At 34.0% G+C, this 108231-nt stretch overlaps 9 protein-coding genes and 1 pseudogene across 14 annotated transcripts; 3 read left to right on the top strand and 7 right to left on the bottom strand.

Moving 5' to 3' along the window:
• Positions 1 to 6579: 6579 nt before the first annotated feature.
• LOC145624169 (uncharacterized) lies at positions 6580 to 10781 on the bottom strand. Of its 5 annotated transcripts, none has more exons than XR_014110389.1 (6): positions 10011 to 10190; positions 9839 to 9920; positions 8686 to 8849; positions 7332 to 7426; positions 7120 to 7241; positions 6580 to 6814 (listed from the first exon to the last, which is right to left on the bottom strand). XR_014110389.1 is itself a non-coding variant. In XM_081677137.1 (6 exons), the coding sequence occupies exons 1-4, from the start codon at positions 10635 to 10637 to the stop codon at positions 7411 to 7413; spliced, it is 360 nt and encodes a 119-aa protein (XP_081533263.1). In that variant the 5' UTR covers positions 10638 to 10781; the 3' UTR covers positions 6580 to 6878; positions 7120 to 7241; positions 7332 to 7410. The 5 variants fall into 5 exon arrangements, 3 of the variants coding, with proteins under 3 accessions (XP_081533263.1, XP_081533262.1, XP_081533264.1); XM_081677137.1 differs by lacking the exon at positions 10011 to 10190 and adding an exon at positions 10540 to 10781 and having other exon boundaries at positions 6580 to 6878; XM_081677136.1 differs by lacking the exon at positions 10011 to 10190 and adding an exon at positions 10540 to 10781.
• Positions 10782 to 15287: 4506 nt separating this feature from the next.
• LOC145625344 (uncharacterized) lies at positions 15288 to 17229 on the bottom strand. The gene is made up of 3 exons (XM_081678403.1): positions 17049 to 17229; positions 16327 to 16950; positions 15288 to 16235 (listed from the first exon to the last, which is right to left on the bottom strand). The coding sequence occupies exons 1-3, from the start codon at positions 17227 to 17229 to the stop codon at positions 15625 to 15627; spliced, it is 1416 nt and encodes a 471-aa protein (XP_081534529.1). The 3' UTR covers positions 15288 to 15624.
• A 3653-nt stretch (positions 17230 to 20882) lies between these two features.
• On the top strand, positions 20883 to 25002 carry LOC145625343 (glutathione transferase GST 23-like). The gene is made up of 3 exons (XM_081678402.1): positions 20883 to 20890; positions 21705 to 22017; positions 24625 to 25002. Exons 1-3 carry the CDS (start codon positions 20883 to 20885, stop codon positions 24985 to 24987), a joined length of 684 nt encoding a protein of 227 aa, XP_081534528.1. The 3' UTR covers positions 24988 to 25002.
• Positions 25003 to 25509: 507 nt separating this feature from the next.
• LOC145624167 (glutathione transferase GST 23-like) lies at positions 25510 to 27042 on the top strand. The gene is made up of 2 exons (XM_081677135.1): positions 25510 to 26020; positions 26382 to 27042. Exons 1-2 carry the CDS (start codon positions 25712 to 25714, stop codon positions 26739 to 26741), a joined length of 669 nt encoding a protein of 222 aa, XP_081533261.1. The 5' UTR covers positions 25510 to 25711; the 3' UTR covers positions 26742 to 27042.
• On the bottom strand, positions 26970 to 35686 carry LOC145624166 (monothiol glutaredoxin-S10-like). The gene is made up of 5 exons (XM_081677134.1): positions 35229 to 35686; positions 34973 to 35046; positions 28130 to 28204; positions 27567 to 27593; positions 26970 to 27264 (listed from the first exon to the last, which is right to left on the bottom strand). Exons 1-5 carry the CDS (start codon positions 35552 to 35554, stop codon positions 27194 to 27196), a joined length of 573 nt encoding a protein of 190 aa, XP_081533260.1. The 5' UTR covers positions 35555 to 35686; the 3' UTR covers positions 26970 to 27193.
• A 19410-nt stretch (positions 35687 to 55096) lies between these two features.
• Positions 55097 to 57301, bottom strand: LOC145616516 (protein LYK2 pseudogene; annotated as a pseudogene).
• A 2164-nt stretch (positions 57302 to 59465) lies between these two features.
• Positions 59466 to 66300, top strand: LOC145616502 (uncharacterized). 2 transcript variants are annotated; one of them, XM_081671239.1, is made up of 8 exons: positions 59466 to 59687; positions 60965 to 61088; positions 61428 to 61554; positions 63638 to 63751; positions 64298 to 64496; positions 64581 to 64626; positions 65315 to 65390; positions 65871 to 66300. In XM_081671239.1, exons 2-8 carry the CDS (start codon positions 61032 to 61034, stop codon positions 66272 to 66274), a joined length of 1023 nt encoding a protein of 340 aa, XP_081527365.1. In that variant the 5' UTR covers positions 59466 to 59687; positions 60965 to 61031; the 3' UTR covers positions 66275 to 66300. The 2 variants fall into 2 exon arrangements, with proteins under 2 accessions (XP_081527365.1, XP_081527372.1); XM_081671246.1 differs by lacking the exon at positions 60965 to 61088.
• A 587-nt stretch (positions 66301 to 66887) lies between these two features.
• LOC145625342 (uncharacterized) lies at positions 66888 to 68093 on the bottom strand. Its single transcript, XM_081678401.1, has one exon. The coding sequence runs from the start codon at positions 68091 to 68093 to the stop codon at positions 66888 to 66890; it is 1206 nt and encodes a 401-aa protein (XP_081534527.1).
• A 9737-nt stretch (positions 68094 to 77830) lies between these two features.
• Positions 77831 to 80604, bottom strand: LOC145616492 (1-aminocyclopropane-1-carboxylate oxidase homolog 1-like). Its single transcript, XM_081671227.1, has 3 exons — positions 80012 to 80604; positions 78363 to 78687; positions 77831 to 78240 (listed from the first exon to the last, which is right to left on the bottom strand). The coding sequence occupies exons 1-3, from the start codon at positions 80554 to 80556 to the stop codon at positions 77968 to 77970; spliced, it is 1143 nt and encodes a 380-aa protein (XP_081527353.1). The 5' UTR covers positions 80557 to 80604; the 3' UTR covers positions 77831 to 77967.
• A 16961-nt stretch (positions 80605 to 97565) lies between these two features.
• Positions 97566 to 99649, bottom strand: LOC145616483 (putative indole-3-pyruvate monooxygenase YUCCA5). The gene is made up of 3 exons (XM_081671215.1): positions 98882 to 99649; positions 98321 to 98692; positions 97566 to 98199 (listed from the first exon to the last, which is right to left on the bottom strand). Exons 1-3 carry the CDS (start codon positions 99560 to 99562, stop codon positions 97975 to 97977), a joined length of 1278 nt encoding a protein of 425 aa, XP_081527341.1. The 5' UTR covers positions 99563 to 99649; the 3' UTR covers positions 97566 to 97974.
• Between the last annotated feature and the right edge of the window lie 8582 nt (positions 99650 to 108231).

Raw genomic sequence — 108231 nt, 5'->3', positions numbered from 1 at the left:
TTCACTCTCCTAAAATAATCTGTGTTTTCATTGATTTCTGAAAGAAGACCCATGTCTACAAAACCCATGTCTTAATTGCTCGAAATTTTCTTCGAATTTCTCAATTTTCATCTTCCCTGTTTTCTTTGTTTTTTTTTTTAATCGAAAATCCGCCATGGCAGCATAGCTCTTCGAATTTCTCAATTTTAATCTTTTTCTTTTAAGTGTAAATTTGTTATTTGTTGTAGTTGTTTGATTAATGAATTGAATTATTGTCAATTATATATTGTTTTTCAATTGTATAATGTTAATTTAATACTGAATATGCTGTTTGTGAGTTTTTGTTTGTTGTTTTGTTATATTGTTAACTTTAATGGGGCAGTTTAGTACTCCTGAATTTTATTTATTTTTAATTATTGTAGTCTGTGACCACATAAAAAGTTTGGAGCATTTTTGGAATAAATCTAAAAAATCATCAATTTTTTTTAATTATTGTAGTGTTGTGTACTTGTGTATTGGTATTTATTTAAACACTTTATTTTATACTTGAATACCCGATTTATATCCGTGCATTCGGACATTGGGTGTTTGATAAAATTCGAACCCCCTAGGTACAATTCCTGGATCCGCCACTGCTACATATACACTTCTAATTTAAATCTAAGTTAAACGACTAAGCAAATAAATTCAGTACATTTCACTACATTGGGAGTTTGGGACACACTCTTGTGTGTGACCCAAACTATTACAAGGTGTACACCAACCTCAAACATAACTAAATGATCCTATTTTTCATAAAGGTTCTATCAAATTGCTTCGCGCACAACGCGCGCGTGGAACACCCCTAGTTTTGATAAATGTATCAAATTGATAGGTTTTGCATGTTACAAAACTAACATTTATCAAATTTGCAAAGTTACTTTTTTGCAATGAATCTCCTTAACCGTTACATATATACTCGCAAATGATAAGTCAATAAATCTTGTTTAAGGCGTGTTTACGTTAACTTCATTGTATGATAGTCAATTTGAAGTTAGCTTTAACAATTTTTATACTAGCTTTAATCCATTCAAGGGTAATTTTTAATTCATAACGAGTTGGTTTGTATTTTAATATGTAATTTCTAATGGATACTTGATATGATAACTAATATGATTAACACTTGATATGATAACTAATATGATTAATTTATAAGTGTTGTTTAAGGGAAAATATGTTCCAAAAACGATAACTTTTGTAGTTTATAAGGATAACTTAACATTCCCATGAATTTGATTATAGGAATTTAATTCCCATAATTTTACAATTTATGGGAAGTTCTAATTTTCAACTAAACCAAACAATCCGTCTTACAATAAATTAATGAAAGTTCGGGTCTGTTCTGATTGACTGAACTGAGCTGAACTGAACTGAATATTTTATGGGATTTTAGTTTAGATGAACTACTATGAGAGGGGGAGTGAATAGTAGTAGGTTCCAATTATGAAACTTATGCGGAAATTAAAAACAAAACATAAAAGGAACTTAAAGAACACAACAAGATTTTACGAGGAAACCTTCTAGGGCCTAACTGGAAGTAAAACATATTTTATGGGATGTTCACTTTTTAGAGTTTTAATCAGAATAAAAGAAGTGTTTTTAAAGAAAATGCGATTTTGCCCTCTCGTACGGCTAAAATTTATCAAATTAAGAAAACGCGTGGAAACTTGTTTCCAGCGTCTGATGACAGGACCAGCGCCTAGCGCCATGCTTGGCGTCTGGCGCTAGATCTGGCGTCTGGCGCTAGTGTACAGCGTTTGGCGCCACGTTGTTTTATTCTTTTCGAAACTCTAGTTCGTTTTTTATATCATATCCGGCTGATTTTCTCTATAAATAGCCTCCTAAAACCTCCGTTTTCAATCATCAAAAATCACCAACTCCCATCAAAGAATCTCTTGATTACTCTCTCTCTCTCTCTTTTCTAAACTAGCCTTTTGCATATAAAATTCCGCATTCACAAGATCTAGAAACACGTAGCCAAGTTCGAAATTGCCTTCGCCCTAGACATGAAAGGTTTTTTTTTTCTGAGGGTTTGGTCTCAAATCTCTATTTCAATTATTTGATTTAATTGTTTGATTTTATATTTTCCTTGAAATTACTAACTATAGGGAATATTTCAAGCATTATCCCAAACTTGAACCCCACTGTGATCATATACTAAAGTACGGTGGTGTCCAAAGGGAAAGAAGATAGAGCAAAAGAGTCGCCAACAAGTTTTAGGAGCTTGTAAACCGTTCACGAGGTGAAGGTTACACCCCTTAACGATCCAGGAGATCGTCAACTCCAATAGGTCTTGAACCATGACTGGTAGTTCGAGGATGAAGATACAAATCCAACCTAAAAGAGATTGAACCTGCCCTAATAATAGGCCTCTACTTTATTCTGATCGTATTCATGTGCACTTTCTGACTAACATACAATCAATAGTTTACCCTAAACCTATTTATCTATGTTGGTTGAATATTAATACACAAATAAAACTATTATTGGCGATCACTTGAATTATGATCAAATTAACCCTATACAAGATTATTAATTATCTTATTAAGCGTGATTACAAGTACAAATTCCCTTTAAACATGCATAAAAGGCGTGATCAAGCAATAACAATAAATAAAATCAAGCAACATAATAATAATCATCAAAATAAAAATAATCATAATTATCATAATCATGTTAAAGCATAATAATAATAGCAAGATCCTAGGCATGATACTAACAAGATTAATAACAAACCATAGCATGTCACTAAGCAATAAAGATCAAACCTTTAACCCTAACATGATACTAACAATCATAAATATTAGGAAGAACATAAAAGGCATCATACTTTTAATCATACTTGATATTAAAGTTACCCTAGACATGATATTAGGAAGATCAAAATACTCGGCCCTAACATAACATTAGGAATCATAACAACAACCTAAGCATGATTTCTACATAATAACATCAATAAAAACCATTAAAGCACTTACTTGGATACCTCGTACCTCTTTCTAATAACAAAATACACACGTTAGTAACTTCAAGGAAAATAATAATTAAAACAATTAAATTAAATAATTGAAATAAAGATTTGGGACCAAACCCTCAGAAATTAAAACTTTTCACGTCTAGGGCGAAGGCAACTTCGAATAATGCTAGGCGTATCTAGGTGTTGTGAATGCGGAATTTTGTAAGAAAAAAGGGGGTAGGTTTAGAAGAGAGAGAAAAGCTTTAGCTTAGAGAAAAATTTAGAGAACTAGAGAGTTGATGATTGTAGATTGGAGGTTCTAGATGAGTGAAAACGGAGTTTTTAGAAGGCTATTTATAGAGAAAATCAGCCAAAAAGATAGAAAATCGAAACATAGTTCTGACGCGCAAAAAAAAGGTTAGCGCTAGACGCTGACATTAGCGCCAGACGCCAGGCTTAGCGCCAGGCGCTAATTAAATTTCTGACTTGTTTTCTAAAATCAGATAGCAATTAACCGTACAGGAGGATAAAATCGTATTTTCCTCAAAAACATTCTTTTATTCTGATTAAAACTCTAAAAAGTCAACAAAAGTCAATTTATCAATGCTAATTGAATTAGGAATGAAAAGAACCTTCTAGAAGAATCTAGAAGACTAAAACCATTCCTAATTGCATTAGGAATGATAAATCTATATTAGGCCCTCCCCTAGATCATTGGGCCGCATATAAGGCTCAAACCGGGCCCAATTTAATAATTTGGCCGTAACTTCTTCAATATTCATCGGAATTGGGCTTATAATATATCATTGGAAAACTCTTAAGCCCTATCCAGCTACACTACTATTGGACCCATATCATGGACCAACCAAACTGGATTGACTGTTTTCTTAAAATAGGTTTTCAAAAACATAGAGAAGAGAAAAGAAATTAAAACTATCCGCAACACTTTACTTTCCACACTTTCACTTCATTCGATTACGATTGGACGTGAAAGGTACTCATCACCGGGTTTGGTTTTGGGGAGACACATTTGGGTTTCTACACTAACGCGTGTATTTTGTTATTAGAAAGAGATACAAGGCATCTAAGTAAGTGCTTTAATTGATTTATTGATGTAATGATATAGAAATCATGCTTAGATTATTATTTTGATCCCTAGTTGTAGGGAATATTTCAAGCGTTAATCCCCTAGCTTGAACCCCACTGTGATCATACACTAAAGTACGGTGGCATCCAAAAGGGAAGAAGATAGAGCAAAAGAGTCGCCAACAAGTTTTTTTAGGAACTTAAACTGTTCACAAGGTGAAGGTTACACCCCTTAACGATCCAAGAGATCGTCAACTCCAAAAGGTCTTGAACCAAATAGGGTTCGGGGATGAAGGTACAAATCCAACCTAAAAGAGATTGAACCTGCCCTAATAATAGGCCTCTACTTTATTCTGATCGTATTCATGTGCATTTTTTGATTAACATACAATCAATAGGATTAACCCTAAACATGTTTATCTATGTTGGTTGAATTTAATGCACAAATAAATCTATTATTGGTGATCACTGGAATTATAATCGAATTAACCCTAAACAAGATTATTAAATATCTTATTAAGCGTGATTACAAGTACAAATTCCCTTTAAACATGCATAAAGGCGTGATCAAGCAATAAAAATAAATATATCAAGCAACATAATAATAATAAAAAAATAATAATAATAACCATGAATCATAAAAATAATCATAATAATCATGTTAAAGCATAATAATAATAGCAAGATCCTAGGCATGATACTAACAAGATTAATAACAAACCCTAGCATGTCACTAAGCAATAAAAATCATATCTTTAACCCTAACATGATACTAACAATCATAAATATTAGGAAGAATATAAAAGGCATCGTAACAATCATATTTAATATTAAAGTTATCCTAGACATGATACTAGGAATATCATAATAACAACCTAAACATGATTTCTACATCATAACATCAATAAAAACCATTAAAATACTTACTTTGATGCCTCGTACCTCTTTCTAATAACAAAATACACACGTTAGTAACTTCAAGGAAAATAATAAACAACAATTAATTTAAATAATGGAAAGAGAGATTTGGGACCAAACCCTCAGAAATTAAACCTTTCACGTCTAGGGCGAAGGCAACTTCGAATATGGCTAGGTGTTTCTAGATCTAATGAATGCAGAATTCTTTATATTTGAGAGAAGCTAGTTTAGAAAAGAGAGAGAGAGAGAGTAATCAAGAGAAATTTGATGAGAGTTGGTGAATCGTAGATGAAAACTGGTTATCGAAAACGGAGTTTTTAGCACGTTATTTATAGAAAAAATCAGCCAAAAAGATAAAATATCAAAACAGAGTCTGGCGCACATAAAATTGAATTAGCGCCAACGCTGGCTTATTGGCGCCAGGCGCCAATGCTAGCGCCAGGCGCCAAGCGCTACAGCTGGCGTTTGGCGCTGATTCAGAAAATCACGCGTTTTTTTAATACAGGAGGATAAAATTGTATCTTCCTCAAAAATGCTCTTTGATTTTAATTAAAACTCTAAAAAGTCAACAAAAGTCAATTTATCAATGCTAATTGAATTAGGAATGAAAAGAACCTTCTAGAAGAATCTAGAAGACTAAAACCATTCCTAATTGCATTAGGAATGATAAATCATATTAGGCCCTCCCCTAGATAATTGAGCCGCATATAAGGCTCAAACCGGGCCCAGTTTAGTAAACTGGTCATAACTTCCTCAATATTCATCGAAATTGGGCTTATAATATATCGTTGGAAAGTTCTTGTCAAGCCCCATCCAACTACACTACTATTGGACCCATATCATGGAACAACCAAACTGGATTGGCTGTTTTCTTAAAATAAGTTTTCAAAAACAGAGAGAAGAGAAAAGAAATTAAAACTATCCGCAACACTAAACTTTCCACACTTTCACTTCATTCGATTATGATTCGACGTGAAAGGTACTCATCACTGGGTTTGGTTTTGGGGAGACACAAATGGGTGTCTACTCTAGTGTCATGTTATGATGTTTTGATCTTCCTAGTATCATGTTTAGGGTAATAACTATAATTTCTAATATCAAATATGACAATTGTGATTCCTGCGATGCTTTCTTTTCTCCTTCTAATATCATGTTAATATCCTGTTAGGGCTATATATTTGATCTTTGATGTTTAGTGACTTGCTAGGGTTTGTTATTAATCTTGTTAGTATCATGCGTAGGATCTTGTTATTATTATGCTTTAACATGATTATGCACTAGTAGAAAAAAGCATTTGGCCACCGGTTCAAAACCCCCCTATGCCACCAGTTTTGAACCGATGGACATTTGGGGGGTGGCAATAGTCTGATGCAAAGTCACCGGTTCAAAATCGGTGGCAAAAACAAGTATGGCCACCAGTTAACCGATGGCAATATATATTTTTGCCACCGGTTAACCAGTGGCAATAACTTTTCCCGATTTTTTTTATAGGGTTATTGGCACCGGTTCCTGTTCAAAACCGGTGCCAATAATGGCAAAAAAAAAATAAATATTTTTTTTTTTGCATTTTTTTTACTTAAATTGATAAATAAACACTAATATATATATAAAGTTACATATTTTCATAAAAAAATGATGTAATATTACTATTTTTGTCTAAAAATTTAAAATAAATTACAAGGTAAAAAAAATATGCAGCTACACAGTAGCAGAAGTGATGAACAGCAGCAGCAGCGCATATAAGGAGCAGCACGCCAGCACAGAAGCGGAACACCAGCACAGAAGCAGCCCCATATCTTAGTTTAACAAATTTTTGCATTATTCCTACATGATCTTCTGAAATCCACAATAGAAGAACATTATCGGTATCAGCTTTTTCAGTGATTTTGAAGCGCCAAAACTAAAAACATATAATACAGTATGTCAGTATATGAGCAAAGCAACTACTGGCTTAAGGATATTAATAAAAAAAGTCTTCATGTAAAATCCTAGACAAGTAGACATGCATAGCTCCTAAACATTTACATACTTTATATACAAGTATGAGACTATGACTCTATGAATATTGCTTTTGTCCATCTCATACACTTCCAAAAGAAAATTGCAATTCATCATTCAAGAGGCAAGAATTTGAATTTTACCAGTATGCTTTGTGGCTACAGGTAAGTGAACTAGGTACAAATCCATATATATAATCAAGTCGAAGTTGCTTCAAACTGTCTTTGCACGCTTCATGTACATGTCCATGGTCAGAGCTCCACAGCTGCAATAGGATTATACATGATAAGTGAGTGTAAATGTCATCTAATGATCAAAGTTCCTCCCAAAATAAGAAATTTTGTCCTCACTTAACCTTAGTGGTTATGAAAAGATCCTCCCTTTTGACAAGCCCAACTTGAATTGCTTCAGCAAGTGCCTCCCCAACCTCAGCTTCATTCTAGTAAAAAGCTACAAGAATCGTACCCGATTACACATCGTAATTTTATCACCAAAGACAGTAAGATAATAGTACATTGTAATGAACATGAGAGTTTTCTACTTGTCATTCTAAGGCTTGTGCTTGTGCATGTACATGGATCTGGAATAAAACAACCCTAGACTTTGTGAACTTAATAGTCATTTTGAAACAAGAAACAGAACCATAATCACACAACAGCATCACCTGGTCAAAGCTCAGAATGAGGGATGATCAGAATAGTCAGTTTGTAAAATCCTTTTTTTTTTTAATCATATCTCATCTACTCTTTAAATTCAAACAATCAATCATAGATTCCAGTTCATGAGCAATGCCTAGCAAAGTGGTGCAGTGGTGCACAGCTTAGTGCCTTAGTACATTACGGTCTCAGACCAAGCTTGAGCTTGACACGAGCTCACTAAATTCAGATTTTGACCGAGCTGATTTGGTAGCTAGCAATCAGGCAAGGGTTATTATCAATCCTATACTAACAACTTGCACAGAAACAAATATTTCCCAAAGTGTAACAATGGACATACACATGCACAATTGAATCAGAAATAGACTAAAACATTAATTCTTTTTAAATAGCTGCCAATCATGACATGTTATAGCAATGTAAAAACTCCTGTAAAGATTATCGCTAGGCAGTAGTAAGCAAAACAGCACAGCAAATTTCTCTTTAAAAATTCTTTTCACGAGAAGACGTCAGTCAAAAACTATCTATACAACATTTACATAGATTCACACAAATTACAATTGAGTCATACCGGCTTACCCTATTACAATGAGTGTAGTTGAATTGGATATAAGAAATATTTTTTCCTTTCAAAGGTTAGACATATACAGAGTAAAAGAGCAATTAAATAAGAAAATTGTCGCATTCAAGTTGTTCTTTTTGTATTTTTTTTAGGTAAAAGCATTCAAGTTGTTCTTAAATACCTCTCTAGATGTCTTTATAATGGTGAAGGGATTCAATCTCATGTTTTTAAGATTTATCCCTGAAGACTTTAATCAACTAAATTAGTTGATTGTCCACGTGACCACATTAGTTGTCACTAATCACATTATCCGAAAACTTTCAACCCTTTATAGGAGTAATGACATGATTTTACATGAGTGCCCTTTATATATAATGGATGCGTTGATTTTATCATATTATTCTTAGTGGTGATGCACTAATGATAAAGCCAATCATAGAAACTAATAATAACAAAAACAGCCATCACAACCAAATTTAGAATTAATAAACCTGTTGCGGCACTCGTGTAAATCTACGTATTGTCCGAAGCATTCTTCACCACTGAAGGGTATCTTCATGTTTTGTAAATTAGCCAACATATCTTCGTAGTGCTCACCATCACGGACCACCGCGGAAGCCGCCTTGGGGTTTTGATGGCCGGATTCTTGTATCACCTTTAACATGTCGTAAAAATCGTCAAACACCTTACTATTATTACTATTAGTATTGTAAACATCCATCGTAACAAATTTTCCTTGACAACTTTTTAATTCGTCTCTCAAATTTAATTGATTTTTTTCTTTCAAATCAATGTTTCTCTCGTAAACTAAGACAGGCTAATAAAAGACAAGCTAATCACATATACTTATAAGTGAGGAACCGACCTAAGTTTATACACAGTAGCTTGATCATCACGGAAAAATCCAACATAAGTGCAATTTTACAAACCTGAAGTAAAGACTAAATTTAGGGGCTTTTTCCTCCAATAGTTGAAAATTATATTTCAATAACTACTTTACGCCATTAAGAATGGAATCAATGATGTATTAGCTAGGTTGTAAAAAAATTACTCCATAATTTACCATATTTTCAATTAATTATACCGAACATCTACATTAAAACTTTGCAAAGTATTAACAATTAATATGTAATTAATTAATGTGAGAGGAATGTAGTGGACTATTGAGCATTTGTATGTAGCATGGGACAAACTCAAATCAAATAAACGACTTAACAAGAACAATGGAATAAAATTAAAGGACGAATACAGTAATATATGCAACATACACTAAGGTCCAAAGTCATTGGACCAGAACAATCAGAAATTAACAATGAAAAAAAAAACAAAATTGAAACTAAACCATATAAAGATAGATCTTCAGCAAACGAGCAATCAAAAATTGAATCGCAATCAGAAATCACAATCAACATCAAAAGCATCATCCATCACTTCTCCAAGAACAAGTCCACCCATTGCTCCTCTTAACAGACCAGCTCCCAATCTCATTCCCATTCCACCACCCTCAATTAACACACCAAGAACAAATAAGTGGAATAGCCTATAATTTGAGCAAAAATGATGCATCTATGAAGCTTGAGAAATAAACATATGCGTAGTACATAAATTCAAATGCTGGAAGATAGAGCTAAACTCAGAAATTACCAAAAGCAACCATTGCTTTAGGACCCAACTCTTCAAAAAACTCAGCTTCTGAACCCTTTTCAAGGACAGTGTGACAATACCTCTGAAACAAGAAGTAAACAAATGCTTTCCCATTAATACAATTAATTTGATTATCCAAATCCCTATAAAAACTAAATTATGTGATTCATACCACGATTTAGATATTCAAGGTCGAGGCAGAACAGGGAAAGGAATGGAGACTTTGAATTTTTGATTCACAGAACAGCCCCCACAGCCACCACGCCTAACCAACTAACCCGCCTTAACCACCACATGCACCACCTAAACCCACCAGATCCACCACCTTAACCCACCCCAAACCGAACCCACACACCAGACCGACCACCTTGACCCACCCTAAGTCCCTAACCCAAACCCACACACCAAACCGACCACCTTAACCCACCCTAACCCGAACCCACCTTAACCAACCTAACCCGAACCCACCCAACTAACCAAAATTATCACCTAAACCCACCTAATCCGAACCAAAACACCTTAAACCACCCAACTAACCCAGATCTATCACCCATCTTAATAGAAACCCAGAAAAACCCAGAAACCCTAGATCTCAGTTGATAGAATCAAAACATATAACACTAATAAAATTAGGGGAAAACACGAAAAATAAAAATCGATTAATCAAAAGTGCACAATTAAAAGGAAATAATAGAATATACTTGGTTTCTGGGGTTCGCCATCTTCGAATTAGGAGAATAGAATCGTCGTCAAATTCATCAAAGGAAGAGGAGGTGGAAGAGCAAGGAGAAGACGCCATTGATGAGAAACAATGGAGGTTAGTGAAGGTAATAAAAATGGTGCAAAGAGAGAAAGAGAGTAGTGGTTTGATCTGGTTTTGCCATTGAGGAGAGAGGAGAGACTGAGAGACTGAGAGAGAGGACGAGAAGGAAAGAGAAAGAAAAAATAGGGGAAAGAGGGAGAAATAAGAGGGGTAGGGCTGCAGGAGTTAGGTTTAACACAGCTAATTCCCACCGGTTCAAACCGGTGGCCTTTATCACATATGCCACCGGTTTGGTTTGAACCGGTGGCAATTTAAAAAAGCCTATTCCCGCCCATTTTTTCCCCACCGGTTTTTAAAAACCGGTGGACATGGCTCGGTGCCTTTTTGTATTTTTCTAATAGTGATGATAAATATGATTATTTTAATTATGATTATTATTTTTATAATTGTTAATTATTGTTATGATTATTATGTTGCTTGATGCTTATTATTATTTATTGCTTGATCACTCTTTTTATGCATGCTTAAAGGGAATTTGTACTTGTAATCACGCTTAATAAGCATATTAATAATCTTGTTTTGGGTTAACATGATTATAATTCAAGTGATCGCCAATAATAGTTTTATTTGTGCATTAATATTCAGTCAACATAGATAAACATGTTTAGGGTTAAACCTATTGATTGCATGTTAGTCAGAAAGCGCACATGAATACGATCAGAATAAAGTAGAGGCCTATTATTATGGCAGGTTCAATCTCTTTTAGATTGGATTTGTACCTTCATCCCCGAACTACAAGTTATGGTTCCAGACCTATTGGAGTTGACGATCTCCTGGATCGTTAAGGGGTGTATTCTTCACCTCGTGAACGGTTTACAAGTTCCTAAAACTTGTTGGCGACTCTTTTGCTCTATCTTCTTTCCCTTTGGACGCCACCGTGCTTTAGTGTATGATCACAGTGGGGTTCAAGTTTGGGGTAATGCTTGAAATATTCCCTACACATAGTCACATTTTTAAAAATTTGTGTGATCTTTAATGTTATTATGAACTTAAAATACAACATCATGTTGAATAGTGACCTAATTTTAACATAGTGATCTTTATTATTCATATTGACCATTATATTAAAAATTTCATTAAAAAATTAATCTCTTATAAATTTTATAATGTCACACTAACTTTTTTTTTCAACATAATAACCTTTATATTTATTTAGTAACCTTTTTTTTATTAATAAAACAATCATATTGTCACTAATGTTGATGGTTTATAATAAATTAGTGTGAACCAAGTTCATTTAAAAATTTGTACTACTTTCTCACTCTATTTTCTATTTCTAAAAAGTACACGCTCTCCACTTTCTCTCTTTTGAAAGTATGTTTTCTTCACACTTTAATTACTTCTTATAAGTACTTTTCATCTTTAGAGTTTGGGATTTTTTTTTTTTTTTTTTTTTCACCTGTACATAGTAATTTGAAATATAACCCACCTAATCCACCTATCTATATATATATATATATATATATATATATATATATATATATATATATATATATATATATGTTGTTATTTGTCGCTCCCATTTTACCGGGTAACGCTCCCTTTTTTTCTTGAAATTCCAATTTTACCCCTAATATATAAATACGGTTTTTTCCTTCCCGACCAACATTTCTCACTTCTTTACTTCTCTCTCTAACTCTCTTACTCTCAACTCTCTTACTCTCTAACTCTCTAAAACTATTTTTTTCTTTTTTTTTTTAATAAAATTCAAAAATTGTTCTTCATTTTTTTAAAAAACAACAATCATCATAAACACAAAATAAAATGGGTGATTCGAGGCGGATTAGGCTGAGATTTGGAGGGAGGACCTTCGACGGCGCTGGTGGCAGCGGCGGAGGCGGCGGCGATGGTAGAGACGAGGTATATTTTTTTTTTTAATTTCGGATCCAGGAACTTCCGCCCAAAATTTCCGGAAGTTCCACGGAGGATCGGCCTGGAATTTCCGGATCCTCCATGGAACATCCGGAAATTTTGGGCGGAAGTGACATCCGCCCAGAATTTTCGGATGTTCCATGGAGGATCCGGAAATTCCAGGCGGATCCTCCATGGAACTTCCGGAAACTTTGGGCGGAAGTTCCATTTTTTTTTATTTTTTTTTTTTTTTTGGCCCGTTAATAAAATTGTTAATTTTATTTTTTTTTCGGATTTTGTTTTTTTTTTTGTTATTTTGAAGTGTTATGGTGATTATTGTTGATATTATTATTGTTGTTGTTGTTATTATTGTGCTTATTATATTTTGTAATGTAATTATTTTAAAAAAATATGATAATTTTTATTATTTTGTTGATATTAGGTTTTTATTATTAATGTTAAGGTTATTGTTGTTGTTGTTAATTATTGTTTTTTTTTTTTTTTTTTGGATTTTGTTATTTTTATTATTAATGTTAAGGTTATTATTGTTATTATTATTATTATTGTTATTATTTTTAAAAATATGATTAGTATTATTATTAAACTAATTTGATATTAGGGTTTTTATGGTTATTGTTGTTGTTTAATTTTTTGTTGTTGTTGTTATTAGTAGTACTATTATTAATATTTTGAATTATGATTAGTATTATAGTTGTTGATATTAGTGTTATTATTATTGTTATTATGGTTATTGTTGTTGTTGTTAATTTGTATTTGTTGTTGTTGTTGTTGTTAGTTATTGTTGTTAGTTATTGTTGTTTTTAGTTATTGTTGTTAGTTATTGTTGTTGTTAAGGTTATATTTGTTGTTGTTAATTTGTATTTGTTGTTGTTGTTGTTGTTGTTGTTATTATTATTGTTGTTATTGTTATTATGGTTATTATGGTTATTGTTATTGTTATTACTAAAATCGGATTATTTTTTAATTTTATGTAGATCGAGGGTTCTGGTGCTCGACATGCAATATCACGACGTCTGAATGCATCTGTTAGGAGACAGACATCTCGATCTTCACCGGTTCAGCCGGAGCAGCAGCAATACGGGTCTACTAGTGGTTGGTCGAGAGACCAACAGTCTGGTAATAGTCGGCCCTTGTACTCTGCAAGTGGAGCACCCATATCTGACGATGAAGACGAATGTTCGGCTAGTCATGCTGGTGACCGAGATGAAGAACAGGACCCTCAGGATTTCCATATGGTATATAGGGGTCAGTTTGGGAGATTTGTTGGTAGTGGGTCGAGTCAGCCTACTTCCAGCTCTGTAGAGGCATGGTTAGTGCAGGAACCGATGCCGGGTGGGCCTGAGGATGGGTCAGTTATCCCTAGTTTTGGCGGTCACGTGGCACGGTATATCTGGATGGAGCAGGAGCGTAGTGTTTTACGCAGTTTGAGTAGGACAAAGTTATGTTCTGACTTGTTCACTTGGCGAGGCCGTCAATCTGCGGAGGACATTGCGGCGATTGATGCTAGTTGGTTGTCTCACTTGCCCGGCCTGATGTTCAAGAGACTTGATTGGCCGTTGATTTCTGCTTTTGTTGAGAGGTGGCAGCCAGATACGAACACCTTTCACATGCCATTTGGGGAGATTACGATCTTGCTGCACGACGTGTACAACATACTTGGGTTACGGGTTGCAGGCAATATGGTGTCCACTACTCCTAGCACGGACGTGTTACGGGACGCGTGCTCGGTCACCATGGATATGACTCCAGATGATCTGTCTGAGGTTTGCGGCACAAAGACCATTTGGCAGGGTAGTGGGGTGTTGACTGATAAGATTTTTGAGTCGACATTGGCGGTCGACCGGGATTTTAGTGAGCAGCTTGATGCATACTTGTGGTTAGTGCTTGGAGGTACACTGTTTGTAGACAAGAGTGGTAACCGTACGCATCCTTCCTTCCTCCACGAGCTATGTCACACGGATGTCCCTATTAACGAGTATGCTTGGGGAACAGCTGCACTAGCCTACTTGTATCGGCAACTGGGCACGGCATCACGGAAAGGTGCTGATTCGATTGCTGGTTGTCTCACGCTTCTGCAAGCGTGGATTTACGAGTACTTTCCGTGCTTTCGGCCACAGCAGGGTACCTTGACCCGGGACCTTCAAATGCCTCGTGCGTCTGCTTGGGATGTAGGAGCGGGATGTCCTAGCAAGAACCTGGAGCGCCTGTTAGCTTTTCGTACTAGGATTGATGCGCTTACTGACCGTGAGGTGAACTGGCTACCGTACGGAGCTGATCCTGCATTACGAGTGCCCCCCACTTTATTCATTGGCTGCATCCAGTACCGTAACATCATTGAGCCGTACATGCCTGATAGAGTGGTGCGCCAGCTTGGTTTCGTGCAAGGCATTCCCCGCGAGATCATCAGGCCAGAGAAGGCCAAGAGGCCGACTAACTTGAAGATGTATCGGGTAGACTTCCCGATTGAGATGACAGCTGTGATGTGGAAGAGGTTTGTCCCTGGGGTATCTCAGAGTGTTGTTTTAGGTGCCCTACCCAGGCTTAGTGCTGCAGCTCCTTCGGTTGCGCCCGGTTACATGCAGTGGCTGTACAGGTTTTCTCACCCGCGGGTATCTCCAGGTCCAGGAGTTACAAGCAACCTGCCTGAGCGGACTAACACTGATTACGTAAGTATTTATGCTTATTATTATATTAACAATGACTTATATGAATTTTTGTGTTTAAAATATGTTATTGTTTGATTTGCAGTGGATGGGTCGGTCCATGGAGATTCACCAAAGAGCACTAGCTGAGTATCCTGAAATGTCGAGTGAGACTCGAACAATGACTGAGCAGCTTGTATTTGATTGGAAGTCAAAAATGGGACTTTAGATTATTTTGATTAGATGTTCTGTTAGTGGTTTTACTTATGTTATGAACTTATTTTTAATTTTTGTTTTTTAAATGTACTGTATAAACTGGACACTTCTTTTATTTTATATTTGATGTTTTGTTTCATATCATGTTAGATTAAAAGCAAATACATTTAAAATTAATTTTGTAATTCTAATTTTCTTACAAATGTTCAAAGTTAGTAAATGTACATTACAAACTACCTAACTAATGCATCCCACATGTCCCTTCTCAACTGATATGCTTGATCCCATCCATTGACACTATCCTCGTGGTTTTGCGTCCACCAACCGGCGATCGGCGGGAGTGGTGAATCAGGTACAAGGTCAAGACGGATAAAATGTGATCCACCAACTGTAGCAATCACAAACTCTCGAGTCGGTGACCAAACCCCGTTGCGTGCCCTAAGCGGTAAGACTGTGATGCATGGGTAGTAGCAAGTTGGTACTAGGCCTACTCCGAGACAAATCACCCTTGCGTTGAACCACGTAGCAATAGGAAATAAATCTTGAATTGTAACCATCCAATGCCGCTCCCCGACAGCCCCACCATCCCATCGAATACGCTCCACGTTCATCCAAAGTCGCCCAAGCCCGTAAATCCGTTCGTACAAATCAGGATGACCAGCGACCTCGTTCGCTATTGTTTCCCGAGCGTCAAACCACTTATTTTGATCGCCAAAGAAGAAGTCGGCGACACAACGAAAGCCACAGTTCCCATCACCAATCACATCCTTCCAAGACGAAATGTACGGCAACATTGGGGCTGGAAGCAAGTTCAAATACCTGCATTGACTAATGTCACTTGGATCTACAACACAAAATTAAAAGATAAATTATTAGTAAAGCTACAAGTATTAAGTTTACATATTTTTATATTAAATATAGAATTTTAGTATTACCTGGTTCTGGGTCACCACCACGTTGAGTGTGTTGACGGTTCACATGCTCGAAATAGCTACGATCACGCCTGGTGTTATTTCTTTTCGGTCGACCACGAGTGTTAAGGTTGATATGTGGTTCTTCAAGGTGTGAATGATCCTGATGTAGCTCCTCTTCAATGATTCGCGTTACATTTCGACGTACGGCCGGGTCACTTTCCATGACTTCGTCGATTAGGGACCGAAAATGTGCAGCCTCCTCGGTCGAATCATTTACCACTTCAGGAATGTTAACACCATCACCAATAACCAGTATCTTCCAGAAAGAATGAATTTGGCTGCTATACAATCCTGTCTGTGCAACTATCGAATCATGTATCTGGCAAGCACATGGAAGACCATGGGTCAGACGCATAGCACATCCACACCGTTCATGGACCTGGTAACTCAAATCTCGCATCCTTTTCGTCTCGTCATCCAGAACTTTCAAGCAATGTTGAGACACTTTGCCATTTATACGTGACAGTGGCAACTGTCTGTACATCTGACCAATTTTAGACCTTGATGCCTCCAAGTCATTACGAATTTGTATGATGCGATTACCGATATGACAATGGACTCGGGCCCATACGGTATCCAAAGCACCTGCCAATGATTCTAATTAGTAAATTCAAATACAATTACAATTAATACAATTACAATTAAGTAACAACGAGAACAACTAATAAAATAATACAACTAACCTGTGGATGATTCTAACCAAGTTTTCACTGCTGAATGTTGGCTCTCAACTCTGCAGTTGGTGGTGTTACCAAAATGAAGAACCTGGTTCGTCCAAAATTTCACAAATTTCTCCTTATGACAAAGCCAAGTTCTCTCAACATACTGAATCACTTCCGGATATTTTCCCCACCTCACTTGCATGGCAGTTAGAGCACGATCATACTCCGCCTGTGTTGTTGCATTCACTATTTTGAACCATCTCCCAGCTCTAAAACTGACACCAACCTTCTTGTTTCCAAACATCTTCGTCACCTTAGCCTCCACATCTCTGTTGATGTGCCATAGACAGAGTAAATGTGACGTCCCTGGAAAGACTTCTCTCAAAGCCGCACATAGCCCAAGATCACGGTCTGAAATAAATACAGATGGCTCTTTATCAAACCCAATCAACTCCCTTAATCTCTGCAACACCCACCGATAGCTAGCCGTGCACTCGTCGCGCATGAAAACATATCCAACTAAAAAATTCTGGTTTGTCGGTGTCACGCCTACTATCTCAAAGAAAGGCATGTTATATTGATTGGTCTTGTAAGTAGAATCCATACCTATGACATGTGGGTATGTGCGGAGTATGTTGACCATGATCGGGTGCACCATAAATGCATGTTGCAAAACGTTGTGATCATCGTTCGTGAACCAGTAAATGTATTTACTCTCTCTCGCCAGATGAAGAAATTGCTGAACAACTCCTCTTCCTTCGGACATCTCCATCCTGAAGTCATTTCGGCAATTGTAAATATGTCGGATGTTTGGATGATCATCAGGAAATTGCTCGGCAATAGTGGACATGATGTTACGGGGAGCAACCTTGGACTTTGTCATGTCTCGCACAACCTGTTTTGCACCCGGACTCAATCCGCTCACTTTACGGTGACCCTCTGGGTACACAATCATTGGGTGGTTATGTGTCCCGGTGTGATCATTTTTCGCAATGATCTTCCAACTTTCGGTGCTGACATCATAATATATCTTGATGTAGAATGGACAACCATTAGCTTTGGTTTTGGTGTCCTTCCGTATCGCGTTCTCCAAATCTCTCGGCTTGCTCCTTCGTGACCGATCACATCGCAAATACCGATACGGCCGACCATCTCTGGTTTTGTTATAAGACGATTTCACCAATATAAATCCCAAATTTATGGAAACACCATCAGCCCATGTAACAGCATCGTCAAATGTAGGAAATAACGTATCGGTGACAAAATTCCCACTATAATTCACACCGTCACCGCCTTCCTCAGATTCCATATCCTATACAAATTAAACAAAACATGCTTTATGTCAAAATAATAATAATAAAAACAATAATAATAATAATTATAATTAAAATGATAAAAACAATAATAATAATAATAATAATAATAATAATAATAATGATAATAATAATAATAATAATAATAATAATAATAATAATAATAATAATAATAATAATAATAATAATAATAATAACAATACTAATAACAATACTAATAATAATAACAACAAATACAAAACAATAACAATATTAATGATAATAAAAAATTATAACAACAACTACAAAACAATTTATAAGACCATAACATTAATTAATAAATAAATAATAATAATAATAACAATAATAACAATAATAATAATAATAATAATAATAATAATAATAATATTAATATTAAAATTATATTTCTACTAATTAATAATAACAATATCAACAACAACAACAACAATAAAAATAACAGCAACAACAACAATAATAATATCAACTACAACAACAACAATAATATCAACATATTACTAATAATAACAATAATAATAACAATAATAATAATAATAATAATAATAATAATAATAATAATAATGAAACAAAAAATAAACATATTACTAATAATCATATTAATACAACAAAATAACATTAATTATCAAATACTAAATCACAACAATAATCACAAGATCACGAACAAAAAATACATAAAAAAAAAACTTAATAAACTTACTTAACATTTAAAAAAAAAAAAATTAATAGGGACATCCGCCTAAAATTTCCGGATGTCCCTTGGTACATCCGCCTAAAATTTCCGGATGTACCATGGAACATCCGGATTTTTTAGGCGGATCCTACTTCCGCTTGAAATTCCCGGATGTTCCATGGTACATCCGGAAATTTTAGGCGGATGTACCTAGGACATCCGGAAATTTTAGGCGGATGTCCTAATTACCGAAAAAAAAAAAAAAAAAAACTTACAGAATGATCCGACGCATTCTCCGGCGTACGTATGTTCCACTCGCCGTCCATGACCCAAGACCCGTCGGAAAATTTAACGATTTTTGAAAATAGAAAATTTAGGTGGTCGTGGGGACCGATTTGGTTGCAAGGTCGTGGGGACCGATTTTGGGAAGCTCGGGACAGTAATGTCGTGAAGTAAGGGGACCATTTCATGTATGGTGTCCAAATGGGGAACAAGGTTCTTTTTATAACCCAAATTGCATAAAGGGCATAGTGGTCCATTCAAGTAAAAAAGGGAGCGTTACCTGGTAATTTGGGAGCGACAAATAGCAGTTCAGAAAGGATTTTTAGAGCAGCCATTTCTGAAATTTTTAAAACACAATACAGTCAAATTAAAGCAATTGCGATGGTGACTTAAAACTTGTATCAGGACTTGGAGAGAACAATAAATTATTCCTGCTACTGCTAGTGTTAGAAATTTTTATATGTTGGATATTTGGATGAACACAACAAAGCTCAGCTAGCTCCGTAAGCTATTTCCAAAACTTTCTTTTACAATAATGTTAGCGTAGATGAAACAGTTAAAAATTACTTTAAAAAAGTAACTAGTGTGTGCCCTTACCAAATACTGCACAGGCCCAAATATTTGGGCCTCAAATCAATTAAAACATTCACAAATTTTTGTATTTGGCTGGCCACACGGTGTGGTCAGTCACAAATTTTTTTTCTTTTTTTTTAAATACCACAACTCTTCTCTCTTCTCTTTTCTTATCTTCTTTTCCAAGCCAAACCACACATCACCAACAACCATATCTCTACTCCACCCATTTTCTCTCTCCACTTTTCTTAGCTTCATCTACAACCCAAACCACACATCACCAACAACCATATCTCTACTCCACCCATTTTCTCTCTCCTCTTTGCCAAATTGCTACAATTAAAGCCCAAAATTGTAGAAATTGGGTGTCAAATTGCTGTAAAAAATTGTGATTAATTATCCTTAAGATCATCAACAACATTTGAAGTAGTGAAATCGATGAGAACCAAAGAAATGTGAGCTCGTTTTCTTCGTGGAATCTTAGATCAAATATTCTACGTCAAAAATTGTAGGGTGTTACTAGTTTAGTCAGGGGTACTTGTAGGGTGTTACTGGTTTGGTCAGGGGTTACATGTAAGGTGTTACTGGTTTAGTGAGGGTGTTACTGGTTTGGTCAAGGGTAGGTTACTTGTAGGGTGTTAGTGATTTTGGTAAGGGGTTACTTGTAGGGTGTTACTGGTTTTGGTCAAGTGTTATTTGTAGGGTGTTACTGGTTTGGTTAGGTGTTACTAGTTTTTCTCAAGGGTTAGTTACTTGTAGGGTGTTACTGGTTTGGTTAGGGGTTACTTGTAAGGTGTTACTGGTTTGGTTAGGGGTTACTTGTAAGGTGTTACTAGTTTTGCTCAAGGGTTACTTGTAGGGTGTTACTGGTTTGGTATGAGGCTTACAAGCAACCCTTGAATAAATGACAAGTAGCCCTTGAATAAGTAATTTATACAAGTAACCCTTGAATAAGTAATTCATACAAGTAACCTTTGAAGTAACTCATATAAGTAACCCATGAATAAGTAAGTCATACAAGTAACCCTTGAATAAGTAACTCATACAAGTAACCCTTGAATTAATCTATTCAAGTAACCCCTGAAAAAAAAATAATACAGGTAACCCTTAAAAAAAGAAATACAAGTAACTCTTGAAAAAAAAATACAAGTAACCCTTGGATGAGTGATCCATAGAAGTAACCCCTGAAAAAAAAATACAAGTAACCTCTGAAAAAAAAAAAATACAAGTTACCTCTGAAAAAAAAAAAAAATACAAGTAACCCCTGAATAAATAATCCATACAAATAACCCCTAAAAAAATACAAGTAACCCTGAATAATACATGTAACCTCTGAATAAGTAATCCATACAAGTAATCCCTGGAAAAAAAAAATACAAGTAACCCTTGAAAAAAAAAATACAAGTAACCTCTGAAAAAAATAAATACAATTAACCCTGACAAAACCAGTAACTCCGTTATACGAGTGAAACAGTAACCCCGTTATGCGCGCATAATCCGTTATTTTTACTGACTTGGCAGCAGGCCACACCGTGTGGTCTGCTGCACCAAAAAAGCTTTGATCAGTATTAGGCACGCTGAGGTAGCTGATAATTCTTATTGGCTGATTATTAAAGCAAAAAAGTCGTTGGGTTATTGACCAAACAAAAAAAATTGACTAATTAGACAACAAATTAAGTTAATAAACAATACTTAGTCAAGTTGACTCAAGTAATTCAGTCACCTTCTTATATAGAAAATTCAAAATTAATTGAGTATTAAAGACAAAATTACAAAGAAATTTAAGCTAAAATATCAAGAAAGTAAGTAAAAATAAGTAAGAAAAATTGGAGAAGTGAAGGTTTTGGGAGCATGGCCAAGTCCTTATTGTTATAAGGTAATATGGGCTTTGAAACTCAAAGGTGTGGAATATGAATATGTTGAAGAAGATCTTTCTAACAAGAGTGATGAGCTTTTGAAGAGCAACCCTGTATACGAGAAAGTTCCGGTGCTTATTCATGCCGGAAAATCGATCTCGGAATCGAATGTTATCCTAGAGTATATTGAAGAGACATGGCCTCAACATCATCTCCTTCCACAAGATCCTCATGAGAGGACTGTTGCTCGGTTTTGGACCAAGTTTGTTGAGGATACGGTAAATTACTTCCTTTTATTGCCTTTTGCCATTTTCCCTATAATTTGTGCTTTCCTTCAAGTTTCTTAGATTTTTTTAATCATATTATAAATTATAAATTCTTAGCGAACATAGTGAAATTGTATTACGAAGAGAATGGATAATTTATTTTGGGATAGAGGGAGTATTATTGTATATTTCACAAAATAAAAATAGGCTTACTTACCCTAAAGCAAAAATCGGTTCAATCCGTTATAAAAATCCACTTTACCCCATCAAAATTTAAGTCAAATTACTAAATCTAATCAGAGAAATTTGCCAATGATCTGAGCTTCTTCCTTTATATATTCGAACACAACTCGTATCTTGACTCAACACAGAAGACTCATTAAGACTTTACTAAATTCTATCAAAAAGCTTGTTCGGTGTTAAATTGTAAACCTGAAGTTAGGACTATCTTAATTACGGGTGTTAAGTTAGTAAACTGCAAGGAATCAGTATGTGAGGGAGGGGCACATTAGTCATAGCCTATTAGTAGTGTCTTGAGGAATAAGTTAGAGTTAATTGTGAGACTTTTTCTATAAATAGACCTCATTAGGAGGAATAATCATCATGTTGAATATTGTTGAGGTTATGTCATTGGGAGAGAGTGAGCCTCTCAAAAGCTCATAGTAGGAGAGAATCCACCTCTCAAAAGTGGAATTATCCTTCTATTAGTGTAATTCGCCTATTATCAATATAGTCGTCATTGTTCTTCCCTAATTTCTTCCATATTTAGAGCTGTAATCTGGTTAGAAACCATGCTAATTCCTAGCAAATGGTATCAGAGCAGTTCGGTCTCCGGTGACCTTGCTGGAAGTCCGGTGAACATGGAGTTCTCTGATGTGTTCTCACAGTCAAAGCTCGAGGCAAAAATTGATGAAATTACAGATCGATTGTGCCATAACATAGAGAAGATTTTTGAGGATGCAATTTCTCGAATCAAATTAGGGTCAGGAGTACTTTACGAAGACTTCGAGGAAGATGAACATCAGGTTGGTGAGTTAGCCAGCTCCGAGTGGTCATGTGGCGAGGAGGAACCTCCATCACAGGAGGACAAGAAGGTGGAGGTACTGGAAATTTCCAGATCTAACCGGTACTTTTACTCCGTGGTTCGCACCTTCTCCAATGGCGCGATGGTGGAGCACTCAGGCGGTGGACTTATAAGTCCAGAAGCTTGGTCTAGTGGTGCTGAGACAAATGGATCTGGAAAATTTTTGAGTGTTTTACCAGGAGGTCTCAGCGGTGGTGAAGATGGTTTCGCCACCGGAAGATTTGGAGGACGGAATGGCAGTGCTCAAGGGGGTGTCGCCGGCAATAGATCGAGTGAGAAATGTAATTGTCTCGAAAGGAAATCGCTAGGAGGAGTGTTTGAGCGAGGTGGTGCTGGAGGAAGCGGGTCTGCTGGTGGCCCTGGTTTTTATACCGGCGAGACAGGTGGTGTGGTAGGTTGTTGGAGCAGTGAGTGTGGGACAGAAAGTATGAACGTTGTTTCGAGTAGTGGGGTGAGTGATTTCTCTGGCAGGTTTTCCGGCGGTGGTGTTCTAGCCCTTTGTGAGCGGCGGATTCGCTGGTGGAAAACTTCAAGGTTGGTTGCTTGGTGTTTTCCAGAAATCATTAGAAAGAGAAGAGTATGGGAAAAGCTTGAGTGGATCTTTTGTTGGCTTGGAGAGGAAGTCAAAAATGAAAAGTTCTAGTAAGGGTATTATAGTAATACACCCTGAAGATATTGCAAAATTTATCAGCCAGCTCTCACGTGCTTCAGACAGAATAGATTGTCATAGTGGGTTTCTGAGAATGAATGGGCTTACTCATTTAAAGCCCAACCTATCATCTTTTGGAGTGACTTACAAATTAAAGTCTTCCGATGTTGGGTTTGGTAAATTTAGGCCCATCCATCCAACATCAGTTTTAAAACCCAAATTCATCACCCAAATTGTACATTGCAATTTCCCCTTCCCAAAGCCAACAAATCCCAAGTCCACGAAGACCAACTCTACCCAAAATTCAATGCTCTGCTCTCATGACATGCTGATAAAGTATTCAGATTTTCCTGCCATAGAAGGTTCTCAGGAGGGAGCACGAATTTTCAACAATGATAAGGAATTCTTAGTGCAGTTTTCTCTCGCCTTTGTCTTATTTAAGAGCTGGGTCAAAGGCCGGGAATCCAGTTCTGATTATAAACCACCTTGAGGACAAGGTGAATGTTTGGGCGGCGGGTATTGCAAGGAATCAGTATGTGAGGGAGGGGCACATTAGTCATAGCCTATTAGTAGTGTCTTGAGGAATAAGTTAGAGTTAATTGTGAGACTTTTTCTATAAATAGACCTCATTAGGAGGAATAATCATCATGTTGAATATTGTCGAGGTTATGTCATTGGGAGAGAGTGAGCCTCTCAAAAGCTCATAGTAGGAGAGAATCCACCTCTCAAAAGTGGAATTATCCTTCTATTAGTGTAATTCGCCTATTATCAATATAGTCATCATTGTTCTTCCCTAATTTCTTCCATATTTAGAGCTGTAATCTGGTTAGAAACCATGCTAATTCCTAGCATAAACTTGAAGTTAGGACTGTCTTAAATATTGCAGATCAGTCCTGTATTTCGAGCATTTTTCATTGATTCGGGAGAAGACCACCTAAAAGCAATAGAAGGCGGCAAGGAGCTGTTCAAGGTCTTAGAAGAGCAAGCTCTAGGAGACAAGAAGTTCTTTGGCGGCAACAAGGTAGGGCTGATGGACTTGGCTTGTGGGTGGCTTGCTTGGTGGTTTGAAACAATTGAAAAAGTAGTTGGTGTTAGAATACTTGAAGGCAGCCATTTTCCTCGTTTGAAACTATGGGCAGAGAATTTTAAGAATGTATCGGTAATCCAGGAAAACCTGCCTGACCGAGAAGAAATGTATGAATATTACAAGCATATTAGGGAGATGTTTATGTCAGGTAACAACAGCTGAGGGTAGGACTGTCAGGTGGATAAAATGTATGTCCTGCATTTCCTGCTGAATAAAATGTATCTGTGAACCTTTAGTATCAACTGAACTAAAACCAGAAATTAGTGAATCATCAATTTATCAGAGACGTATAAAGTGAAAGTAAACCCTGATTCCTAATATAACACAATGAAAGCAACTAATTCTGGATGTAAACCCGAAAAAGTATCCAGCCTTATGCCTTTGCAACTTTGCTTTCTGCTGATAAACTAGCATTTCAACCCACCAAATAAATATGCTTTGACGACAAGCATTAAATTTCAGGGATTAAGGGCAAATTCTTCTCTATTACTTCAGCAAAAAAACTCAGATAAGAACTCAATTATAAAATTCTTGTAGCCTATTAGAAAACCCTTGTTTGTCACATCATTAGAGAAACTAGATAACAATACAAGTGGTCCACAAAATTGCATCACCTAACTTAACTTTAACTTTATTAACATCTGTCTCTTTTGCTGTTGTCAAAAAAAAAAAAAAAAAAAAAAAAAAAAAAAAAAAACTTTATTAACATCTTAAACGTCAGTTTCTTAAACCAAGAAAATGTCCAAGCCATAAAAATAGTCAAAAAGAAACAGCAGCAATAAAGCAGAACTTTCAGATCATAAGCTTACCTTGAAAAAAAAAAGTTTGAATTAACAAATCCAAGATTTCATTTGAAAAAATCCACAATTTCACCAACATAACAGAAATGAAGGAAGTTAAACTACTGGGAGTTTGGTCTAGTGTTTACTGTCATAGAGTTATCTGGGCTTTGAAACTCAAAGGTGTCGAATATGATTATACAGAAGAGGATATAGCAAACAAGAGTGATGAGCTTATACGACATAACCCAGTGTATCAGAGAATACCAGTCTTCATTCATAATGGAAAACCTATAGCAGAATCAATTATTATTCTCGAGTACATAGATGAGGTTTGGCCTCAGAATCCCCTGCTATCAGCTGATCCTTATGAGAAGGCCATGGCGCGATTTTGGGCTGAATTTCTAGAAGATAAGGTAGAAGCAAATGTTTCTTGTTTTTTCTTTTCCCCTTAACTCTGTTAAAATAAGATTTCTCTTATCTGACCATTAAACTCAGATAATCAACACTCAACTATACAAGGAGTCAACATAACAATCTAACAGCTTAGTTATAGACTTATAGTGTTCACATAGTAACATAATCTAAGATCATCCTCTACAGAATTAAGAAATACAATTTGATAGTAAATGAGTAAAATAAATAACACTTCTTAATCCAAAAACCAAACTTAATATTCAGTTCATGTTTTTCCAGAACTTTTTGCACCTGTTTTAAATCAAACATGAGATTCCAAAAGATATTTTAATACCTAAGTAGATCTTACAAATGATGCAGAGCCCAACATTCTATTCTTATTTCCGAGCTGCTGGGGAAGCCCAAGAGAAGCTCGCGAAAGAAGCTAAAGAACTACTCCATATAATAGAAGATAAAGGGTTGGGAAAGAAGAATTTTTTCGGTGGGAATCAAATTGGGTATGCTGATATATGCTTAGGATGGATTGCTTGCTGGCTAGAATTAATGCAAGAAGCAGCAGGAATCAAACTACTGGAATCTGATGAGTTTCCCAAGTTACTGGCTTGGAGCAAGAGATTTAAGCAAGTCCCAGAGATCAATGAGAGCTTACCAGATAATGATAAGATGTTGACCTACTTCAGAGGGCTAAGAGAGCGATTTACTGCAGCTCCAGCACCCTGATTAAAGGATATTACCAAATAATGAAGTCCGTTTTGAAGAATAAACGATTCTAGGCCAGTCAAAAGAAAGAAAGAGATAAAAGACCACCATTCAAATTTCATCCCAGTACAAAGACTACCAACTAAAGGTGAAGAAGAGAAAGTGAGAGACAGAAGTATCAGACGGAATCCTAGCATCAGCTTCTTCAAATGGATTTTCAAACTGTCATATTTTACCTACTATTTGATATATTCAATAACTCAATGATTCAATTTCATGTAAGAATTGGTTTGAAAATGTAATGTGTGATACCTATGACAAATCTAATTATTGCCTAACAGTTTCAATAGCTATGTTTTCACAAATAAATCAACAAGAATGAAAAAACATGCAGCTCTCAGAGAGCAAAGATGAGCATATCTTGCAAGGAAAGGTCAACGCCTCTGGTTAAGTGGGCTTTGGAGTTGCTAGCTCTATGATGATTTGGCAGTTGCCTCAGAAAGCAATGGCTCAAGCTCTCCTTTATGGTAAAGCTTCACAGTTTCTGCATAAACCAATAAAGGAAATAATTAATACATCCATCCAACAATGAAACATTAGGATGGTTATGAAGCATACAAAATTTTTAGAGCATTTCAGACGATTGGGCGATGGCTATCAGTTTCAAGGTAAATAAATTAGGCTGCCTAGAGCTCAAAATTCAAGCAAACCCAAAAAGAAATTCACAAGACACGTAGCTATTGCAACTGATAAAAATATAAAAAAATAAATTTAAAATGAAAATTTAAAAAAAAAAAAAAAAGAAAAAGAAAAAAGAAAAACCAAAAAATAATAATCTATTATTACCTGAACAGCCGCCAATGTGCTTGCCCCCTGGTCAGACAATAGAAGAGGATGTATAAGCAATTGAATCATATTAGTAAATCAGATAAAGATTGCAAAAAAAAAAGGATTAAACTTGAAAGACAGTCTAAAAAAGAAAATTTTCCATGTTTATGAGGTTTGGTGAGGCGTGATTGCCGACAAATGCAACCCTTTGAAAGTAATTGAATAAGCTAGTTCATATCTATTTAAAATAATATGTGTAGCTGACTGCAAGCAAACATAATTTCTTATGCTAAGATGTCTAATACTGCACTGCTAGAGAGCTGATCTTGAAAGACAAAAATGATGCATGCAAATACGAATTTCCGTGTAAGTTTTTTTTTTTCCTCCATAAATAAAGCGGAGAAAAAAATAATTTCATACCCAAAAGGCCAAAACCACAGACATTAAACAACAAAACATTGGTTTATCATGAAGATGAATCACTTGGAATCAAGAAACTATATGTTTCATCTTGTACCTCAAGTAATGGACATACTGTGATCATGAAACAGATCAAAAGAAAATATCTCAAGACCACTCACCAATAAAAACATTTGGAACAGTGTATTGACCAGTAAGCCTCTCCAGTACCTTCTGCAGTTGAGGCCCTTGAGCACCTGACAGATCAAGAGATTAATATGCCAGCAAATCAAGTTTTATCAAATACAATGATTCATAAAGTTTGAATCTCTACCAATACTAATTACCACTTACAGGTGCTTATCAGCTTATATATCTAAGAATAATTTTGCTCACAAGTCTGAAGATGGTTGTTCCCTCACCCAGCAATATACATATCAGCCAGCAATAATCAACAATAAGTGAAGCAAATATTCCATTATGTGTTACTTGATCATTTCATTGCGATACAAAAAATAACAGCCAAACTCAACAAGAGTACTCATTCAACAAGAGCGCCCATAATTCTCATCAGATATAACCACAATTTTACTGATGACTGACATAGAGAATGGTTAGTGCAAAGTATCTATTTCAAGAGCAAAAACATAAGAAGAAATCTAGTGTTCTCTTCCAATGATCTAGGCTTTACCATATCCACAAAATTAGTCACAATGAATATGAGTGTGCAAAGCAGCAGGTATGGATATGCATATATTTAGCCCAGTAACCACGTAAATCCATTCTTTGTCATGTTTAATCAAAACAATACTGTGATCAGATGCAATTGAATGAATGAAAAGATAGTTTAACAAGTCACTGGTTGTCATATATCAAGCACCACGGCTTTCAATCTTTTAGGCACACAAGAATATTGAAGCGACAAATCTATAAAAGCTGGGTAGTGAATAGCTACTTAAATTCGACTGACATCACGCATTATAGCATTTAGACTAAATGATAAATAATCAATATACATCAAACCAATTGATCAGCATGCAAGAAGACTGTTATAACAGTCTTAATAGGTGCTTCCTTGATCCATTACTACTGTAGCACATTGCAAAGCCAGTAATTGTTTTGGCCTTACTGTCCTTAGACCTTAGTACCAAGTTCACCAAAAACCATAGTGAAATACAATCTTTGCCATGCTTAGGATGACAGAATCATTTATAATGTAGAGAAAAGGATTTGGTCCATTTGGAATGTGGACTCTCTGACAAATTGTTGGAGGAGATGCATGAGAAAGCAGCAGAATCTCAATCATCCATATACTCTGGTCAGGCGGATGCTTGAAGGATCAAAACAACATATATCAAAAATTAGTCTAATTTTGTGTTTGGATGCTAGAATTTCAGTCAAAATTTCTGGAATAGGGTGAATTGAGGTGTTTTGGAACAAAAGAATTTGCAATTCTGAAATTGGCCTGAATATTTAAGGCTAGAGGCCCACCAGCCCATGAATATGTAATTCCAATGACACATTGTTTGTTGTCATTTAAAACTTTTCACCAAAAGCACATTTTATTCATTCTCTTCGTCTGTTTTTCTCTCCCACCTGAATCACATTGTATGGGAAGCAACTTCGGTATCTCCCTCCTCCCCTAAATTCAGCCATTGATGGTTCAAGGTTCGCTTCTCCTCCCTATTTCGTATAACACACTATTTTTCTCTAGAAAATATGCCTTCATTTCTCTCTATTAAAGCTAGTAAATATCATAGAACTCCTTTTAACCCTACATCTTCACCCATATTAATGAGTAATTATACTTCCAATTCATAAATAGTATTGTGGTTACAATATTGACTTATTTTTTATTTTTTCAAATTTGTTGTTTTCTAGGAATATGATGCTCTACATCCTTGTATTGTGAAAGATTCGATATGAAAATGTTTTCTTTAGATAAGTGGCAATTCCATAATTAAAATGCCACTTCCATACAGCATCAGTGGTATTTGAAAATTCTAGAATTTAACTTATTAGCTTTTCCCAAACAGCATATTTGGAATTGGAATTCAAGCTTTTAGATTCCATAGTTGAATTCATTAATTCCAAACACTATCTAAGGGAATTTGAAATGAAAATCAGAAAAAATGTTTTAAACCAAGAAGTTAGAAAGCATAATTTTCCACCATTACACAACTTATATTTGACACTTGGAAAGATATGCAAACAAGGCTCATATAGGTGGCACTAGGCTCATGTTCCTCGCTCTAAGGAGCTTGAACAACCATATTCCCTATAGTAAGGAATTTAAATGTTCTGTCAATCTCGAATGGTTACTTTTAGAAACTGCTTACAAATAAGTAATAACATATCATGTAGGTTGCTCAGTTGCTCACCATTGAAGGATAAAAAATAAAAAATACAATAAAAAATAAAAAATACAATAAAAAATAAAAAAAAGTGTACTTTGAAAGCAGAAGTAGCTCAAAGCCTCAAACTCCACTTAAAATGTGACATGTGGATAACAAAATTTATTTAATTTATTTGTTTATTTGCATGCCATAATTTTTTTAAATATCTAGCCGTTAAGAGTACTTTGTAAAAGAAAGTTTAGCAACTTAAAATTATGATGTGGCAAGGCCAGAGTACTGTAGGCTTTGTAACTTGTCATTGGTATTGCTTTCACAGGTCAAAAGTAACAACCATGGTAAGTAATGGGAAATTAGAGCAAGGCAATACATTGAAATATGCCTTCCCATATCAAATTTTTAAGCTACTATACTTTCAAGTTGCTAAGTACTCTAATGTTTAGCTATAACACGTATTATCTAGCAAAATATAAATAAATGGTTAAATATAGTAAAATTTGTAATCCAAATATCACATATTAAGTGGAGTTTGCTTTTCTTAATTAAAAGATAAAAAGAGAAAGAAAAAAGAAACTCAACCTGTCAGCTTGTTTGAGCTAATACTACTTTCAGACATTATTTTCTATTTACCACTGGTGTTGAGCTACTTACTTGATATTTTCACTTGCTTATAAGAAAGCCTCATGATTAAACATTAGCAATGCTCTTACTTGATAGTAATGATTGGTAACTCAGAAAGGTCATGAGTAAACGCCATATTAAGTACAGACTAGTAACTTACAAGTGATGGGCGGCTACCCATATAGGCTTGGGTGATTACACATGTAGCAATGGCCAGTTAAGTTCACAAATAACAGCTTATGGATAACGGGTAAACATAGAAACACATTCACAAATACAAAAAAAAAAACAACTAAAATGCTCCAAGTTACTAAATTTTGTCCAATATATTCTTCAACAAACAACTAGCTCTATATGAGTCTTTTCATAGTCCAACTTGAAATCCATTCATTGCTCCCTTCTCTTTATAGTAAAATATATAATGCCTCATCAGCACATGTAGCAATATTTTGCATATAAACACAAATTTCAAAAGAGAATTGGAGAAGGCCAACAATATTACAAGAGTTCTCCTAACATAGAGCAGCCATCATTTTACTTTTCAAAGAAGTTCTGCAAAAAAGTCTCTGAACGTGCCTTAGATTCCTAAGTCTCACAATCCTAACAGCAGAGTGTGATTATTTACTTGTACACCTCAATATACAACTTAGAATAAAATAAACTCCTTTCTTAAACTGTTGGAGTTACTCTCATCCACTCCTTCATACCAACTTCTTTCAAGATAAAAAAAATATAGCTTATTATACAGCTAGAGGGCAAGGAGGCCTCACAAAATCCACCAAGATAAAGCCAAAATCAAAGCCTAATAAGAAAGGAATATTAAGATCTCTGCCCCTTGTATTCTTCTCCAAAAAAATCTGAAAACTTACAACTCTTTATTCCAATTTCTTTTACATCAAACCAAAATTTTAAAGTTGCTTTCCAAAAGATCTCTTACTCTCAAACTCCTGATTTCAATGTTTATAACCCTATATACCTCATTGATATCTTTGAAAGTCTCTTGCTTCATCTTAATATTACTAATAAGCTTCATCATGAATCAGAATTTCAATCCCAACTTCACTTGACCAATCATAAGATCTTATCTTTGAAAAAATAGTGTAAAAACATTGCTAGGTTTAAGGCTCTCACTGAATAAATTGAAGTTCTGATGGGAACATCAGCACATACAGTTATTAAGCCAAAACCTAGAGTCCTACACCCTAAAAATTGTCTCCTAATATTTTCTGAGAAAAATTACACCAATCGGCTTGTGACCATATAAAGGAAATGTCTGCAATATCATCTTAACTAGACCTCATAACAAAAGGAAATTCCAGCACCACACCTATTCTTATCCACCAATATAAAATAATTTAAAAAAAAAAAAAAAAAAAAAAAAAAAAAAAAAAAAAAACATTCATCAATATCCAAGGAGCAAAAAACACCTGAAGATCTACAATATCTTCCATGAACAACTAAATGTTTTCTAATGATTAATTATTTTGATCTAAACCCATCCAAACAGAGGAATCTGACAACCATTCGCTAGTCATCAAAGATAGCATTTATATTCAAGAAAAAAACCATAGGTTCAATGTGAAGTTTAGCCCTTCTATGTTTTAAAAATTTAGAGTTTTTCCTATCCTCCTCTGCTGACTAAGCTATCAATTCAACAATATTGGGCTATTGACTTACATGATTTTATTGAAGTAGAAGTCAGTTGAGTGAATTCACAAACAATGAAGCCATGAAACACTTATAATGACACTCAAAAGGAATTCAACAAATGCTTCCCTACATTTGAAAACAAAATCCTATATCAAATAAAAATATCCTAATAAAAGAAAGATATACACAAGCCTAAATTTGGATTATAAAGGGACCATTACAAATCAAAAACACTCATGAAAACAACTCTCTCTCTCTCTCCTTCTTCTATCACAAGTTTAACATCAACTCTCATGCATTTATCTACACTACATAAAAGAAATATGGAAAATCCTCAATGGTGACTCTCAATTTGTGCTACACAGAAATGATGACCCTCTTGAAATTGAATTACACATTTAAGAATTTTATCCCACTTATAACCTTATTTAATTAAAAAAAATTAGTTAAAATTAACTATGGTTAGGTTTATTTCAAAAAAAAAAAAAGTCAACCTAGCCACCCCCACCGCCTCCACCTCTACCGAAAACCTGAACCCACCAGAGCTGAAACTCAAACCCAGCCAGCAGCCCCTGCCACTGTCCCGTTTCCGGCCCCCCTCCCCTTCCCCCGACCCGTTTTCAGCCCCTCTTGCCTCCCCCTCACTCGCCACCAGCTGAACCGAAACCACCCTCACCCGAAACCCTAACCCCCACCTGAACCGAAATCACTTTCAGATTTGGGTAGGTGGGGTAGTTTCGGGTGCTGATAGTTGTTGCTGGCGGAGAGGTCAGAGACTCAAAGGAGATAGAAAGGGAGGGTCGTAAGTTATGGTGGGAGGAGCGATGGTCAGGGTCGGGTCTGATGGGGGAGTCAGATTTGGGTCTGGTGGGGGGTGTCGGGTTGGGGTGAGGATGAGGGTAGAGGTGGTGGCAGCAGCTGGGTGTAATTTGGTTTTTCTTTATTTTTTTTTTAAAAAAAAACCTAACCATAGGTTCATAGTTTAATTTTTTTTAATCAAAAAACTTTCATTAATGTCATATTTGGGATAAAATTTTTAGGGTCATTTACTTATTTTTGTGTAGCACAAAGGGTCACAATTGAGAATTTCCCAAGAAATATTAATGTTGCTATTTGGTGGTATAATCCAGCTTTATGAATCATCAAATCTTATCAATTATTTACACTATCTAACCACTCAAGCTCCTCCTTCATCCTCGAGATTGAGAATTAAATTAGAATCGTTTTATCTTACTTGAGAGACTGGGGAATTTTGATGCGGGATGGAGCTTCCATGTTTAACTAAAGGTCAGGATCCTCCACCTAATATTTTCCAATAACTATTAGACCACCCCTTTAACTTGTTTTTCTTAATCTATTCTTTTCAGGTTCTAAAAGTTCAAAAATCATACCCTTTTCTGAAAGGGCAGTTGTAACAGTTTCAGCCCCTGGTTATATACTTTATTCACTTTAAGAAATTTGCACTATGCTTGAAAATTGAGCCAAGATTTACTTACAAGTACATCACAAAAGATGCTATTTCATCTCTTCCTATCTAAGGTCTCTAGAGTTTAAAAGTGGAAAGATTCACTAGTTAGAATAACACACACAGAAATTGACTAATTCAATTTGTTGACAAATTGGCCCTGACTATTTGGCTTTTGACTTGTTGTCACGTACTCAGGTTGATCTACAATAAACTGGTACAGATACATGAAAACACTTCCAAGGTTCCACCCATAAGGATGTCCTCTTAAAGGCACCGTGGTAAACCATATAACTAAACTCAGCATTCTGCATCCTACTCTAAACTCGACTACTTCCATAATCATGTGTCATGCCTATTGCATGCTAAAACAATGAAGCAATGTGACATATCAAACACCAGTATTGGCATTCATCCTAAATCACTGCCAGTGCCACCAATACTCAAAGCTAATTGTACAATATGACTTATAGTCTCGCACTACCCATTTCACCAAAATTGATATCACAACACCTTTTAACAACCTCCTCCAATCAATTCACTTCCCAATATGCCCATAGGCCATAGCTCATTAGATTGCATTCACTAAAACATTCAATCGTTCATTATTCCCTTAAATTAAGACTACTCACCCTACAGGCCTACACGATTCTCTGCCACTAAATCGAAACATACTCGAAAGAAAGGTGAACCTATATGGCAATTTCTAAAGCACAATCAGTGACAATCACATCCTTATAAAACACCATTTTAACAATGAGCATATGTATATATTTTCTTCATATGTAGTAACTATTGCCCGAAGCCAGTACAATAAATTAACAACCACAATCAACAACAGACCAATAAACATAATTGATGCAACAATACTTGAATAGAATTTCATACTTAATGCTAAATTAAAAAAATTACTTAGTATAAACTAATAAACATACCCAATTCATCCAATTCAATAACCAATGGCTCGGTTCCAAGTCTTTTGAACAATGATTTCACCTCAGAAGAATACCTTCAACCCAAAATTCACAAACATAAATATATAAGAACCAAAAATCCACTTCAACCCCATCAAAATTTCCAATTTTGAAACAAACCCAATTCATAAAATCAAACAAAATGGTCATAAAATTGATAAAAACTCAAACAAAAACCTCAAATCAATGAAAAAAATAATCCAAACTAAGCACTTACGAACACCAAGTTTTCGAGTAAACAACAACTGGGTTTTCTGTAACTGTCTTCTTCACACTTTCCTCAAGTCTCGACCCAAAAGAAGACGAAGATGAAGACGAAGACGACGACATGGCACGAACCAATGTCGTTCGTTCTCTAACATTGGAATTGAAATTAAAATTGGTGGAATAATTCAATTTAAGGGCAAGGTTTTTGGTATTAATTCGAGGTTTACAAGCTAAGAAATTGGAGAAAAATACGGGGGAATTGAAGAGGATAGAAGTGCGAGATGAGGAGAGAGAAAATGAACAAATGTTCTTGGTAAGATGAGAGGTTCCTGCCATTGTTGTTTGATTTGTAAAAGCTTGGTGGTGGTGGAAGATTGGTGGTTGTATACTGGTGTTATTTTCGATGCTCGCCTTCGTTTTTTTTTTTTTTGGGGTGAGTTTTTTCAGGGGAGTAACTTGTACGTGGCTAGCCCACATTGATTTAATACTTCGTACAGTATATGAAATCCTATTTATGCATAAGGCCCCGTTTGGTCCGTTCTTTTTTAATAATACAACCTTTTGATTAATTGTTAATAATATAACCTTTAGGGGGTGTTAATTTTAAACAAGACAAAAAACTTGTAACCTTTAAAACCGGTTACCCATGACACGTGTTGTCATGTAATTGGTCTGAATATTAATTTTTAAAAAAAAATAAATAACTTTTAATTTTTGGTTTTTAACAAAATGTTTAAAATTAAATTAGTTCCTAATTAAGACATTAATTGTAATTTATATTATTTAAGCAAATTTTTAAAAAAAAAAAAAAAAAAAAAAAAAAAAAAAAAAAAACCACCCATCCCCTTCCTCTTCCCGACCCAGCCAACCACCATATCTCCCACCCTCGAGCCACCTCCTCTCCCCCTCCCCCACACGCAACGACGACCTCATCGGCGCCGGTACGGCGCCCAGCACCATCCTTTCCCAGACACACGAGCCTCATCGCGACGCGAACACCACACTGATGCAGGGGATTTTTTTCGATACAGGGGAAGTGGAGGGGGGCGGTTTTCGAGCAACGAAAGGGGAGGGAGGTGGTTATCGGGATCTGGGAAAGGGATCGAGTGATTTTTGTGGTGTTTCGGGGGGTTTTGTGGTGGCGGCTGCGTGGATTAGGGTGGTTTTTGTTGTGGTTGGGAAGGAAAGGGGGTTAAGGGGGAAGTGGTTTGCGTCGGGTGGTTTGGGGTTACGGGGGAAAGTCGGGGTTTAGGGGGAGGGGAGAGGAGGTGGCTGGGTGGTGGTGGTTGGGTGGTTTGGGGTTAAGGTGGAAATTCGGGGTTAAGGGGGAGGGGAGAGGAGGTGGTTGGGTGGTGGTGGTTAGGTGGTTTGGGTTTTTTTTTTTTTTTTAATTTCTTTAATAATAAAAATTATTTAATTTATTAATTGTATTGAAAAACCAATAAAACAATGACACGTGTCACGGTTACCTTCAAAAACAGGTCACCAACAGGTAATGTCTTGTTTAAAATTGACGCCCCCCAAAGGTTATATTATTAAGAATTAATCAAAAGGTTGTATTATTAAAAAAGAACGGACCAAAGGTTGTATTATTTTCCGCAATTTTTCCTAATGTAAAACATTTTTAATGAAAAATTAGTTTTTATGGAAAACATATTTTCAAAGAAAAACACAATTGCAGTTTGTAGATTAGTTTTCCTTTGTTTGGTTACATACAAGAAAAGTCCAAGAAAAATAAAAAAAAATAAGAGTGGAAATGTAAGGATGAATGTGAGGGAAGTAAAAAAGAGGAAATTCAAGTTTATCTCCTAGATAAACATGATAAGAATATCCCAAGGTACTTTCGTAAAAATGCAGTAAAACTGGGGTTATTTATGTAAATTTGACATTAACTGAAAATTCAACTTCGTCAAATGTTGTTTGTCACTTTGGTAAACAATTGTTTCAGAAAAAATCATCAAAATGTAATTTTCGTCAGCAAATTCTGCCAACAATCATCGGTGATGCACGGTGGTGATGGTAGAAATGGTGGTTATGGGGTTTGTTTTTATTCTCTCTCCTCATCTGCATTTTCTTATGTTTTCATGGCGGAATGGTTGCCTGATTTAGCCGCAAAGCGGCAGTTAGGTGATGGTTTCCCTAAAGGGTTTGTATGGCCCTACTTTACACACTTTGCTATTAGGGTTTCTATTTGTTCGGTCGGCCTCCGCAAAGTGGCGTCATGGAGTTAGTTTGTGGCGGAATTGTTGGAACACGAGGCTATTTGACGGTGATGGTTGTGATGGATTTTGGAGAGGAAAGGTGAAGGTCGGGGGGGATGGCGTCATCTTCTTCCTTTTCGAGCTCTTCCATGGCTTTACACTAATAACGGCATGCTTCAAAAAGTTCACACAGTTAAGTCAGTGGGTCTTTCATTTTTTTTAACTTTTTCCTTTTTATTTTCAGATTTAATATTATTTTATATAAATTACACAATTCCATATGCATTTATTTACCAATTTGCCATGGGATTTACCAATTTTGTTTATCTAGGAGATAAATGGAGGTCTCCTCGTAAAAAAAGGAGGTAAGGAGGAAAGAGGAAAATGTGGCTTCCCTTGTTTTGGAAAGGAAAATGTTTTCCATCATTAAGGATGGAATTTTCCACCCTTGGAAAAATTGTTTTCCACCCCTAAGGAAAATGGGAAAAAAATGGAATATTCATTTTCCATGAAAACCTTTTACATCAAACCAAACAGGACCTAAGAGGCTAATAAGAGTAATCTCATTTTGTCCATTAAAGTAACTTAATAACTTTAATTTATTATACAAGTAATATCAACTAATTTAGAAATAGGTAACCTTATTTGTTTATTCGAGTAACTCCTATTTTTTTGTTTCAAAAATTGAAAGAATGATTCCACTTATGAAAGAGATTACCCATTTTTTTTCATTTAAATAACTCATATATGTCAAGGTAACCCCATTTGCTCATCACTGTAACCCCCTATTAATTAATTAATTGTCTTATTGTGAAGTGGGCACACTATATGGCTAGCCACATATAAGAATTTGTGTATTAGGGGAGCCTAGGTTTCTCTCGGAGTAAAACTTGGATGTTTATCTCAAAATTGGCAATCTGGTAAATAATTTGATATCTCATATGTAGTATGAAATTACCCATTACCCTCTTTCTCTCTCCTCTAGCTACTCCACAGCTCTACCACCACTATGTAATTAACCACGTCACCCCTTCTCTCTCCTCTCCTCCTATGGCCACACTGAGTTGTCGATCAATCGCCTATATTGCTACAACCGCCTATATTGCTTCTTCGCGGTGGTTGACCGATTAGCCGGAAAAAAAAAACACCATAGTAGCGAAATATGTGAAGTGGACCCATATTAACCCTTTGGGGAAAAGTATTTGTTAATCACTGGGCATATTGCTTAAAAGCAGTGTTGGAGCGATGCAGGTTTGTGAAGTTGGAGCAACGGCACGGTGCTAGCTTAGTGCGTAGGTGATGGGGAGGAATTACCTCTATCTCTTTTGATAATATAAATTAACACTTATTAAGTGTCAAATTTGTTTAAACATGGTAACTTTATTTGTAAACTCTATATTAATAAAATATAATATGGAGTTGCTCACGAGTTTGTCGAGTTAGAGCTTGCTCAACTCGTGCTCGTTAACAGCTCGAGTCGAGTCAAATTTAATTCGAGTTTTGACCGAGTTGAGTTCGGGTTGCTCGCGCATGGAGAAATGGAGCAAGTATTTAAAAACGGAGGGAGTATGAATGATACTATGACTTGAAAATGTACACAATTATAACTTTTTTTTTAATTATATCCGTGCAACGAGCGACAGCTAATCTAGTTTTTAAATAAATATTTACCCAAAAACCCATCTTGAACACAATTAATCTAATGCATATGTAACTTTTTATAAGATGCCCCCCCTATAGAGCTTATTCATCGCAGGGTTTGCGTGGAAGATTGGCAATGGAGAGCGAGTGAAGTATGCCAATATGCGATGGGTAAATGGTAATGTTCCTCTTTTACATTCAGACCAACTCATAAGGGGGTGTTGGTCAAGGTCGTGTTAATGACTTGCTTCTTCCTGGTCCTCATCGACAATGGAATACAACGATTATTCGTGAGAGGTTTGATTGGGACTCTACGCAATGTATCGTAGCCATGGAGTTACCGTCAACAGAGGAAACTGACTTCAAAAATTGGTTTCATCATCAGTTTGGGTTATACAAGATCAAGACTGGATATGCTTATCTCTCCTCTTCTTAGGGAAGGGACGACTTATAGATTATTGAGAGGGATTTCTTTAGGCTGCTTTGGAATCTAAACATACCTCCAAAGTGAAGTCTTTTTCTTTGGAAGTTGGTTATGAATGGTTTGGCTATTAAGGCAAACCTGCACCATAGAGGAGTCCCAATTCAAGAGGATTGCGACTGCTGTGGGAAGGGGTAGAAAGTACACAACACTTGTTCCGACAATGCTCTCAAGTTCAGTATGCGCGGAAGAATTGTTCTTTGGGTATTAACCCGAAAATTGATGGATCTACTTTGTTGGGACCCTGGATCCAGAATTATATCCTGCTTTTTTATAACGAGGATGGCCTTCATGGTGAACGAATACACACTTTTGTCTGTGTCCTATGGGGTTTTTGGTTATCAAGAAACAGAAGGGTCTTTAGAGGCAAATCTGGTTGTCTAGCTACCCTCCATAGACATTTTGTGAATTTTATGAAAGAATTACAAACCTTCATCACCCCTGATATGGAGAGACTTGGTCCTAACCATGTGATGTTAGGGCTTCCACCTGGCTTTCTTAAAGTCAATATAGGGATAGAAGAATTTCGCAACAACATACCCCTAGGGAAGGGCCAAGAGATTATTATTTTGATAAATATATCATGGCAAAAACATTATGGGAATGCAGGGATGGCTTAGATTTCAACAACGAATGAGATTTCATTCAGAGAAGGCGGAGGGGACTTTTGCAGAGCAAGTTTGATGAACAAAGGAAGCGGGGTACCAGAGGATAACAGTTTACACGGATTAAACTATCATTATCCATCCCTTGTGGAATATGGAAAGTATTGATATTTTAACCTTCTGGCTAGTTAAGGAAATTAGAAGGATAGGGGCTCTTTTCCAAACCTGTGTTATTTGGAAAGTTGCACGGGAGCAGATGCTTGAAACTCGTAATCTAACTAATCATCAGTGCAGGGCTACCCTTACTAGTTTTTCAGTTACTTAGTCATCTTTTAGTTTCCTGTTGTCCAAAAAAAAAAAAAAAAAAAAAAAAAAAAAAAAAAAAAAAGCTTCTATCGTGCATTAGTGAATACCTAAATAATAGTAAAATAATTCTTGTCTAATGCCCAACTAATGTCCATATGGGTCCAAACTTGGAGGTTGCCATTTTGGGGTCATGGTCTAATCAAAATCATGATATGATTAGATGAGGCATAAAAAAAAAAAAAATCATTTTGTGCACAACTAGTTCGGGAATTGTTGGGAAGGTTCAGGAACATCTAGACAATTTTGTACATAATAGTGTCTAAGTGGTAGAATTGTATAGAATGCTCCGAAATATAGTATATAAGTGCCTTGTACTTGGAAAGGTGCAGAACCTTCTAGGCTTGTAGTGTGCAGAACTCTCACTATGAGGAGGTTAAGAATATTTTGGAGTAGGTTAAATTGTAAAAGAGAACTATAAATAAAAATCCTCCCCTCAAGTTTGTATCATCGAAACAATTGTAAATCTCTTTCTCGAGCAATAACAATAATAATCATTTAATACAATGTTGGGGCAAAATGCAACAAAGTTTTAATGGATAAAAAAATTTACTTGGTCTGGTTATTATTCAAGAAAGCTATTCACTACTACAAATTATAGCTAAGAAACCATCTTAAATTAAACTAAATATGTCAAATGTAAGGTATCTTAGTTTCGCAGGAGAGACCAAATTTAATTAGTGAATTATGGAGTACCACACATAAAATTTTGTAGTTAAACTGAGTGTGAACATATTCAGCAAACTAATCATAACAGAAACATAGTCACTCTTAAACTTGAGTAAATGAACCCATGTGTGTCTAGTGTAATCATCAAGGTTAAAAATTGAGTAAAACCATTATAAGTTTGATTTTTGTAAGAATCTCATACATCAACATGAATTAGCTCAAATGGCTTATAAGTTTGAATAGAACTAATAGAAAAAGATTTCTTAGTCTGCTTGGCAGCAGGACAAATCTTACACAGAACATTATGAGATGTCTATAACAATCGGAGTTGGAGGTGGATTTGGATTTGATATGTCCATAAGTGAACTGTCTTCCTGTTGTTGTTTTCCATTTTCTACTTGATTTCCCCTTGAAAAAGAAAAACTTTCGGACTAATGACCTGGTGGAGGATTATTCCCTACTGGATTGTTATAATAATAATCAGTGTATGGAAAGGTGCAAATGTTGACAATGTGTTTTTTCAACCCTGACAAAGGTAATTGGTTAAAAAAGCATAATCTAGGAACCATTGACCATAATAATCTTTGTATTTGTGCTAGTTTGGAATGTCTCCTGAAAGATAAAAGTCAGATAATCTTTCTTTGACAGCAAAATAAGGAGGTTCTTCTGGTAAACAATGAACAATCATTGCTGAAATGCGGTCAGTGGTGTCATAAACTCTGTCTCGTAAGACATTACTCATATAGGAACAAAAATATCGAATCCTTTCTACATAATCATAGGGGTGTTCATTATGTTTTCTTAACAAGTGTGCCCAACTGGGTGAATTTGCTAGGTAAGATTGGCATCCTGTAAAGGAAAAGACTTAGAAAAGAATTCCCTTCCCAAAAATAAGTAGATAAATAATACAGTTCTCGCATGAATTAGGTTCAATGTTCAATCAAACAATTTTAATCATTCCTAATCACATGCTCACAAGTAATCCATAAACATGATTAAACATCACAACCTAAATATTAATAGATACAAGAACATGATTATTTCTAACTTATATGCCCAATTTCTTTCCTACCCAATCTCACCAAGCTTTATAAAAGCTATTAACACATAATACTTACCTTAATCCTTGCTTTCATGCAAAATGAACAAATTTAAATAAAAATATTTTTGACTCCTTTTTAATTAAATTTTTCAAAATTAAATAAGAAATAAGGCAAAATTTTGGACCTCCCTAAAAAAAATTTTCGGACCTTCCCTCTTAAAAAAAATTTGGACCATTTAAATAAAATAAAATAAAAAAAATTCGGCCCTTTTTTTTTTAAAAAAAAATTCGAACAAAAAAAAATGGTTTTAAATTTAATCAATAAATATTTAATCTTCCCAAAATAAAATAATCATAATAAAATAAAATAAAATAAAAATTAACTCTCTAAAAGTTTTACCAATAAATAAGTACTTGGCCAAGTTTACAATTAAAACACGTTTTTAGCTTTAGTGGTAATAAAATCTCAACCAAAGCTCCCAGATACCACTTTGTAATACCCTAGAAATTCCTTTCTTTTAAAATACTTGTTTTGCCCTGTTTGAAACTTTTAAATGAAATATCAAAGACATTACCGCCACCGTGAAAATGATTAAGGCAACTATCAAAGACACACAGCGGAAGACTAATTTCAAAACAATTCAAACCAAGTCGACATTGAAAAGTCAATCAACGAAAGTAAAATCAAACCAAAGTCAAACGGAGTAAAATATAATCAACCTACAACTTGGAACCATTGTAGGCCTTTTAATAAAACAAACCAAACTCAAACCCTTTTCGTTAGTCACACATAATAATAAGGTCATAAATAAATAAAACAATAACATATTCATATACTTATAGAAACTAGCATGATTCGCTCTTCACTCATGCTCATTCATGAAAATGCTTCATCACCTGAAAAGCTTATCTCTACTTGTTTCCACTACTCTCCATTAAAAAATGGGTCATCATAGGGCCAAGATAAAGACAAGGCCAACAAACACACAAAACACACAATCAACAAAGTTGTATACATAAGCGTAATTAGCACACTTACATACGATTTCCTGTCAACACACAACTTACCTCGTTGCACCTGTTTTTCAAGCATACAACACTCAATAAAATTTCTCACTAGACACTACATAATTTATTTATTGCCGACTACGCATCGAATGGGTTTCCCGCTCAACCTCTCCCAAATAAAATTGAGGTTACTGACACGGGAGCTAACCGTGCCAGCATCAATAACCACTCGTAAGTGGCGGAATTCCTGCGCATAATAATAATAATAAAATGAATGTACAACGTCCTGTACTCCAGTAGAAGTTATGATCAAATATAAAGTCACATAACTCCCCCCATATGTTCATATTCAAGGTATATACGTTCCAAGAGTTTTGGTGCGTAATCTCTTTCACTTTACGTTATTTACAGATTATTAAACTTGGTGATGACTCTCAAACCATAATCATTCAATCAACAATAACTATTCAAACAAACAAATATACCAATTTAATTCTTGAATAATTAGTGACCACATAATATTTAATGTTGAATCCTTTTAAATTCTATCTCAGTGGCAATGACACCTTAAACGCATAAAACACCTCCAATCCTATCCCTCGGTGTTAAAAACACCTTAAGTGCACTAAGGCACCAACATACAATTTATTCCTCGTGTACATAGACACTTATATAGCTCTTTTATCATGCTTATAGCATCAATAAAAATTATATGAACCATAATAAAATTCCTTTTCAATATTCCAAACCAAATTAACATTTAGTTTAATTAATCATGCTCTCTAACATGCCATAAATAAATTTGTAGTTCATAAATAATATTCCAAACTATTAATTTCCATTCAATAATCCATCACAAATAAATCATGCTTCACAATCCAATCACTAATAACATCCAAATCATAATTTTCAATCCAAACCTAGCATAATACTAATTGTAATCAATCAAACACATTTAGCATGCTATTATATTAACATAATTATGCTAAGTACGTGAACGTAACTTGTATACGATCTTATAATCGCTACGATTAATAAAAATCACTCACTTCGAAGTCTCCTACAATTTAAAATTATAGAAGAGTATTAAAATCAACTTTACACAGATTTCCAGCAATACATACTATTATAAAACCCCTCATAATTTAATTAAAATAAGCTGATATTATATTTAAATTATCATATTTTGATCCCAATTAATGGGTAATTAAAATTCCTTATTAAAGAAACTTGATTTTAAATGCTCTACTAAAAATTCCAGCACTATAATTTAATTAAAACTTGCTATAATTAAGCCTTAAAACACTTTAATCAAAGGTATAAACCATTATACATCATAACCCTTCAATAATTTACAAATCAAGAACCTAGGGTTTCAAAAATTGGGGCTTTTTAATTAAAAACATAATCTGAAAATTAATTAACATAATACTTATAATCAAACATCAAAATCAAATCACATAACTCATAATTAACAATTAGATTTAAGCATAATTTAGTTTTTAACATTAAAGATTATATATATATACAAAAAGGAGAGGGAAGCGGCAGCCACCACGCCGGCTGCCAGCGCCGGTGGCTGCCTGCTGCCGGCGGCCACCTACTGTCGGTGATCAGTGGCGGTGGTGAAGGGGAGCCGAAAAAAAGAAGAAAAGGGGAAGGGGAAAAAGAGAAAGAAAATAAGGAGAGAGAAGTTTACCCTGGGTTTTCTCCACTCTGGGCAAAGTTGATTTGTCTCATATGTGGGATATTTATACTCCTTATCTACAAACCCTTTTTCCCTAACTTTCCTCTTTTAATTTTCCTAATCCCATCCCTAATAAAACTTTACTAAAATAAAACATTCCTTAAATTAAACCCCAACTTAATTAACTTAATTAATTAAATAAACTTTCCTTTTATAAATATTTCCAAACTTATTTAAAATAAATAATTAAAATACTTTAAATAAAACAATTCAATTTAATTAAATACTTCTCAAAATACTTATTTTAATTAAAATACGTATAAAAATACAAGGTATTACAATTACAAATACTAATATATACTTCACATTACCTATGATTAGATACGGAGATAAACTAGATTAAGATATTAGGAAGCGAGCTTAATCGAATAGAGATTTTAGTGCACTAGACTTGAGATAGGGTTAGAATCCAATTTATCTAATCAAATATAAGGAAGGATATAAAGATAAGTTTTTTTTTTTAAGGAAAGGTAAAAGGTTTTTGGAATTTTATTTTCGATACACTTAATAAATTTTAACTTTAAATAAAAAAAAAACTATTTTGTATTAATATTTTATTGATAAAATAATAATACTTACTTTAATCAAAATTTTTTTTAAAAATTCGTAAAAATTATCATTTAAAATATGAAATTTAATCATTTAAAAATAATTAATAGCCCTACAACTAGGTGTACCATGCACATGAACGTGAAAAGAACATTGAATATAAATTTAATGTACAATTGTAATTTTATTTAAGTTTTCTTTAAATAGCACAAAAAATGACATTGCATTCATATACAAAAAAATGGTGTAATTTAAGTTTCCCTCTGAAATAAATCTATGAATATATCTCCACTCACAACCTAATAATTTTCTTTTATTTTTCAAATGTAAAAAGTAAAATAGTAAAGTGGCACAAAAATTAATGCATAAAGTTGTGAGAGGAGATAAACTGGAATATCAATATCTGAAATTAACTTGGGCTCCCTTAAAAAAATGTTCTTATTTTTCAAAAGGTTTTGCATGCCCCCAGTTTACAATAATTTTATTATACATCAAACATTTTGCGAAAAGTGACCCTTTTTCTTTTACAAAAGTGACCCATATTTTCACAAAAGTGACCCCTTTTTTTTCACAAAAGTAACCCCTTTTTTTCACAAAAGTGGCCCTTATTTCACAAAAATGAACTTTTTTTTTTTCACAAAATTGACTTTTTTTTTTACAAAGGTAACCCTTTTTTTTTTTTTCAAAAAAGTGACCCTATTTTTTTCACAAAAGTCACCCCTTTTTTTCACAAAAATACTGTTTTTTTTTTTTCACAAAAGTAATTAAGTTACATATGCAAAAAGAGTATCAAAATCAACAAAAATAAACACAAATAACAATAGTCATGAAAAAACAGAACAATCACTCAAACAAGTCAAAAATCGCCGCCGGAACCACCACTAGCGCTGAAACCATCGCCGATTCCACCATTTCCGACCATCTCACTGAGCAAAGCGACGACGACGACGACTCTTTCTTCGAGTTAGAGTTCGCTTTACCTTCTTCCGACTTCAAATCTTCTCTTTACACTCATTGCTCAAAAATTCATTAGAAAACTTCTACAATTGTGTAGAAGAGAAGGAATCTGAGCCGAAAATTAAGTCGAACCTCAATCTCCGATTTCGATTCTTCGCTCAGCTTCTCCGAAGCTTCAAGTGTTTATGTTCGGAAAAATCAATAAATTAAGGAAAATGTACAATTAGTTTGATATCACAAACATATAATCCATTAATGAAGAATGTCTAGAAACCCTTAAATCAAAGGAGAAATGAGAGGAGGAGAAGACAGAGAAAATTTGAGTAGATGAGAAAGAAACAAATTAAATTGAAGAGGATAGTGAAAAATTTCTGAAAAAAAGGAAAATAAATGAGGAGAGAGAACTTTCTAAAGCAAATTATTACGGAATTGGTAGTACTTAGTAGAATGGCACGTGTGAGAACCATGCCACACAATAAGTTTAGTGTAAATCCGATTTAATTAAACATTTGTGCTTATTTTTTCACCAATTTTTTCTTTATATTTTGTTATAATGTCCCTTCAAATGATGGTCATTTGTATCACTTGTGATGTTCTTTATTTAAAATATATGATGTTCTTTATTTAAAATATTTGATGTTCTTTATATTTGTTTATAATGTATGCTTAATTATTTACAATATGACGCATCTATACATTTCCTTATTATATTAGATACTAGATGAATCTCATGAAATGTACAATTTGAATAAATAAAATTTTCTAATTTTTTTTTTTTTTTTGAAACAAAACTAAAAATAAAAAATTTCCATAATAAATAATACATCAAATATAAAAAAATAAAAATTAGAAGTCATTGAAAAATTGAATGATGAAAGCCTGAAAGGGGTATATATATAATATCACTATTCACTAATATATAAAGTCGGTCTCGCAGCCAGGCCACAAGACAGCGACACTTGACATTCCAATTTTGTGAAATGTCGCGCCACGTAAAAGATAAATAGGTATTATTGTGACACATATGATGATAAGTTAGCGGTTTTTGTAGATTTTTTAAGATAAAATTGTTTTATAGAGTTTTATTATTGATAAAATTCTTATATTTCATATATACAAAATTAATTATAGCTTTTAATAAATATCTTATAACTCAATAATTCTGTTTCCATCATCAAATTCATTGTAAAAAGTTCTTTAAATAAGATCCATTTATAATATATTTACTTACAAAATTTTATACGTAGCTGGCCAAGCCATGTTAGCAACTATTACCAGAGTTTTCAAGTCAATAATGACATATGTATCTATTTACAAACAAAACTACAAAAAGTTTACTATTATAAAATATAAGCCATATGATATCGTATGTGTAATATCTTATAGTATCAAAAGGGATTGTAGAACCATTTTTAACATTCAAGCAAAAAAGTTTATACTGAAATTTTATCAACAATCTAGGCATCGCCCGGATACAAAACTAGTGTGGCTGGTCGCACGGTGTAGCCAACCATTATAGGGGTGTTTTAGGGATTAATTGGTCAGTTTTACATACATGCATTACTTCATCATTGATATAAGGGTTATTACTTGATCAGTATTATAGGAGTTACTATTACTTGGTAATGTTATAACGCACACAAGACATGCTCAAAATAAAAATATTAAATTATATACTACGAACAACGAATAAAATAACAAATTTCATTACAATACAAAACAATATTTGTTTTTAAAACAACAACTTTTCAGTGTGGCTGGACACATCATGTAGCAGGGGTTATTTGTATGGGTTACTTATTTAGGGATTTCTCGTAGGGGTTACATATTCAGGTGTTATTTTTAGGGGTTATTTACTCAGTCCCTTATTAGTGTGATTTTCGTGTGACAGTAACCCCTGACAGACCGAGTAACCCTTGATTAAGTAAGCCCTATAATTTACCCTTGGCCAAACGAGTAACCCCTGACCAAAAAAGTTACCCCTGAATAATAATTAACCCATGACCAAACAAGTTACCTCTGAATAATTAATCCCTACAAGTAACCCTTGACCAAACGAATAATCCCCTACAAGTAACCCCTAACCAAACGAGTAATCTCCTATAAGTAACCTTTGACCAAACGAGTAACCCCCTACAAGTAATAACTCTAGTCACACGGTGTGACCAGTCACGTAAAAAAAATTATGTTTAAAAAAATACAAACAAATACATGCTTTATCTAGTTAGTATTATTAGAGAGAATAAACTATTTTTAAGAAAGTGATACTAATAATAATATAGTTGACTAAAATTTTAATAAAAAATGAAAAATTAAAAAAATACCACCATCTATTGTTTACATTTTGTAAAATACCAGCTCAAGTTGGTTTATATTTATTTATTTATTTATTGTATATTATCACCTAGTTTTCTCAAAATCCAAAAAAACTCCCATCGTTTTTGCCCATCTACCCTATATAACGTCACGCTAAGTCCCACTACCAATTGTACCTCCCTTTCCCCTTATTCTCACCTCTCTTCTTCATTCTTCTTCCTCTTTGGAATAAGAGATGAGGTTCAATTCAACTAAGTGATCGTTATATTGTCGATTACTTAGTAGATAAGCAAAGCTTGATTTTGTACCTCAACATTTGTCCCATCAATCCCACCAATCCTAAGTTTAATTTAGTCCAAATCCTATGATAATCTACTTAGATTTAAGAGTAATCATAATATAAGTTAAAAAAAATTGTACTAGCTAGATCAAAAAAATATGATGTAGAACAATTGAACAAATTTGCTATTTAATCGGATCCCATCAAAGTGCCCATTTTCTGATTTGACCCATGTGGAAATCCACTCCCCTATTATAAATCGTAGATCCATAGTAATTAATAATTATTTTTATGATTTTTCAACTTAATTAATTTAATAGATTCTTCAAAACAATCTTTTTTTTTTGACAAAACAATCTATTTTACATTTATCTACATAATAATTTTCCTTTTCATGGGCGGTTAAGTTAGTGGAATGCTTATGCCAACTTCTTTCTGTCTCTCTTTATTCCTTTCATTCATGAAAATTCTTCCTCTTTTTTCTATTCATAATTAGTTGATTATGGCCACTAGGATTGAAACAATATCTTTGTCCCTATTTTGTGTGTCATAACATGTTTTTTTAGGTGTGTCATTAAGAAGATGGATTCAATACCTTCATGAGTTAAAGTGGAATACATTCCTATTTATTTTGTCTGCAACACTTTTAATTATGTACTACTGGTATTTATATATTTTTACAATTAGGGCCTGTTCACATTTACTTAATTTCAGTTCAGCTCCAGGCCAATTAGTTCAGTTCAGTTCAGCTTCAATCAGTACAGTTCAACTCCCAATTTCCCTCTCTCATAAAATATTCGTTTCAGTTCAGCTCCAATCAATTCAATTCAGTTCAGTTCAGCTCCAATCAGTTCGGTTCAGCTCAGTTCAAAGAATGTGAACATGCCCTAAGACAAATGATTTCACAAATTTTAATACTTTGTATGTGGTTGACTATACGGTGTGGCCAACCATATATCATGAGGGTTATTTCATATTATTGTTATAGGAGTTACTCGGTGAGTGTTACATGGATTACTTCATTAATCAACTATAGGGATTACTCGGTTATTACTATAGGGATTATGACCACATGTGTGGTTAGCTGCTTACAAAACCTGCTGCTTCACCAAAACTATTTCAGAAAAAAGATATATAACCACAATCTCTAACATGCTAAATTAGTATACATGACAACATGCATGCAAGTAGTAATTTGGTAAAAGTTTGTGATTAAAGTGAATGAATTTGGACCCCAAAAATCAATTTCGAGATAGCATAAGATTAGTTGAAATGATGCAAATTCTTGGAAGAAAGAGAGAAGCGGTCAAATGCAATGGGCATTGGCTTGGGCAGTCGAGCTCAAGAATGTCGAGAATAAAAATGCATGTAATCAATAACAAAGTGTAAATCAGCAATGAAGATTGCGGAAGTCAAGGAGCTCCTCTTCCTATGCACCCAAAAGGGCTCCAAATGAATTGAAAAGAAAGCAAAAAGTATGAAGAGCTACAATACTACAAAGGACAATGCATGATTAATTGATTATATTCTTACTTAGGGCCTTCTGATTTACTGAAGTGAGCCGAGTTGAACTAAACTAAACTGAATAGAGCTGAAATGAATTGTTTATGAGAGAAAGAAATTAGGAACTGAACTCAACTGATTGGAGCTAAAATGAAATAAACTGGAATGAAATGAACTAATTGGAGCTGAACTGAACTGAAATTAAGTTGAAGAGAACAGACCCTTAATGAAGTTTTGGCATAGTAACAAAGATTGAGGGAGTATAGAGTTTAATAGATTGCCGGTTTAAATTTGGAGTTCTTACTTGTAACTTGTAAGTGTTGTTATAACCTTTAATTTGCATCTCATATGGATCACTAATAAATCCAATAAAAAAATTTCGATAATGAATTGTAAGCGATTTCATTTGCATAACAATCTAAAAAAATGTAGGTTTATATGTTAGTGATTATAATGTTTGTTTTTGAATCATTCTTGGCTTACTGTTGATTCTTTTTTTTTTCGGCTATTTCACCAAATGCCACTGAGTAATTTAAAAATTCACCAAATGACATCGGACTTTTCAGAATTCATCAAATGCCACCCAGTTTTTTAAAAATTCACCGAGTGCCATCAATGACCAACGACCGTTAACTCCGTTAGTCATTAGGGCTTAATCATGACACATGTCATGATATGATTGGTCTATTTATATTAATTCACAAAAATAAAATAAAAAAAAACCCCAAAAATTTTCCATCCAACTTCCCACCACCGCCAAACCCTAGCCCCTCCCCTTGTCTAGCCAGCAAACGGCCGGCCACCCCTTTAACCACCAAAAAATGGTCGGCCAACCCTTTAATACCCCACCTGACCCACCATCGACCCCCATAGCCACCCACACAACCTGCCCTGACCCCAAAAACCACCAACACGAGCGAGCTTTGATAAAAACACCTAGTGTTTTTCGACCATCGCGCAAAACCGTACCACTCCTATCCTCCACCCTTGAAACGGCGAAATCGGCCACAGATTTCGACCCAATCGGCCGTTTGAGGGTGAAAGGGTTTCTAGAATCCGGTTCTATTCTGGGTGTGTCGTGTTGCGTGCGTGAGGTGGTCGCGGGGGCTGGGGAGGGGATTAGGGCGGGGGTCGTCGGTAGGCACGATTTTATGGGTCATTGTCTGGGCGCTGGAGTCGGGCAGGCAGAAATCTGCGCATTGTGTGAGACGAATGCGGTGGCTGGGGAGGTGTTTTTGGGAGGAGGAAAGGGAGATTAAGTGGAGTCGGCGGTTTTTGAGGTGTCAAGGGGTTCCACGGTAGGTCTGGGGGTTCTGGCGGGTTCCGACGGGAGGTTTGGGGGTTCTGGCAGGAGGTCACCGAGTTCCGGCGGTTGGCTCCGGCTGTCGGTTTGCTTTGGCGGGTGGTTACAGTGGTGGGGCTGGGTTGGGTTAGGATTTAGAGTTTTTTTTTAATTTATATTTTTTAAACCAATAGCTGACTGACATGTGTCCACATGTGTCATTATTAAGCCCTAATGACTAACGGAATTAACGGCCGTTAGTCATTAATGGCACTCGGTGAATTTTTAAAAAACTGGGTGGCATTTGGTGAATTCTGAAAAGTCCGATGGCATTTGGTGAATTTTTAAAGTTCTCAGTGGCATTTGGTGAAATAGCCGTTTTTTCTTCCCAAGGTTTCATGGGTCATTTTATTTCACTTGAAATAAAGTTATAACTATATTATAAAGGGAATAAAGTTGGGACAAGGACAACATATATAAAATAAACTTGGGGGAAAAAAATGAGAGAGGGGAAACTAAGGCTTCTCTCACCTCACCTTATTTTTGCTGAACTGGAATTATTTTTACTGAACTAATTTTTTATTTTATTTATTTATTTATTTATTTATTATTATTATTATTATTATTATTATTATTATTATTATTATTATTATTATTATTATTATTATTATTATTATTATTATTATTATTATTATTATTATTATTATTATTTAACAGATTTTCAATTATATTTTTTCTTTAAAATAACTGAATTTTATTGAACTGGACTTATTTTTACCAAACAGAAATTATTTTTACTGAAATGAACTTCTTGTTACTAAATTGAAATTATTTTTATTAATTTTAGCTTTTTTAAGATGAAGTGAACAGGTCATAACAAAGAGAGAGCCAAGAAGAAAAAAAAAGTAGAAGAATAAAACAAAGCAGAAAAAATAGTGTTATTACTTTGTAGATTATACGACGTGAGTTGGAAAATTCATAATAAAAATCCTGCTGACTTATTCCCTAAAATAAATAAATAAATAAATAAAACTTCGTAAGGCTTAACTTAGTAATGTGAAAATAGCATAGTAGTATGTTTCATTCATAATTAGCATTTAGCAAACAATAAGAATTTTGCAATATGGACATGGACAACATTCTTGTAAGGTTAAAGCAATAAAGATATGCATATGTTCAATGTCCCCAAAAAGAAAAAAAAAAGATTTTTTATTTCAATTTATTTTTATGCGTTTATAAATTAGATTTAGGGCCTATTTTGATTTACTGAACTGAACTGAACTGATTGGAGCTGAATTGAACTGAACTGAATATTTTATGAGAGAATAAAATTAGAAACTAAACTGAACTGATTGGAGCTGAACTCCATTGAGTTGAAATTAAGCTGAAGAGAACAGACTCTTAGTATCTCCTACAAAAAGTATAAGCAGTAATTGTCACACAAAGTGAAAATTATGTTGTTGACTATAATACTCAAGGTGTACAATTCATTTCATTGTATATTTTCAAATCCCTTTGTTTATTTTCTTTCTTTTAATCCATGAGAAGGTATTAAGAGTAATAGACTAATAGTTTTTCACAAGTCACTTTACACATAGTATATCCTTAATAATTTTAGTGTTGAAAAGGAACTAAAATGGGACTTATCCTCCCTTCCACCCCCGGGATTCTTACAAGTCTCTCTAGGAGTTGTACATCATGTCCTTTCTTTCAATGACTTTTCAGCTCTAACTACTATCAGAGTTGATGGATCTTGGCACAAACGAAGTAAACACTATGGGGTAGGCTGGTCTATAGACCTTCGAAGTCTGGGTGAGAAGGAGGCTGGTGGTGCCTCAGGGGTTGCTTCTTCAGCTTTACAAACTGAGTTTTTGGCTTGCCTTTATGCTTTAAAATGGGCCAGTGAGAATGGTTATCGATCTATTAAAATTTTAACTGACTCTGCCGTCCTCGTCACAACTTTAAGGAACAATAAACCCTCGGAGATTCACCACCTGTGGACTATGAAGGAGATCATCAAAATTGGTAGCACTTTTCAACATTGCATTGTCCTAAAAGTAGACAGAACAGAGGTTAATCTTCCCCACCAAATAGCTAACCAATGTCGAGCCACTGCTAGCAGCTTTTCAACCTCGGCAATTTTTGATGTTTTTTAGTTTTTTCTATTGTTTTGTTTTCCTTTTCTTCTGCTGTTGTCAAAAAAAAAAAAAAAAAATGGAACTAAAATAACATGACTAAAACTACTCCTAATTTGGTGAAGTTATGTGCTCGAAATTTCCTTAACCTACTAAAGATTAGGACAATGTGACAATTAATTTCGAACAAAGAGAGTTCAATTAGAAGTTATGTGCTTGAAATTTCCTTAACCTACTAAAGATTAGGACAATGTGACAATTAATTTCAGACAAAGAGAGTACAATTAGGTGATTTGTTATTAAATACATCATCATATTGTATCAAACTATCAATTACTAAACCTCCCATCATGTTTTAAGTCATAACAATTCAATCATACCCATGTAATTTAATTCATTTATATGAATACCTTTTTGGTTTTCCTCAAAATAGAATAAAATAAAATAAATAAAAAAAAAAACCTTTTTGGTGGATTAAGATAAAGCTTATCAATTATTACATAAACAAACCTTTTTTATTTGCTTTATTTTTGCTGGAGTAGAATCTAACTAACTATAAGCTATGATTAATATATTGCCTAGTTTGAATTAGTAGCATTTATGTAGACATAAGACCACATAACATACAAAAATTATTAAATTTACTTCTGTTGTGTCTATAAAATCTGCATCAAATTATTTTTACTGAGGGGTAAAAATTACAGTTTTCAAGTGATGTTGACTAAGTAGTCAAAATGCACAAATTTCTAGGAAGACTAATTTACCTTAACTTTTGTTAATCAGAATTCCTCAATGAGTAGAAATCCAGACTTTTTAGAGAGCACACAGCTTTATTTTATCACACTATTATTATAACCATTTCAAGGGAACAAAAACTACAGTAACAACAACTGATATAACAGACTAACAGAGTGTTTATTTATTTTATTTAATAACCCTTTCCCCCAAGATTAAAGTTACTTTGTACATAAAAAAAAAAAAAAAAAAAAACTTTATATTATAAATTTATGCAGCTACAATTATATGCCAAAACTTAGTAATATATGAATATATGATACATAGTAACATAAGTTTTATCTAATATGATATGTGTACCATATTAGATGTCACTATTACTACTATTGGTTGCAGCTGATTGAACCAAAGGCTTTGAGGAGCTTTCATTGACTAAACATGTTTGTTCTCCTTCAGGGGATTCTTCAATTAGTCTTGACAATTTCTCTACTAGTTCCCCAGCACTCGGCCTCATCGTAGGGTCTTCATCGATGCATGCCCTTGCTAGGGTTGCCATCGCAATTGCACCATCAAACGAGTAGTTCTCTCCTAAGTCCGCGTCTATCCAACCCCTTAATTGATCCACATTCTCGGATTGGAGTATGGACTTAATTTTTTCGGATAGCATAACAATTTCTCCTTCTTGAGGACTCATTACCGGGGTTTCCCCTGATAACATTTCTAACAAAACCACGCCATAAGCATAGACATCAATGCTCGGAGAAATAATACCTTGCTTAATGTACTCTGGAGCTAAGTACCCTTTGTCCCACGACGAAGGGTTTCTAGAGGAAAACTCTACGTCTTCTGTATCATTCTCAACACATTTTGCCATCCCGAAATTCCCTAGTTTTGTGTTGAATTCTTCGTCTAGGAAAATATTTTTGCTCTTTATGTTTCGATGGACATAAGTCGGGTGCATTATATGGTGCATATATTGCAATGCCAAGGCAACATCTAAGCAAATCCTAAGCCTCTGCTTCCAAGTTAGAAAGCAAGAACAAGAGGCTATAAATTGGCTTTTCATGGCTAATCCACTATGAATCCAATCCTTTAACGACCCGTTTTTGGCATACTCGAATACCAAATATGAATCATCTTCATCCATTATACAAGTCCCTAACACCCTCATTATGTTAGGATGATTATGAATTGCATCTTGAAAAAGGCTTAAATCTACTTTGGAAATGTATTCCAATGTGGTGTACTTTATTGCCAAATCCTTACCTTTGATTCGCCCATGATATACCTTTCCTTCAACGATGTTATGGCTGTCAAAATCCTCAGTTGCCTTTCGTAGCTCCTCGACTGTATAACTCTCCAACATCATCTTGCTATTGCTTCGCGGGGTTGCTTCACCTTGACCATCCAGAGTACTCTGAGACCCCTCGAAAGAAATCTTCTTTTCACTTGTTGTTCGTATGCTTAAACTCAGCTGCTGCAGTTCAGTATCTACAATTTTTGCCGACAGACAGTTTTGCTGCTCTTTTTTCTTCCTCTGCAGTAAGAAGAATACTGCAAAACCCGCAATGCTAGCAACTACAACAAAGCAAACTACACCAACAGAAACTCCTAACTTCATCATTCTCTTTTTCTTCTTTCGAGCAATGGCGGCCTTGCCACTCATCTTTGATGGCAATCCCAAACTCGGCTCTTTTGGTTTCGCAAGAGATCCTAGAGTAGGTTTCTGATTCAGTGGAATCAGAACTGACAGTGAATGATCTTTGAGAACTAAATCACCTTTACCTCCTTTCAGTCTCTTATTCGCGCTGATTATTGCTTTAGCAGTGGTATTGAACTGTAAGGCCAAGGAAGACAAAGTATCTCCTGCACTAACAGAATACGAAACCAACAGTCTGATACCTGAACTGATCTCAGAACTCGTAGGACAGGCACATCGTACAGGCACCGATATTTTGATCTTCTCCAACAGATTCCATGGCGCGACACCTGCATTCTTCTCTCGAATAGCTTTACAAGTAGTTAGCCCTTCCAAAGAATCAGCAATCCCTTCAAAACTCTCACCAACAGCAGTTGTTTTTATCAGTTCTGCTTGAAAAACCCTGCTTTTTTCGACACACTTGCAGCTGACAGGAATCAGCAGAGGCTGATTTTTCGAAAGATACTCAGTATTAGGAGAAAAGCCATTCACTTCTGCAACTGTGAATCTGTTCAATCCCAAGTAGTATGTAAGATTATACAAAGAAGAATAGTAAAGATTTGTATGAAGAACAGCATAAGTACTGCACTGATTTTCGGCCGCATTGTGATTACATTCATAGTTTACTGATTCAACAGAGTTGCTTTCACAGCTAATCAGTTTATTATTATGAGCAAAAATAGGGACAAACACTAGAAAAAAGAAGAAAATGAAGAATAACTTAGTGATTAGAGCAGCCATATGCTATTAATTCAGTACTAATAACTGATAAAACATATTACAGGACTAATTAACTTAAAAAATGAGATGATTTTTAAAGTATAGTGGGAGTAAAAATGTATATATATTTGTAGCATAGTAAGGTGAATATTTTGGATCTATACAACATAAAAAATTATGTGCTTAAAAAGGAGGAAATATTTATAATATATAGTGTAGATTATAGACAAGAGTATTGGAGTGCTAAAGTTGTACTAATATAGTTATTCAAATAGTTCCAGCTGTCTGTCTGGGTTCACTGCCCACATTTCACAGTTTATGGTTTTTGGGTTGGCTAACTTTCTCAAGAACATAAAATTGTAATCTTTTTGGAAACTTTAACATGCATCCGATGTAATTCTCTGTCTATGGAAAAGATGATTTCAACTTGATCGATGTTTTATAGAATTCATGATCAATTTGTGATAAGAATTTTTTTTATAATTGATTATTACTTTTTCCGTAGTTTAAGATTATGATTATGTAGTATATACTTCCTCGGTTCTAAATTAGATGACATGTTTTGAATTTTTACATTATTCATAAACTCTACTTTTTGTGATTTATTGATTAGTAACAAAGTAGCCTTTATAGCATTGACTGAATAGTCCTTTTTACTAATTGAATAAAGCCTTGTTTAGTTCAATTTATTTTTACTTATTTTAGAAAAAATAAGGGTCTGTTTACATTTACTGAACTGAGCTTAACTGAACTAAACTGATTGGAGCTGAGCTTAGCTGAGCTGAACTGAACTAAACTGAGCTGAAATGAATATTTTATGAGAGAGGGAAATTAGGAGCTGAACTGAATTGAACCAAACTGATTGGAGCTGAACTGAACAGAAATTAAGTAAATGTGAATAGGCCCTAAGTGCAGATTAGATCATCGTTTTATGTGTAGTTTTTTTTTGTTTTTTTTTTTTTTTACTTTTTTTATCACTAAATATCTTTAATTTCGTAATTAAAAAAATTATGCAAATTACATATTAATAAAATACACATTATTACTAATCTAACAAGGTCTCACTTGATGTATTTTTCCCGAGCCAGACCCAGTTGATATCTAAGATCAACAAACTTTTGTTAATATCACCAATTTTTCTCTCTCCTCCCCTTACATGACTAATTTTTCTTTCTCTCTCCTCCATTCCCATGGCCACAACTTCCTTCTCTCTCCTCCATTCCCATGCCTAAGGTCGACCACATACGCGGATCTACGGCGGCCGGCCAAAAAAAGACACCCTAGTAGCAATTTATGAAAATTGGAGTCATACAAACCCTTTAGGGAAAGGGATTTGCTCCTACTAGTGGTGTTGCGGCGGTCGAATGTTGCTGCAGCGGCCTGTGGTGGTCGGCTAGGGTCGATTCGTAAAGGCTAGTGAAGCTAAAGGTGGTGCTGTGGGTGGTAGCTAGTGGTGTTGCGGCGGTCGAATGTTGGTGCGACAGGCGTGTGGTGGTCGGCTGGGGTCGATTGGTGGTTGGCAGGGGTCGATTCATGAAGGTAAAGGTGGTGTTGTGGGTGGTAGTAGAGGTTGCACGCTGGTGATAGAGGGGAGAGAAAGGGGGTGAGGTTGCTAAAATTACAATATTACCCTTGGTGTGGTAGCTAAATTTACAAAATTGGCCTTGATATTAACAAGTTTTGTTGATATCTGATATCAACTTGTATTTACTCATTTTTTTCCTTATACCTATCGAAAATTTAAGGTCAAACATTTAGTCAAATCAGATAATCAGATTAGACCAGATCAGATAGGTTCAGATTAGCAAAAAGCCAAAAATAAGTTGAACCAAACAAGCCCTAACTCCTATAACACTAACCAAGTAACCTTATGGTGGCTAGATGGTTGGCCAGTTGATGTAGTCAACCACATACTTAGTGTTTTATTATAACTCCACAAATATGATCCTCACTCTTACTTAAATTCACTCAGCTTCTCATGTCTATAATTTAAATTCCCTAACAAACCCCACATACATTTTATTTTACAAATTCAACTCAAAATGCCTCCATAATACTTAACATTAGACTTACAAAAAGAAGAGATTAATTAAGACTACATACATCATTTAAAGCAATTATCCAAAACTAAAATGCCAATTTCCTTCTTGATAAGTGATAACACCCAAACTATGAACATATGTCACCAACACCCCCATTAAAAATTATGGTCCATACAGCCCAAACACCAATAACATCTCGATTTTCGATCGAATTGACTTGTGAGAACTTCTGGTTCGATATGACTCGCTAAAAAAACAATCAATATCCATCTCTTTTACCTTAACCTCATCAAAGTCCATTAGTCCCTCAGTTGGTCTTATTCTTTCAATCCCACAAAAGCCCAATCCAATCACCCACTTCCCAAGCCCATTATCATTTTCTCTCTCCTCCAAAACCTCCTTCTCCGGTCCCAGAAGCCCTAGTTCTGTCCACCGCTCCGCCGTTGACGGCGATCCTTCTTCTCCGTCGATCTGTTCATTCGATCGCTGCATTTGTAAGTTTTTGTCTAAATTTCAAACCCTAAATTTTGATTCATTGATAAGTTCTTAGATTATAGTTTTTAATCGTTAGTTTTATGATTAAAAACTGCCGATTTTTTCGCTTTTTTTAATGTTTAATCTAGGGTTTGTTTTCCGATTCAGCTGAATGTTTTGTTTTTGTTGTTGATTATAATAATATGAGTATTTGAGCTCACCTCTTTCTATTTGTTCTGCTCATGTATTTGAATTTTGGCGCCAATTTTATTTTTCATTCTTTTGATAATTTTGAGGTTTGTTTGTAAATTTCATCTAGTTTTAAGTTATAATATGTTATGTAATGTTATGATTCTTCATGGTGTTGGTGGTATTAGTAAAATTTTGATTTTGATTTTGATGCCAATTTTCATATGGAAAGTGCCCATAGTAGTAGCTGGGATAGTAAAACACATGAACCCTAAAAAAATTGGGGCTTCAATTATAGCAGTAGTAAAGGCTGAGATAGTAAAACTCATGCCCATAGTAGTAGTTTTGGCCTTTGGGGCCGAAGACCCGCCCTTCGTAAAGTGAAATGGCAACTGGGTTATGTTGGAGGGGTATATAACTGATTATTTCAGTAATAAACAAATATGCATGATGAAATAGTCTGATGATGAAGCTAGGTTTACATTTATATGTTTAGTCATTCAGTGATAAACCAAACTAGTTTTAAGTTTATAACACATGAAGTATAAAGCAATAAGAATTTGTCCTATTGCTTTTTAGTTTTATTTTATTTTTATTTTTTTTAAAAAGGAAATTGTTGTCTAGTACATTTTGATGGTGATTTAGTGTCAATTGCAAGTGTTAGAGGCTGAGGAGTTGATAGTCTTGATAATATGGTAGGTATGGGAATTATAAGGTAGAGGCAAGGGGTAAAATTCATATTATGCAGTACGATTTAGTGTCTGACTTGGAAAACCATGTAATATATCGGCATCTACATGAGGTTGAGCTGTGAAAGCTAGAGGTATTAATAACTATGATAAATCACATGTTAATTTCTGAATTGATCCTAATTAAACTACTCACGTGGAGGGATTTCTCTTTTCCAAGAAGAGTACTTACCTCAATGCTGTTGTTGTTTTCTCTTATCTTCATCTATCATTGTATATGACGTATGAATAAAAAAAAGAGAAGCTTTATTAGAGCCCTTGAAAGCATCTGACTGAATTTCACTCATAATCAGATAATTTTCTTCTGAGTTATCAATATAGAATATAAACAACTTCTAAGATCATTCAATTGTATGCAGGCTAGTGTTTCATGTTGGAGCTTGACTAGAAAGAAGGGAACTAAATTAATTGAGCGTAATCTGTACAATGGATTTTTCTCCCTTCAAGCTAGATTTGGACGAGCTTTTAAAAGAGTTTTCTGAGGTACGTCTTTTGTGGCCATATGACTAATGATTTCTACAATTCAGATTGATTAGACACTAATAGTCAATTTCTAGGCATTTATTTAGGAGGCAGGTGTTAGAATCTTTTGACATATTGTCACTTTCCTTCTATTAGTATGTATGCTTTGGTTCTTGTTGGATTGATTTTCTTTCACGTGGTTGTGTTTATAGTCTTCCAGATTTTTGAAGGGGAATTACTGTCATAGCTTTGCTCTTGGCAATACTGCATTGTTTTTAATCTTGTATAGTTAAATGCAAATCTCTAAAAGCATGTTTTTCTCTTGACAACTAATTAATTGTAATTTTTTCTTGCTTGTAGGGGGAGCTTAAAACTTTAGCAGACATGAAAAAATTATGGCTTGAACGGAAGTTTTCCTACATATTTGAGGCTCGGCCTTCAACCGGCTTGAACATATTTATGCAAGTCTTGTACAGCCATTCTATAAGTAAGTTACTTCTTTGACGCTTAATGATGCAATGACGTTCAGTTTGTTCCTAAGATGCATCTTGTATGTTTGATCAACAAGGTGAACTTTTCATCATTCTAAGAATGTATAGTTAGTTATTCCTCTAATATTATGAACTATATAGCTTAATTAGGGTTTATGCCAACATTTCTGTAAGATGTAACCAAAAGACTGAAAATGTAAAAGAACTGTAATATATTCTGCTTGCTTATACCAAGCATAAGGCTTTAGGAGAGTTCAATTGCATTTCAATTGTATTAGTACGTACCTAAATGGAACATACAAAAAGTATGCGATTTTACTCATGACTCATCACACAAACATACTGCTGTCAGTCTGTTTGCTAATTAAAAGAGTAGGTAATTTAGTTGAAGGCTTAATGGTTAGTGCTTTTTGATAACTGGATCTGTGGTTCCCACTATCCTTGTCCGGAATAATTATAGCAGACACAAGAATAGAACTCTCCAAGAGCCTTAATTTTCAGGGTTTACCATTGATATACAATATTTTCATTAACATATCTGCAGTATGACTTTGTCCTTTACAAATATTCGGGGAGCAGGGTTTATCTGTGAGACTGTGACCCATATTCATTTATTACGCATTTGTTGTAATTGACCAATTTTCTATTTTTTTTTTCCTACTGAACACCTCTTTCAGTCTTTCCTATTCTTTATTTATTGTGAAATTTAGTTAACTATGAAGTCAGTTAGCTGGACAAATAAGCAAATGGCTGTGGAATTTATGATTGTTCCATTATAGTATGACCTTTTCTCTTTCCCTTAGTTGCATGCATTGTCAGTCCATTTATGTTTGTTTAAGAGTTTGCATAGATGTGATTATGGCTACAGTAGAAATATTGGTACCTGTGGTGCAATATTTGCCACTTTTCTGCTGTACAATAGAAACATGCTGCACAGACTATTAAACAAACACCAAAAGATGTTGTAGAGAAGACTACAAGCCAATAAATAGACCACTGGCTTGCTGTTTTATTGAGTACAGACCAAGTAAGGTCAAATGTACTGCACAAGAGCTGAAAGGAATGTAATGTTCCTAAATGACACATCTCAGTAGCTTTGAGGTTACATCTTCTTAAAGAAGAGTGCTTTTAATCTTCTAGCCAGCACTGAATGGAGTCTTGTGAATTTGTGATGGCTACTATTGATTTCCTTGACAAACGACTTTCCTTACAATTTTTAGCTATTGATTGCATAGTTAACTTGACAAGACTAGCTTTATCCGCAGAATTGATGTGCATTGCTTTAGTATCAACATTGGCTGGGTTCAAATCAAGAGAGTAATACGTGTATTTTTGTAGCTCACTAGATGAAGTGAATATTTAAATAGTTGAAAAGGGAAATATTAGAAACTCCTGTGGGCTAGATGTGGATAGATTGGCAGCACAAACAAGTTATTGAGTTAATCGTCTTCCAAACGATTGTTATGCATTGATACACAGGATGTCCAATTAAAATTAAATGTCAAAATTGTGGTAAAGAAAATGGATGCAGATGTGAATTGTTAGCAGAGTGGAAAATCTGGAAATACATGAGGTACAGAAGCAACAATTGAATTGATATAATGTGATTCAACTGTAGAAAAGGATTGATGATCTGAAGGTTCAAATTTTGTTCCTCGGAACGCTTATAGGATCCAGTGAATTTGTATACATACTTATATTAATAATTTTATAATGGAGTCATATAAGAAGTAACGCCTGGTTTTGATACAGCTTTTTAACATTCCCTAACATGTAGTTTGATTTTTTTTTTTTTTTTTTTTTTTTTTTTTTTTGTGTGTGTGTGTGTGTGTATGTTTAAGTTGTTTGATGTTATGAGATTTCATATCAGATTATTGGAAAATCGGTTCAGAGTCAAGAGCAGGTTAAAAGTCTTCTAATTGTCCTCTAATTATCAGGTCTACAACCCTGATGGCTGATACTCTGTCCCTTTCGACGTTTTGAGTCTTGATAATTCACTGCCTTTTGACTGTTTGAAATTCAATTGTTTTTTTGTTTGACGAATTCTTTTGATCTTTATCTTTCCGTGATCATGTTTAGGTTACATGATCTCCACTAATTCTTTGTCACTGAGATTGGGTGCCCTCTATGTCCTCTATTGTCTCTATGAGACACAGCCATTCAAGCCTCCATTCAAGATTTATCTATCTCTTGGTGAGTTATTGCTTTTTTTGTATGAGTATTTTAACTTCTGTCACTTCACTGTTGAGATTTAAATGAGATACAAAGTTAATCAAGTCACAGCTGAAGAAGTTACCTTTAATTGATTAACTTGCCTTTCCCCCTTTTTCAGGTGGCTTATAACTTATTATCTGGAAAACTAAATATATTCTTCGTAATTGCTTTCCTCTGAAGTGATCCTGGGAAATTAGTTTTCTTCAAATACACTCATCTTAGGTACGAATATGGATTTGCAGACCCATGCAGTCTAATATAAAGGGAATATAGGACGTGCTAATTTTTTCTTTACTACACACTTAACCAGCAAATTGATAAAGTATAAGGTTTCTAGAAATCATAAAAGTTGGCCCGAATAACTGGTGTATTATGAAAACATCTTATTTTTCTTGTCCTATTAACAGTGGGCAAGTAGATTTTCTCATGTCTTATTTGATTGATTGGCACACATCCTTTCACTCTCCACCTTTTTTTTGAGGCAAGTCATGTAAGTATGTAACTTCCTCTTGATGGACTTGACAGGAGAATTACGAAGATTAAAAGCTCTTGTTGTAAATGCGAAAGAAAATGGAATCAAAGTAGTATCTGTTTTGGTCAAAAGGATGCTAGAGAAGAATGCATTCTTGTTTGGCTTTGTCAACATAAATGATTATTCTGAGAACGAGAGGATAAAGGAGTTGGTAGATGTGCAGAATGCCTGCATAAAGAAGATGCATGAAAAGTATGCCCAACACTCATAAGTTAATATTTATAACTTTATCCAGCTGCTTAACTGACCTCATCTTGCTGCTTTTCCTTTTTGTAGATTGTTGGCAAATAAGGAGATTGAGCGTTATCTTCACCTGGACATGGTATGCTGCATACTTTTGTGATCCCAGGTTTCTTGTTGATTGTATTTTATAATTTACATAATGTCTTATGATATCATTGTCATATAGATTGACGCCCAAGCATATTGATCACACACAGATAGAGTCACATACACACTCACAGACATAGTCCACACAGAGACACGCACACACACATGGCTGAGTTTTACACTATCACTATGAAACCTAGATATGTCTAGATCTCCAAAGCGCCTTACCCTCTTTCTCAGTTTGTGATGCTGTCCACGTAATATATTCGTATTTTTTTTTTTATCTATAATTTTACTTGGTTTAGTAACAGCTTCTACCTTAAAAGTTGCTTATTTTGAGTCATTAATGAATCGCTCTGAGGAGGTTATTAGTATTTTTTTTTTTTTTTGCACGTACCTAAAAAAACTTGGATAGTTGATTTTATTTCTTCTTTAGGGTACGAACTTGTGTGAGCATAAAATACAAATATTGCTAAGATTGTAATCATGTGTTCTGAGCAATTTTTTCTCTTCTTTCATTCTTCTTTCTGCTATCTTTTGAACTTATCTTGTATAATTGTTTGATGAATTATTAGTTAATGGAAAATGCATCTGTGGTACTCTTGAGTGTTTTTTCTTTTGAATTTATGAAAGCAATTTTGCTGCTGATTGTTTCTTAATTACTCGAACTTCTGGAACAGGGCACGGAACTTGACCTTGAAGTGCTCAGGAAAATGTCCAAAGAATATGAAGGAACTAAAAATCTTGCTTTCAGAGGTATTCTATTCCATTACTTTGCTTGTCGCCTCAGTCGGGTTCATTATTCCAAAAAGTTATCTCATGTTCTGTGTGCCTTGACTTGAATATTTTCCCCTGTTTCGTCTTGATTTATTGAACCCCGTTACTGATAGGTCATTCATTAACCAAAGATGCAACCATGTATTGACACTATACAGTATACACTCATAGGAACCATGTCCTGTGTCTTAAATCTCTTAATTATTCTAATACTCTTGTATAAATGACACCTATAACCTTATTTGAATCTCATATTTCTGCAATGACAACTTGGCCCAGGTTTTTGGAGTATTTTTAGGTTAGCAGCCTTAGCCCTTTAAGCCAAGTATAAGATCAGTTTCTAGAGAAAATTAATTGTAAAGTTATTTTGAATTCGTGTTCTGAGTACAGTGGTGATTCTTGGTCCTCAATCATAGTGGCTGATTTGGTATAATGATTTTTTTCTTGCATCTTTTGTAGAGGCTGGTAGGGTAGTCGATATCGAAAACATAAAGCATATCGCAGATGATAGGCTGACAATTGGAGATGAAGTGCAAAAGATAAATGAGGAGTGGGGAAATCAAAAGGAAATGTTCACTCAGTTTATAGGAACAAACCAGCAGTCTGTTGTAACTCATCATGAGAGAAGAGAGAGACAGCACGAGCAACCAATGCTACTTTCTGCTTCTGAACAGCAGCAAAGTGACGATGAGTTACAACACACTGGTTTCATGGAGCTTCTTATGGGAAATGAATCACCGTTGGTCAATGGCGATATTCAACAAGCTCCAACTGAGCTACATTCGGTACCTAATGAAGAGCAAGATTATGATTTAGAGTATGCTAAGGATCTGGAAGATCAATTATTTAGTGATATGTTATAAATTTTATAATTAATTTTCTTATGGCAGTTGAAACATGTTAATATTTGTCCCATCTGATTTTTTTTAGGTCTAGATAATTTTACATTTTATGTACATCTTAGGTAAAATCTACACATCAATTTTAACATTTATGGGTAAATATAACACTTACTAGGCCTTTTATTCAATGCTAATAAATGAATACTTGTATTGAAAATTATTTTCTTGCACTTATGGTCATGATGTACACCATGAACCCAATTGACCAAAAAATTACAGAAAATTTATTCTAGTGTTGGATTAATAATAGGTGGATTGCTGATTACTCCCTTCGTTTCTAAATGCAAATATCATCAAGATGATGATGATTTCAAGTTGATCATAGTTACTATGGTGAATAATTAGTAGTGTTTTTGAAGACTTATTTTGCTTCCCGCCTAAGTGCAGTGTCTTGCTGTGCCATTCAAGGACCTGAATAGTCATGTAATGGACACGTTTATTTCTCAATCAACAACATGATCGTGCAATACATTATCTTGAACTATCTAACATTCGAAAAAAAAGTAGGAATCTAATTAAGGGGCCGAGGGAGTACAATAATAAAGATCTAAAGAGTGATTCAAATGATTTGTTACTATAGCCTAGAATATGGAAAGCCAGAAGGAACCTCAACCCAAAACGATGCTCCTAAATTTGCCAACATTGGATCAATATAGTCCTCAATTTTTTGGGCAGAGCTCAAATCATAGACACCCATGTTTTTGTGCATTCCTAAATCACTAGCATAGTATATGCAATTAGGCTTAAAACAATGTGGAGATGCCTCCATTGAGAAACAAGTATTAGGACCCAAAAAAAGCGCTCTATTCCCCAAACTCTTCACTTCTTTAGTCTCTCCATTAACAACATCTACCTCCCAAACTCTGAACCTCGAAATCGCTCCTTCATAGAAAAGCAGGACTTGCAACAACATCCCTGCAGATTCAACCAAGTATACATTGTTCCACCTACTAAATCTCTCTGACGTCCAAGCGCCTTTTGTAACCAAAGGTCGAATAACATCATCGAACCCACTAGCCACAACCATTCTCCCTTCACTATCGACAACATAGAACTCACCCTTGTAAAAGGCGATATCAGTCACATCTTGTACATAAGGAAGCTTCGCGATAACCCACTTCTTCTCCTTGCTATTCCAAAACCCGGCAAGATGGTACTTTGTCCAAGACTCCCTTAAAACAACAGCAAGCGTGAAATGAGAAGTGTTTGAATTTGGACAATCCGAAAGAGCAAAAATCGAGTCGTTGTAATCGTTGTAAAGATTGTATGCATCATCTTCCTTATATAAAAGCGAAGGAATTCTAATTCTTTCTTTAGTAAAAGGATGCACTAGAGATACATTTGCCTCTCTTTCACCGAAATAATAATCCAAGAAAACTAGCCACCCTCGTGAAGAATTCAAGTTCCGATTACAAATTTTTTCCTTGACAATAATATAATAGTCCTCGTCATCAATATCATCATTGTCACTATCAATGTCATCCTCCTCGCTATCATGACTACTATCACTGTCATCATCGAGAGATGGCAAGTGCACAGGCCTAATGGAGCGATTATAGAGCCGGAAAAGGCGAGCCTTGGAGGAGTACTTCAACAGGGGCTCAGGAGGGAGCATGAACCACGGAGTTTGTTGTGAAGCTGCATATCTAGAGGTGAGTTTCATTGCATTTCGCCAAGTGGTACAAACTAAACCAAAAGTTTCAAAATCTTGATGAGACTCAATGTGTTCCACTAATTTGATTGTCAATTCAAAAGGAAGATCTGCATAACTCTTCTCCATGTTTATGTTTATTATTAGTTCCTTACAACACTCAAACAATCAAATAAAGAGTATTGATAATAAGGATAAACCGAATTTTAAAGTGTAATTTTTTTTTTTTTTATGGAAGAAGATTGAGAAAATTTGATTATTATCATTGCTGGCAAGTATATAGGTTGTTACAGTAAGCATGATAATAGGACATACTTCCTAAGATTTCTACATGAATAACAATATCAAAAGATAAACATGAGAAACTAATCTGGATTTTTTTTTATTATTATTATTATTATAAGGAAAAATGAAAAAGAAAAATCCAACCTTTGCACTTTTTCCTTACAAAAATCCAACCTTTGGTTTATTCCTCAAAAATCCAACATTTATACCCCTCCTTCCCCAACAGGTCCATTTTACCTATTACCTTATTAACTGGTAAACCTTTTATTTTTCCCTCCTTCACCCTTTCTTCCTTAATCGTATTCATCTATCTCCTTAACGAATTTTCCCAGAAAAAAATAAACGCCATTTTCATTCTTTCGAAAGCTTGAAAAAATCCAAGCTTTCCCTAATTTTTTTTCATTTGGAAGTCCTCAAAGGTTGTGTCTTTGGCTGCGGAAGAGTAATTGGGGAAAGATAATCGACATTGCAATTGTTAAAGTAAATCGCCGAACCCTAATTCTGCGTTTTGGAGAATTTGCTTAATTGGAGTGATTTAAGTGCTTGTTTAGTTATTTATCGTAGTTTAAAGTTAGTTTTGGTTTATATAATTGCGAATATGGTTGATATTTGCCTGAAAATTTATCATGGGGGCAAGTTTAAATTGAACAACAATGGTGTGTAGGGTTATTTGGGAGGGTAGTATAATACTTTTGATATTGATCCTGATGAGTTTTGTTGGTTTTATATGGAAGAGTTAATTGCTAAATGTGGTGATTATGCTGAAAAGTACTTGCTTTACTATTTACTTCCTGGGTGTGAGTTTGGGGAAGGGTTGAGGAATGTCTGTAATGATGATGAGTTCAGGACAATGGCTGAACTGATTGTGAACAGTAGAGAATTAGACATGTATGTGGTGCATGATGATGTTGAACCTGATGTGTTAGTCCAATCCCAAACTGGATCCACTAACAAAAACCAGCCCAAACTGAAGTCAACCAAGTCCAGTAGGCCCAGAAAAATGATTCCCAGGAGGGCTAGTACATCGACCCAGGAGTCAATTGCTGTGGGAGATAAGATTCCTTCCCCCACTTGCAATAAAGAATCAAAATTTCACATGGTCCCCCCTCCAATAGTCAACAACCTAACAGCTTCTAAAAGCATTCTTGTCCCTTGTGAATCTACCCCAATCCCTTCTGAAACACAAGAAAACCCTATTGAAAAACCAGATCCCCAATTTGAAGCCAAAAAACCACCTTCAACTCCATCAAAATTCATTAGGTCTGCTGTGCCTGATGACTATGACTGGGAAGACAACAGACCAGACAGTCCAATCCCTTTAGACACCTTCCTCTGGGGTGAACCTTATGATGATGAGGATGATGGTGATGATGAGAGTGATGGTGATTTTGTAGTGGAGAATGAGCCTGAATGGGATACTGATTGTGAAGAAGAGTGTGAGGAAGATTATCTAAACAAGGAAAAATTGGTTGACTGTGAAGAGGAGGATTGGCTTGGTGACTATGAGATTTATGATGCAAACTTTGGGTCTGGTGGGGTGGATGGTGAGCCCAATGATCTTGAGTTTTTGAAAGACCCAGAGGTGTTTGATTTGGACACCAGTGATGATGAGCATGAGGTAGCTAGGGAGAGAGTTAAGGGATTTAATACTTCTGTTGTTCAATTAGCACAGAAGCTGCAAGAAGAAGCTGGGAATGGAAAACTTTATGCACAAAAAGGAGGGGGTGAATTAATAGAGGCCAGGCAACAGGGTGGTTTTGTTTCTGAATATGAGGATTCAGAAGATGATATTCATACACCTAGGGGTAGTGAGGATGAGGAAACAAATGAGGATAGGCAAAACAGGAGGAGTTTGTTAGTAGGGGTTGACACAGACTTTAAACAATTCAAGTGGAAGGCAGGACAAAGGTTTGGCAATAGAGAAGCATTTAAGGAGGCTGTGGCTAAGTATGCTGTATTTCAGGGTAGAAACCTCAGTATAGTGTCAGGGAATAGGCCCAAGCAACAAAGAATTGTAGTAAAGTGTTCAGTAGGGTGTCCATTTAGGTTGTATGCTTCCTGGGATTCTAGGAGGGGTTCATTTGTAGTGAAGACTGCCATGGAGGAACACACATGCTTAAGAAACATGGGGGAAAATAAGCAACTAAAATGCACTTGGTTGGCTGAACAGTTGCTTGATGTGTTCAAGGCAAGGCCACATTGGCCAGCAAAAGAGATAGTTGAGACAGTGAGAAGGGCTTACAGAGTGATTGTGAAGAAAGATTTTGCTTACAAAGTGAAATATCAAGCCCATAAAAAGTTACATGGTTCTATGAAAGAACACTATGGGAAACTTGGGAGGTATTTAGAGGCTCTGAAAAATACAAGTCCCCAAATTAATTTAGATTTAATGACTTACATGGAGAAGAAGAAACCCCCATAGATATTTAAAAGGTTGTATATTTGTTTTGAGGGAGTGCAGAAGGGTTGGAAAGAAGGATGTAGGAAAGTGATTTGTGTGGATGCATGTTTTTTGAAAACCTTTTTGGGAGGGCAGTTAATGTCAGCAGTTGGGAGAGATGGCAATGATCAGATGTATCCTATTGCCTGGGCTGTTGTAGAGGGAGAGAATAACAATTCATGGGAGTGGTTTTTGAACAACTTGAAGAAAAGCCTTGAGCTTGGTGATGGTGGTGGCACAGTTATTATTTCAGATGAGCATCAGGTAATTTCAATTTCCTTATTCCTTCTTGTTTTGATCTATTTGTTGTAGTATGTTAGTTGTGAAGATTATATGTGTAATTGTCTGTTCTGGATGTATTTTCTCAGTCCATTTTGGCAGGAGTGAAAGAGGTTCTTCCAAATGCAGAGCATAGGCATTGTGCAAGGCACATCTTTGCTCATTGGCACAAGAAATTTAGGGGGGATGACATGAAGTTGATGTTTTGGAACTGTGTGAAGTCTTACAGTGAAGCTGATTACAATGATGCAATGGGTAAGTTAGCAGTGGCAGACCCCCTTGCAGCAGAAGCCTTCAAGTCATACAACCCTAAGGTGTTTTGTAGGGCCTTCTTGAAGACTGAGGTGAAGGCTGATGTAGTTACAAGCAACATGGCTGAAACTTTCAATGGATACATAATACATGCAAGGGCTAAACATTTGATTTACATGTTGGAGGATATAAGAGGTGCCCTGATGAGGAGGTTAGCATTGAAGAAAGAAGAGATGTTGAAATGGAAGACTGTTCTGTGCCCAAGAATTCAGAAAAAATTGGACAAGGAAAAGGAGGAGGCTGCCTTCTGTGAAGTCCTGCCATCAACAAACACAAAATTCCAAGTGAGCTACAGGTTGGATACATGTGCTGTTGATTTAGAACAGAAGTCATGCACATGTAGAAAATGGAACATGTGTGGCTATCCTTGCTGCCATGCTGTTGTTGCCATTTTCTTTTTGCACAAGAATGCAAAGGACTATGTGGATCAATGCTACAAGAAAGACACTTACCTGAAAGCATATGAAAACTCCATACCACCATTAGAGGGTGAAAGGCATTGGCCCATGTCTGGCTTAATTGTGGACCCCCCACCAATCAAGATAGGCCCACGTAGACCTAGGAAAAATAGGAGGAAAGACCCCTATGAAGACCCTAAGAAACCAGGGAAGCTAACTAGGCATGGAATGGAAATGACCTGTGGTGTTTGTAACTCAAAGGGGCATAATAAGAGAAGTTGTCCTAATAAAGGTACAGCACTGCCACAAGAACCCCCAGCAAAGAAACCAAGAGGTAGGCCTAGAAAAGAGCTTGTGGTTCAGGCTACCCAACTAGCACAGACTGTTGCAGCTTCCCACCTCACTGCTACTGCAGAGCCTTTAAGGATAGGTAGAGGTGGCAGAGTAATAGGTAGGGGAGGCAACAGGGGAGGCACCAAGGGAGCAACCACAGGAGAAACTCCAACTGGAGCACCTAGGGGAAGGGGGAGGCCAAGAAAAGATGCTGGCAAGGAAAGTGATCCTTCTGCCAGTGTGGAAATCCACAGTACAAGGGGAAGGGGTGGTAGAGGTGGAAGGGGTGGCAGGGGTTCAATAGGTGGAAGAGGAAAGGGACAAAGTATTCCTAAGGGCTATGGGAACTTTGTTACACAAGATGGAAGTTCTTATGTAAGCTTCCTATCTGTATCTTTAATTTTTTTTTAGGTTCTGTGTTAAGGACTATTTTATTAACATTGGGCATGATGCTTTTGTTACAGGTTCATGGAAAATCACAAGCACAGGATGCCAGCATAACAACCACAACCTTTACATACAACTTCAGCCAAGGCTCAACTTAATAGTTTCCTCTAGTTCAACAGATTTAAAGTTGTAATAGTAGTAGTTAAAGTCTGTTTTGGGAGACAATTTGTTTTTGATTTCAATGTCCACATGTATGAATTTGGATTACTTTATGTAAGTGTTTTGCAACATTAATGTATTATCAGTTGCTGTTCATTATGCCTTTCTTTTCTTTCAAATTTTGCAAACAAAAAAAACATCAAATAAAGCAACAACATGAGTTCATTCCATTAAAATCAGTTGCCCAAAATTTACAATTATTAACACCTTATAGGTCCACATTGACCATACTAAACAAGGAAACTTTTTTTTTTTTTGCCAAGTATTGTCTGCTACAACTACTGCAGACATCTAAACAGAACCATTAACCTAGTACTACTACTTGTTGCATATACATCCCCAAAAGTCAGCACTAACACCTACACCTTAAATATCCCCAAAAGTCAGCACTATTAGCTAACACCTACCCAAAAACCTTCAACAACATCCAAACCCCCCCTCACACAACCCCTTCACTTACTTAAACATAAGCACTAGAGTGAAAAAAGCCCAAGAAAAAACCAGAGTAATCATGAGCCTCTTGTCAGTGTTATTCTCCTTCAGCTCGAACATTGTCTCAGTACGAACAGCCATAGAACCGTTTACCCTTTGTAGGACCATCATAGCGAACAGTCCTCAATGGCGCTAACTCATTGTGGTAGCATACCAGTTTTGCAGGGGAAGAAGAATTTCCCTTCGACCTTGACCTCGAAGAACCAGAGCCAACTGAAAGATGACTTGCCATTTTTTTGGAAAAAATTTAACGATTTCAATTAGCCTAAAATGGAATTGCAGGAGATGAAGAAAATAGAGAGGAGGGCAGAGCTTTTAAAGAGGGAGGATACTTGGGAATTAATGGGAGTATTAACTACCCTGCAACGGTATTAAATGGAGGGAAACCGGCTAGATTAAGAAAAGTAGGTATTTTACCTGTTTTAAAAGGTAATGGACCTGTTGGGGAAGGAGGGGTATAAAGGTTGGATTTTTGAGGAATAAACTAAAGGTTGGATTTTTGTAAGGAAAAAGTGCAAAGGTTGGATTTTTCTTTTCCATTTTTCCTTATTATAATTATTATTTTTTTTAAAAAAAATTTAAGGTTTATTTGATAATTTATTGTTTTGTTTGATGAAATTTATTGTGTTAATTTTGCTAATTAATGTTTCATAAATCGATTGAATTTGCTCATAAAGTATTTCTTGTGTAATGAATAGGCTAAATTAATGTGTTTTTAGATAAATTTTACTTTGTTCCTGACAAAAAAAATAATAAAAAAAAGACCTATGATTGGTGATAGAGTATATAACTTATTCATGGGCCTCAACCATCAGTTTAAGCTTTTGGTTGAGTTGGTCCACTAACATGGTATCGGAGTCAACGTGACATAGAGGTCACGGGTTCGAATCTCATCCACCCCTCCTTTAAAGTGGAATTAATTCGCGTCGGGTATGAAAGGGCCTGTGCTGCATCCACATTTCATCTCTTACATAGACCCTGGTCCACCTATTCTATGTGGACCAGGCATTAAACATACTCTTCTCTTAATTAAACACAACTTCACCTTGTTCTTCAAATCCCGCCATCTTAACTTTTTTTTTCTTCTTTATAAGATCACTCTTCCCTATTTAATTTGATTTTTTTACTTCTTTTTCGATCATAATTTAGATCCACAACATTGTCTAGATCAAATAAATCATCAACATTATCTCTTCTTTTTCTTTTTTTCTCCTTAATTTCACTCTTCTGAACTTCCTCTCTCTTCTTCTTAACATTTTCTTACTTCTTCTGAACTTTCTTCTTCTGAGACTCTTTCTTAGCCTTCTTTTGAGCTTCCTTTTTAGCTTGATTTTCAGTCTCCTTTTGACTTTCCTTTTTAGTTTGATTCTCAGCCTCCTTTTGAGCTTGATTCTCAGCTTCTTGGATTGGTGTTGGGTGGTGGATTTGGGTTGAAGTTCAGATTGGTTGCTGTAATAAAACAAATGCTTCTTGGATTAAAAAATAACAATATCAAAATTTGAACAGGAATCACAAATTATATGAAATAAAATCATAAAACATTTGAACAGTAATAACAAATTATATGAACTAAAACCACAAAATATTTGAACATTGATCACAAATTATATGAACTAGAACCATAATATATTTGAACAGTAATCACAAATTATATGAACTAAAAACACAAAACATTTGAACTTATAAAATAAATGCTTCTTAGTTTAAAAAATAACAATATCAATTTTTGAACAGTAATAACGAAATATATGAACTAAAACCACAAAATATTTGAACGATAATCACAGATTATATGTATTTAAAACCACAAATTATTTGAATAGCAATTACGAATTATATGAACTAAAAACACGAAATATTTGAGCCTATGATTTACCCGATTTCTCCATTTTTTGAATGTTGCTTGTCTATCTTTTTTAAAATCTTTGGATCAACAATTGGACTTGTTATATCCAATTTCTTCTTCCTTTTGTTTCGGATTTGAGAAATTGTTCTGTTCAAATAACTCAGGGTTTCAACTCATCATTTAATTTCAAAATTCAACAATTATATAGGGTTTTAATTTACTTACAATTGATCTGCATCACTATCAGAAGAATTTGGGTCCCTAAAAAATGTGAAAATTGTTCAAAAATTATACCCAATTTACAAAAACTACGAATGAAATTTTAACAAATTATAACAAATACGAACGAGTCATTGCAAATTCAAAGAAACTTAAACAAAGTATAAGTTCAGAAATTTTATTTACCTTTCTGCATTGTTTTCTTGCTTTTCATCCATGGCTATGCTTGAATTTTCAGAGGAGAGAGAAACGAGAATTTTTCGTAATGTTTGTGTTGATGGCTATAAGTTCAGAATTTATTATGTCAGAGTGTTGTTGGAGTGGAAAGAAAGAAAGGAGAGGTTGAGCCGCTTTATTTGTAATGTGTTTGTGATGATGGATTGTGGTATTTGGGCTAGTGGTCCACCTATTTTAGATGGACCAGGTCTACCATAGACCTATTGTGGGGGAGTGATAGAGTATATAACATATTCTTGGGCCTCAACCATCAGTTTAAGCTTTTGGTTGAGTTGGTCCACTAACAATTGGGACAATAGTTCATCTTTTGAATCGTAGTTTTGGTCCAGTACGACTTTTGGATGATCTGAATTCCAGAGGTACTTATTGACATATTCTCTGTATCTGATATGTTTAGCACTGTCAAAACGGTTTGACAGTTCGGTTTCGGTTCGGTTTGAAATTGGTTCGGTATTTAATCGGGTCGGTTTGGAATCGGTTTAATTGTCTCACGGGTCGGTTTTGGTTCGGTTTAAATAGTTATCGGTTCGATTCGGTTTCGGTTTATTGTTAAGCGGTTTTAATTCGGTTCGGGTTGTAAACAGTCCGGGTAGTAAACGGTTCGATGCAGACGGGTTGCGGTTTGTTAACGGTGCGGTGTAAACGGTTTTTATCCCGGTTCAAACAGTTTCGGGTTGGAAACGGTTTTGGGTTAGAAACAGTTCGGTTCTTTTTTGGTTCAGTTTATAACTGGTTCGGTTCTTTTTCGGTTCAGTTTTTAACTGGTTCAGTTCTTTTTCGGTTCAGTTTATAACTGGTTCGGTTCTTTTTCGGTTCAGTTTATAACTGGTTCGGTTCTTCGATTGTTTAACCACTTTAACGTTATTCATATCGGTTCCATTTCAAGTTTACTAAATTATAGTTGAATCTGAATTAAAACATAGCCTAATAGTATATTCATGTCACTAGCACACTCCCATCTTTATTTCATTATTACTCACAGAATCAATGTAATCATATGCTTAATAGTCTCTGTGAATTAATTTTATTTATTACGCCTTCAGCCAAGCCTTGGTACTTATATTACAAGCTTTTTGTTCATTTGGTTTCATCACCTCAAATGTATACATGACTAGAGGCAGTAGTGTTGCTAATAGTTTGAGGCAGGGCCTAAGCCTGCTTGTTCTGCTCTTGTTTGTGAACAACTGATTATCCTTAAGACCTTAATGAATGATTTGCCTTGCTATTTAAAAAAAAATATTCTAAGATTTCTAATATTTAATCCATTTAATTATATCCCGTAAAAAAAAAATAAATAAAAAATAAAAAAATCCATTTAATTATATAAAAAAGTTTGTAAACGGTTCGATTTAGAAGCAGTTTGGTTCATAAACGGTTCGGTTTATAACCAGTTCGGTTTACAATCAGTTCGGTTTTTAAATGGTTCGGTGTAAGCGGTTTTTTTGCCAGTTTAAACGGTTTCGGGTTGGAACCGGTTTCGGGTTAGATATGGTTCGGTTCTTTTTCGGTTCGGTTTTCTTTCAGTTCGGTTTATATTCGGTTCGGTTTGTTAACGGATTCGGTTCTTATACGGTTTAACATTATTCGGGTCGATTCGGTTTCGGGTCTACTAAAATACGGTTCGGGTCGGTTTTCGGTTTCAAAAAAATCGGTTTTTAATCGGTTCGGTTTTCATTTGGGTTGGTCGGTTTCGGGCAGTTAAACGGTTTCGGTTTGAAATTTGACAGTATGAGATATGTTTTAGAATTGTACTCATTTGGATGAACATAATAAGATGTTATAGTCATCATAATCATATCATTTGACTTATGATTACTCTTATCTTCAATTGAGGAAACATTATTGCTCAGTTTAGCCAATTGATGCAAAAGAGCAAAACAATGTTGCTCATTTCAAAGTTGAGCAAAATACATTTGTACATTTCAAAGATGAGCAAAATATTTTTGCTAATTTTCTCATTTCGGGATTTATGTTAGGTTAATAGATAGAGAAGATACAAAAGGTACCCTGTAAAACCCATTGTTAAGGGTAATGAGTCACATGCATATTAAAAGTGAAATGGTCACTTATTTTCCTACCTAATTTACTTAATGTTGTAACTATTTTTGGTGTTCTTTTTAGCTCATTAAAGTTTATGTCAAAAACTACGTTCTCTATCTTCCTTTCATTCTCTCTCCTTAATTGAAAAAGGAATAAAAAGGTTATATTTTTTATTAACGTTAGAAGGAAAATACTTAGATTTATTTTCAAGCTGACAAGTTCATATAAGAAAATTGTATGTACTTTGCTTAATTTTGTACTCTTTGTAAAGGTGGTAACTGGTAAGGCTTCTGAGTTCTGAAGGTAGTTCACTTAGCTTAATTCATATTTTCTAATAATACATCAATATGATTTATATATTAAAAAAAAACACTAAAAAAAAAAAAAAAAAGTAACAAAATAGTTTTATGCAATTATAAAGAAAACATATATTGCTAGTTGCTACAAAGATAAGATAAGTTTGTTTATTGTCTAGCATTGAACACAATTTTGTCACGATCTTTCCTTTGATATTGATTAGTTTCCATCACCATGGTACTTAAGTTTGAAATAATCAAGATTGTCTCCAACCTCTTCAAGTGATTTAGAGAAAAAGCTTTTGATAATTTCCTCCGTTGAGAATTTCCTATAAATAGGTGGATTATCTCCTGATGTTAACTCCTTTATTGGACCATGTATCTTCTCACATGAGAAAACACCACTAAAAAAGAATGCAACAGAAAGCCTTGGTCCAGCACTTTTCGCAATCACTCGATGACATGCACCTTTTATCATATCGTTGGTTATCATCTGTAAGATATAAGATAAAAATTAGATATAGTGTATCACTGCAATGTAAAGCTTGAAATTTACACATTAATCTAAGAACTAGAAAGTTTAAAAATTTAAATATATAAGGAAACGAAGAAAACCTGAAGTATGTTTCCAAAGTTAATAATCAAACCACCACTAACAGGCTCAATATCAACCCATTTATTCTCATGAAGAACCTGGAGTCCACCAATACTGTCTTGTAAAAGTATTGTAATAAATGAAGTATCAACATGAGCATCAGTTCCCATGGTTAATTCTGGTTCCGGACATGCTAGGTAATAGTTGTTAGCTATTGACCAACTTTTTGTACCTTTTGCCATATTTCCAAGGCATTCGGGTTCAAGTCCAAGACCTATTGATATTAACATAAGTATGCGATCACCAAGCTTGTGCATAGGGTTAATATACTCTAATATTACATCCCTGCAAAATGAATTTAATTTTCAAATATACATATATATAATTTTAAAACCAACTAATTGAATTGTAGAGTACATAATTTATGTATATTTTTTGGTTTTTAAAACATTATTATTTTTCATATTTCATATTAATAAAAAAAATAAAAAAATAAAAAAATAAAAACCCAAATTGAAAATTATTTTAAGTTCATTTATCTACGTGTCAAAAAAAAAGAAGTTAATTTATCTAACTTGCAGGATTATACCATTCGTTTTCCTAAATAACAAAAACAATTCCCAAAAAAAATAAAAATATCACTGTTTCATTTAAGTCAACACATTTCATTCAAACACTTGCTAACACATAATTTCATAGGTTAAAATATTCAATCATCAATGAGCGAATTTGTAAAAAAAAATAAAATATATATTTGGAATTAGATTTTGTAAAAAAAAAAAAAATATTCAATCCCAAATAATTTTTTTTGACAAGAGAATTAGATTTTGAGACAAAGCAAAACCTCATATTACTTTGCTTTTTCTTATATTTAGAATAAACCATAAAAACAAATCAAAGTACTAGTAACTTATTTGGATAGTGCTCAGGACAAAGTCAAATTTATCAATTAAAAAATTAACGAAGAATATATATTTTAAAGTTACAAATTTAATAAATTTTAACACCACACAAGAGAAACACTTGGAGAATTTTTATTATTATAAAAAGTTTAAATTAGATAATAAATACACTTTACATACAATAATATTTAAATCTTATAAAATGTTATAAATCCAACCACTTAACTGATACAAACCGAGTCTAAGGTCCATTGTCGTCTCTACATATACTGATAAGTTGTTTAAAAATCAAACTCTGATAGTGAATTTGTGAGTTTTAATTTATGTAATAGACTATTTGATGTATGTAGGCTTAGGTTTTAGGGAAAATTATATTCCCTTTGCCACCAATTTAAAGCCTCATTTGTCTTTTGCAAAAATTTTCAGAAGGAGAATGAAAAAAATTGTTGTGGTTGGTTGTTTAACAATTTGTGTAAGAAAATTAATAAATAAATAAACCTAGAAAGCTAAGGTTTGGTTGATGAAATGTAAATTAAAAAAAATAAAAAAAAAAGTTGTGAGTTTGGTTGCTCAAAAGTGAATAAAACATAACGGTAAAATGAGATTTTTATTTAGAAAAAAAAAATTATTAGTAAAATGAGACTATTATTTAAGTACAGAAGGAATATATATATATATATATATTTCATGTATGATTAACATCAATTAATTGATTTGGAAAATAAATAAATTAAAGTCAACATTATGTGAGACAAATACAAACTTACTTGCATATAGGAGGCAACTCTTTAGGATCGACTTCACCGCCTGTATGTCGGGTATTAACATAAAAAGTGTCCCTCCAACATGCAGCCTTTGACTTATACAAGTCGTGGTTGCTAAAAAAGTACACAGACTTTGATTGAAAATCGCGAGTGTAAAACTTTTTCTTCATTTCAGCATCTTGCTCATGAAACATTCGACATCGATCAATCATCTTCTCTAATAATTCTTCAGGAACACCATGATTAATCACTTGAAAAAATCCCCATTCTTTAGATGCCACAATTATTTCCTTGGCGATTTCTGCAGTTCGATCATTATTTTCATCACTGAGAGAAGCAAAGTCTATTATTGGCACACTTTTATTTTCGGAAGATGTGCCAAAATCTTTTAGACGATCCTCAAGTGGCCTAATGAACATGTTAGGAATTTTTTTGATTCCTGCATCTACAAGCCCTTTTACCCCAAGTTTTCCTTCATCGAACGCCTTAAGTTCACCGATTCGATCATAGCTACTTTGTGTTTCATTAATTGCATTTTGGGTGTCCATTGGATCTATAAATATTTTTGAACCAAGGATGAAATAGCTTGAAAATGAATTTTTTTTTTCTTTTCTTTTTCTTTTTCTTTGGTTTAGAGTATTTTAGGATTGATGAAAGTTATAAGAAGACTTATGCACTATATATAAATAATATTGGTAGATCAGATTCATGAGGAAATCATGACCTAATCAGCTTGCTTATCCATGTGAATCTCAGTAATTGGAAATAATCAGCATATAGCTAGTGCATATGAGGCATGAGGTCATTGCTCTATCATATGAGATAGCTTATTAGCCCATGTGAATCTCATTAATTGGAAATAATCAACAGATTGACAATGCATAAGATACATGAGGCATTATTGCTCTATCATGTGAGATATTTGACTAGCCCATATCAATCTCATTAATTGGAAAGAATCAACATATAGTTAGTGCATAAAAAGCATAAGGCATTATTGGTGTATCATGTGAGAGAATATTGGACAAATAAAGTAATAGTACCTCCGTTCCATAACAATTGACGCATTCAAACTTGGCACAGATTCTCATGCATGATTTTGACTACTATTATACTCCGTATATAATTAAACATGAATAAAAATTATCCAAAAAAAAAAGTTGATATTGTTTAACTCGACATTAATATTTATTTAAATATTGTATAATAATAATTGATTATCATACATTACCCAAAATCTATAGTTATAATTACTAATAAGTATAAATAGTCATGTTGTGTCAATTACTAAAAAAAAAAAAAAACTCAAGACTCATTTCTCCTAAGCATGTATGCAGATGCAAATTTTTGATCAATTTTATCTTTAACTGTTAATAAGTATAAATTCTAACAATTGAAAATTAATAATCTATTCATTGAGACGATTACAACAAGTACCCACGCGACTATATTTTAAAGTAGAAATGGAGCAAGTATTTATAAACGGAGAGAGTACTATGATGCTTTAGCGTATATATCACACCACTTTTGCTTCATTCATTTTCCCACAAAAAGAATTATATGTTTTAAACTTATTTATCTAGTGCTCCCTCTATTTTAAAATAAGTTATGTATGTGTCAATTGCACAATCTTAAAGGATGTCTAAATTACTACCTCGCTTCTTTTTTTTTTTTTCAACGAGGAAATTTTTTATATCTCACAAATATTACCCTTTATTTGAAATAATACGGGTAGATAGTAAGGAAATATTAGAATTAGGCACAATTTATATACCCATATATCTCATGTAGTCATATTCTCGTTAACTTAAGATTATAAACCAATAATTCAATGCCATCTATTAATTATGTTTTTCTTTTTTTTTTTTTTTTTGACGGGAAGATTAAAGATTTCATTTATAAAATAGCCAAACGGCACTTACAATCAATTTTTGAGAAATTTAAAACTCCAACAAAAACTATGTTTTTCACATTAACAAATATACAATATTTGGAACCAAATATGTTTGTAATTTTGTAATCTAAAATGTAAATAATTAAATTAAAAAGGTAAAAGATGAGATTTTAATTAAACAAATTGAGGTTTTATTAATTTAACAAATATTTGTTCAACCATTAGGTGATTTCTCTACATCACCAAGAGCTTTATATCTCAGGAACAAACTTAATTAAAACTTGTACTCCTTATCTTGATAGAAATAAGGCAAAGATCGTGCACTAGTTGTAGTAATCGACATCTAGTCTATGTGATAATTCAAATTAATTAGAAGTAATCAAATTAAATTATAGATTAAAATTTCTATATCACATAATAAAATATAATGAAATTCAGTTAATAAAAAACCTTTGCCTATGAAAATTGAATTAAAACTCATAGCTATAGCTATCTTGGTAGAATATATGCATGAAGAATTAATTATAAATCATTAAATCAAAGAAAAACAAACTAGCAATCCGAGGTATTTTCCGATCCAGGCACTAGTTATCAAATTAATTGTTAGGTAAACACAAGAAACTTGAGGTCATTGCTCGATCTATCATGTAATAATTTGTAAAGAAAATCATGTGATAAATGACTCAACATTATCTAACCAACAAACTAACATTTTTTTAATCATCACACAATTCTCACTTAATTTGATCACAATATATATAATTATTAATTCCACTCAGATGTCACGCTATTTCTTATTGCTTCCACTCAGATGTCACAATTCTTATTGATTCCACTCAGATGTCACACTTCTTGTGCATTAATACTGTTTAATTCACAAACACAAATGCATAAGTTTAATTTGCACATGAAAAACTAAGGTCATATTTTTGCAATTTCCTTCTCTAGACCACGATATAATAATTGTCTTGTAACAAGACACATTTACGTAATAATTTAAATCTTATATTTCAAAGAAAGCACTATATAATAATTTTTGTAAATATTTTTAAGATTAAAATTTATGTGTGTTATTTAGCTTAAAATAATTTACTTATACATGATTTCATCCCTTTTTTTTTCTTTTTTTTTAAAAATAAAAAATAAAAAATCTTTGTGATTGGAGGGAATCCCTTATAAATGTTCTATATTTTTTATTATACAATGTATGTATATCCATAATAATTGTGAGTAGCTGTAAGATTTCGAACAAGCATTTACATACACAACAAGAAAACAGGTGAATACAGACGGCTTGAATTTGTTAGTAAATGTGGGAAAAACTCATTAGTAAAGGTGTTACTAACGGGTAGAATAGGTCATTATGTGGGAACCCTATTATATACGAGTATAAATCACAATCATTGGATACAACACGATCCAAACACTAAGATAACTCTAAAATAATGGCAAAAATGTTTTAAATTTACAATCAAACAAACCCCCTCTACCTTAAAAAAAACACATCATGCATACTACTGTGTCTCTCCCTAGAAAATAATTAGGTGGTGTGTGCTCGTGTCAAAAGAATAGAGGGATAAAAAAAATGCAGAAACAACAATGAACTCTAGACGCGCGGATTCCTTAAAGTTCTCATTTACTAAACCAACTGAGCTATGAAGCAAAGACTTAAAACAAATGAAAAATTAATTGTTATACTGAATCAAGGGGGTGGCCATGACCTACCCCAACCCCCCTATTCCGCCCCTGCTTGATAATCAAGCTCGATTAGGTTGAAATAAAGGTGGGCATCGTGCCGTGCCAGGTCGTCTCGGGCCGTGCTGGGGCTCGTGCCGAGCCGGCTTTGCAGCGGGCCATGTCGTGCCGTGCCAAATTTTGGCACACCCCAGCCCACGGCAAGGCCTGGTTGCCGTGTCGGGCTGCAAGCCAATCGTAATATTTTTTTTTTGAATAATATTTTTATGTTAATGTTAATATATTATTTTTGAACAATTTTAATTTAATTAATTTTATACAAATTAACTTATTTATTTATTAATTAATTTAGTTTATTTAATTAAATAAGTTTATATAAATAAACTTAATTAAATAAGTTTTAATATAATTGGACATGGGCCGTGCCAGCGTGCCGCCCGCCGTGTACAAATTTTTACCTATACCCTGGAGTAGGTAGAGCTGCCTATACCCCCACTATTTCCTAATGATGTCATTTTGTTTGTTTTTTCAGTCCTGAATTTCATATAAAATGTTCGGTTTTATAACCGTAAATGTTCACTTCTGTATTATTAAATATTCATTTCTTTAAATAATTATTATATGTTCAATTATGCTAATATATGACATGAAATATTCAGATTATTATATTTGTGTTTCTAGATTACTATTTATAGTAGTACTCGGGAAATAGAAAAAATTTATTTCATTCTTAATAAAATCAAAATGAAATTGTATACCACCAAAAATTGAACAATTGGATATTAAATTATACAATACAATTCCACGTATATTATAAAACACCATGAACTTCTTGATCCAAATTCGAAAAATTCAAGCTTTTGTAAGGGCCTGTTTTAATTTACTGAACTGAACTGATTGGAGATGAACTAAACTGAATATTTTATGAGAAAATTAGAAATTCAACTGAATTGAACTGATTGGAGCTAAACTGAACTGAAAATAAGCTGAAGAAAACAGGCCCTTACTAGTTCTTGTTGATTGGTGACTCCATGCCTTTATTGGTTTCTTTCTTGTTGTCATCTTCCTTACTTTTTTCCTAGCTATTTTGTGGTATAACTCACTATATGCACGATTCTTGTTTAACTGATAAAATAAAAAAAAAAAAAAAAAAAAAAAACGTATTATTAGATTTGAGCAAAAATAAATGTTGAAATGAACTTATTTTCATATGAATTTAAACATGGATGAGTATAAAACTTTATATGATCGATATAAAAATTAACATCTATTAGAATATAAATGAACATATATTAGTGTGGAAATGATCATCTATTAATATCAAAATAAACAACTAATAATACATAAAATGAACATATTTACGAAACTCAATATAGATATGAACATCTATTAATATATTAGTGAACATACAATAGTTTCAAAAAGACCATGAAAGATAATGATCGATGAATGTACTCATAAAAGACATATATAAATAAACACAAAGCTATCAAAAAGGAAATGAATATGTGTAAAACCATGATCCATGAATAAACATTTAATTATATTAATTTAATCATCTATTAATATGTGAATGACAGTATACTAACATATAAATGAACATTTATCAAAATGGAAATGAACATTTATCAAAATGGAATTGAACATTCATTAAAAAAAAAATATCACTACAAACTAAATTTATTAAGGAGTAATACTTACATTTCTCCAAAATCTTTGTTTTTAACATACATCTGAAACTATTTCCTTCAAAATAATAATAATAATAATAATAATAATAATAATAATAATAATAATAATAATAATAATAATATAATAACTTTTGAACAAAAATTACTAGAACTATAGTATTATAATTATGTTGGTACATTTTCCATGGTTGATGTTTCAATTATGTTCTCAAAATACAATCGCAACAAAAAATTAGTAAAAACCTAGTGTTTATACTCTTTTTCGTTCCAAATTTGAACGAAATAACTTATTCTTTTCGAATTTCACCTTTGTTTTGTTGAATTTCGAAGTGATTGAATAATTTCTTGTGATGATTTGTGATAATTTTGTATTACATATTCGTTGTGGCAAGGAAGGAGGTACTTCTCTTGTAGCAGTAGCTAGCATTTGAGGCCCAATTATATGGCGGCGGCCTGTTCCTCCGTTCCCGACGAAAGATACCAAGCGCCACTGAGGATACTGTGATCCAATCCACCAGTTGCTTGACTTTTCCAGGGATGGAGCCATCAAATCTCTTGTTGGTTGGAAAACAAAGCAAGCCAGCTAACAATTTTGCCATTAAAGCTTTTCATTAGGAGAGAGAAAATGGTTGAAAAATGGGTTAGGAGAGAGAAAATGGTTGAGAAATAAAGGTTTAGATTTTTTTTTTTCATTTTTTTGTATGTATAGTGGGTAAAAGTTGTTAGAATGCTCTCGGTATGGAGGTAGGGGGATTAACGTAGTGTTTTGACGGAGGTGTAGGTAGAGTTCCCTACTCTAGGGTGTAGGGATAGATAATCATGTGCCGTGCCCGTGCCGGATTTCAGTTTTTTGTTCACGGCACGGCCCACAAGTGGGCCGCCATGCCGGAGTCGTGTCGGGCTCGTGCCACCTGCGTGTCAGCACGGCCCGTGCCCATCTTTAGGTTGAAGCTTAAAGCTTAAAAGATACACACTTTCTCTCTCAAATAATTAAATTAAGGATCCAACAACCAAAATTGGGTCGGGCTTATGTTGATCAAGTCTAACACTAACAAGTCTATTAACCTAATACTCAAAAAAAATAAAATAAATAAATAAATGAAAGGTGGATAATGCAGAAGGCCAAAGTATGTTAGGTAAGTAAATAAAGATCGAGGGAGTACACTATTAATTTTAAATAGAGGTTTTTAATGGTTATTTATTGTTTATAGAGTATTATTATTTTTTAGTGCGAATGAGCCACAAAAGGCATAAATAATTACTAATTAGTTTGACTAACCAAACACTCCCTTTGTCCTTGAAAATTTGACTCATTTTACATTTGTATGGTCTCTAATAAACATCTTTGACTATAAGTTTTTTTTTTTTTTGTTGCAAACATCTTTGACTATAAGTGAAATTATTAAAAGATGATATTTGAAAAATCCAATATATAAAAAAATATGGTCAAAATTATTTAATTTTAACCACATGAATAATAAGTGGATCAAACTTTTAAAAGGAAGGTATTATAAATTTTCAATGAGATCGTCTTACCGCAGCAGATCAGATAGTCATAGTCATTGGCGACTTAAAGCGTGAGACTAATACACAGACCAAAATTTAAAAGCCCAACATATGGCCCAAAATATAAATGTAGCATTCGGCCCAATAAAAATATGGAGAAACAAGCTTTAAGTAAAATGAACCTACAAGAAATATTTGTCACATATCTTTGATACGAGCTTTCAAGTTTTTTCATTAGTCATAACTCACAAAAATCACTACAAACCTTGTATACCACTTCACCATTAGTTAGATGATTAACCCTACCTTATGAGGGCCACCTTATGTAATACCACAATAGCATTATCAGTAATAAGCCTCTGCGGGACAAAAGCACTTTGATCCGGCGATATAATATCACCAAGAAAATTTTTCAGCTTATTTGCCATCAGCTTAGAGATAATTTTATAAATAACATTGCAACAACTTATAGGCCTGAATTCCGAAATCAGAGTTGGTTTATCACATTTCGGAATAAAAACAATGCAAGTGTTATTTATCTCTGCCGAATCCACATTCCCTTTCCACCAGTTTTGAACATAAGCAATAATATCAGACCCAATAATATGCCAAAATTTTTGAAAAAATAAAGCGTGCATACCATTCGGGCCCGGGGCCTTATTAGGGTGCATTTGAAACAAAGCATGTTTTACCTCTTCCCCCGTTAGTTCTGCATTCAGGAATGAATTCATCTCATCTGTCACCAATGTATCGAGGCCTCCCATTGCGTCCTGAAATCCCGTTGGGGAGCTAGTAGCAAAGAGCTTATCAAAATATGAAGCAATCAATTTTTCGATGTCAACTTTTTTATTTTTCCACACCCCATTGCCATCAAAGAACCCAACAATCCGATTTTTTGTCTTCCTCTGGCTAGCCTTGTGATGAAAATATTTTGTATTTTTATCCCCATCACGTAACTCATTTTCCCGAGCACGGGCAAACCAATATGACTCCTCCAATAAATACAGAGAATCGAGCTCTGTAGAAATGGCATGACATTGCTCCAATTTTGCACCATCCATGGCCCCCTCCTTTAACGCCTTTAATGCCGCTAGGGGTGTACATAAACAGGACCGGACCTGAAAACCGACCTGATCCGGACCTGTTGGGACCGGACCTGACCCGGACCTGTAGATTCAGGTCCGGTCCCGGTCCTTAAAATTCAAGGTTCCCGGTCCCGGTCCGGATCAGGTCCAAACCCGGGGTTTTCAGGTCTGGACCTGAAACCCGGTAAAAATGTATTTTTTAAAAAAAAAACTTTTTTTTCCCAAATATCAAAACAAGAAGTCAGTTCATTTCTAACCCTAACTTAATCACTCACTCCCTAACCCACTCAGCCGACACAAGTCACACAACACACTTACAAACCCACTCCCTCACGCTGCACACTCCTCTAGCGACCACTGGATCGCGCGACTCTAGCAACCCCAGCCACTAGAACGTGCGACTCTAGCAACCGCAACCACCACATTGCGCGACTCCAGCAACCACAACCACCAAAACACGCGACTCTAGCGACCGCAGCCACCAGATCGCGCGACTCCAGCGACTGCAGCCACCAGAACGCGCGACACTAGAGGCCGCAACCACCAGATCGCGCGATTCCAGCGAACGCAGCCACCAGAACGCGCGACTCCGGCGACCGCATCCACCAGATCGCGCGACTCCAGCGACTGCAGCCACCCAATCATACACCAATTGCCCTCTTACTCGCTTCACGATCTACCCCGACCTTCCTTTGCGACCATCTACTTTGAAGGTGGTAGATCTGGTGGTTGCTGTTGTCTAGTATTTTTGGTGTTTGGGAATTGGGACTTTAGTCAATTTATACAATTTATGTAGTATTCATGATTGATAATATCAGATTTTATGTTATTATTTATTTTATTTTTTAAATAAAAAATCAAAAAATAAATAAAAAAACAGGTCTATTCAGGTCCGAACCCAGACCGGACCTGATTTTTCAGGTCTAACCCGGAACCGGACCTGTTGAATCAGGTCCGGTCTCCGGTCCTCAAAATTCCCTGATTCAGGTCCCGGTCCCAACAGGTCCGGTCCAGGTCCGGTCCGGTTTTGGACCGGTGTACAGCCCTGAATGCCGCCTTTAACCAAATACTCCCTTTGTTCTTGAAAATTTGACTCATTTTACATTTTGTTTGATTTCGGGAAAACTCCTTGGATTGGAGTGTGTACCATTGAATAATATATGTAGTGTTACAATACTAGTCCTAATCCTGTTAGGAAACCTAGTATGATAAGAATACAAACTATATCACAAAAATATACAAGTATATCCTAGCTCTGCGACAAATATTATAATAATCCTATAATATCTATCACACCCCCGCAGTCGTAGCGGGAGGAGGGCGTACGCTAAGACTAGACCTAAAATCCAAAAACAGTTCTCGCAGTAGGCCTTTAGTGAAAATGTCTGCAAACTGATATCTAGAAGGAACATGCAGAACCCAAACTTGTCCCAATGCAACCTTTTCTCGAACAAAATGAATATCCATCTCCACATGTTTGGTGCGTTGGTGTTGTACCGGGTTTCCAGAAAGGTAGATTGCACTGACATTATCACAATAAACGATAATAGCCTGCCGTAGAGGACAATGTAGCTCAAGTAAGAGATTACGAAGCCAACACGCCTAGGAGACAACATTTACGACGCCTCGATATTCTGCTTCTACACTCGACTTAGACAAAGTATGCTGACGCTTAGATGACCAAGACACGAGGTTGTCCCCGAGAAAACAACAATAGCTCGATGTGGAACGTCGGGTGTCGGGACAACCCCCCCAGTCAGCGTCAGTGTAAGTAATAAGTCGATGAGAAACAATCGAATATAAATGTAACCCGTGATCAATGGTACCCTGAACATAACACATAATGCGTTTTAAAGCCTCATAGTGAGGTTCCCGGGGATCATGCATAAAAAGACACACCTGTTGTACCGCATATGCAAAATCTGGCCTAGTGAAAGTGAGATACTGAAGAGCACCTGCTAAACTGCGATACAAAGTAGGATCCCGAAAAGGTGGCCCTGCATCTGCACTAAGTTTGGACTTAGTGTCAACTGGAGTGGCTGCAGGTTTACAAGAGGTCATACCTGCACGCTCTAAAATCTCCTGTGCATACTTTTCCTATGACAGTAGAAAATAAGAAGGTTTTCGGGTCACTGCAATTCCCAAAAAATAACTCAAAGGACCCAAATCAGTCATAGGAAACTCAGTTTGTAACTGAGATATAATCCCTGCACGCAACCTGTCAGATGAGGTAGCCGATATAATATCATCAACATAAAGAAGCAAATATGCCATATCATCACCCTGCCGGAAAGTGAAGAGAGAAGTGTCGCTCTTAGCAATGACAAATCCCAATTTAATGAGAAAATTTGCAAAGCGTTGGTACCTAGCTGTGAGAGATTGCTTTAAACCATAGAGAGCCTTGCGAAGACGACAGACATCAGAGGGCGCTCTCTGATCAAGAAAACCCGAAGGTTGATGCATATAAACAGTTTCTTGCAAGTCACCATGTAAGAAGGAATTTTTAACATCTAGTTGATGTATCGACCACTTTCTAGCCAAAGCTAAGCTGAGAACAGTACGAACAGTGGCCGATTTAACTATCGGACTGAAAGTCTCATCACAATCCACACCAATTTCCTGCGACTTGCCATCACATACAAGACGAGTTTTGTGCCTTTCAAGGTCACCATTAGACTTGTATTTGTGCTTAAATAGCCACATACAATTAACAATATTCACCCCCGCAGGCCTAGGCACCAATTTCCATGTCCCTGTCTTAATTAAAGCACTACATTCATCATTCATCGCCACATTCCAATTATGGTCATGTAAAGCTTGTTTATAGGACTTTGGAAGGGGTGATTTTTGAAGATCGGGACCCGAAGGTTGAACGGTGAGGTTACAATATTTCGGGTTGGGTTTATAAATACCTCGTTGACTACGGGTGACTTGGGGGGAAGGAGGTGGTGGCCGAGTGGGATGTATGGGCAGAATGTCACGCATGGGTGGCGGGGAGTAAGCGGGTGAGGGTGAGTTGGGGCTGCTGCCAGGTGCAGGTGTGGGAAATGGGCTCCTCGAACTACCCGCGGCTGGGACAGGGCTGCCGCAACCAGCCTGCGGAGTAGCTAGCTGGACAAGAGACGGGGGCCTGGGTTGCTGGGCAGGGGACTGCTGGGCCTGGGTCTGCTGGGCAGAGGAGATGGGCCTGGTCTGCTGGGCAGGAGAGGAGTGGGGCTTGACAGGGTGACAGCTGGGCCTCGGTTGTGGGCTTGAGGAGTGTTTGGGTTTTGTTGTTGTGGGCTGTGAAGAATGGGATGCAACAAATGAGGGGAGGGGGAGTCATCACCTAAAAAGTCATAATCATGGCTACGAAAATTAGCTAAATTTCGGAACGGGAAGGTCGCTTCATCAAAAGTTACATGACGCGATATGATTATTTTATTAGTGGTGAGATCATGGCATCTATACCCTCTATGGTCAATAGGATAACCCAAGAACACACATGGCGTAGATTGAGGAGCAAATGTATGAGGAGTTGTAGCAGATAAATTAGGAAAACAGAGACACCCAAAGACACGGATGTGATTATACGAAGGAGTTTTTCCAAACAAGGCGAAAGCGGGAGTAGTGTTTTTAAGAGCTTTTGTTGGCAAAATATTTAGAAGATAAGTGGTCGTTTTAAGAGCATAAAACCAATATGAGGGGGGGGGGGGGGGGAGAGACGCATGAAAGAGAATAGTACGCTTAATATTATTAAGCGTGCGAATCATACGTTCAGCTTTGCCATTTTGAGAAGAAGTGTGTGGACAAGAAAAACGAAAAAGCATTACATGGTCCATACATTTTTGCTTAAATGGATCATTATCAAATTCCCTACCATGATCACATTGAAAGGATTTAATTTGACGTTCAAATTGGGTTTCAACATATTTTCTAAAATTGAGAAAGGATTGAAAAGCCTGAGATTTGTATTTTAATGGAATGGTCCACACAAAATGAGTATGATCATCTAATAAGACTAGATAGTATTTGTGACCTTGAGAACTACGAATAGGAGATGTTCATAGATCGACATGTATTATATCAAAAGCACAAACTATAGTATTATTAGAATTATCAAACGGTAGACAAGTATGTTTTCCTAATTGACAAGAATTGCAAAAATGGGAGTCATGCTCCTTATTACAATAAATATGATTTTTAGACTTAAAGCTAAACTTATCATAAAAATATACAAGTACATCCTAGCTCTGCGACAAATCATATAACTAATATATAAAGCTAAACTTTTAGCCAGACGACGAGATATCGACACTTGGCGTTCCAACTTTTCGCCAAATGTCGCGCCACGTAGGATAGAGTTATATAGAATTCAATTTGTAAGATAAAAAAAATTAATTTAGAATTCTATTTTCAATCAAATTTGGATAGAATTTTAGGATAAAATTGTTAATTTATAGTTTTATTTTCGATAAAGTACCAATATTTCATATGTACAAATTAAATTATAATTTTATTAAAAAAAAATATGTAACACTCCTAAATTATCATATAAATTTATTTTTTGTATCATAGTATTTTTTTGGAGCAAAGGAATTAGCTCAAAATGTACCACATCCATTATTTATAATATATTCTAATCAATTAAAACAACATACTTTACAATCTAATATAATTTTATTACTGTGTGTAGACCTGTCTATCGGGTCGGGTCACGAGTCATTCCGGACATGGTCATTATTACAGGTTACGGGTCAAGAAATGTTTTTCACCAATGTTATTATTATTAGTCATTACATGCCTACTATATAGTTTAAATCATCACAAAAGCACATCAATTCCTAACTTATTTTGTCTTATGTTTTAAAATTTGGCATATAGATTAAAAATTATCTTAAAATTCAATAAACAACCCGGGCATCGCACGGGCACAAAACTAGTATTATAATAATCCTATAATAATATTTATCACATTTGTATGGTCTCTAATAAACATCTTTGACTGTAAGTGAAATTATAAAAAGATGATATTTGGAAAATTCAATATATAAAAATATGGTCAAAATTATTTAATTTTAAGCGAATAAATAATAAGTGGGTCAAACTTTTAAAACAAAAGTATTATAAACTTACCGCAACAGATCAGATAGTCATAGTCATTGTGCTGACTTAAAGCGTGAGACTAATACACAGACCAAAATTAAAAAGCCCAAATATGGCCCAAAATATAAATATAGCATTCGGCCCAATAGAAATATGGAGAAACAAGCTTTAAATAAAATGAACCTACAAGAAATATTTGTCACATATCTTAGATACGAGCTTTCAAGTTTTTTCATTAGAGTCATAACTCAAAATAAACACTACAAATCTTGTATACCACTTCACCATTAATTATTTAATTAGATGATTAACCAACCCTACATTAGTTCTACCTTATGAGGGCCACCTAATGTAATTTTCTAATCTTTTCCTATAATGAATGATCCATCCATTTACTCACTTGCTCAATATACTTCATAAAATCAATTCTTTTAAGGTGCGGCCTTATTAGATTCACCTTATTTCCACTTATAACTAAGTGAATAAGGTGTATTCTATTCACCTGATTTTTACTTTTCTGAACTTATTAAAACTTATTTTAGTTGTAATTTAAATTTAGGTAACCCTCATCAGAACTTATTTTTCTTGAACTGATCGAACTTATCTAAATTGAAATAAGTGAAAATAAGGTGAACATAACAAGTTCTTAAGCTTTGATAAGTTCAAATACGTTAACGGAAAAAAAAAATAGATAAGTTACTAGTTAATAAGGGTACCCAAATTCTTGTAAAACTGACCAAAATATATTCTAATAAGGTCTGTAAGTTCTATAAATTTTTAAGAGATAAATTCAAATAAGTAAATATTAGGTGATTATAACACACCCTTAGATTTTTGCACTCTTGATAAGTCAAAGAGAGTAGGTATAAATGTAGGATCTTTTACCAAAACGGCTAGGTTGACAAAAGTATTTACCAAAACGGCTAATTATAAAAATTAATTCCCAATTCAAACTAGCTAATTTATTAACTTGGAAGGAATTTATCTATTTCTTATTTCCTTTTAACCAGTTTGGTTCACTTTTTTTTTTTTTTTTTTGGTTTATTTTTATTTCCTTAAAGATTTTTTTAAGTTGGAAAATTAAAGCAGTATACAAAACTACAAAGAACGTAAATAGTCGCAGACTTGCAGATCCCTAAAATTAATTGTATACTCTCTGTTTATGTCGGCTAGTATGCATTTTTTTTGTTTAATGTGTATGATGAATCAAACTCAGATATATTTATTTTTATCTTTGTGTGTTAAAAAAAAATAGTTGTATTTTTTATTTCTTTTGTTGATTGGAAGTTTGGATCTTTTTTTTTTTTTTTTTTTTTTTTGAGTGGTTGTTTATGTTGTGTAACTTTTTTAAAAATTGAGAATTGCTGCATATATATTATGTCGATTGTTATTGTTCAAATTAATGGGATAATTTAAACTATGGAATTAGAATTTAAATAAAACCAAAATTAAAAATAAAAAACTAAATCTTTTTAAATAAAACCAAAAAAAAAAAAACCATATAGTGAACCAAACGGGTTCAAAGGAATATAAAAAATAAATAGTATCCTTTCAAATCAATAAATTTAGCTAGTTTGGGAATTAAATTTTATAATTAGCCGTTTTGGTAAATACTTTTGTCAAAATAGCCATTTTGGTAAAAGATCCTATAAATGTATACCTCTATGAAGGAACATGATCGATGTTAGTCAAGTCGTCAAGATGTAATAATTGACAACATAATCTTAAATATCATAAATAAAAAAACTTATAAAATGTGGCACTTAAAATAGTAACTTTATCACCATAAACTACTCCAACCTCCAGTTTCTAATTCATTTTCCTCATTTGCATTGCTGTTACATACATTACAACTTGCATATAAATATCAATCTTGTAATTTAATTTATATAACTATATAAGGTACGTACCAAAGTTTATGTAAGTAAATAATATTGTTGTGTGTTTCAAAAAAAAAAAAAAAATATTGTTGTGTTTATTGAACTCAATAATAAGATTACCAGCTCAACTGCCAAAATTATGTTGTTAGCATTAGATGCTCTTTACAGAAAGATTTAACTGTAAATTATTTTTATTATTGTTTAATTAATTTGATAATACATGTAGCTTTAATACTCTAATACCATGTGCAATGCACCAAAGTCTGCGCCGCTATACACATAAAGTTACATGTTGTTCTTAATTTATAAGTAAATTTGTTGCTAGATAAAGTCAACATATATTAATCAAAACTCTTATTACAACAACATTAGAGAAAATAAAGATAGATAAGATTATCCATTTCTAGTAGCATTGCTTAGCTTGCACACACATACAAAGTCTTTTTAAGCTCGTTACAGTAACACCACGTGATAATATTATCTTGAGTTGAAACGTTTAAATACTTACTAATACTGGTGGTCGTTACAGTAACACCACGTGATAATACTATCATGAGATGAGACGTTTAAGTACTTACTAATATACTGGTAATCGTTGCCACGTTGGAATGTGAATGTGATGAGGTGGGCCGGGAGTTCGGACGTGGGTCCCGATGATCGGAATTGTTGATTGGCATGCAAGTTGGGAAAGGAGCACAAGTATTGTAATGAAGTAGTAATAATTTGAAGGTGTATGGGACCAAAAACGAACTAGGTGACAACTTGTAATATTCTACAAACTGGTTGAAAACAATCTGCATAACGATGAAATAAAGTATAGTATGAGAAGTATGGGAAATCTGAAGGGATGCAGTAACATGAAAACCATCTATGATAGATGATTGGTTTCTGACACCATTTATATGAATAAGGATAATGTTCTATTCATATATGCTAAAGAAAAACCTAAAATAAGCAAAAATATCTAACAAGAAAGTGAAAAAGAAATTATTTTTTGAATAAAAATTGTGTAGTTATATTTATTATTATTTTTAGTGATTGAATATACAAGTAGTCAAGTACATTAGTAATATTTAGCAAATAAAGTGTTCCATCTATATACAAAATACATATATTATTTGTTATTTTTTAAGCATATAAGAGAAAGTATGACAAATTATTACTTGGTTATTACTACCTTTTGTCAATAATAATAAGTCATAAGTAATAATTTTTATTTGTTCCAATTTGAATCTTGGACAATTTTAAATTAAAGCAATATTGTAATAACGATAGTATCTTAAAAAGTATTATATATGAAGTGTTTGTAAATTAAATTGAAACAATTTTTAAAAAAAATTCACATAATTACATGTAAAATTAATCAATTCTTCTTTGTTCTACTCACTTATTGTAATGGGGGTCAAACAAGAAAAACTTTGTCCAACTATTGCTAATTAGCTACATATATATACTTACATACAAAACAAAAATTAACACGTGGTATCCAAATATTAAATTTTCATAATCTACATTAATGCGGGATAAAGACATAATTGACCAAATATGTGCATGGAGATCAAACAAAATTCAAGGGGATTATTGAAACAAAAATTAATAGAGGGAGTACATAAATTCCGTCATTTGCAATGAAATCTCTAATAATTTTAAATGTGAAAAATAAATAAAAAAGTGGTGGGAAGGGGAGGGGAGAGTAGCTCTTATATACCTTATAATGTACTTAAAGGATCAAATCTTGCTTCTTGTAAAAAGTTTAGGGTCTAACCAATTGCAATCGCTTGGGGTTGAGGATTCCCTTACCTTGTCCTTTGCTATCAAGTACAAGTTGGGCCCTAACTAGGTTGAGCACACCTTGCATAATAGAGCTTAAGCCCATTATTTATCTACAAAGAAGAAAAGGTACATAAATGTATTATTTGTCAAATTTAAACCTTAGAGATATAGCTCAAAAAAATATATATATAAATAAAAATTCATATAATTAAATAAATAGTTTCAGCAAATTATATTCTATTCCTTCTTTCTAAGCTTCTAATTTACCGGTGCTTGGAGAAATGATGAAAAGTACCTAAGGTTGCTTTATTTATTTTTTGGATTGCACCTAAGCTTCATGTAGTGAGGAAAGCTAGGGTCATTTTTTTAGCTACCTTGATCAACTTCAATTAACAAAACAAAAGTAGGAAGATTAAAAAGGAAATACCCTAGCCTAAATAAAAAGTGAAAAAGAAAAAAATAAAATAAAAATGGAATAGATTTAGCCTCGTTCATAATAATTTCTTTAAGTATTTGGAAAAGAAAGGGGGCGATAACTTTGACCTGTATGTCAAAGACAGATATGTCTCGAAAAAAATTTATGAGTTCTAAAAACAATTTCGTGCGATCAAGTTCACACAAATGATCACGTTGCATCCATCTATTCTTACTAAGGTCTTATTCATTCTAATCATTTTGAAATGATAATATGCTTTTAAAATACGTTTTAATGTGAAAATACATTTTAATAAATAAAATTAATTTAAGTTTATATATTCGAGTGAAATATTAAAGAGCAAGGCCTAGAAACTCTATTTTAAAATCGATATAGGAGATATTTTTACTTGATTATTGTTGTAGGAGTTCAATTTTCGAAAATCTTGATGCCGAAAATACAAGACAAAACATAGAACATTTTTTTTACATTATTAATCGAAGTTAGTAATTAGTAAGAGATTAGAAAATATATGAAATGAATGGACCAAAAATTTCTCATTTCATTTGTAACTAAGTAATTGTACAAGGTATTACATACTAAGAAAGAAGAAAAGAATGAACTAACCAAAACCCCAAAAATAGAAATTAAAAAAAAAAAAAAAAAAAAAAAAAAAAAAAAAAAAGCCTCTTCATCCCATAAATACACAAAAATGCCCAAATATAGTAAGGTCTCAAAATTTTTGGGCTTCTTGCTCCCGGAGAGGGCTCGGGGCTCCCCCCTTCTTTTTTGTTACTCACTAATTCCTATCTTTTCTTTTTTCATATTTACATAATATATATTTTTTATATATATATTATTCACACTCAAAAAATAAATATTTTTCATTTTTTTGAACTTTTTTTATTATTATTATTATTTTTTTTTTTTTTTTTGATTTGATTAGAAAGTGGAGATACACCTCCTATGACGTGGAGCAGTAAGTTTTTTTTGAATAGTTTCTTCTTTCCAAACTTTGCCAATATCTTGTGCAATTTTTATAGCATCAAAAGAAGCACCAGCTAATCCTCTTCTTGTAAACCCAACTGCATATAATCCACTCTTTCCTTTCCATGCACTTGGAAATGGTGTCTTTGGAAACCCATTTTTGTTAAAAAATTCACCTTCCTGTTACAACAAACCAAAAATAAAGTTAATAAATATAATATACTCATTACAAATATTCAACATAATATATAAAAAATAAACAGAGTAAAAACAGAGGAAAACAGAGGAATTTTTATCTAACCTGAAGCCAAGAAGGTACATTGCTACGGTATCCGGTAGCTAGAATGACTGAATCAACAACTAGTGTTTGCCCGTCGACGAGTTCGACACCATTGGTGTAGAAACTTTTGATTCCTGGAACAACCTTGATGTCACCAGATCGAATTTTCGCTAAGGCCCCGATGTCTAGTACAGGGGTCTTGCCATGTTTGTTTTTTAACTCGAGTGGACCGATGTTTGGCCTTTTTAGTCCGAATTTTCGCATGTCTCCTAGCATAAACCATGCGAAAAATAGCATGATTTTGTCAACTAACCAAAGAGGGATCCATTTCATTAGTAACATTGCTAGCTCGAACGTTGATCTTCCCATGATTTCTCTTGGAAGGATATGAACCTGATAGAATAAGAAAAAATGTACAAGTTTTTATTAGTATACCACTTTAGTATAAACTGTGTCGTTACTGATAGAGTATAAAACATGTTATTAAGTTTCAACCATCAACTTAACTTTTTGAGTTAAGCTGATGGTTGAAGTTCAGGATTGATTTATATATATATAAAAAAAATTGTTTCTGTGACTTACCGAGCTACGGCAGACCACAGAGGGTTCTGCATTGTGGTTCGATAAGTCGAGGGAGACCTCCATCCCGGAGTTTCCACACCCTACCACTAGGACCTTCTGGCCGCGGTAAGAGTCACCGGACTTGTATTCACTCGAATGAATCACCTTCCCGCCAAAGTGTGCTAGCCCCTCAATGTCGGGCACCACACACTCGGCGTTCTCACCGGTGGCCACGACTAGCCACCGGCACACGTACTCGACTTCGGGCTTAGTTGGGCCTTGGCCCACAGTCTTGACCCGCCAAAGCCCGAATGTTTCATCAAATCTAGCAGATTGAACACACTCATTGAAGTGAGGGTTAATATCGAAATGGTTAGCGTAAGACTCAAGGTAGTCAATAAACTGGCTTTTAGTGGGGTACTCGGGGAAAGATTCAGGGAAGGGCATTTTCGGCAATTGACAAAATTGTTTAGGTAGATGTAACTTAAGCCTATCATAGGTACGTTTTTGCCAAAGTGAGGCAATGCAATCGGCTCTTTCTAGGACAACAAATGGTACACCTTGTTCTTTTAAACAAGCCCCTACGGCTAAACCCGAGGGGCCGGCCCCGACTATCACGGGGCCATTAACCCACACGAATCGACGGGATAATAGATCATCTCCGTTATCTCCTATAGATGCTAAATTGAACATTTGATCCATTGTGTTTTTTGCAATAAAAGGGTGTTTGAATTTTAATTTGTTGTTGAAGAGTAGTAGTGAGTGTTTTTTTTTTTTTTTTTGGTATGTTTGTTGATGTTGTTTTTGTTGTTGAAATGAGGTGGGTAAGTGGAGAGGTTTATATAGGGAATTAGGAGAGAGAAAGCATGTGAAATGAGTGAGAGTGAGTGACTTACAAATCATGAGCTATACTAATTCAAGGATTATTTTATTCTTCTGACTTATAATAAATAAAGGTATAATTCTTGATTAAATAATAATATTAAAGGAAAACAATATTTTAAATAATATAAATAATTTAGAAGGGTGTTCTTGGAAATCCAAGAGAATGTGACGGCTTTTAATACATTCTCTATCAAATTGTAGCTATTTGGTAGGGGGGGTGGCGGAGGGTAGGATTCTAATTTGTAATTTTTATTAATTTCTAAATTATAATGAAATTAAAATTAATTAATTATGTTGGAAACCGAGTAAGCATATTATGACCAATAGAAATGTGCCTCTTCGACACCACGTAGTTTAGGAATTTGACACGTTATGTTGAATAATCTCAATAAAAATGAAAGAGTATGTTGTATGTTGATTATAATTTGGATTATAGGTACGTTGTCATTGTGATTTGTGATTGTTATATGAGTAGCTAAATTAGTAATAAACTAATTAACAAAATGAAGTGTCTAGTTGGAACTTTTGTAGGTTTATTACTAGTTTACTACACAGAGAAATATATGTGTGTTTGATATTAAACGGTGTTAGTAAGATGTAGCTACACCTAATCATGTACGGAGTACCACAAATGTATTTGTAAACAACATATATTTACATCTTCTCAAAAAACAAGATATATTTACATATCATCTTTATATATTTTTGATATTATAGTGATAAATGAGCTAGGTTGAAAATTATTTGAATCACCTTTAAATAAATAAATATATATATATATATATATATATATATATAACATCAGCTGAGCTTTACATTCAACAGCTCGTTAATTTTTGTAAAATAATCATCACTTACCGCCATACCCTTCTAGATACAGTTTGAGATTATGAGAAGGGTGAAAAGGAATGCAATAACGTTGTTGATAATCATGCCGACTTTTACATCATCGTGTGAACCATGGAAATTAGTCTATCCTTCAAGTTGGGGGGGGGGGGGGGGGGGGATGATCCTCCCATCCTAAATTGCTAGACAAGGACTTCAATGTGAATATGTGATGTAAACTTGAAGAATTTAATTAAACTTCAAATAATAACAAGTCAAAATTATCAACCAATCTAATCCATGCATGATGCATCCACATTATATTAACATGCATATTCCTCTATATATCTTACTAGTCAAATTTGACCATGCAAAATATATATATGTATGTTTGAATTAAGATATTAATTTGCAATATTGCAACCAAATTCAATCTTATATATGAGCAACATATAGGAAATATAAAGAAGTATAGTACTACAAATAGTAAAATTTAATGATAGTCTTATATATATACATCAATCGAAATATGGTAGGGAAAGTAAGAAATGTGGGTAAGGTCCCATTTAATTAGAGGATCCATTATTATTATTATTCCTAAAAATGGAAAACGATTATTATGTTGAATAAGTGAAGTCATTTCTTAGGTGGCATGGGTGACTAGGGCCATATGGACCAGATTGCTCACGTGGGGAGTGTATTATCCAAGTGGATAATTTTTTGGATTTTGGAGGACCACGAATTTAAACTATGAAAAAATGAAACTAACTCTAGAGATGTTAACTATTTTAGTCTAAGCAAAGAATTATTATTGTTTGAGATGTTTTGTTTTCTTCTTTTTGGATGAACAAGTGAGATTAATTATGTAATAGCCGAATGCATGTACTTCAAGTTATAATATCACCGTGATAAACGTAATGTTTTTGAATTGAGGGAGTATGTACGTAGTCAATAGAAGTGATTGATTATTTTGTAACAATTACTTTAAATGATCAAGTTTAAATTTGATCTCGGTTCTTTGATTTAACAAATTTCAGGAAATAAAACTCATATAAAATTCTGATAAGTTTAGTTCATAACTCAATTATAAGTTAATATATTTATGTTCATCAATAGCTATTATAGGTATCTAAGCTTAATTAGTTTACTACTATAGTAATGAAGCCTAATTTTCCATGTTATACCTAGCTACTTTTTCCATTGGTGTATTTATGCAAATTTTGTGGAGTGCTTGCTTAGCTTTTATGAGGTAGAAGTCAATTTTAATTCAATAACATGGAATGATGATCCAAGTGATCAAGATTAGGTCAAAAAGAGAAGTTATCTTCGATTTAAATTTAAAAAAATGTTGTGGTTAGAGATATATCAAATCCTTATGATGCTGTGATTCGAGGTAAAAATACTTTTTTTTCTTTGTATTTTGCTTCATTCTTAAGTGTGTTAGCTAGTTCTACTTACTAGCAAGTAAGAAACAATCTATATATTTATCTGTATCGGAAGATTAAAGTAGTTTCTTCACTCCCAAGTCAATTTTTAACTCGATCATGCTACCATCGCATGAGCTAAGTGAAAGTTTTTCTTTAACAACGTTGCATGTAATTTCAACTTTGTATCATAATTTTATAACCTATCCAAGGTATTATAGTAAATATACTTTAAAAGAATTTTTGTATGTTTTTATTCTTATCCTTTATCTTTATAATTAGTCTATAACAAATTTCAAGTCCAACAAACCTAATTTTGTTTCACCTCTACAAACTTTCTACTATTTAGTTAACACATTTTTACTTTCATTGAAATAATAAATTAACTATTGATATTTTCTAAAGCCCTAATTTTTTATGGAATATTGATTTTTTTTTTTTTTTTTTTATAATATATCTTAACATATACTTGTATAAACATAAATAATAAAAATTGTAATATTCACAAAATAGCTAGCTTTCACCCTACGATTGAGACACACACAATCGTTTTCTCTAAAAATTCATTGGGATTGAGACTTGCAAGGTTGTTTAGGTCCACAAAGCCCATTCTTTTGCCAACTCAATTCTTTCAAACCACAAAACAAATTTTGCCATGTGTAGAACCCCCACCTCCTTCTTTTCACTCTCCTATTTTATCTTTTTTTTTTGAAAAAAAATTGTTCTTTTTCATCTAATTATTTTTGGTGCCAACTTTTTCAGCTAATTATAGAAGTACTAATGCTTTATACTATACTAGTACTATATTTGTCCTTACATATTTTTCTTTTATATAAAAGAAATTATTTTATTTATTTATTTATTTGCCTAACTTCCACATCATTTCCTTCATATCTTCCTGGCTTCAACTTCCCAAGTATAAGATCTTTCCAATTTAATTATTTTTTTGTATAACTTGCTAAATTTTATCCATTAAAAGTTAAAATATAAACTTCCACTAATAGGAGATTAATATTATAGTTTATGGTTCAATGCACTACCCTTTTGCCTTTACTAGGGTTTTATCATATTTGTCCACTACATATGGAGTTTTATGGATGTATATCCATGTACCTTCGTATTATTCGTTTTATAAGGTTAGTTAGAAATTAGTGCACTCAAGTTTAACAAATTATTCCTTTAATACTCTTTTGTTTTTCTTTTGAATTGAATTCCATATAAAAATAATTATTTGTCTTTAGTGAAGTGGCTTAATTGTATGCGAATGAGCTTTCAACTCACTTTTAATCAAAAGTTGTCACCTTTTCTAATAGACTAATGGCCAAAATTGAGTGGCGAATGATTCGACTATATTAAGTGTATGTTGTGAAATGTAATACGTAGTATGAGGTTTATTCATTATATTATGAGTTTTATGACATTAGATAAATGTTGACAACTGATTAAAACCTTGGATCGGATATATAATAACTTAATATATGTTATTCAATATAATTTCTTACAAATTATCATAATCTAGTCTCTAGAATTTCAAGTCTCGATCAGGGCAATCATAGAAGATAACAGAAATTTTTATTCTTGTTAGTTACATTATTCATCATTAACAACTAAATGTTCCTCAAGTAATATTCACAATATTGATTGATTGTAGTTATGTAAATCATAGGCATAATAATTAATAAAAATAGATAAATTTGTACTAAGTCTACTACTATATAATTATACTTTGCATAATTTTTTTATTTTTTTTTTAATTTGGTATATAGTAATAGATTATACATAGAAGATCATAATTCATAGAAAGTGATTGTGCAACAAACAAAGAAAATGAAAATTAGAAATAAACTACCAACAACAAAAACATCCAACTCCCCATCCATAAAAATTAAAAAAATACAAATAATCTAATTAGTTATGCAGCAGCTAACAAATATCCTATGTTTGAGGCTAGCTTCAATGTATCATGATTATGGTTCCGCCCTACTTTGATTCTTTCTTCGTAAGTGCATTAGCTTCTCTTTTTCTCATAATAAATTACGTATCACTAGTTATGTAGCAATATTGTATTGTCTTAAGTATGTTAGGGGTCCTGTTCTCATTATTGAAAAAAAGTTATTAGATTAACTATAAATTGTTATGCATAATTCCAAGATATATAAGTATAATTTATAGTACAAAATAAAATACAAATGTATATATCAGATCAGTATTAATTTTTACAAAATGTAGAATCACCCAAAGCATAGAAATTCTAAAAATGTAATTAGAACACAATAAATATCGAATTTTAAAGCCCTTTCAATAAAGAATCTTGTTGCCTAAATGATCTCCTAATAACTTGACCTAGTTATGACAGAACAATTAATATTAAGATTCAATAAGGTTGGGGGTGGGGGAGACTAAGGGTCTGTCTCATACGATTATTTCCAGTTCAGTTCAGCTCAATACAACTCTAATAAGTTCAGTTCAGTTCAATTTAGCTCCTAATTTCCTTCTCTTATAAAATATTCAATTCAGTTCAGCTATAATAAGTTCACTTCAGTTCAGTCAATGAGAACAAGCCCTAAGGACTTGTTCTGAACTGAATTGAATCAGAATTGAACTGAAATGAATTGTTTATGAGAGAAGAAAATTAAAAATTGAACTAAACTAAATTAGTTGGAGCTACCTGAACTAAAATTAAGCTGAAGAGAACAGACCCTAAGAAATAGAAATTAAACTGTATGTTGGGCAATAGGTTAATGTGAAGAAAAAAAATCTAATTAATAATGAATCGAGCCAGGTAATTACGGATTTTCCATCTTCAAAATAAGTATGGATTCAAGTAAGAGTGCTTGTGACAAAAAATTAAACTCGATTGAAAAACATTACAACTTTTCTGGATACTTCAATTAACAAGGAGCATAATAATTTTCTTAAATAGTAGGAAGTGCAAAGCTTGATATCAAATACGTAAACAAGATATGAATACGTAGCTAGAAGATATCAATCTTTAGTATCGTAGAAGTTTCCCACATTAGGTCAAATTCAGAAGTACAACTAGGGCCTGTTCTCATGGACTGAACTCGGCTGAATTGAACTGAGCTGAGCTAAACTGAACTAAACTGAAATGAATATTTTATAAGAAAAGGAAATTAGGAGCTGAACTGAACTGAACTGAAATGAATATTTTATAAGAGAAGGAAATTAGGAGCTGAGCTGAACTGAACCGGACTGAATTTCAACGTATGAGAACAGGCCCGTAGTATTGCTAAATATTTTCGATTTTATTTAGTACTTCACCTAACTTGCCCTCAATATCCAAACAAAATTGTTACGTATAGTCCTTATACATTATTAGCTTAAATTATACTATCATCCGAAATATTAGATTCAAATCTTTTGTGAACATTTTAAGTTTTTTTAGAAAAACTTATATATATAATAAAAACGAAGATTTGAGAACTCCTTGCTTTTTAACTTCTTGTTGCACCTTGATTAATTGCAATTTGATTCAAGCATGCATGACTAGCATGAGCTAATTCCTAGTCAAAGTGATGATTATTACAAACTCCTGTTTAATAACATAAATTATTTGGCACTAATTTACCGTCCATTGGACACTAGCCACAATCCTAATTTATTTTATTACTACCATGATTACCAAGATTTTGTATAAAACTTTTACCCCTAAAAGTTCAAAAATAATGGAACATATTCAAGTGAACCAAAACCACACTAGTATGACTTAGAACCAAATACAAATAGCATGCATAAATAATTAACCATTATAACACGGATTTGAACGGGATTTCTTAATCATCATATAGTTTAATCAAACCGTAAGATCATGAATCCATCAAACATGATCAATCAAATAACCACGCCTCTCATGATCGTTAATCTACGAAAGGCGGTTAAATTAAGGAAATTAATTATTGTAGTTATTAATCGCGAATTGCCTTTTATGGTGTGAACCCGTGATTATGCATAGCGATATAGGCTTTAATTAAGAATCAAATACAACCTAAGTAAATTTTCTAATTAATTAATCTTTCATAAAAGAAACACATTAAAATAGTATTATTATATCAAAATTGGAATACATATGGATTATTATTATGGGAGTGCTACAAAATATACCCCACCAAAGTCAATAAAAAGATTCATGGGAAAAAGAGGGGTGCATGTGCAAGAAACGTTGGTAAACTTATAGTTTCTCTCCTTTTGATAAGAAAAGATTGAGAAGTTTAGCTAAGCTAGGGTTTGGCATTTTTAGGTTTTCATGAAAAATTTATATATTTTAAATAGATTTTGGGAATGAGTTCTTAAAACTTTTACAATGGCCACTAGCTTAAAGCCAATATTATAACAAGTACAATATGTATAAGAACAAATAATAAGCTTCCAAATCCTACTGATTATACAAAGTATATATTTATATATATAATTGGGTTATATCCCATGCATGATCTTGTAGGGATATGTGAATTCTTTTGTCATCCCCTTACATCTTCCACTTCCACCAGCCTTGCAATGCTTCACTTCCAGCTTGTGAATACGTGGGTTCCCAAAGTTACGGCGGCCCAGTCTCTATTGCTGAACTCGAGCGGTTTCTTATAAACTTTTTTTAACTTTATCTCGATCATCCTGAATAATAAGTCACTTTCTAAATTAAATAAGCTAAATACATATAAAATTATACGCGTATTATTTTTTTAGCGAATTCCCTAAGTTAGCATTTCGAAAAGAAAATATACGTGCATAGCATAAAATGGAGCTGTAAATAAACATTTAAACAATGAAATATATATAGTATGTTGACTCAATTATTTTGAGATGAGAAGAGTGATATTCTTTGCTTAGCTTCCATACTCTTTTTTGTTCACTTTTCTTTGTTTGGGAATAAATTGTATGTTTCCTAGAAGGCTAGCTAGAAGGGGAAAGCAACTTACATACTTCGTATAATTTAATACTTCAAAAAGCTACGCAAATTGAGTATTGTTCTTTCTTCTAGTAAAATTTCATGCATACCTGAGAATATTTAGGAAAAGCAAACTTGTGATTTTGTGAATATTCATGTTTGAGTATAATTGTTTCTTCAATCAACTAAGATATATTGCCTAGTTTGACTTCTACTGTTCAACAATTTGGTACAAAATTGTAACAAAAATTGTTTTGGAATGAGCTTTAATTAGATTGTATTGAAAAATGGATTTTTAATGCAGAGACAAACATATTCATGCAATGATGTAACGTAAACATGACTTGATCTCGTATTCTATCTAGATTCTACTCCTAAGATTTATACTATAAATCTTATAATGATTTATTCAAACGATTTATTACATGTATAACGAAGTTATGTACATGTTAAAAATAAGAGGAAAATCTAGTAAAGAGACGCACCCTTTATATAACTAAAGATAGATGTGTTTAACACACTTGGGCCTGTTCACTTCAGCTTAACTTTAGTTCAGTTCAGCTCATAATTTTCTTCTCTCATAAAATATTCATTTTAGGTCTATTCAGTTCAGCTCCAATCAGTTTAGTTCAGCTCAGTTTAGTAAATATGAACATGTCTTTATATATTAAACATATACATACCCTAACACGAAATCACTTATTACCAGCATATATTACTAATGATTACTAGAATGATTATGCGACTAGAGGTATGGTAAGTTGTCGACCTTGTCACTGATTCAAAATGCTTTTAACTAAATTTTGCTAATCTTCCTGGATTTTCTCTTGTATTCAACATTTGTTTTTACTAGTATAACTTCTTCTAAATTTTAAATATATTTTTTTTGAAACATTGAAAGTTAATTTCCCTAATCAAATTGATTTAGTTATTAATGCTAGTTCTTGGTGATACAATGATTAAATTGATTTTTACTAGAATTGAAGTAACTCATAATTCTAGAGAAAATTGCTTATATGATGCTCAAACTTATCAATATTTTATTATATCCCCTAAATAAATCCTAAAAGTTAATGTAAGCAACTATTATATTGTGATCGTATATTACTTTTGGTTGGATTGAATCATCCCAATAACGTAGAAATCTCTCCTAATTTTGGTGTGTATTTAAGAAAGTACAAAGTAAGATATGAACACAGCTAATTCAAATACTACCTTTACAAATATTTAAGCTTAAAATAGATGATTAAGTACAAATGCTCTATCAATCTAGCAAAAATCCACCTTAAAAGCACCAAACTAAAATTATAAATCATAAAGTTATAACCCCTATT

Source organism: Chenopodium album, chromosome 3 (assembly GCF_948465745.1).
Source record: "Chenopodium album chromosome 3, dcCheAlbu1.1, whole genome shotgun sequence".
Taxonomy (NCBI): domain Eukaryota; kingdom Viridiplantae; phylum Streptophyta; class Magnoliopsida; order Caryophyllales; family Amaranthaceae; genus Chenopodium; species Chenopodium album.
This window is presented reverse-complemented; position numbering and strand designations above follow the sequence as displayed.

Excerpts from the sequence above, each read along its gene's own strand:
- LOC145616483 (XM_081671215.1), bottom strand. The coding sequence starts at position 99,562 with ATGGATCAAATGTTCAATTTAGCATCTATAGGAGATAACGGAGATGAT. Across the intron at positions 98,693-98,881 it reads CTGTGGTCTGCCGTAGCTCG|GTTCATATCCTTCCAAGAGA; the intron begins GTAAGTCACAGA and ends TTATTCTATCAG. Across the intron at positions 98,200-98,320 it reads ATGTACCTTCTTGGCTTCAG|GAAGGTGAATTTTTTAACAA; the intron begins GTTAGATAAAAA and ends TTGTTGTAACAG.
- LOC145624167 (XM_081677135.1), top strand. The coding sequence starts at position 25,712 with ATGAAGGAAGTTAAACTACTGGGAGTTTGGTCTAGTGTTTACTGTCAT. Across the intron at positions 26,021-26,381 it reads CTGAATTTCTAGAAGATAAG|AGCCCAACATTCTATTCTTA; the intron begins GTAGAAGCAAAT and ends CAAATGATGCAG.
- LOC145625342 (XM_081678401.1), bottom strand. The coding sequence starts at position 68,093 with ATGGAGAAGAGTTATGCAGATCTTCCTTTTGAATTGACAATCAAATTA.
- LOC145616492 (XM_081671227.1), bottom strand. The coding sequence starts at position 80,556 with ATGGACACCCAAAATGCAATTAATGAAACACAAAGTAGCTATGATCGA. Across the intron at positions 78,688-80,011 it reads GAGTTGCCTCCTATATGCAA|GGATGTAATATTAGAGTATA; the intron begins GTAAGTTTGTAT and ends TTCATTTTGCAG. Across the intron at positions 78,241-78,362 it reads ACTTTGGAAACATACTTCAG|ATGATAACCAACGATATGAT; the intron begins GTTTTCTTCGTT and ends TATATCTTACAG.
- LOC145625343 (XM_081678402.1), top strand. Across the intron at positions 22,018-24,624 it reads CCAAGTTTGTTGAGGATACG|ATCAGTCCTGTATTTCGAGC; the intron begins GTAAATTACTTC and ends TAAATATTGCAG.
- LOC145616502 (XM_081671239.1), top strand. The coding sequence starts at position 61,032 with ATGGATTTTTCTCCCTTCAAGCTAGATTTGGACGAGCTTTTAAAAGAG. Across the intron at positions 61,089-61,427 it reads TTTTAAAAGAGTTTTCTGAG|GGGGAGCTTAAAACTTTAGC; the intron begins GTACGTCTTTTG and ends TCTTGCTTGTAG. Across the intron at positions 63,752-64,297 it reads CAAGATTTATCTATCTCTTG|GAGAATTACGAAGATTAAAA; the intron begins GTGAGTTATTGC and ends TGGACTTGACAG.
- LOC145625344 (XM_081678403.1), bottom strand. The coding sequence starts at position 17,229 with ATGCAAGTGAGGTGGGGAAAATATCCGGAAGTGATTCAGTATGTTGAG. Across the intron at positions 16,951-17,048 it reads TTGGTTAGAATCATCCACAG|GTGCTTTGGATACCGTATGG; the intron begins GTTAGTTGTATT and ends AATCATTGGCAG. Across the intron at positions 16,236-16,326 it reads TGGTGGTGACCCAGAACCAG|ATCCAAGTGACATTAGTCAA; the intron begins GTAATACTAAAA and ends TTTGTGTTGTAG.
- LOC145624169 (XM_081677137.1), bottom strand. The coding sequence starts at position 10,637 with ATGGCGTCTTCTCCTTGCTCTTCCACCTCCTCTTCCTTTGATGAATTT. Across the intron at positions 9,921-10,539 it reads TGGCGAACCCCAGAAACCAA|AGGTATTGTCACACTGTCCT; the intron begins GTATATTCTATT and ends TTCTTGTTTCAG. Across the intron at positions 8,850-9,838 it reads TAAAGCAATGGTTGCTTTTG|GTGATACAAGAATCCGGCCA; the intron begins GTAATTTCTGAG and ends GACATGTTAAAG.
- LOC145624166 (XM_081677134.1), bottom strand. The coding sequence starts at position 35,554 with ATGGCAGGAACCTCTCATCTTACCAAGAACATTTGTTCATTTTCTCTC. Across the intron at positions 28,205-34,972 it reads TATTGAATTGGATGAATTGG|GTGCTCAAGGGCCTCAACTG; the intron begins GTATGTTTATTA and ends TTGATCTGTCAG. Across the intron at positions 27,594-28,129 it reads TGTTCCAAATGTTTTTATTG|GGGGCAAGCACATTGGCGGC; the intron begins GTGAGTGGTCTT and ends TTGTCTGACCAG.